Genomic DNA, 144,179 nt, shown 5'->3' with positions numbered 1-144,179 from the left:
ATGGGATTTTATGTGTAGGAGTGTTTTCAGCAAGAGGGTTGTTTCCATCAGAGTTTTATGCTTTAGCTCAAACCCCGAATTCCCCGTCCATTTTTGGGCATACATCTAGTCCAACGTCTATTTCCTGACGACAATCCCAGCTTCAGTGGTTTTGCTTGCATCGATCCAACAACCTTTGTGCAAGCTTGTATATATGTATATATGGCTTATGGTTGCAATCCATTTTGAGTATGTATGGCTTATGGTTGCAATCCATTTCGAGTTTCCTATAGTTGATCATGTAACACAAATGGCCCGCTCAATTTTTATGGTCATGCTTTTTGAGATGTTTATGGGCAAGGTTTGATTATTACTTTCTGTTGAGTTTATGGCGGTCTTGTGAAGTTATTTTTTGTGTTTATGGCAAGGTCCAGTTGTGTCTATGGCGACTCTTCGATTACTAGTGTTATGGCGAGGTCCGATTACTGCTTTTTGATGAATTTATGGCAGTCTTGTATAGTTTGGTTGTGTCTATAGCGACTCCAGGTTATTGGTGTTATGGGTAGGTCGGAATGAGATGATGATTGGTTTTATGTGTTGTACAGAATTGCTCAAAGCATATGTACATGGCTGATATGCACACATCCTAAACCTCGCAAAATTGCCATCAAGATCAGCCCATAAGTGGTGTATGTATATGTCTCAAGTTGGCCCATGAGCTTGCTCTCAACCAGTTGGCAAAAACCAGTTGGCTTCAAGCTCTTCAGGAGAGAGTTTGTTTTTACCTTTGTAAACTCCCTTCTCCTTGGACCGATTGTTGTTGTTGTTGGAATTGACTTGGGAAGTATTTTGAACATTCGTTTTCCCCTTTGCATCATTTTTGTCTTTGTTTTCCATGGGCTTGACATTACGTCTAGCCCCTTGATGGAAATTGATGCGTGAAGCAACCATGGTGTGATGGATTACTTCGCTAATAGTACCAGGCCGTTGAGAGTTGATGTATTCGGCCATCTCTTCAGGTAATCCCACACAAAATTGTTGCCTTTGCTCGGCAAAGTCTATCTTTTGAAAGACAGTAGCCTTGAGATGTAAATCCCAAAACTTGTCTACATATTTGTGGATAGACTCATGGGAGAGGAGCTTCAAGCTGCACCATTCGGTAAGCACTTTGTCCTTTGCATCGCTTGCAAGGAATTGCTTCATGATGGAAACTCGTAGAGTTTTCCATGTCTTTGGGGCTTCACCATTTCCACGAAGGCTAGCCCACCATTGACGAGCTGATTTTTGGAAGTGCATAGCTACATGGCGTAGCTTAGAGGACTATGTGAAGCCCTCATCTCCAAAGGCCGCATCAAATTGCTGGATGAAGGCCAACACTTTGTCGGTAGCACCGAAGGTGCCATCATAGGCGAGAAAAGAGATACTCTTTCCTCCCTGCTTGAACTTCTTTAGCTTTTGTGACCTTTGCCATGCAGGAAATGATTTGCGATGTCCTCCCCTCTTGTATTCTTTAGGAGAATAGCCATAACTTTCGTCGGAAGAGGAGGAAGGTGAAGAAGAAGGAGAAGAGGGTGACCTCTTCCTAGCCCTTTTCTTCCTTTGTTTCCTCTCTTGCCTTTCAGAGTGATGAGGAGAAGGACTATTTTTTGATCTTTTCCTCTTGGGAGGAGTGGGCGATCGTCTAGACCGCCGTCTTCGTGGAACCACATCTTCAGAGGAACTTAAACTTTCATTGCTTTCTTGCTCTTTGGATTCCTCCTCTCGAATGGGAGAGAGTCTTCTTTTGGGGGTCTCTTCAAGAGGCCTCCTAAGCTCTCTCTCCTCTTGGAGAGGAAGGGAAATTCCATAAGCACGAAGTTGTTGAGTAACTTCGGCTTGCAAAGCAGGGTTGCCCATAGCTTGCTGCAACCTAGTAACGAGATAATTCACAAACATGGGAGCATCATCATTAGCACCTTCATGTGCAAAATCAAAGCTATCAATGTTCATTCTACTCTCTTGATTATTGTCAGTCATGTTAACAAAATTTATGTATGTACTTAGTGTATGCTTTGGCAATTCAAAACCTTAGTTGCCACTCCTCTTAGCCTTTGAAAATCGTCTCTTAAGTATCTATACCCACGGCTCGAAGTGGTTAATTATAGAGAGTAGAGGAGTAGGTCTAACATAGCAGAGTTGCCAAGGGCTATCTCCTTTCGGACTTCTTATGGCTCAATAATGGTAAAGTCGTAGGCAAGTCTAAAAAGACTCCATTAATAAGTCCAAAGCTCCCGAGGTGTGCACCATCCCCCACATAGTGGGCTCAACAAAACCGATATTAGATCCCAGTTCCACTTACCTAATATAATTAACAACATCAACCATTTATAGGCTACCTCTCTTCTTAAGCAAGAAAAGAGAAACCAAATGCTCTGATACCAATGTAATGGAATTGGCCTATTTAATTTGAGAGTAGCGGAAATTAATGAGAGTACTTTTGAGAAATGACTTTGTGAGCATAGCGAGTGAACATAATTGAAGATAGCAACAAATAATTTTGTAAGAAAGAGAATTTAGAGAACATGACAACAGTTGGGGACCGGATTTATGTGAAGCCGGTCCCCCCTCCAATAGGCATTTGTATTATGATTTCTCCCATTAAGAGAGACTTGTTACAATACAATCTTTGTATTCCTTGTTACCTAGGTGATGCAATGAATATGGAAAGCTTCATGCATCACAAACATAAGATAAACTTGAAGAAATCTTTAACTATCCCAAGCCTCAGTCCCAAGACCTCAAACACCTTCGAAGGTGGAGAGAGCTAGCAGGGAATGAGGGTAGGGAAGAGGAAGAAGAAACATTTCGTAGGAGAAAGAATTAGTTCCTCACTTATCATAACTCTTGTTGCTAGCATACATAATAGCATAGTAATGAAGAAGAAGGAGATGGCAAGCTTAAGCATTGAAGCATGGCTCTTGGTTGGATTTGCACTCCATATCCAAGAGTGTTGGTGTAGGCTCTCAACCTCTACTTGCTTGGAGAAGGAGAGGGAGCTCTTGCACTTTGCATAGCACACAATGAGAGTGTTTGTGAGTGTGTGTGGGTGAGTATACCCCCTAAGCAACCCCCCTCCTTGCTAGGTCGACCCCCTCTTCTAGCTCATCATTGAAGCTCATTGGCTCATGCCAAGCCTAGCCAATCACAAGCTTGAGCCATTTCTAGCAATAGGTGTAGTCTTGGGACAAGTGCCCCCCTTTCCCCTTTGAGAGAGAGGACTTGATAAATGCAAAAACAATTAGATAATTGTTGTAAATTATCATTGGACCCCTTTTAATCCTAGCCAATAGAGTTCAAGCACCTCATGGAGGTAACATGGGTAGGGCTTGACATGTGTCCCTGTTGCCTCTTTAAGCTTGGGCTTTCCTTGAGAGTGTGTGTGTGTGTGTGTGTGTGTTCTCTCTCTAGCCCCTAAGAAAAGGGCTCGCCCCCCTCTTTGTAGGGATCTTTTTGACCTTTGGTGCTCAAGCACCTTAGTCATCAAGCATGACTAAGCACTTGGACTAGGGGTGTTCCCACAAGCATCTCAGGCAAGCATGTCAAAGCACCTCAAGCACCTTAATCATGCAGCATGTCAAGTACCTCAAGCACCTTAATCAAGCACCTCAAGCACGACAAGCACCTCGAACTTGGGCCGGGTTCCCACCTCAAGCTCAGACCTAGCTTACCTAAGGTCAAAGGACTTTTACGCACATTATTGGAGGTCTTCAATGAAGCTAACCCTAAGGTCTTATGCTCCATTGATTAGCCTTGCTCTTTGATAGACCATCTCTCATTTGGGCCCCTTTACTATTGGCCCCGTGTTGAGATAGATCTATAAGCACATATCTATATCTTAACACTTGTTCCCATTCATTCTCCCACATTAAGTGATCAATTTAATATGAGAAAATCATTTGGGTTGGATAGATATTAGATTTTATGACATTACCTCTCTCTTGAAATCATAGTCGCTCTCGACTATGAGATAGAAGAGATAAAGCTTTAGTCATTAGTCAATTTTACTTAGCGGGTAGAGGATCCCCTTTTTACCCTACGACATCTTTCCAAGATGGATGACTAATCCATTTGGTGCTTGGGAAACATAGCTCCCGCAAGCATGTCTACTCTTTAGTCCATTTCATTCTCCCAAAGTAGAGTGACAAATTCTACTTGGTGTTTGTGAGACGTCGTCATCACAAACCTATGTTTCTTGTTTTTTTTGTTGGTTGGAAACAGTCTTCAACCGCCTCACCTATGCCATCAATGATACCTGATAGCCTGCCATGCCCAACCCATGTTTGTGTGACATTTGCTTGGATTTGTTTGATGCTACTCTTTTTTGGCAAGCTGATCTCCCTCGGCTCATGGAGATTCTCCAAGTTCTTCATAGAGATCTTTAATTTCGTAAGAGCAACCTCCTTGTGCTGCAATGTCCACTGCGGTAATACATCAGCCAATTGTAGCAACAACTCTCTAGATTTGTCGGCACAATTGACTACCTCCATGTCAATCTGTTGCAAGTCTGTTCCAATGCCATTCATTTCAGTATCGAGTGCTTTGTCATCACATCCACTCACTATTTCCAAAACTTGGACACATTGTTGCATTCCATTGCTTGTTGCAAGGTCAGTCATTGCATGCACGCTATTCACAATAGGTAAAATTGCATGAAGCATTGAAAAATAGCTTTGAAGTATTAATCGAAGCCCATATAGATGCTTGCATTCGGAGGACCAGTCTGGGCAATCACATTACGAGGATTCATGCTCAAATGGTACCAAGAGTCCGATGTCATGCTTTGAATCTTGAAGAGTAATGTAGATTCGTTCACCAGCTGAAGAGTTTCAGGATTAGTCTTGTATCATTGACAATAGCTTCTTTCCAACATCTTTTTTTTTTTGCACTCTTGCTTGAACCATACACAACAAATCATCCAGAATCCGTCGTCAATGAACATGCCATGAACTTTACTCAGAGAAAGTCCAAGGAGTTGGACAATATCTCACCTAGATCTTGCTTTTGCTTGAAGAACTCCAAGAGAGTTCCTCCCATCCAGCTTCTACTCCTCGCATTGCCAACAAGTGCATGCAGTAGATCCAAGGCTCACCTATTTATCATCCCTTCCAAGAGAGTATACTTGACATACTGCCATAGTCTTTCCACCATATTTGTAGTGTCCACATTGCCATGGGAAAAAAGACATCCAAACTTCGGCCAACGTTCACGCCACACATGACTTTGAGCACCATCCATTGGAGACATAACACTGAATATTTGCATGATTAGAGTAGTCCAACAAGAGGCGATGAAAGCGAGCTTCAAAGTCATCCTCGGAGCTGGAGTGCATCAAGTTACACATTGAAGAATAAACATGGTCTCGCATGTGTCTTGGCACTTGCGAAAAAAAGTTCTCCACCCAAGCCTTTTTGACATGATACCAACATAACAAGACATGACATGCTACCTGGACTCATTTATCTTTCATTGTGTTCATCCGAACAAGCAGGATCATCTTTGATGGCTCTCAAGATGCCATTCAATTATTGGGGACATTTGTCTATCACAATTGCATTCGATCGAATGCTACCCATTGTCGAAAATATCATTCGGATGGTCAATTCAAGGGCAATGCTCTCCTGACATGTCCAAGAGTCACTTGTGCACATCAACCAGAGGGAAATCCCGATACCATTTTGATTTGGCAAAACAACTGCATATAATGGCAATCCATAAATGTTTGTCTTGAATGTGCTATCCACGGCCCACCTATTATGTTGTGAGAATCGAATACACATCTCAAGCATCCAATCATCTTGAATGATGACGACAAATGGCTTGTTGCAAAGCATTTGAATTGTATGGTTGCACATATACGACCTTTCAAAAGCAACAAGCAACTAAATAAAGACACAAGGAAAAGGAAAACAGTAACTTCAAAGCCTCCATGTACATCGCAGACCAATCATTCCCAGATGCACGTCCGAGAGAAAAACAAAATGGTAAAGTAATTAAAGGGGTAACAGGAAAAGAAAACTATCTCACTACCTTCATGTCGTAGACTATATATATGCCAACTATTGGACCCCCTTTGAGATCATGAAGAATCGAAAAGTTGTGCGATCTAACAAGGATACTTGTTGCATGTGCAAGTTTTCTTTTTAAACTGACATTTTGGCAAGATGGCGACATGTTCCAACATCAAAATAATCCGCCAAGCAACATTGAAGCACACTTGGATGAACAGGTATATGATATAAGTCAACCCGAGAGCCAGGAACAAGGCCCTCATGCATAGCACGAAGCAAAATAGTGACCTCATCAACTCCCTCACTAAATTGCACTTGTGCCTTGAAAGGACAACCGCACTTCTTCGTTTTCCTCTCTGTGCACTTGTTTTCTCCATGATGCCTTCTTGAACCACCACGATGGCAAGGCATAGTAGTCCTCTACCTTACCTTCACCTACCTTAGTTGATCTTATCTTAACAAGCCTAACTTTATGGTTTATCAAAATACTCTCCAACACATCACATGGAATCTATCACCTAATTAATAGTTTCCAACATGCTCAAGTGAACCCCTCGCTAGTCGACGTGACATTGTTTTGTAATGGTTGTCCACTCTTCCTTTGGGGCAATGGCTTTGGGAGAGACACCCTTCAAGATGATCCTAATTGATCCATGTCGTGGAGATCCTCGGATCACAAGATTGTATCTTGTTCCATCGTTTTACATCATGCATGCACACAATACCACTGTTCGCTTACAAATCCCTTGAAGATTTAATAGCATAAGGTCATAGCTCTCTCGAGAAAAGCTAAATAAATAGTGAGAAGCATGCAAGTCTGGGTCGAAAGATTGGGTCACAAATTTTCTCCCAATTCAATCTGCAAGGAAGTTTTAAGGGGATTTGGTAGACTCCTTTACTTGGTCACCACCACTAGTATGGAATCTTGATTTCATGGAAGCACTACTTGAGCCTATTGATGACAAGTTGCCTTCCTCCAACTCCTCGTTCAAATCAAGTATACGATATTTCTTTTGTTTCTCCTCCTACTCAAAAGCATCCAATAGAGCCTCCATCTTGCCCTACATCCCTCAGTCTCCCTCTACCTCCCAAGTTAAATTTAGGTCAATGGACTACATAACGTGTTTTGCCTACCAATGTACATTGAGATCCAACATGTCTACTCTCCATATTTGTTGTGGCTTCGTCCCTCTACCCTATTGCCTCTCAAAGATAATGTGTGGCCTCTTTGCTTGCCGATCGCCCTAAAAAGCCTCCCAACTTCAAAAACCTCCACTGTGTTATATATTCTTGAGGCTCTACATCCCCCACATGGGGGGGTGTAGGCACATAGTTCCCCAATAATCACACAATGCCCTATAGCATATTGATTTAACCACAGCAAGGTCTAGCATTTTCGGTCAAGCTGGACTGATTAACAAGTCAAGGCATGGTGGTGATAACCAAATAGAGGAAAATAATAGGCGAAGAGGAGCCTCTCTCAAGTAGTTCCATGGCACTAAGCACTACCTTGGATCAACAACTCTTGAACCCACTTCCCCCTTTACGAACTCAATAATGAGGATGGTTCATCCATCTAGCAATTTACACAAGATTTGCACCCAGAAATTACCACCCACAAAACAGTAATGTTTTCGGTTCATAATTCAAAAATATTCATGTAGAAAACATGGAAAAAAAAAAGGTTGGGGTAAGGATTGCAACTGCATTGTAAGGTCATAGGTACTGAAGGTAAACACTATAAACCTTTGTACAAGGAAAAAAAAACCTGCTAATTGCCTGCATTATAGTTTAAATGCCGTGTGTATTTACAAGGGATATAATTGGTTGCTCCAAAATATCAATACTGTAGCACCATGTGCTTGCTTGGCTAATAATGGCACTAGAATGATACAATAGCCTTCGTAGACTGCAATCCTGTAGTATCATTCCAATGCCTGTCAAGAGTGGAGAAGGATTTGTACAAGGAGTAAATGGCTGCTGTAGTGAGAATGTTAGTGATAAACCAGCAGATCCCCATTCAACTTAGGAATACTAAGACCAAGACCTCCCCATAAGAAACTAGTCAAATACAATGTAGTAACTCACTCAAGACACGCTTGAACACAACCTAGCTAAGACCATTAGCCACTCATATAATGCCACCCTCCTAGAGCATAGCTTGCACCACTGACAAAACGAACACCCCCGAGCTCTGAAGCCTAATCCGACAGCAAATATGTACATTTCCTGAATGTCACACAAACAATCAATCCCAAACCCACAGACCGGCGTCTAATAGCCCATACACAACCACTACACCTTGGCCTTTGTACTCTGCCATCCTTCATAACTGCCTGGCACTCCCTTCAAAGCATATGTCTCGACTATTCCATTTCTACGGTGAGGACCTGATCAAGCCTAGATTGAAAAGAACTTGAGAAGATAACAGGCTGCCAAACGAAAATCGAGATCTCGCTGAAGCTTCTCTAAGAGATTTCGAAACTGCAGGCATCTCTTTCACTTGCAAAACAGCTTGTCCTATTTCTTGTCTGACAGATTCGATGACTTTTAGGTCTACATGGTTCCCAGCAGCATCTCTTACATAGAAAACGTTGATTGCCTTGTCACCTCTGGTGTTCACATCGGCTCTGATAACAGACAGGCCATGCTCCCTAAAGATTCGAGTTACATCCGACAAGAGCCCAACCCTGTCCTTAGTGCACAACTCAAGTCTCAAGCCCTGCAAACACAACAATGATGTACTCAGAACTGGACAAAAACATCTAACAATAAATGAAAGATAAATAACCATAAGTCCACACAGGTCTGCTTTAGATTTGCAGAAACAATGTAGCCACAACAATGCCTTGGGAGTGCACAAATGAGACATTTACACTCAGCTGACACGCTATTTACATACAAGACCATGTGTGGTGCAAATGCCAAAACCCAAACATGCCATGAAGAATGCAACCCACATATGTAACCTGGAATTTGCAGAAACAATGAAGCCACAACAATGCCTTGGAGTGCACAAATGAGACATTTACACTCAGCTGACTCACTATTTACATGCAAGACCATGTGGTGCAAATGCCAAAACCCAAACATGACATGAAGAATGCAACCCACATCTGTAGCCCGGCGTTTGATGGCAGCTCTCAGGCATAAAATTACTCTCTGCCTCTCAGCCTCTGAATCAAGTGTGCGCCCATCACTGTGCCGTATGTAGTATTCCTGCTCATTACAACCATAATAGATTGTTAAACAGCATGCTTTTGTTATGAAATTTAGAGCACAATTCGAAGGACATATGCTTACTTGATAAGCTCGCTGGCCGTCAGTATCAATAGTAGCATGAAAAATAACATACTCCATGTCTGTCAGCGTGCAAAGTGTATCAAACAGAAGCTTGGGCCTATTACAACATTCAACATTGACAACAGAATAGCCCTTTTCATCACAATTTTCCACTGTTATTTTCCCATCCAAATCCCACATTTGTTCATCCTCCTCCCCTTCATAATCACGATCTGCGAACATCATCTGATGTAAGCGCCTCTCCGTGTGGGTAACACTCGTTGAAAAATCTGTCCGTGCACTCTTTGAGCCCTGATCTCCTTTCAACACGTTACAGAGGGAGTCCTTGATTCTGTTTAACCTTTCCGGAGATTCAATGGGGCCATTGGTCACTTCATCTGTGATGTAGAGAACACATGCAACCCTCATGTTGTGGGTCCACAGCTCAGCAGCAACCACATTACACCTCATTTCAGCCAGGAGGGCAGAAATCTCTGACATGAGACCTGGCCTGTCGGTCCCAGTGAGTTCTATTGCTGTGTGTTCCGCAACAGACTGAACCCCAACTTTCTTCGGATACTGATGATGTATGCCAATGCTCTGTTAGAAAACCACAGCTAAACCATAAATACAAAATCAGGTCATATCATACTGCAGGAAATGAAATGTCCCAAGAGATCCAACCTTCTCAATGTAGGTAATGGTCTCTTCATTTGTCACCTTATTTCCCATGGCATCAGTCACATGAAAAACTGTACAAGAAAATCCAGCCAATAACTTAGCTGCAAATATTCCTTAGATTAAGTTGTCAACACACATGCTGAGTAATGCTGGGTCCAAAAGCCAGACAAGAAGTAGCAGATCTGGCTACAGATGCCTCTTGTGGAGATGTAAACAAAAGCTTAAGATGCAGGGAAGATCTGATGAAACAAACAGCAAATCTATAGCATTACACACTGTCAGATATCAGGAGCCCCCTTGCAAACTTTGCATTTGACTTGACCATGATACAAAGCAGAAGAAACCATATCACAATGCTAAACGGCATTTAGTTCATACTCGTAAAACTGTGATTCACATTTGAATGAATCCCCGCATGCAAGAAGATGCAACTCAGAATACGTGGTGTTTCAACACCATCTAGCAATGGTCCCAAAAAGACTGTCTTTTTCTTTCAAACTGATGCCTCGAGATATGCAAGTATCAGCAGGAATCCAGCTAAACAATGCACGGACATGGGCTGCATTGTGTCCTATCCAAGGAGGAGTTCCAAAATTATTCTCAGCAGGCACTATCTAGAGACCCGTACAGGACTGCATCCTTTTTATGTGAGTGGAAAGACGCACATACCGTCCATAAACCAGCCCCCATCCGATGAAATGTACGCCTTGTGAATGTTGAGATCGAGGTCTGTAAGCAGTTGCACCACTTCAAGAAGAATGCCATGACGGTTTGAGCTATCGATCTGTTCAGAAGAAAGAACAGCAGGAATTCAGTAGAAGAAGTCTGGAGGAAAAGCAAGTGCCCAACATAGACCGAAAATGTTGAAACCATCAGAAAGCGCAAGATCTTACCTTGAAGAGAGTAGCTTTTTCGCATGAAGCATTGTCGACTACAACACTGCAAGAAGAAAGAAGAGATAAGAAAGGGCCAAGAGAAAGAAAGGCGACAGTGGAAGCAGGAAAGCGAACCTTGGTGGGTTCATGCGCCAGACGAGTTTCTGGTATTCATCGAGCTCAGAATGGGAGAGCTCCGTCATTGAAGCGAACGCACAGAGAGGACGAAGAGGAGAAGCCGCCGGGGGGGCGGGGGGGGCAGAAGAAGAACAAGAAGAGAGAGAGCACAAGCCCTGCGTAGGAGTGTGCGAGGCGCCGAATCGAGCGCAAACGAAGGGTCGGAAAAGAGAAAATAGCTGGGAGGGAGGAAGCTTTTAAGTGGATTTATTAAGCGGACTTGATAGCCTTTAAAATCCGTTAAAAGAGCAAATTCAATGGTCGTCCACATCGGCAATCGTGTCCAGGCTGGCGCCGCGCAAGCACCAAGGCCAGCCCACGTGGACCAATAAAGAGACCGCGTACGATCGTACTGGACCAGCCGGTCGGACTCAAGTGGGCCCACCAGCCGCGTCGTTTTCACTGCCAGCTGTCACTGAGCTAGCAATCGCCCACCCTTCGCCTTCCACTTAAATTGTCCTTTCCAGTAGCCAATGGCCACGTTCACTTCCTTCCACGTGGCCCCTGGATACTGTCCAGGCACGTGGCAATGAGCCATAGAGGCTAGCATGTAATCTAGCCCTTTTCCACGTGGCTCTCCTTTACTTCCCATCGTCGATTCGACTAGGGTTGTGAAGTTTCACTGGCATTCAGTGTTTTCTCTTAATTCTCAACTTTGGAAATTTGAACATGCACTCACCCTTAGAGCGCGGGGTGATTGAAGCACCGTAGACTAGAACGAAGATGCTAGTCAATGCGGCAGAAACAGTAGGAGTAGTGTCTGCCTCTTACATTTTTCCCGCAGGCCATAGAGGCTTTTTGCATGGGGCAAGGGTTATGGTTGCCCCTTCAAGTCAGCTTACCCCACCAAGGCCAGTAAACTCTGTCAATTTTGGCAAAGTTTCCTCTACTTCTACACCATATGGTAGTTTTCCTCCATAAGGCACGCAAAAGGTGGAGAAAATAGCACATTCCAGGCATCAGATTTGCAAACAAAACAATACTTAGTTTATCCCCAACCCCCTACCTCAACAGACCTTGCCTCCCTACCCTACAACTCTGCCAAAATTGACAAAGTTGGGTTTCCACATTTCTACCCCTGCCATTCTCCGTATACCTTCATTACTGATACCTCAACAGCCTTGGATTTGCTGTAGCATTTTAGGACCTAAAGAAAGGCAAAAGATCATTTTATGATCCTCTCTCTCCGCCTCTCTCTCTCACACACACAAATTTGTCATTCCCTTTCCCTCTTGAGTGATAGAACTTGAGTTCAAGACTCGTTGGATAGATCTTATCATCATTTTTCAGTTTTCACCCAAGCCTTGTAAAAAGATCCCAACTTGTAAATTTCCCTCTCTCTAGGTGATGGTCACAAAGGCCCACCTAGAGCTCTTAAGACTGTTTCTATGATGTTAAAATTTCTCTCTCTCTCTCTCTCTCTCTCTCTCTCTCTCTCTCTCTCTCTCTCTCTCACACACACACACACACATACACACACATATGAAGGAATTCCTCCATCTACACCACAAACCTTTCATTCAATGACACAAAAGGAGGTGTTTTTGGTTATAGACCAATCTTTCATGGCATGGGCATGGCACTTGACTAGCTTTAATCATAAGAATATATACTCAGCATGATTGAATGATGACCTTGCGTGGTGGGACCCACATAGAGGCATGTGACCACAAGAAAAAATAAAACTCCTCGATCCCTTGCAAGATTTGAACTCAGGATTTGTGCTAAAAAGAAAATAATCGAGACGAATGCAGAAAAGGAAAGTGGGAAATGGAAGCATTTAGTAATCCTCTAGCCAAAAAATCATTATCATTTTAGTTTGATCATTAATATTGAATATGTAACACATTGCTTGTCGAGTGGCAAAGTCAAAAGCAGCGAGCTCTTCGGGTTTTACTCAATAGATTTACACCATGATGCTTTAATCTTCTAGCTCTACCAGTGCTGTTTGCATGGAAACTCGGATGGCTTAACAATTTTAGTTGTTGATCATGATAAGTGGTTCTTGGCCTTGACTTCTCACCCTTGGTTCAATTCACTTTCATGGGTGTAGAGTTAAACACTCCAATAACCCCATCCCATGGCGTTCTCTCTTGGATCATACCTCACAAATGATATGTTTTGTACATTCACGAGAGTGTATAGGTGTCTCACCTAGCTATAGGAGCAATTTTGTAACTCTGGCACCTTTGTGCTCTAAACACTTACAGATGTCTTTTTCAACTCTCCAAGCACTCCATGATTGGAAGGCTTTGGAAGCAATGGTGGTAGACCACCTCTAGGTTGTTTGCAAAAGCACTCCATTACCTTAACCTCTGACTCGGGCCAATGTAATTTCTTACCCTTTTCTAATATAAGTCCGCGACTTTTCAAAAAGGAAGAAGTGGGCCTGTCATCTTCCCACTCCCAAATGTGCCATGTTTTGTGGAAAAGTAATGACATGGTCCAAGCTTCATCAAATCCAAAGCAAGATTGCATGTGGAGTAAGCACTTGATAGCCACATGATGAGCAATTTTATATGTGACCTTTGGAAGTTGGAACTTGGCCTTTCAATTTTAGTTTGATAGCTCAAGCTCTAAAAAGCTAAAAAATCTTTGACTATGATAGTCAAAGACAAGGTAGACTTGTGTGCATGACAAGGTTGAGTACCTTGCACCTTTGCCTACCTTTGATACAACCCACCCTTTGAAAATTGGTCTTAAACAAAACAAAAAGGAACTATGTACTGCAAAGTAAGTAGGCCAGCACCAAAGGCAAAGGCCCCATATCCAAAGTGGCAAGGCACCCATAGAAGCATTTACATTTCATTTGGGCTTTTCCAATTGCTAGAATGCTTGCCTCTTCACCACCTCTCTTCCTAGAGGGGGGAGCACACACTCCACAAAGCTAGAGTTTACAAAAGCTCTTCAAAAATATGGTGTTTAGATGACTAATTTATGGCCTTTTTTGTCAAAACTTACTCAAATAGTCACAAGTGTGCACTTTCTTCATGAGGGCCCAAGTGGTCCTGTAGAGTGGTTGCAATAGTCATTTTCTTTTCGAATGAGTCTATCTTCTTTCAGTTGCTTATCTTGAGGTAATACAATCGCAATAATGCACAATCACTTAAAGTTACTGTAGTAAATACTAGGCAATTTCTTGTTTTGGCCCTTATTTTTTAGGCAACTGGGATTTATACATTTTCAGATAACTGAGATTTTTACAAAAATTCAAGCTAATTGTCGAGGACTATAATTACGATGCTCCTATATTTACAGCAAATCAAATATAACCAAAAAAATTATAAATTATAACTATGATCTTTCATTTCCAATAAGGAATTTTACACTACAAATTGAGACATGTGAGCACTAACACTAGCTTCGTCGTTGAGCCATTGGTCCAGTGGATTATATGGCCTCAGCATTCCCCTTTAAAAGTTGTAGGGTCTCATACATAAAGTAAGCATAAAATAAGGTGTGGTTTAGCAGTTAGCTGCCCCTTAACTCATTCACAGAGCTATCAAACCACCAAACAAAGTTCTTAGGTGATAGAAGCACAAGCAAGAACTCAAAGGTGCCAGGACCAGTTATGGTGGTTGTGTTCCAGTTGTCGCATTTCACTCTTCTTTCCTAAAACCTAATGCAATTTAGTATTCTCTAGGGATATTTCCCATGTTTACAAAGCCAGAGATGAGCATGAAGACTTTTATTGCTTCACACATGATTATGTTATAGCAATGTTGGTGCATGCACTAACATTTGCGGATTTTATTCCAAGTTCAAACTGTAAATTTATCGCATGGAAATGAAAACGCCCTATTTATAATAGCAAGGTTAAAATTTTGTTCTCAATCACTACAAATAATTGAATTTTTTGTGTAATTCTTTGTCGTTGAGTTAGTTTGCCCTTTAAAAAATGGTAAATTTTATTTTTTACTTAACGAATGGTAGAATTTATTTAAAGATTAGCTCTATATATATTGGAGAGGTTTTTCTTTTAAGGAATAGAAATGTTTCAATTAAAGATAAAAGGGGAGCAATATTTGCAAAAAATCGAGGTTTGTTGTATTTTTAATCGGCTAAAATTGCAAAAGCTTGGCTAGATTTCAAGCTTGTCTTGAACAAAACCGGAGGTTCACAAATTCTAGTGTAAATTATGGCAAATGCTTCATATTTTGACCTAGAAACCGAAAGAGTTTTAGTGGTGCCCATATTTTCTTGGGTTGGGAAAAATGTATTTGGCGAAGGGTTTTGTAAGTACACAAGAAGTTTTGGATAAATTCTCACAATAATTCCCACATTGTGACTTACCTCACCGAGGCCGGTGGTCCCCTGCCCCCAATCGTACCTAGCTAGGTATGCAATGCCTCTCGAGCAGAAGCTCATGATGTTATGCATTGTATGAAAAACACTGAATAAGACTCGATTTTCCTACATGAGAAAAATTTTAGATCTTCTTGTGGTAAGTCATGAGTTATATTGTCTTGTCAAAAGAACACGAAGAAAAGAGCATGAAGAAGACAAGCTTGTGCCATTGTACAAGATACAACTTCCTCGACGACTAAAAAGCTTCCAAGTCCAAGCATGAGAGTCGAAAGGTTGGACCACAAGGAACCAAAAGGTTGGGAATTGATGTAGCCTACATGGACATGAAAAGTTATACTAAACTCTTTACTTTTTGAGCCTTGCCTCTTTCCCACATGATTTCTTCTCACCACATCTTGCGATGACTTCTCATACCTCACTTGTGACTATCTAGTTGGCCCTAACTAAAGAACGCACCTTCGTGGTTGGGCTCTCCTGAAGAAAGTTGTTTGGGGGAGGGGGTTCCAAACTTCAAGGCAAGAGTAAATAAGGCCCGTGTCACATTGGGGCAGGGAAAACTTGGCCATGTTGAGATGGTGGCGTCTCATTTGCTAAGGGAAAAGGAAACTTGGCCTGCAGCCTTTGTCAGAGGGACGGCCTTGCACCCTCGGCCAACTTCACAAGGCAACGGCCATTTGCAAAATTGGCCACGCGAAGAGACATGATGGGCGTTGGAATCTGATAGTCAGCGTGGGAGACGAAAATTGCACCACATGCTGCCTTGCGGTTTGCTGTAGAGTGTGGCCATCTGCCTTTTCATGTTTTGGTGTGACAACAATAGCTCCGGCCACCTTCGAAGAGAGAGAGGGGCGGGTGCCCCAGCCTGACAGGGGCCTAAGTCCAAGGGGGTGAGGTGCCCCGCCCCCCCTCCCGGGCCCGCACAAAAGAAAAAGAGAAAAACTCCAAGCCTTGAACCGACAACCTCCTTATTGGAACTCAAGAGTCTGCTGGCCAAACCAACCCTTAAACATGGTATGTGTCTTCATCACATTTTTGCAAGAGTAAGAAAGAACAGCCTCCATCTCGATTTACTTCTTGGTCAACTTTAGTCCCTTGAGACATTGGAATCCACGTGCCACTCGCGCTACATATGTATTTGCCCCCCCCCCCCCCCCCACCATTGGAGGGGGGAGTGGAGTCCAAGGCAAAGAAAAGGGAGGCATGGCGTGGAGAGTCCAGAGCAAGAAAAGGGACCCCCCGCGTCCATAGGATGGGCCACACACTTGTTAAATGTAATTGGACATGTCTTTCCATCTTGCTCTTGTATCAATAAGGCCACGATCTGCCAAAGTCCAGCTTCCTTTATCATGGCTTGCATAAAGTGGCAAGGGTAACTTGAAATTCACCATTGTACCCAATGTTGCTTTTTGTTGAGCAACTATTTGTTTTTGGATATTTTGTCCTTCTTTTAATGATGGAAATATGAGCTGCCCTTCAAAAATTACTGTAAACTACCAAAAGAAGAAAATATTCCTTAGTAAATCAACATTGATTGTATCTCACCAAAAACAAAGCTTTCAAAGTGAAAGATGACAATTTCTCTTTTCAAAATTTAAGTAACTACTGTTGAAAATAATTAAACTAACTCAAATAAAAGGGGTAGAGCTTGCATTAAAAAATTCAAAGATTCTTTTAAGCTCAATGGAGGATTTGTAGAATAATAGGCCTAGAAGAAAATACTAATTAGTTGTACTCTAGTTCTTTGAAGAACAATAGTCACTTCTTAAGTTGGAATTACAGAAATAAATATCAAAATATATATACAGATGTTAAGCTCTCAAAGGTCGTGCAATATATTTGCTTTCTACAAATAGCAACATGAGAAGATCGTTCTCTATTTAGATAAATGATGGTGGATGCAGTCTGCCACAATGGCAGACTGAATTTGGAGGTTTTTTAGTTCCATTGCTGAGAAGTTCAGAGTTTGGGGCTACTCATATTCAGGCGCCAAGCTAGGCCATAGAATCATGGTGAATGGAGGGACATTATTGGCCTCTCTCTCTCTCTCTCTCTCTCTCTCTCTCTCTCTCTCTCTCTCTGGTCCTCTTGTATGTCTTTAAAGATTTCTTCTTTATCTCTAACTAATGATCATTGGGACAATAGAGGCATCACAACATAGGATAATCACCAAGCTTTATTTTACCTTTATTTCTGTTCTTATTTTTATCAACTACTATTTTGATTGTATGCCAGAAAATATGATTATCACAAGAACATTCATGAATGTCTCCACATTGCTATGTATTATTCAGAGGGACGAGTACCAACGATTTATTATGAAATTCAATGATACTCTAAGTTATTTTTGGTACCGAGTGAATGCCTTCTCTAATAGAGAAAAGAAGCTCATAGGGCCAGACTTATTATAATGTAATTTGTCTAATCACCTGTGATAGTTAGAATTGCAAAATAAGTAAAACTAACACAATACATGCACAAAATGATACTTGACATAGCGTATGTGGCAGATTCTACTATAACTAGTTCTCTCAGAAGGAAGTCTTCTTCAAATTTTTCAACATGTCCATATGTAACTTAAAATTGACCGTAGAGCTCTTGGATAATCAATTGCTTGTTAAGAGAAAACTCTATGCCGCCTGGAAGTTCAAAATGACCATTTTTATCATGGGTAGAGGTTATATGGAGTACATTGACGGTGAGCCCAAAGATGTACTAGTGTTGCTACCTGCGAATCCTACTCCTTTTGATAGGTGGAAGCCTCTAAGGAATGGGACAAAGGAGAGATGAAATGTTATTTTGATTGTTTTCCAATGTGCAAGATACAAAGATTGGGCATGTAAAGGATGCTAATGCCCCAAAGGAGGCTAAGAACAAGTTTGGCTCACTACAAGTGACCAACAACAAGGTAAGAAAGGTACAAATGAATAGAGAGCTACATACTTGTGCAAAATAAGGGTATTAAGATGAATGACTAAAAATTTAAGATCAGGAATTTATTGAGTCTCATCTAATTGCCTTTGCAATTGATGATGACGACAAGGTGGAATCGTGCTTGCTTTTTCTTAAGCCAACCTACAAGCACTTTTAAGACCTCTATTCGTACTTGAGATTACATTTTGACTTTCATAGGTCTTGGATTTATGCTTATTGTCGAAGAGAAGGACATTGATAACAATAGGGGCAAAGGTAGAGGACGATGTGTACATCAAGGATGTGGCAATTGTCGGGGAAATCAAAATCAAGGCAATCACTATATGTATGAGATCAAAAGAAAAATACAAGGCTTCAAGGAAATTGCAAGATAGGGGTAGTCATGAAAATTGTTACATAAACAATCCAAACAATAATGGCAAGGGATGTTGGACAGACGCAAGATCCTTTTGATCTTGACTATCCACAAAGAAGATAGCAAAATAAGTACTAGCAAAATAATTATGCTACTACAAGTTGGCGTGCAAATGGTTGTTTGTTATGCAAAATATAAGGGATAACAAGAAGAACCTAGGGATGTATTGCATGCACCCAATATTACAAAGAACTTGGTTTTTGTTGACCAATTGTTCAAGCAGGGTACACGTCAAGTGTAATTTCAATAGCTAATTGAACAAGAAGAGACAACGAGTAGAATTTTCACTCTCAATGATGTACCCAAGATGAAAGTTGCCACATTTGCACAAATTTGTAAATATTGACATCTAACACAAGCATATGGGGCTTGCTACTATGCAAAGGCTGAAAATAATAACAGCTCTAGAGATTATTACAAGTTTGCCAATGTTTAAGGCGGCTGACATGCATAAAGTTAGTGAGTTTTTCCAATTTGGAAACATGTAAGCCTAAATGTATTGGAGCTAATACACTCTAATGTGTATAGTCTTCATAAGACTCCATACATTAAAGTTTAGCAACTTTTGTACATGCTTATGATGATGAAAGAATGTGGCATAAAATCTGCATCCACCAATAGAGGCATTCTTTGTAAGACCCTTGTAAGCCAAAATGACTTAGAGTTGGTCTACTCTGACTTATCACAAGAAGTTTTAGAAAAATTCTCACAATAATTCCACATTGTGACTTACCTCAACATCATGAGTTTCTGTGAGGGAGGCACCGCATACCTAGCTAGGTACAATTGGGGGCAGGGGACTGCCGCCCCCACCCCCGCCCCCGCCCCCAATCGTACCTAGCTAGGTATGTGGTGCCTCTCGAGCAGAAGCTCATGAGGTTATGCATGGTATGAAAAACACTAAAAAAGACTCCGTTTTCCTACATGAGAATATTTCTAAATCTTCTTGTGTATGGAATCTCACAATTTCCAAAGATTGCATATATGTGTGGATGTTGGTTTAATATCACATTCATTGGTGACTAGTGAAGGAAATTGTGGGCGTATTTCATTAAAGGAAAAAGCTAGGTGTTTTCCCTTTTTTTTTTAATAGACTTTCACGCTATCGTTGAGATATAGACCCAAAAGATGTACAATGTATGAGGTTAGCTAGAGGGAGGGAGTACTTCTCAAATGAGTTTAGCATTTATTTGTAAATCAGAGGTAGTTTTTATGAAGATAATACTCCACAATAACATAAATGTTGAGAAGAAGCATATGCATATTGAAAAATTTGCAAGAGCATTGATCAATAAGGAGATTGCATGTCATTGCTATTGTTTTAAGAATGTCTAAATTAGAAACAAGACTCCTAGTATTGTCGGGCTTGTTTTTTGATGAGATTTTTTTAGCGAGCACTTTTTCACTCCAAGCGAGTTTCAAAAATTTCAAATTTTAAATATGCAAAGCAACAATATACCTCTGTACTACTAGCAACAAGTTCATGAGCTAATGTGAAAGATGTATGTCTTCTTGGAAGCATGTCAACATAATGCACACCAGATTATCTTTATTGTGCTTGCCCACAAAAATGCTTTTGACATGGTTATGTCAACCAATTTCAAGAAAAGGTAGACCATCTTATACTCACTAGTCCTCTTAGATAACCAAACCATGTGTAGAAAATATGTATAGCTATCATAAATTTTGTATATGTAGCGAAGTTAGTAACCAATCACTACAAGATATTAACTCATTTATCGATGCCAAGTTACCGATGTCATTGGTAGACGTCAGTATATGCATTGCTAAAACTGGAGGGAGACTCTTTTTTAAAAAAAATCAAAATTTAAAAAATCGATGCATATTTTGACGCTTATAACAACGCATATTCTGATGTGTATATCAACGCCCACCTGTAAAACAAAACTCACGGGTTCATTTATGCATTTTTGCCTCTTTTTTTTCTTCTTCTCCTTGCTCCTCTCTCGCGTTTCTCCTACAAAGCTGCACATTTGCCATGTTGGGCCTCACCCGACTTTGGATTTCCACTCACACACCCTTCTACAACCAAAAGGTCTGCTTTTTTGGGGGGTTTGTGTTAGATTGATTGTGTATTTATGTGCATGTGTGTAACATTGTGTGTGTGTGTGTGTGTGTGTGTGTGTGTGTGTTTTCTTGCAAGTTTTGCTTCAATCGCCCAAGCTCTTTGTGCTCACATTGGCCAAATGTGAGTGCTCTTTCTGTTTTTTTTTTTTTCATGCACACATATACACCACACACATAATCACGCACACATGCACATGAACACAGAAATAAATACACACATGCACATGATTATACACATTACATGTGCACACACACACACACACACACATTTTTGAATAAAATATTAGAATCAATTTAAAAAATAATCAAATTTGATATTTTTCAATTCCAGCATAAATTCAATACTTACATAGTGCAAGGACATTCTAAAGAACTCTAAAGTGGAGAAAACCCTAAAGAGAAAATAAGCAAAGAAAAACTGAAATGTATCAAGATGCACTCAACTGTCTCTATTTATATGGGCACAAAAAGTCTTTTGACCTTCCACTTCCACGAGTCTTTTCATTTCCTAAATGACCCTTCACTTATGCACTTAAGATGTTTTGAAAGGTTTTTTAATTTTCTAAGATTGGGAGACCTAATCAAACTATTATATTGGAAGTTGTCCATAAAAGAAAATAATTAATTATTTTATATTTATGCAATTCTATTTCAAGTTTAAACAGTACTTTTAAGTTGTGATCTACCGTAGGTCAAATTGTTAATTATGTTAGAGACTTATGGTGGTTATTAAATGCAAAGCGGTTGCAAATGTTAGTATCCAGATGCTTTAGATTAGAGATCGATATAGTTAATTTGGTATACTGGGTCTGTGTTGATTTCATTAATTAATTACTCTAGCAAATTCCCCCAAACCTTAACTCTTAAATCTAATATCTCGGTTGGATCGGATGCACGTGGCAGGTTTGTGCGTTGTCTCCGCCTCCTGCACCCTCCAGCGCTCGCCTTGCAGCAACCTTCTCACGAGCTCCCGCAATGGTCCCCCTTCGCGCTCGAGTTCCCACCCCTTTGCATCTTGCTGCACTGCAGAAAACTTGCCATCCAGCACTATTCAAGAGACACAGCACTCGCCTGGAGGGGAAAACCGTCCGTTTCACCCTCCCCTGCAAGCGAAAGAATCAGAGAGAGAGAGAGAGAGAGAGAGAGAGAGAGAGAGAGAGAGAGAGAGAGAGAGAGAGAGAGAGAGAGAGACGCCCTCATTCCCAACCTGGCCCAAGTACCTACCTGCACGCACAGACACATACACACAGAGGGTCAGCATACTCCTGCCCTTCCAGACGGCGATCGTCATTCATCCTCCGCTGCAACCGAAAGAATGAGAGACAGAGAGAAACACGCCCTCATGCATGAGAGAGAGAGACGGAGAGACCCACACGCCGCTCCAGGCTTCGCGCACCTTGGCCGACACCTGCGCTCAACCGCCCCTGCAAATCCCCATTGCTGTTCAAAAAAAATCATGTTTTCCTCTTTCTATCTCACCATGTGTCACTCCCATCCTCCCTCCCCCTTTTCCACTTAGTTTACCCACAAGCATCTTTGGTGATTCCCATAAAAAGAAACGAGAAAAAGATTAGGGACAGATTCCCCCAGACCTTAACTCTTAAATCTAATATCTCGGTTGAATTGGATGCACGCGGCAGGTCTGCGCGTTGTCTCCGCCTCCTGCACCCTCCAACGCTCGCCCTGCAGCAACCTTCTCACGAGCTCCCGCAATGGTCCTCCTTCGCGCTCGAGTTCCCACCCCTTTGCATCTTGCTGCACTGCAGAAAACTTGCCATGCAGCACTATTCAAGAGACACAACACTCGCCTGGAGGGGAAAACCGTCCGTTTCACCCTCCCCTGCAAGCGAAAGAATCAGAGAGAGAGAGAGAGAGAGAGAGAGAGAGAGAGAGAGAGAGAGAGAGAGAGAGACACCCTCATCCCCAACCTGGCCCAAGTACCTACCTGCACACACAGACACGCACACACACAGGGGGTCCGCATACTCCTGCCCTTCCAGACGGCGATCGTCATTTATCCTCCGTTGCAACCGAAAGAATGAGAGACAGAGAGAAACACGCCCTCATGCATGAGAGAGAGAGACGGAGAGACCCAAGCGCCACTCCAGGCTTCGCGCACCTTGGCCGACACCTGCGCTCGACCGCCCCTGCAAATCCCCATTGCTGTTCAAAAAAAATCATGTTTTCCTCTTTCTATCTCACGACGTGTCACTCCCATCCTCCCTCCCCCTTTTCCACTTAGTTTACCCACAAGCATCTTTGGTGATTCCCATAAAAAGAAACGAGAAAAAGATTAGGGACACATACTAGTTCTAGGTTATGGATATGATTTAATTTGACCATCTTCATATGTTTAGAACTTGTTGTTTAAGTTAGATTATTAGGGTTTGGCCATCTTAATCTGTTCAAACTTGCTGTTAGGTTAGATTACTAGGATTTGGCAATCTTAATTCGCTTGGCCATCTTATAGTTTGGATGTTAGGAGTTGTCTGTGTAAAGCTGGTTAAAGTTGGTTGCTCTAAATTGACTTTTGGTCGTATTGGTTTGTCAGTCCACTTTAAGCCCTAGCAATTTAGGGTTAGCAGATTTTGGTTTGGCCGCTAATGGTTGGCGGTCCATGCATGTTTGATCGCTTAGGGTTTGTCGTGTAAAGCTGATTAAGTTTGGCCGCATTAAATCGGGTTAGGGTGGCATTTGGCCCTTTTAATCCGCTTAGGGTTAGTGGCTTTTGGTTTGGCCGCTAGGAGTTGGCCTTGTAAAGTCGCTTAGGGTTAGCTGTGTAAAGATGCTCGAAATTGACTTATTAATTTGGCTGTTTCAGCTCGCTTAGGTCTAACTACTTGGAGTTAGCAGCTTATGGTTTGGCCATTTCAATCCGCTTAGGTTTGGTCATGTAAAGGCGCTTATGGTTGGCCGATCTAAATAAAGTTAAAGTCATATAGATTTGTACATTTCAATCCGCTTGGAGCTAGCCGCTTAGGGTTAGCGGCTTTTAGTTTGTGCGCTAATAGTTGGCCGTGTTTGGCTACTTAGGACTGTCCACTTAAGGTTGGCCGTGTTTCAGTCCACTTAAGGCTAATCGCTCAAGGTTAGGGGCTTTTGGTTTGGTCGCTCTAAATTGGATTAGGATCACATTAGATCATCCATTTCAATCCGCTTAGGGTTAGCCACTTAGGGTTAGCGGCTTATGGTTTCAGTTCTTCTTGGTTGGGTTGTTTCAGTCCGTTTATATGGCTAGCTACTTAGGGTTAGCTGCTTTTTGTTTGGCCGCTAGGGGTTGGCCTTCTAGAGGCGCTTAGTGCTGGTCATATAAAAACGCTCTAAACCGACTTAGGATTGCTTTAGTTTGGCCATTTCAATCTGGGGCGATCTAAACCAACTAACGATCATGTAGATTTGTCCATTTCAGTCGGCTTAAGACTAGTCAACTTAGGGTTAGAAGCTTTTAGTTTGTGTGCTAATAGTTGGCTGTGTTTAGTCACTTAGGGTTGTCCATGTTGGGTCGCTTAGGATTATTCGCTTAGGGTTGGCCGTGTAAAGTTAGCGGCTCTTGGTTTGGCTGCTCTAAATTGGATTAGGGTTGCGATTAGCCATTTCAATCTTCTTAGGGTTAGTCGCTTATGGTTGGCCGCTTAAGATTGCTAGTGTTTGGCAAGCCGTTTAGGGCTAGCTTCTTAGGGTTAGCGGTTTTTGGTTTGGCCGCTGGGAGTTTTAGAGTTTTAGAGGCTTTTGGTTTGGCCGCTCTAAATTGGCTTATGGTTTGATCGCTCTAAACCAACTTAGTGTTAGAAACGGCTTTAAATCGATCTATCTTATCAATGAACCGACCTGTTTAGGTTTTGGTTTGGCCGCTTGGAGTTTTGGGTTACAATGTTAGAGTGTTAAGGTTTGTCTTCTACATGCATTGTTATGTAGATGTGGGTGTGTACTTATGTCGCACCCATGAGTATAGGTATTGACTAATAAAAACGATAGTATAACCTCGTGATCCTGATCTCTGCGCACCTCTAGACTGAGGTCTGTAGGGGTCGGGCATGGCTAGAGAATGTGAGGTAGTTTACATTGTGCCAATCTAGAAACTATAAAGGGCTAGCGGTTTTGGTTTGGCTGCTTATGGTTGGCAAATTTTGCTTGGCCACTCTGATGGCTTAGGTTTTGACCGCTCTAAACTTGACTTAGTGTTAGCAACATTAGATCGACTTAGCTAATCAACAAACAGACGCATTGTAGTGAGAAATTGATGTAAACATAGAAGAGAAGCATCCTCTGATCAACAAGACAACTTTTGGTTTGGCTTCTCTAAATCGTGATTGACTTAGAGGCTTGCCTCATGATCTCCTCTTGTTGAGCTTGGGAAACTCGATGAGGAGGCTTGTTAGGAAGTGAGCTTCCTGGTAGGCGCTCAATTCGATGGTCATCATCCCCTCGTTTTGGAGGTAAGTCCATAGGGATATCATCGATGAACACATCTTGGAATCCATTTAGAAAATTAGACAAGTCTAACTCTTCTTGATTCCTACCATTTACATTTGATGAAACATTAGGACCTTTTAGGGATTCTTTGACAAAAATCATCGCAAAAATTGAGCATTTCATTGATTTATCAAAAGCAAGAGGATTTACAAGTGGTATAGTATGACCAGACTCACTAGCATCTATATACATGCTCTTTTCCTTGTAGGTAAACTAGATTCTCCTTTTAGGGAACTTCATGTTGGCAGCCATGCGGTTGAACCATGGTGCCCCTAGGATAACATCCTCATGTTGGAGAGGAGAGATCAAAATTCTTCTTTGTCGATGTAGCTTTGGGCAAGAAGCCTCAACTTCCCAATCAAGGGAGTAACGGAGGCTTGTTGTCCCTTGAAAGCTCCATCGGTGATTACAATGTCTCCCATCTCAAAAGCTTGAATGCCCAACTTAGTGGCCAACTCCGTTGATATGAAATTGTGAGGAGAGCCAGGGTCAAACAAGATGAAGGCATCATGCCCCTTTGCCTTTGCCCAAGCATAGGAGAGAGGTGATCCTTTGCAATGAGCATCCTCTTTTGGAGCTTCGATCATGGAATCTCTAGGAGTCTCATTGCAGGCATTTCTCTTGGGGCAAGAATGATAGCCATGTCCTTGGTCCCCACACTTAAAACATTTGTGGTCCTTATGAAAAGCTTCTAGCTCTTCAGGAGAGAGTTTATTTTTACCTTTGTAAACTCCCTTCTCCTTGGACCGATTGTTGTTGTTGTTGTTGGAATTGCCTTGGGAAGGATTTTGGGAATTGGCTTTCCCCTTTGCATCACTTTTGTCTTTGCTTTCCATGGGCTTGGTATTCCTTCTAGCCCCTTGTTGGAAATTGATGCACAAGGCAACCATAGTATGGTGGATTACTTTGGTGATAGAACCAGGCCGTTGGGGGTTTGACATACTCGACCATCTCTTCAAGTAATCCCGCATAGAATTGCTGCTTTTGCTCGGTGAAGTCTATCTTTTGACAGACAGTAGCCTTGAGATGTAAATCCCAAAACTTGTCCACATATTTGTGGATAGACTCGTTGGAGAGCAGCTTCAAGCTCCGCCATTCGGTAAGCATTTTGTCCTTTGCATCGCCTGCAAGGAATTGCTTCATGATGGAAACTCATAGAGTTTTCCATGTCTTTGGGGCCTCGCCTTTGCCATGAAGGCTAGCCCACCATTAACGACAAGACTTCTGGAAATGCATAGCTACATGATGTAGCTTAGAGGACTCTGTGAAGCCCTTATCTCCAAAGGCCGCATCAAATTGCTAGATGAAGGCCAATACTTCATCGATAGCACCAAAGGTGCCATCATAGGTGAGAAAAGAGATACTCTTTCCTCCCTCTTTGAACTTCTCGAGCTTTTAGAACCTTCACATGCAGGGTAAGATTTAAGATGTCCTCTCCTCTTGTATTCTCTAGGAGAATAGCTATTGCTTTCGTTGGAAGAGGAGGAAGGTGAAGAAGAAGAAGAAGAAGAGGGTGACCTTTTTCTTGCCTTTTTCTTCCTTTGTTTCCTCTCTTCCCTTTTGGAGCGACAAGGAGAAGGACTATGGGTTGATCGTTTCCTCTTGGGAGGAGTTGGTGACCATCTAGACCGTCGTCTTCGTGGAGCCACATCTTCAGAGGAACTTAGGGATTTGCTTCTTTCTTGTTCTTTGGATTTGTCCTCTCTTATGGGAGAGAATCTTCTTTTGGGAGTCTCATCATCAAGAGGCCTCCTAAGCTCTCTCTCCTCTTGGAGAGGAATGGAAATCCCATAAGCACGAAGTTGTTAACTTCGGCTTGCAAAGGAGGGTTGCCCATAGCTTGATGCAACCTAATAACAAGATAATTAACAAACATGGGGGCATCATCATTAGCTACTTCATATGCAAATCAAAGTTATCAATGTCATTCTAATCTCTTGATTATTGTCAACCATGCTAATTAAAATTATGTGTAGATTACTGTGTGCTTTGGTGTTGGTGCTCGTGCGGAGTGTGCACGGGAGGGAAGGAGAAGAGGATTAGGGAAGGTGATGATACACGGAGATAGGGAGTTGGGTTAGTGGAGAGGAAAGTGAGGGAGTCAACTCTTTCACTTTCTCTCCCTATATTGATTAGACAAAGTAAGGGAAGGGTGGTTTCCCACGTCCACCTGGCCTACATCCCAACAACATCCCACTTGAAGGTCATGGTGGCCAATAGTGGCATTAGTACAGTTAGTCTATAGAAAGTTGATGAAGTATCCTAGGTTTCATCCTACACCCATAAGTTCTATGCAATGTGTAAATTGTTACGAAGCTAGGCTCTTTGTGACAGAATCTGCGGGGTTGTCGTCAGTGTGAACCTTGTCAAGCTCGATGCGCTTGCCAGCCAATGCATCTTGTATGACATGGTATCATAACTCTATGTGTTTTGACTTTGAGTGAAACACCAGATTCTTTGCCAAAGCAATGGCACTCTAGCTACACAATGCAGTATAGGAACCTCGTGAATGCCCAAGCTAACCATATGGCTTCCTTGCTGGCACCAGACGCAGCAACATATCCTGCTTTAGTGGTAGATGAAGACGTGCAGTCTTGGAGACACGATCTCCAAGAGATAGCTACTCTAGCAAACATGAACACATAGTTAGAGGTGGATATTCTACGATCCACACAACCCTCATAATCCGCATCCGTGTAACCTACAATATATGCATCACTATTTTCGAAGCGTAAAAACATGCTAGATGTACCCTTTAAGTATCGGAGTATTTTCTTCACCGCTTCCCAATGCTCCTTGCCAGGGTTTTCCATGTACCTATAACCACTCCCATTGCATGTGCAATGTACGGTCTTGTGGCTACCATAGCGTACATTAAACTACCAATTGCTAAAGAATATGGCACTTTCACCATTTCCTCTTTCTCAACAACTATCTTGGGAGAATCTTCCTTGCTAAGTTTGGAGTATGCTTGCATTGGGGTACTCAGTGACTTCCCCCTGTATACTTAAACGTTGCAAGACTTTGTGGATGTACTTTTCTTGAAATAATTCAAGAATTCCATGTTGCATGTCTCTCTTGATGCTCATACCAAGAAAGTGATTGGCATTTCCCAAATCTTTCATGGAAAATTGAGTGCTTAGCATTTTTTCAATTGATTGATCTCATCAATTGATTTGCTTACAATAAGCATATCATCTACATACAAGATCAAGATAATTAAAGAACCATCCTTCAACCTCTTTGTGTATAAGCAGTGATCCTCTTGACTTCTTATGTAACCCTGTGACTGCATGAATTTGTCAAATTTTTGGTACCACTACCTTGAACCTTGCTTGAGGCCATAGAGTGACTTTTTAAGTCTACAAACCAATTCTACCCTCATTGGCTTTTGGGTTTCACTACAAAATCCTTTGGTTGTTTCATGTAGAAATCTTCATCTAGATCCTCGTGAAGAAATGATGTGTTCACGTCCATTTGGACAAGTTCCATGTCTTGGATAGCAACCAATTAGCCAAGCACAGTGCAAAGTGTAGTCATCTTGACTATTGGAGAGAAAATCTCATCAAAATCCACACCTTTTTGCTGCTTGAAACCCTTGGCAAATGGACAAGCCTTGTACCTAGGCTCGAGATCTTCAGATGTACACTTCTTCTTCTATACCCACTTGCAAGGTAAAGCATTTTTTCCTTCTGGTAATTCAATCAAATCCCATGTCTCATTAGCCACAATCAAATTGTATTCTGATTGCATAGCCTACTCCCACTTAACGCTATTGTCCATTTGTATAGCTTCTTTGTAGCAGGTTGGCTCTCCACTATCATTGATGACAAAAATGTGGTGTATACCTGGCTCAAACCACTTGGGCGCATGTGATACTTTTACAGAGTGTCTCAGTGCTTGACTGCTGGACTCTGCTCTCTCTGGAGCAATAGTAGTATCTTGCACTTGAGGATTAGGTGCAACACTATTGAACCGAGTTGGTTCGGAGGCTACATCCTCAAAACGAACGCGTCTATACTCAACTTCTTTAATGGGCTTCTTGTGCATTTTTGATTCATTGAAAATCACATGTGAGCTACAAATGACTGTTGGATTTTGGGTGCCAGAGATGATAGCCCATCTCTCCATTTTCACCATAGCCACTGATAAAAATACATTTGAGTGACCTGGGATCTAACTTGTGACGAAGGTCTTTGGGAACCTGTGCATATGTCTCACATCCAAATACACGTAAATGCTCATAGCTTAGCATTCTCCCAATCCATAATTTTTTGGAATTTTGAAATTTCAAAGGAAAACTAGATGACCAATTAAATGATGAGCACTGCTGTTAGAACAGCTTCTCCCCAAAAATCTGGAGTAAGCTTCGCCATAGACATCATAGAGATAACTCGCTCTTGAATCGTGTGATTCATTCTTTAAGCTATCTCATTTTTTGCAGGTGTGTATGGAGCAATAAATTGCCGACGAATGCATCTTTGATTGCAAAAATCCTTGAACTCCGTGGAGACGTATTCTTCACCATTGTCCGTGCGAAAATCTTTGAGCTTTTTCCCTAATTGGTTCTCAACCATGGCGATGAATTTTTGGAATGTAGAAAAGACCTCTTCCTTATGCTTAAGGAGATACACCCACACCTTTTTGGTAGAATCATCTATGAACGTGAGAAAGTAGTTTGCCCCCCCTAAAGTTTTATGTGGCATTGGACCACATAAATCATTGTGCACTAAGTCTAGGGGTTCGCCTAGTTTCTTGTTCAATGGCGAAGATGTCAACCTAGTATGTTTGCCGTATAGACACTGCTCACACAATGGAAAGTCCATGTAATCTAACACATGTAAGTGCCAAAACGCTGAAGTGTTTTCATTCCCTTTTGGCTAATATGCCCTAGCCAGCTATGCCACAACTCGGTAGACGACAACTCGGCAACATAGATAGAGTGTTCGTCGACACTCAAAACAAACATAAAGTACAAGGATCCATTTTTATGACCTTTCATCATGACAAGGTTGTTCTTGTGGATCAGCCAAGAACGATTACCAAAAATTGTAGTGTAGCCAAGATCATTCAATTGCCCTATAGAAAGCAAGCTCTTTGTAAGCTTGGACACATGTCTGACATTCTGCAACACAAAAGTAGTGCCATTATGCATTTGAAGTTTCACATCCCCAATGCCAATAATGCCAAGCTCATAGGAATCACCAAGCTTGACTATGCCATGCATGGGTGCATAAGAGGAAAACCACTCTCTATGCGGTGTGACATGAAAACTTGCACCAGAATCAAGAATCCAATTCTGTGCATAACCCTCATCTTGTGCAACCAAAGTATCTTGAGTGAGATGGGAAGTGAAAATGAGAACATATGGGGGCATCTGATGTCACCTCTGCATGAATCTCTGTTGGCATAATGTTCATCACTGGAGGAGGAGCATCCTCTACTGCAGTGGTAGGTATGGGAGACTCAACCACATTGAGCTCCTCAATCTTTACCATACTTTTACCTTTGCCAGAATTATCTTTTTGCATGTTTTTTTGATCTCTTAGGAAACTACGATAATCCTTTTTGTAATGGCTCTTCTTATGGAAATAGTAACACTCGACATTTTTGTCACTGCGGTCTCTACTTGAGTTTCTGTGTCTGCTAGGACTACAAGGATTTTTTTCTCTACTTTTGCTTTTGTATTTGTTCCTATCATGGCCTCTTGCCTTCGTTGCAGTCATAGATGCCTTTCCATTACTAGCACCATCGAGAGATTTACGTAGAATTTCTTCAGTGAGCAACACATTTGTGACGTCATTGAACACTAACTTGCCATTGGGAGCCCAATTGCTAATGGCTATGCAAAATATGTCCCATGAACTGGGTAGAGAGCATAACAAGAATATAGACTTGAGTTTGTTGTCAAACTCCTTAAAGCCCTGAGATGTCAACTGACTGAACAAGGAGTTGAACTCATTTAAGTGACCAAAAACTGTGCTACCTTCTTTCATGTTGAGCTTCATAAGCTTCATGAGAAAACTTTGTTGGATGCACTTTTGCTCTCCCATGTTGAATATAAACTATCCCAAAGTTCCTTGGTTGTTGTCTTCCCTATGTTGATAGTGAAGAACACTGACTCGGCTAGATGTAGACGTATCATAGCCATGGTTCTCGCATCCAAAAGCTCCCATTGAGCTTGCGTATAGTCATCATCCTCTGCATGCTCTTTCAACGGTTTTGATAGGCCTTTGTTTGTCAAAACATCTTTCATGCGCTCTTTCCACATGGTGAAGTTGCTGTCATCGAACTTGCAAATGAAATACTCCTTTTCTGAAGAAGAAGCCATCGCTAACAAGAGGGCTTGAGAAGTGACAAACTATGGCAAGAAGCTGCAAAAATATGGGCAAAGTCACCTTTGTATCGGGAGTAAAATCTCAATCGAAATTGGCTCAAAGGTGCCAACAATGAAAGTTATGACTCGCGGAAAGGAAATCCGGCAAAGTCTCCTTTGTATGAGGAGTCAAAACTCAACTCAAAATATGCATAAATGTGCCAATTGCATTAATTGGGCATCTACTGGACAAAACCACTGTTGTGTGACTGTCAACTCGATGTCAAAAGCACAAAAAACCGTCCAGATATATATCCTACGGTGAGGGTACCAAAAGTGGGGAACTCCAGCTACGTGTATCACCTAAGGTGTCTCAACATTTGACCACACCCCACAGCTCAAAAAAAAACTCACACTATCGACCCTCCAAAGGCTAACACAGACACAAATGGACTAGCCACGGTTTGAGAAAGGGCTCTTTTGATCCAAGTCCAAAAAATGATAGGAAAAAACTGCCAAAATAGCCAAAAATGGCTCCACATGTAGTATAATGGATAGTGTCCGCAACTCAACGTACATGAGTGAACCACGCTCAAACAGGCGCCAAGAACTATTGCATATAGTAAAAGTGATCCCTGCGGAGATATCTGCTCTCAAAAGAGCTTAGTAGCACTAGGTATGCTGACAACAAAATGCATTTGTCAACGCGTCTATTCGCAAAGGAACTGCTGTCGAAATGACTGCCAATGTCGCCTGAAAGGCATTGCGTCCAGTAACCTGGAGGATCTATGTGTAAACACGCTCAAAAAGTTCCTTGTAACTTGTAACCTACATGTCGGTGTAAGTATGTGCTGATTTCTACCACCGGGCAAAAATATGCTAGTCGAATAGCCGCCAAAGGTGTCATAGTCAAAAACCCTGTCATAGAGCATGATTGGTGCGCTCGGTATCGATGCCGGGTGTCACTCCTCTATGGTAGAAGCATCTCACCCGTGCGTGTGGTGGCGAGCATAGCTGTCGATCATGGGAAAATGTCATCCGCATGAAACCAGTGTCGGGTCGGATGTCGAAAATATGCCTCAATGTGTAAGGATGTTGAGCTGATGCCGGAACGTGAGAGTCGATGTCAAAACGGCTCTAATCTCCAATGTTGATGTCGTCTCTTGCCGCCGGACGAGAGTGGCTAGCTGAATAGCCGTAGACACACCAAGGTCGAGGTCGTCGATGCTCAAAGCCACCGTTGGTGCTCTCTCTCTCTTTCTCAATGCCTGAGAATGGAGATGCCTATCCGCCAAATCACTCTCTCTCTCTCTCTCTCTCTCTCTCTCTCTCTCTCTCTCTCAAATTGTCTCTCACTCGCTCTCAAGCTCTCTTTCTAAGCTCGATTTGTTTCAAACTTTTAAGATGCTGCCGACACGCTGCTTGCCCATGAGAGTCTCGACCGCTGTTGCTGCTGCAGGGAGAAATTGTGTGAGTGGGGGTCAAAAGTCGAAGAAGGGGGGGGGGGCAGGGTGTGAGCCCACCCTTGCACACACAAAGAGTTTTAAGTTCAATTTTTAAAAAAATTGATTCCTGCAATTTTGGCGAGAATTGGCAGTCTGGATCCGACGTGCAGGGGTGTGTGTGCTTGTGTCTGCTTGACAAAAACACTGTCTGCTCACTGGGTGTGTATGTGTGTGTGTGTGTGTGTGTGTGTTTTTGTGTGTGCGTGTGAAACCACACACACAAGCAAAAATCTTGCTTTTGATTTTGCTCAAGCACTACTGCCTCGACTGCTCGACTTCACTATTGCAAGCCTTCCACTGGCTTTACGAGCTGCCCAAAGCTCGATTTGCTTCGCTTTGCTGCTTCGATCCAGTTCTGTAGCTCCCAAGCTTGCTTTGTGCAACCACCTCCCAAAACTCCAAGGCTCCAAAAAGCTTTGCTTGAATCACCTATCTACTACTCCTGCCACCTTCAATCCGATTTTAGCTTTTGCTATCGACCTGCTCAACTTCTTTGGTACTTCTTGCTTCAAGCCCTTCAAGGCCTCCTTTGATTTTCCCTTTTGCAAAACAACTCTTGCTACAGCTTGACCTACAAGCCCGAATTACTGGTTGCCCCGAGTCCCTGCAGATGCCCTCGATTCTCTACTTGGTCGATGTTCAAGCTTTTCCTCGCAAGCTGCCCGAGAGCTATTCTCTAAGCTTTCCTTAGACTCCCAAGTTTCCTTTGCTTCAAGATTTTGAATCTCCATTGATTGCAATGCTTGCTCCGTTCTACTGTGTGATGCTTGCCAAACTCCCTCGGTTGTCTATAGAGCTCTCAATCTCTCAAGGGTTCCATCCTCGATTGGGAGGGATGTATGCGCGATGTGTAGCCGGGTTCCGTCCGTGCTCTGATACCAATTGTTGGTGCTTGTGTGGAGTGTGCAAGAGAGGGAAGGAGAAGCGGATTGGGGAAGGGGATGATACACAGAGACAGAGAGTTGGGTTAGTGGAGAGGAAAGTGAGAGAGTCAACTCTCTTACTTTGTCTCTTTATATTGATCAGAGAAAGTAAGGGTAAGGATGGTTTCCCATAGCCACCTGGCCTACATCTCAACATTTGGTACCCTCAAAAACCTTAGTCGCTACTCTTCTTTACCTTTGAAAATAATTTCTCAAGCAGCCACACCCGTGGTTTAGACACTCTTGATTGCAAAGACTAGTGGAGAAGGTCTAACATTGCTCGATTGATTATGGTTCTTGTTGAGCTTGCTCGTAGCTCAATAATGGTTAAGCCACAGGCAAGCCCCGAGAGGCTCCATTATTAAGACTATAGTTCCCAACGGTGTACCTCGAACTAAGTCCTTCTCAACCAAGATAATATATCCTTGTCCCACTTACCCTATTGCAATAAACATGCCCAACCTTTCATGGACAACTTAAGGACCTCTCTTCTTAAGAAAAAAAAAAGAGAAACCAATAGCTTTGATACCAATGTAATGGAAATGGCCTATGAACTTTGAGAATAGAGGAATTAAGAGAATTAGAGTGAACATTTTAAGAACATAGAGGGTGAACTTAATTAGCGGTAGCAACATAACCATAATACTTAATTAACTTGGCATGAACAATACTTTTGCAAGAGAGAGAGTTAGAGAACTTGACAACAATTGAGGACCAGATTTATGTGGAGCCGGTCCCTCCTCCAATAGGCTTTTGTATTATAGATGCTCCCATCAAGAGAGACTTGGTACAATGCAATCTTTGTGTCCCTTGTGACCTAGGTGATGCAATGAAGATGGAAAGCTTCGTGCATCACGAGCATAACATAGACTTTGTAAAAAGACATTAACTATCCACGGCCTCAGTCCCAAGGCCTCAAACACCTTCAAAGGTGGAGAGGGCTAGCGGGGAATGAGGGTAAGTAAGAGGAGAAAGAAACATTTATAGAAGAAAGAAATAGCTCCTCACTTAACATCACTCTTCTTGATTAGCATATATAATAGCATAGTAATGAAGATGGAGAAGATGAAAAGCTTAAGCATTGGAGCATGGCTCTTGGTTGGATTTGCATTCCATAGCCAAGAGTGTTGGTGTAGGCTCTCAACTTCTCAACAAGCTTGGAGAAGGAGATGGAGCTCTTGCACTTTGCACTTCACACAATGAGTGTGTGTGTGTGTGTGTGTGGGGGGGGGGGGGGGGGGGGAAAGAGTATACCCTGCAAGCAAGCCCCTAGTTCCCTTGGTCGACCCCCTCTTTTAGCTCATGATGGAAGCTCATTGGACCCCTTCAAGCCTTGCCAATCACATGCAAAGTGCATATCAAGCAAGCATGCTAGCCTTGGGACAAGTGTCCCCCTTTCCCCTTTGATAGAGAGGACTTGATAAATGCATACACAATTAATTAAATTAGCTAATTTATCATTGGACCCCTTGAGAGGCCAATCAATAGGCTTTAGGAACCTTATGAAGGCAACATGGAGAGGAACTTGACATGTGTCCCTGTTGCTTCATTAGGCAAGGCTTGACTTGTGTGAGGGTGTGTGTGTTCTTTCTCTAGCTCCTACAATGAGGGCTCGCCCCCCTTGTCTAGGGATGTGCTTTGACATTGTGGAACAGCTCAAGCAGCTCAAGCACCTTCACCATCAAGCACCTCAAGCACCTTAGTCAACAAGCACGACACACACCTCAACCACTTTAGTCATCAAGCACGACAAGCACCTCACGCTTGGGCCAATTTCCCACCTCAAGCACAACCCTAGGTTGCCTAAGGTCAAAGGACTTTTTAACACTAACCTTTGGAGGTCTTTAATGAAGCTAACTCCAAGGTATTTAAGCTCCATTAGGTAGCATTTCTCCTGTGTTGAGATAGATCCATAGGCACATGTCTATATCCTAACCCTTGTTCTCATTTATTCTCCCACATTAAATGATCAGTTTAATATGAGAAAATCATTTGGTTGGTTAGATATTGGTATTTATGACTATAAGCATCAAATCTTTTGAAAACAAATGATCTGTGATCAACATATATGCAGCAATGGTCTTTCTCTTGTAAGCAACTACAAGATCTGTGTTATCAGATTACCCCCACTCTTAGATATTGCTCCAATTTCATCACAGACTCAGCAAAGGAGGCGAATATTAACATAGGAAGCGGGTGTGGACGGATGATCGAATACATTCGTACTTTCACAGCATCGTGAAAAGGTTGTGTTTATCATAGATCCACTATGGAAGAAAAAAGATGAAGAAGATTTGACTAAATCGCATTGTTGTTCAAGTTGCTCCACGGAGTAAACAAGTCTGTGAAGGATTGGAGATTTAGAAAGAAGAGACACATGAGTACCGTTCCCGAATTGCGGATGATTGAGATGAGGATATCGAGCTTGAAGTCTGTGCACTTAATGAGCAGATGCTTGAACTTGAAGATGAGCAATCAAATATTAAGATAAATGTAGAAATGGATGGAGCCATGGAGTTTGATGACAAAGATACAAAAGCTCACATAGAGATAGATGTCTTTGGTGCATCAGCTCTCATAGAAGATGAGAGATTGACTAGTGATTTTTGTTAGGAACTCTCTTGTAATGTCTACTTTTGATTAATGGAATTTTATTACTATTTAACAATTAATAGATAGTGATTTGTGTTGCTTAAGTTGGTTTTGTCATAAAATCTAATATCTAACTTTTTCAAATGATTTTCTCATATTGAATTGGCCATTTAAATTGAAAGATAAAGGGAGCAAGAGTTAGAATATTAATATGTGCTAGTGGACTTATCTCAACAGGGACCAAGAGGAGAGATAATTTTATCTCAATAGGGGACCAAGAGGAGAGATAGTCTACCAAAGAGCAATGTGAACCCAATGAAGCTTGAAATGACCTTAGGTTCGCTTCATTAAGCCTCCAAAGGATAAGTGTTAAAGTCCATTGAGCCTAGGATTAATGGAAAGACTAATGCCAACTTTAGCTATTTCATACCATTCAATGTTGTTTGTGAAAATTAACTCATCAAAAAATTAGGTTTTATGTGTGCTAATCATAGGTAATTGGCCTTGACCTTAGGTTAATGTAGGTTCATTTCTCATTAGTCCTAAACTCTTAGTGATAGTTTTAATACTCCATTCATTTTTAACATGACCTAAGGCTATGATTAGGCTTTAGTCCTTTAGTCCAATTGCCATAAGCATCTCATAATGGAAGCAATAAAAAAGTGTTAAAAAATGAATCAATGAAGCAAAAAAGTGTCAAGAAAAAGTAGCAAAAATGCTACTAGACACATGAAAATAAAATTTTTATGTTATGTTGTGTCCTTGTGAGGCCTAGCACCTTGTTGGCACTTGGAAGGGGTTAAGTATAAGAGCACAAAGAACATCTTTCAAAAAATAGCTAGTCAAAAGAACACATCAACTGTAGCCACTATATACACCTCAAAAGAAAACAGTTTGTTGAAAGACATTGAGCGATTGGCAGCCTGAGAAGATATTATGTAATATTTTCATCCTTTTTATAATTAAATGGTTGAATTGAGTCTAAGTGAGAAAAAAGAGTATGTCGTGTACTGTTAAGTAGCAAATAGAGTGATGTACTTCTTGGAGAGAGATGTAACATATGAGAGAGAGAGAGAGAGAGAGAGAGAGAGAGAGAGAGAGGTGAGAGCAGCATACACGAGATATAGGTGGTTCGCCCAAGTGTGGGATGCGTCCACGGAAAAGCAACCATTCACTGGGTTTACACTACAAACTTGAAGTAATTTACAAAGAGCTTGGAAACCCTCAACAGTCATCTCGCTTGATTCTGTCTCAACTTGCACTTCTTGTTTCTTCATCATGTGTAGAAGAGGCCTCCTTTTTTAGATGTCAAGGAGCCTCTACGGGCTGCCTTCTCTCATGAGCGGTAGCCACCCATGTGTAGACGCGTCCATCTACCACCGGCCACCAAGCATTGACTACCAGCCATCGACCATTAATCGTCGCCCACCATCCACACTGGCCATGTATCCATCGACCACTTTTCGGCCACCATGTGACCAAGATATTTTAGCGAAAAGGGGATTGATTTTTGGCTTTTTGGCTTTTGGCAAATGTATACAAGGTTAAATCAAGCTCCATACTCAGCATGAAGTAATTTCAAACCAATCCATATAAAAGTGAAAAAGTGGTTATATGAGGTGACATTATCATTGTGACTTCCTCTAAATCATCCCGCTTCTTCTACACAATGGATGTCAATCATAATCTGACCAAGGACCCATTACAACATAAATTTGTGAGCATAAATGCACTTACAGAGTAGGAACAAAAAAGTCTTTTGTTCAAAAGTATCTAGTAGGCATGTTACTGAACCAATAAGCCATGTGTTGTATAGTGTGTGTTTTTTGACATAATAAAAGTATAAATATGCATAGACAAATAAACAACTATTAGAAGATCCTATCTAGCTTCATTATCAAAACAATGATGTAACATGTAAAATTGTTGTGATACATGGAATATGTATAATATAAAATTGGATGAAAAGGTCCATCATTGAACTAACAAACTATAACTTGCGCTCTTGCTTGTAGCAAGTTGAGATGAAGGTCCCTTATATCAATGTTATGAGTGATGAAAAGGGCCACAAGAAAATAACAAAACTGACTAGAAAAATCATGACTCAAGGGAGATAAGCAAGAAATAAGTAGAAGGGATTCAATAGGATAGACCCCCAGCTCGGTATGAGCCCAATTACTCTCAAGGTATCGTCCAGAATGCCTCACAACACACACAACTCCATGTCAAGTTGTCACAAGATACAAGGGGAATGTTGAGGCTCAAATGCTGTAGGAAGAGTGTTGTGACAATGAATCTAGACCCACGGCTCTTTCCACTAGATTGCACATGATTGTCTATATATACAACATATACATCCCATCCATAATGTACTACTCTTGAAGGGACATCTACATATATTTAGATTGTGGTGGGAAGTGATAGGCTGGCCACAACTTCCACTCAACTATTGGATGTGCGGTGCTTGGGACCATCATATCTTAATGAGGGAAGATTATATTTTGGATCAGAAAGTAGAGGATGAAGACCATAGTGGACTTTGGAAAGAAGTCCAAATTGCATAACATATTAGGGAGACCATTTATGCAACGATAAGAAATGATTCAAGATTGAGGATATAATTGTATATTACAAGGAATAATTTTGAAGACCATTCTTTGAAGGATGAGTCAAAAACCCCAATAGAAGAATTCGGCTCAATGTGTAAATACAAAAGTACCATCGTGGTTAGATGCCAAAACACATATTTGGATGTGTAGAGTTTCAGATGATGATATTTCAAGGTTGAAGTTATCATATTAAATTTTACTATAAAAGAAACCAACTACTCCCTATTGTTCACCACAAATAGCTAGCCAATCAATCCAAGGAAAAACCAATTTATGAGGTAGCAAGGTTTAAGACAACCCCATATGCCCTTATGCAAATGATTTCATGTCTAGGCCAATAGCCCTTCAACATAGCAAAAGATCCTTTTACAAAAAAAACAAACAATTCATTAGTATGCCAGAGCAAGTGAAGGTATCAAGACAGCCCCAGTATAGCATATCAAAGCAAGGTGCATGCATAACTCATGCCAGAGCTATGAGCTAGGAGAAAAGTCCATCATCATTAGACCAAATTTTCCAAATATAATCCAAAGTGCAAGAAAAGGTAGTAGAATCTAAACCCCTCAAGCAGCAAGAACAACCAAGCTCAAATTTAATTAGCCTTCAGAGAAACCTAGAGTCATAAACAACATCAACCATTTATTTTAAACCTTGTTAGAAGGTCAAATCCAAGCTTGTCAAGGTCGAAGTCAAACCCAAATTAGTAGCACATCAAATTGATTGTATGATTTAAGTTAATGCCCATATTAGCCATGCATTCCATTATGTAATAGAGCCAAAGTAAATCATAGCTGACCAGTATTTCCAACCATTTTTTAATTTAAATAAATCTAGAGTTAAGTGACTCAAGAAAAAACTTGGAAGGAGGATGCTTCCACAATTTCCATAATCGTAAGATGAGTAAAGCCCATAGTTTTCACCGCACAACAAATCAACAAGCCAAAGCTCTTCAAAAACTCACCCTTTCACAATAACACTTACATACACCCTCTTTCATATGACAACCTAAAAACAAAAATCACAAGGCTAAGTGTAACCCTCACCCTTTATATAGTGGAATGACAAGGGACTCAATTGGCATCCATCTCCAAATTCATCAACTTTATATAGTGGAATGGCAAGGGACTCAGCTGGCATCCATCTCCAAATTTATCAAGATACTTTTAGGTCCAACTCCCATTCCCAGCAAGCATTAAACATGGCAACAAGACTATACAAGCTTAAGTAGGACATAACTGTAGTTAACCCCTCAATAAATCAATATATACATCATGGGATTTAGGCACAAAAAGTCTACTTGCAAGGTGGCAAGAGGGGAGATGAACCGCCTCCTCATGTAATGGGAGAAGAGCAGATGCAAGCAACAAAGATGCCTACCATATGCATCACAAAAACCAAGGATGCATATATAATACTCCTCAAAGGAAAGAACCAAATTCAATGAAGACATGGAGCTTTATAACTTACATGAAACATCACCCGTCAGCAACATCTCGGGCCAAAAGTAAAGACTTGCATTTGTAGAAGGCCAAGAGGGGGAGAAAAAGTAATCTCCAATGGTTGTCACATCGATCGATAGAGGCGAGGGTGGAGGGCAGCTAATCGACGAGCTGCAATGATGAGGAAACAACCCTCACTCCAAGGAGTAGCAAACGTGGGTAAAGTAAGGTGAGGTTTCCACTGGGCACAAAAATCATTAGGGAATATAGATTTTGAAAGGGTTAGGTATGATTCACACAAGATGGGAGTCATTTAATGGATAGGGGAGAAGAGTTCAATGGTACCCAAAGGGGAGGAGCCAATGATATTGTGTGCAAGTATGACAACTCCAAAAATATATGTATGTGTTCACTAGAGGGAGAACCTTATTGTACAAAAGGTGTTAGGTAGATTAAATTTTTTAAAAGTAGCAGAGCTTGAAGATGAGGGCACTTCAAGTAGCACTAGTATGTGTGTGTATGTGTGTGTTCGAACAACACTTAAATTCAAAGAAAAAAGAAGTCAGAATCCTTACATACAGCCATCATGCAATTAAAAAAATAATCAGTATTTTTGTTTAGTCATGGAATGCACGTATAGAGCGGATCCGATAGTTGTCATCCATGTCCCCTTTATCCATGCATTCAAAACTATGCATTGTTTGCTTATGACAGCAAGGATAATTTTCTCTAGATCGATTAAAACTTGATAGAGAGGATTCTTAGAGCACTGGAAAAAAGTATAATAAAGTAAATGTTTTTTCATAGTTTAGCAAAGTATAGGGTAAGATATGTTCTGATCCCTCTATCAATAGAAAAACCCAAGTGCATCATAGTGTCTAGCAAAGTTATAAAAATCTGGCTATAATCACACAAAATTTAGAATTTAACAACTACTCTTGAAGAGTTACATTAATGTAATTCTCAGGGGTTAATTCTATTTATGCAACATTATTTATGGAAGAAAGGATGCTTTTTTACTCTTTATGTAGAGTATTATTAACAAAAATATCATGTTAGCATAAAGTCTTTCCTTTGTCAAAGTAGCTGCTTGCTTACTTATGACCATAATTAAGCAAAAAAACCATTAAAAACTACTTTGTATTTTATGTCAAAAAACACTAAACACTTTTCAAATTAGTGTAATTAAAGTTGATTAACTTACTTTTTTAGTCTTGAGAAGAACAAAAATTAATGCAAAAAATATACATCTGTCCACCTGATTAGAGGAGGAAGAAATCACGGCCTGGGCATCCATCCTTTTTCCCGTCATGAGAGCCGACGTAAAATGTATTTTGCTTGCTCCAAAACTGTGTGTCCACCAACAATTTTGCTATGTATGAACAACACCATGTATATACTATTAGGTGAGCAAACTGTTTGATCAGTGAGTTGAGTAAGAAAAAGGCTAGCTTTAAAACAAAAAACAAGCACTGCTCTGAGTACCGAAAGTTATAAAGGCATATTGCTTGTGTGAATGGGTTTAAGACTGATGCTACTCGTGCGAGCAAGTATGCAAGTCGACCTCTGTGTAGTAAGGTTCAACTAGAAGCAAACATGAGCCATAGTGTGTATAGGGAATGCGCCATCGAAAGACCAACAAATAGCCGAAATGGGGCTTGTGTGTGTGTGTGTGTGTGTGTGTGTGTGAGAGAGAGAGAGAGAGAGAGAGAGAGAGAGAGAGAGAGCGAGTGTGAGAAGGAGAACAACAAAGTTCGTTTCCATTCGCAGTCAAGCTGTTTCTCTCTACTGGTTGCTTATGTACATAATTATACCAGCTTTTGCCAGGCTATATACACCGATGCATTTTAATATTTAGTTCTTTACTCGGACTTTAATAGCGCACGTTACAAGCGATAGCATGAAATTCCTTTTATAAAACAAGTATTGGTTCCCACTCTCCGCATGTGTCTCAGCTTAATATCATGCCGTTTTTTATCTCCATAAAGGGCCGGTGAAGGTTAGGGGAAAGGGAGAAATTCCGCCCCAAAAAATTCCTTTTGCTAAATTCAAGGAAAGGAACTTTGTATGTTTGTAAGAATGATTATAGGTTGCTAACCACAGAGACCTTGCTAATTTATCCAATGAGGGGAGTTGAACTCTAGACTTGTAGTTTATAGGGAGGCCTTATATCCTATGAGAAAACCTTTCCTTTTTAATAAAAGCAAGTGTGTCTTTTGTTTTTAAGGTCGGGTTTTTTATGTTACCTAGTGAAACATATGAGTCTTGATTTGAGTAAATCTCCCTAAGAGAGGTAGTATCATTCCTATTTCTTTATAAGTTCCATAATAAAGTTAGTTTGTTTGACTATAATGTGTGCGTGTATGTCCATGTTCAAAAAATATAGCAGTACTAGTTATTTGTCATTGACTAATGTGTGTGTGTGTGTGTGTGTGTGTGTGAGAGAGAGAGAGAGAGAGAGAGAGAGAGAGAGAGATGAAATGAGATGTTATATGAACGTCTTCAAGATGCCAAAGCAACCTTCTAGACCAAAAGGTTACAATTGGTAAATCTAATACAATGTCTAAGTACAGAAAGTACAAAGAACTGAAAAACCTGAAGCTGAAACGAAACAGATGAGATCCCTCATCTGTTACCATATGCATGTGGTAGTGATGTGTGTGAACACACTAGGACCGCCGGGGCATTTTTTCCCTCTTTAGGAGGTTTTTTCCCCTGTGCATTGTATGCCCATCACTCTAGGGCTATCTATCTTTCCATTGCACACTAAGTAACACACTCTCTATTGTGTGCCTTGAGCTTCCTTCGTCTTCTCCAAGCTGTGTGCGTTTCTCTGCAACCCTAATTCCAACAATTGGTATCAGAGCAGGTCACGTCCTCCCGGGCTTAGTCGCCAGCTGCTCCGCACATGCCTGCTCACTTTCTCCGATTTCAGTGAGCTTTGGCAAGCGTTTGCAGGTCGACAAATATTTTGGGATAGTCGTAGAGCTAGGTCTGATCAGAATTTTGATTTGGGCTCATTTCGGCCTCCGTTTCCACTACAGGCAGTACTGCACATGCTATTTCATCATTTTGTGCAGAATTCTTGTCAGTGCAGTTTTCTGCATAACAAGTGCCTTATAGTCTTCTACGGTTTGTGCTATATAGCACAGGTTATTCCCGCTCCGTTTCTCCTATTTTCGGGCAGTTTTCACATCAGGTGCAGCATTTACCATGGCTGACAACAACAACACAGATGTGTTTAAGATGTTTGCTGCTGAGGACAGGTTGGATGGGGACAACTACCCTATGTGGGCTTATATGATGCAACATGTTCTTGTGTCAAATGGTGTTTGGAACATTGTGCAGGGCATTGATGTACGTCCTGGTTCTGAGGATGTAGGCGATTTTGAGGATGTTGCAGGTCTTGCTGCAAGGATTGCAGCTGTTAGAGTTGTTTTGCCTACGGCGGAACAAGCTCGTTGGGATGTTAAGGATGCACAGGCTCATGCATTGATTGCGTTGTCTGTGAAGCGCACCATTGTTCCTCACATCCGTTCAACAAAATCTGCAAAACAGGCTTCGGATATTCTAGCAGGTCTTTATGCAAGCCACAATGAGGCTAAAATTGCTTTACTGCGTAAAGAGCTGGAGTCAAAGATTATGCATGAGGAAGATGATATGGACACTTTCCTTGCTAGTGTCAAGGATATCAATGAGCAACTTATTTTTGCAGGTGAAGTTATTTCAGACAATTCCCTTGTGCAGACTATTCTTGATGCCTTACCAGATTCTTACCAGACTTTTGCTAGTACTTGGAGACTTATGACCCAAGGAAATCCAGAAGTTGTCAAGTTTGATGCATTATGCACATTGCTGTTGCAAGAGTCACTTTCCAGAAAAAACAGGACTAGACAACGTGCAGTTGAACAGGCTTTTATTGCTTCTCAAAGAAAGGGTGGTAACAGTAATGCAGCCACTTCTTATGGTTCTGCTGCGAGTGGCAAAAATTCTGTTCCTAATGCTTCTGCTAGCAGTAATTCTTCTGGAAATTCTAGTGATAAGGGCAAAAAGAAGATGTGTTGCCATTATTGTAAAGCTAATGATCACTTGATCAAGTCGTGTCCTAAGTTGAAGGCCAAAGAGGCTAAGAAGAAAGAGGGTGGTTCCACTGCAAATGCTGGTTCCACTACAAATGCATCCATTGTTGAGTCTTTTGTGAAAGGAGACTGTGATGCTGATGTTGATGCAGAATGGGCTTTTAGCACAGAGTGCACTTACAATCCTGTTGTCCATGATGCATGCTTGTCAGTTGCTGCAGATTCACATGTGTGGTATTTCGACAGTGGTGCTACAAAGCACATTACCTCACATCGTGAATTGTTTACCTCTCTCGAGTCTGTCCCTCATGGGAATTCAGTCACTTGTGCCAACAACGCCTCTTATCCAATTCAGGGAGTTGGAAAGATTGTGCTCACTGCTGCTAATGGCAGTTCCTTCACACTTGTTGATGCACTTTATGTACCTGGGATCAAGAAGAATCTTTTGTCTGTATCTGCACTTGCTAGACTTGGACTTGTAGTCAAATTTATGGATGATAGGTGTACAGTTCATGATCTCAATTTTGGTGATGAAATTGTTGCATCTGGGCTTTTGTGCCGTGGACTGTATAAGCTCACTTTGTATGACAAGTGTGGACAAAATTTTACAAATGTTGTTGCAGATTCAAGGGCTATTTCAGATGCAAAACTTTGGCATGCACGTTTTGGTCATCTGAATTTTGCCAGTTTGCTGCGTTTGCAAAAATCTGATATGGTTGCTTCTTTGCTGCCTCTTGAAGCACCTGTCAAACATGTTTGTGAAGGCTGTATTTTGGGTAAGATGCAGCATTCTAAGTTTCCAAAGGATGGTTCAGTTCGGGCCACATGCAGGTTGCAGCTTGTGCATAGTGATGTTTGTGGGCCCATGCAAACTCCATCCTTGGGCAATTACCTGTACTTCGTGACTTTCATTGATGATTACTCTAGGTATGCATGGGTATTTCCGCTTAAAGCGAAGTCCGAAGTTTTTATGTGCTTCAAACAATTTCTGGCTATGGCTGAAAATGTCTCGAAATGTACTACGGGCACCCTCCGTTCCGATTGAGGGGGGGAGTATATGTCTCATGAATTTAATGCATTTCTGGCTAGTCGTGGGATAAAACACCAATGTACAGTGCCTTATACACCTCAGCAAAATGGTGTTGCTGAGAGAAAAAAAAGATCACTGACGGAAATGGCACGATGTATGGTCAAAAGTCAAGCTTTGCCACATTCTTTTTGGCTTGAGGCCATCATGTGTTCCATTTATGTACTTAACAGGTGTCCTACGAAAGCTTTGCAGTCTATTACTCCATATGAAGCATGGCATGATAGAAAGCCTTCTATTGAGCACATGCGTGTTTTTGGCTGTTTGGCATATGCTTTGGTGCCACAAGTGCAGCGCAGAAAATTGGATGATAAGACTGTCAAATGTATTTTTGTTGGTTATAGTGCTCAAAGCAAAGGTTACAGGTTGTATCATCCGCAAACAAAACGTATTCTGGTTTCTCGGGATGTAGTGTTTGTGGAAGATTCTGTTCAGCCCTTGCTGTCATGTACTAGAGATAGTAATGTAAGCTCACAGGACATTTATGACACTTTGTTGCCTCTTTTCAGTGGTGGAAATACGAATGTAAGTTCCAATGAGGCAAATGTACAGCCTATGGGGGTTTCTGAAAATGTTTTAGATCAGCCTATTACTGATGCAGATATACATGATGTACTTGATGAGCAAAGGGTTGAAAATGAGCAAGCTAGAGGTATGCCAAAATGGCTGGTGCACACTTTGCGTGACAGTAAATTGGATGCACCTTTGTCTAGTCATACTCGTTCAGGCTCTCGCCATGCATCTTATGCATCAGATTGTTATGCTTTGGCTGTGTCTAGTTTACATGATGTTGAGGAGCCTCTCTCTTTTGATGAAGCACAGAATTCAGAAAATTGGATGGCTGCCATGCAATCAGAATATGATGCACTTATAGAAAATGACACATGGACTTTATGTGATTTGCCTCCTGGCAAAAAGGCCATTGAGACGAAGTGGGTTTACAAGTTGAAACGCAAGCCGGATGGTGAGATCGATCGCCATAAGGCTCGACTTGTTGCAAAGGGTTATGCACAACAAAAAGGCATAGATTATGAAGAGACTTTTGCTCCCACTTGTCGTATGACTACTATGCGTTTTCTATGTGCATTGGCACCTCATTTTGGTTGGGATGTACATCAATCAGACATTGTTACTGCTTTCTTGAATGGTGACATATTTGAGGAAGTTTATGTAACGCAGCCTTGCGGTTTTGTCATAAAAGGACAAGAGGACAAAGTGTGCAGATGTAAGAAGGCTTTGTATGGGTTGAAGCAATCTCCTCATGCTTGGTATGAGAAATCTGACACTCATTTGGTTAAACGAGGCTTTCGTAACAGTCCAACAAAAAGCACATTGTATGTAAAGTGTGAGGGTGATGTACTTCTCATTGTGGTTCTTTATGTTGATGATTTGCTGATCACTGAACCAAATGAGAGACATATTGCTGAATTTAAGGCTGATTTGAATGCTACTTTCAAGATAAAAGATTTGGGGCTATTGCATCTTACTTGGGTATACAGTTTAAGCAGTGTGATGGTGGTATTGCCTTGTGTCAGAAAAGTTACATAGAGACATTGCTATGTAAGTTTGGACTTGAGGATTGCAAACCTATTGCCACTCCCATGGAAACAGGTTTGAAGTTGAGTCTACATGATGCTGGCAATCCTGCTGATGTCACTCTTTACCAAATTGTTGTTGGCTGCCTCATTTATGTATGTAACATGAGGCCAGATATTTAGTTTGCAATCTCACAGGTCAGCAGATTTATGCATAGCGCAAGGTCTAAGCATTGGCAGGCTGTCAAGAGGATTTTCCGCTACCTTAGTGGCACTTTACATCTCGTCTTGTTTTATCCCAAGGGGGGATCATTGCCGCTAGACTTACATGCTTTTTCGGACTCAAATTAGGCTGGTTGTTTTGACACGAGAGTGTCCACAAGTGGTTTTTGTTTCATGCTTGGCAATTCATGTATATCATGGTTGAGCAAGAAGCAACCTACTGTGGCCACTTCGAGTTGAGGCTGAGTACAGGACAGTCTTCACAGCTACGGTTAAGTGTGTATGGCTCAGACACCTTATGGCTGATTTGGGTGTTGGACAGGACACTGCCAACACTATCTACACTGACAGTCAGAGCGCATTGGCAGTTGCGAGGAACCCAGTTTTTCATGCTCGCACAAAGCACGTTGAGGTGCATTACCACTATGTCAGGGAGAGGCTCTCAGTAGGAGAGATCAGCTTGGCTTATGTGCCAACACAAGACAACCTTGCAGATCTTTTCACAAAGGCATTGTCTCGTGAGAAGCTTGAAGCTTTCCACAAAGCTTTGGGCTTACTCCCCTTTGTGGACTAATCCTGTCCTCAGGGCATGGCACTTCCCTTTACTCATGTGCCAGCTCTCGTTCACCACATCACTCCAGGGGGGATTTGTTACCATATACATGTGGTAGTGATGTGTGTGAACACACTAGGACCGCCGGGGCATTTTTTCCCTCTTTAGGAGGTTTTTTTTCCCCGGTGCATTGTATATACGCCCATCACTCTAGGGCTATCTATCTTTCCATTGCACACTAAGTAACACACTCTCTATTGTGTGCCTTGAGCTTCCTTCGTCTTCTCCAAGTTGTGTGCGTTTCTCTGCAACCCTAATACCAACATCATCGGTCGCTGCCGAATCATCAATATCCTCCATGGTCAATAATGTGACTTGCCGTCTCATATGTCGAGCTAGGATGATTTGAATCCTCTGTTGCCACCTCCGCCAATGATGTGAGGGCCTCCGTGGTCGTGGGCGCCTGGATCTAGCTAGCTCAATGGCTCGTCTACCTAGAGGTACAATGGCTCGTCTAATTAGCGTACCTCTAGTGTGGGTGGGATCTGAGATCTGCTGTGATGACTACTCCTCTGGCTGTGCCCTGGTTGGTGTAAAGAAGTATGTGATCTGTCTCTGAGACTGGCTCTCATGTCATGTCTTCAACAAGCTCTCTCTATGTCTCTGTAGCTCTAGTAGAAACAATCCAAGACATCTTTGATCCTCGTACCTCATGACTCTAGAAAATGGCCCAAAACCCTCTCTGAACAGAGAGTGGAAGCGGCCTCATATCTCATAGTACACCGGGTAGTGACATGTGAAGTGTAGCCTGTCTCTGGCTCTAGGCGACATAAATGACATATCCTAGCCTTTGTTGGTACCCCTCGAAATCGACCAGTTTCAATGTGAAGCTGATGTGAGGATGTGCGTATCTGCCCAATAGCACACTGTATCCCATGAGATAAGTGTGCATCCATGTATGTTGGCCTAGTCACAAAACCGTCCTCCATGAGTTGGTGAAGATGCTCTCTATAGAAAGCCATCTTCGTGCCCAACTCTTGTGTTGGTTGTATCCATGGTCTCCTGGTATCTAACTGAATCAAATCTTGATGTATGAGTGTTGATCTCTGTCCCTGTGAGAGATAGGGAGGGTTTTGTTGCTCTCCTCTATGAAAACACCGGTCCATTGAAGACTACCCCAAGATAGGTGTATGCATTTGTGTACTCCACTATCCCCTAGCCATAGGCAAATGTGGGTGTTGACATCCTGACCCACTGTGATGTGGTGTTGAACACCATAACCTTGGTTTCCCCAAGGATGACAATCAATCCACAATTCCACTATCATGAGCAAATGTGTGCAAAGCATCCAAATGACGCTGCATTCCCTCCGAAGAGTCAGAATCAACACAATATCATCAGCGTATACCAACATCGGAATCCATGTCCCTGCTAGCTGAGCACCTCTGTCTCCCTCTTGCTCTACATAGTCTAAAAACTCATCCACATACATCCCAAAAAGAGTCGAAGATAGGGGGCATCCCTGCTTCACCCCAATAGTGTACTGGACCATGTCAGATATACCCTCAGTAGTGCATGCTCCTCCTACCACTGTCCTGTATAAAGCCAAGATCCCCCAAATCATCTGTGTGGGCACATCAATGTCCTATAGTCCGCATATAAGTTTGGCTCTCGGCACTGTGTCAAAAGCTTTGCAGAAATTCACAAAGCTAGATTCGATCCTCTTGCCATGGTATCTATCCTCCTCAATCATAGCTCTGAGTGTCAGAATCTGGTCAAGAGTGGAGAAACCTCTCCTAAATCATGCCTGTCCTGATGCGCGTATGCCCTTTCTCTCTACCCATTTACTCAGCTCCTTCTCAAGAATAGATGCGTACAACCTAGCTAATGTGTGACCAACCATGATGGTGCAATAATTTTTGGGAATCATGGGATCTCCTGACTTGAAAATAGGCACAATCGTCGACATACTCCAAGTCTCAGGAAAATCCTCATACATGGCTCGATTAAACATCATAGCAAGAATCTATGCAAGCATATCTCTCGCATGGATGAAGTGCTTTGCTACCAGACCATCATGATCATGTGCTCTCCATGTCTTCATCCTGTCAATGGCCTTCCTAATCCTCTCAGTAGTAAAGAAAGTACATGTCTCATGGCATGTCTCCGGTGGATACCAAGTGTGTGGAGACCTCTCCACACACCTCTCCTAGTTGAGCGGTGCTCAATCGAAACATGAGAGTGAAAGACAAGATAGCATGATTAGTTGCAGTAGCAACTGGCTTAGTGCCCACCATGAAATCCTGAAATGATGGAATGAGACATGGCTGGCCATAACATAATCCACTATGCTAGCCCCATGTCGGTGTGGAAAACATGTGAAACCTCTCGATGTAGGAAATCTTTGTAGGCCATTCAAAATGACCAATCCATGTGCAGTCCCCATATCTATCAAGTATCTGTCATACTCAGTGTGCTCCCCATCCTGTGATAGTCTAGATAAGCCCATCTTTATAACATCAAGCTCCCTAAGCATCTCCTCTGAAGTATCATAGAATATTGTCTCATGATGGGCAGTCCTAGCATTGAAGTCCCCCAATATGATAAGGCCACCATCCTTAGAAAACTCCCATATGTCATCATCCAAGATAGAAAAGGGGGACTGTCCTCTAAGTGGTGCATATACTGAAGTACTAGGAGGGAAATAACAAATAGCAATGTAGAGATATCTGCCTGTCTTTGTCTTTAATCTCACCCACATGTACTTAGCCTGCTCATCCTTGCATGCTATATCAATGGCTGCAACTCCTCGAATAAAATTGCCACTCCCCCTGATCCCCGTCCTCGATGCTTTGATTGGGTCTCCTGTCTGCAACCCGTCTCCCATCTATATCCACTCACCTGTGGCATGGATTGTCCAAGAGCCCGATGAGTCTCAGAATAGAAAATGATCTCTCCCAGTGAAGCTATCCTCAAAGGCACCTACATTAAGGCGTAGAGATCCATTACACTTCCAGACGGCCACCTTTAATTTAGTCCCATAGGTCACGCACCATCATGTGAAGCGTGGCTCCATTATCACGACTCTCTTATCTCTATAAAAAGCAATCTTCCCTTTTTCCCTTGCCGCTCTAATCTCTAGCATTACCTCCTTCATATGAGCAATCTGTGAGATGAGGTCGTTCCCAAGAAAAATACCCTTCTTAAGAGTGGGTCTTTTCTTTAAAAAGTTCTTTGCTTCCAGAGAGAGAAGAAGAAGAAGAAAAAGAAGAGAATTTTAACACCGTAGGAAACTATTCCAAGTGAGAGAGCTGGCTTAGTAAGATGATTGTTCACTAACACAATAATTATCTTAAATGGTCTCTCTCTCTCTCTCTCTCTCTCACACACACACACACATTGGCCACCCACCTTATCATTTCACCCGCATTAATTACCCACCTAACCTCTTTTCCATCTAGAAAGTGCACTGCAAAGTTCAACCAACTCCACATGCTCTCATCTTCTGCATCTCTACTTTGACATGGTATCACATATGGAGTATTTGAATAGCTCCAATGTGTGTTAAGGCTTGTTGAGGGAAGTAAGAGAGAGGTAATTATGGCTGATTTTATTGATGTGTGGATTTGGGCCTAGAGCTCCCTATGTCATGGAAGTAAAGAACACAAAGGTATAGCCAGTGAAACTTACCAGACGATCTAAATGAAGACTGCCCAGAAGTAGTGATAGGAAAAAACATGCTAGAGCTCACCAAAACTAAGACCTCTTGTGTATGAAGTCTACAGCAAATTGATCGAACAATCGCAACAATGAACACTTGATTATATCCCTACTACTCGTGCAGGTGTTGTGGACATTTCAAAATACATAAAGAAGGTAGGGTAATTGTTTTACCAGAACAGCCTAACGTTTGTTTGAAATTGAAGGATTGAATCCAACATTTCGTGCTAATGCTCAGGAATTCTTTAGCTTATTAAATATAGGACCAGATAAATAGGAGTCACATTCTCAAAGATCAAGAAGGATTCAGAATAAAAAAAGGAAGCAAAGCATACTATTTCTAAACAGTCTTTAGTGGAATGCCAAAATGCAACAAAATTATTCTTGACAGACATCCGGGAAAACGCAAACCAAATACTAGGAGGCACTTGTCACTGCATGTCTTGAAAATCTCTGATACACAATGGTCAGTTAAGGGCCACAAATAAGGACTTTTTAAGTCCACTTAACACGAGCGGTACAAAAAGTCTAGAATACAAATGCTTGGACAATTAGAACCAAACAAGCACAAAAGACAAATCATCACAAAGATCTGACTGAAGACTCTCCACACAAACTCAAATAGTGTCTCTCTCTAACAGCCTCTACAAAGTTGGACCTAGTATGCATTCCCATACTGAGGACCAAGAAGGTCTTCCAGGGTCATACCCTTGAAAACAGGCGTCAATCTATGAACATCCCGCTTCTCCTCGTCCTCGGTCTGCCACTCACCGCCCTCTTCAGCAATTGAATCTCCTTCATGTCTATCAGCATCCCCTGCATCACTCCCACTTGCAGTCTCCCATTCAGAGCCCTCATCCTCCTCCCTCCCATGCTCATTCACACCCTCATCATATTGTATAGCCCCATGCTTTTGTGATGCCTCCTTGAAAAGCCAAGCAGCCTGCATCTGCTTCTTCACAAGACGCTCGGCATAGTCAGGTACACGATTCTGCTTTACACTCGCAGCATCATTTTCAGATGCCTGCGAGCATTCATTGATGAACATAATCGCATCCAGAAGACTTTCCTTTGCAAACCCCAAAATTTCATAGGCTTGGGCTCGTCTCCAGAGGCTTTTGCTGTGGCGATTTACAGGGTTGTGAAGGCACAAGGCACGGGTTGTATCACTAATAGCCTCCCAAGGATCTTGTAAAAGGAGATGGCATTGAGCCCGGTTACTATACAATACAACTCTTTCTTTTTTTGCACGAATGGGACACAAAGCTAGGGCTTCTGTGTACTTGGAAGCAGCTCCTACAATATCTCCAGCAGAGAACTTAGAGTTTCCTTCCAGCTTGACCACTAGTGCAGCTGCTTGCTTAATGTGAAGATCTTCCTTTAGTACATTTCTCTCCCATTTTATTTTCTGGCGCAATGATGCGATCTCTTGCAGGAGCTGCTTGGTCCTAGGGCTCATCAAAGAACGTACACTGACAGGAGATGCCTGCACATTTTCTTGCAAAATAACATTCATCACTAACTCACCCAGCTTCTTATGTTCTCCCAGCCTTGGAAGCTCTGCTAAATCTGCAAGAGCAGGTGCAGCCTTATCAATGACCTACAAATTAAGTAGCTGGCTGTTAGCCCCCATCTTCACAATCATTCATAAGTCTCAAATTTATAAACAGGAAAACATGGTGATTTACCTTATATCGAGTACTGGGATCTTGTAGTAACCACAAAAGGCAATGCACCGCCATATACTGCCAATCATCCGATGACCTTGCAATATTGCATAGAGCCTCGATGACACCGGGACATCCAGCTATTGCAATCCTTCCAAGCTTCTGATGACAAATAGTTCGTAGCAGTCCTACCCCTGCAGGAGAATTCTCGTTCACCAATCCACCCCACATTCCTGGAAGCTTGACAAGAAATTCAGCCTTGCAAATTGTCTGAAGGAACTCAGGTTTGAAAGCAAAGCAATTTATCAGCTGCAATGACCAACATTGCAACTGACTCGCCCACTCTTCTGCCTTCCTTGACTCCATCTCCACACCTCCCATTCCCCTTGTCAGCAAATCACAATGGTAGCTTAAACGCTTATCCACAAATTGGAAAAAATGTGTGTACACAATCTCGAGGGCATTGACAGCAAGTTGAATAGCTAGCTCCAGGATTTGAGGCTGTGATGCAACAAATGGAAAAGTGGAATCATAGGTTGCCAGGTGGCCTAGTGCTCGTACAGCCACCCTCTGCTCCACCCAGGTCAGCCTCCCTCGAAGTAGCTCTACCAATGGCTGAATAACACCTGCCCTGACTGCCCTTTCTGCGAACTCCTCAATATTCATAGTGTAAGAGCCAATAATATGGGCAGCATAATAAGGAATGTAGATGTTCTGATCCTTTGCTAGCCATTGCCTGTTCTTGATCCCTTTCCAAATAAGGGCTTCCATGCACTCAAATACTCCCAGCTCAATGAACTCAGGATCATTGGGGTGCGCCATTGCGGTATTCCAAAGCCCGCTGACAGCAAGGACCTGCCCTTCCTCATCTTGGCTGGGAAACTCCTTAAAAAATTTCGATACACTGGCACGGCGCTTCGTGGGGTTTGCCTCTTTCATGACACAAAAGAAGCATCCCGGGTAGGGACAGTCCAATGCACTCTTCTCCATCTCTTAATCATTCCAATGAACCTCATGCCCTATTTGGCACCAAAATAAGAAACAGTCTTTCTGCAAAATCATTACACAGACGGGTGAGTCCTGAGACTAAAACCAGAAAAGAGTGTGGAAAATTATGCTTGAAGCTAGAACCCGTTGGGGAGAAAATTAAACAAACCGTGCATTAAAAAAAATCGAGCTACAGAAAAAATGGAATAACCAACTTCTAACAAATTAAAGGCAGCGAAGACAATGAAAGACTAGCACAACAGGTGTAGCTGACCTTGTATAATTTAACAGCTGAGAGAAATGATATGAAATGAAATGTTATATTAAATGTCTTTAAAAGGCCAGAGTGACCTACGAGACCAAACTGGTACAGTTCTATCTGATAAAATGTAAGGGTACAAATTAAAATGAGATGAAATAAAATAAAGACTAAATGGCTATTGTCATGAATCCAAGAGCTCAGAGCTGTGTAGCACTATAAAGTGTGTGATGGTGAAACAGTGGGTAGTACAATCTCAGTGTATGAACATCGATGTCCAGCATCTGCCACTGCCGAGGATGTCCTACATCAATTGCTGTAGAATATCGTTGATGTCTGCCATGGTAAGTACTAGTAGTGGGCGTCTTGCATGTCGAGCTAAAGTGATCCGTATCCTCTATCGTAGTCTCCGTCAATGCTGTGAGGTACCCCTATGTCTCTCTACGGGTCTCCACAACAAGCTCTCTCTACGTCTGTGTGGCTCGAGTAAAAATAACCCAAGACATTGCCGAGGATGTCCTACATCAATTGCTGTAGAATATCGTTGATGTCCGCCATGGTAAGTACTAGTAGTGGGCGTCTTGCATGTCGAGCTAAAGTGATCCGTATCCTCTATCGTAGTCTCCGTCAATGCTGTGAGGTACCCCTATGTCTCTCTACGGGTCTCCACAACAAGCTCTCTCTACGTCTGTGTGGCTCGAGTAAAAATAACCCAAGACATCTCTGGTCCTGATATCTCATGACCCTGGATACTAGATAGTGGTCCAAAACCCTCTCTGAAGAGACAATGAAGTCGCCCCCGTATCTCGTAGTACACCAAACAGTGACATATGTAATGCAGCTCTGTCTCAGGCTCCAAATGGCATAGTGTTAGGTGCAGCGGAATGAATGTTTGCGCTTTGCTAAAGATGAGTGCTCCGAACTGTGCTCAAGGTTCCTTTTGTTCTTATGGAAGGTAGAGCCTTCCGTTCTTAATGAGAGAATGCTATGATCACAAACAAAGTGAGTGGACACTGTGCGTGCGAGTGTATGAGACTGAGAGATAGAGAGAAGAGAGATACGACACTAGAGACGTAAAAACGTCCTCCGAAGGCCCCACTCTCGTCGGCGAGAGTGGTCTACTTATGATTGCACAATCTGGTACAAACGGAATGCATGAGACTGATGCAAGTCTAGGCTATGTTGACGACGACGACGGGGATGACGAGGCCGACACTAGGGCTGAAATCTGCAATCTTTCTACTGCTGTCCAAAAAAACTATGGGCTAAAATCTGCAATTAGTCCAAAACGCTGATTTGGGGGGCTGTTTCTGTGAGTCTTTGTCGCTGAAAATCTGCAGGTTTAGGGCTGAAAACTGAGGTTCATCATGGCTGAAAACTGAGGTCTTTACCGGGGCTGAATCTGCTAATCTTCGGGCTTGAGTATGCAACTATTTCATGGCTGAAATCACTGCTTTGCTGTGGATCCAAAAACGCTAACTTGATGCTTGCCAAAAACGCTAAGTACTGGGTTCTGTTGGCGATGCAGATTAGATGCAAAAACGCCACGTTGAGGATGTGTTGCAAAAACGCTAGCTGATGGTTGGAATGCAGCGAGGACCTACTGATGTCAGAAACGCTAGGCCTTGCCAATGTCAGAAAACTCTACGGCTTGCTGATGTCAGAAAACGCTAGGGCTGGTGCTTGGAGAAAACGCCAAGGCTTGGGATCTTGCTTGGAGGGGGAAACCGCCTAGGTTCTGCTGAGAAGTTGCCTGCTGAGCTTGGCTCCTGTTGCCTCTTCTGCCATTGAGTGCTAACTTTGGTTTGCTTATATATTTTCTTACCCAAATTGCCCTACCTACTTTTGTTGGAAAGTCACTTAAATTAATAAGTGAAAAATGCCAAAAATAGGTAAAATAGGCTAAATGCACTCGAAAATTCCTCTGACTGATACCAATGCTTTTCCACTGGAAAATAGGTAAAATAGGCTAAATGCATTGGAAAATTCCCCTGACTGATTTTGATGGAATCTGATGGGAATGCTTATGATCATGCTGTGTTGTGCAACCAGAGGATATGCATCTACACTAAGTGATTGGGCATGCACGGTCTACGAATAGACACACAAAAAGTGCCAGATCACTTCTAAATCTAGACTGACTGGACTAACTAAAACCCTGTTATGGTGTAGCTTGTCCACGGACACATAGGGTTGGATGTGTCATGTGACACATAGCTGGCATATCCTAGGACCTAGCCCTTGTAGGTATCCTCCTAAATTTGTCACTCTCGATTTCAAGCTGACGTGAAGAGGTATGTAACTGACCAGTAGCACACCGTATCCCCTAACTTAAATGTGTATCCATGTAACTAGGTCTAGTCACAAACCCACCTCCATTAGAGAGAGACGAGATTGAAATAAAATGAATATTAACGTTTGCATAAGGCCTAAAAGACCTATAAGACCAAAAGAGGTTACATCATCATGATCATATGATCCATATCCTAGCATGAAAAGGCTAAACAAATTACCAAACAACCTACACAACAATGACATCACATGAAGTCTCTCATAGGCCTATGCCTCATGGTCTCAATCTCTTCCTTTGTGAAGAGCTTGGTAGGAGCCGCTCTATCCTCTCAATGATGGCCTAGATCCAACGATAAAAAGTATGACGTCAATGTTATCTACCACAGAGTTGTGGTCGTTTGACTCTGTTAATCAGTGTAGTTCTATCTGTGAGAGTCCTCTTGGTCTGCTGAGGATTGCCCCCCTCTAAAGAAATCAGGTACCTGCCTCTGCGTCGATACTCTGACTGGAGCTGAACTCCCAAGTAATGTCTCCTCTGTGTCTGCGTATCTCTTGTAGGAAAAGTCCAAGACACCTCTCATTGATGTAGTCCATCACTCTAGCAAGAGGAGCGAAACCCTCTCTGAATAAACAATGGAAGCAACGTCGTATCTCGTTGTACACTGAGCATCTACAAATGTAATGCTCCTCTGCCTCTGGCTCTAGGTGGCATAGCTAGCATATCCTCTGATCTGGGGGAACTAAAGTCTGTCTGCCTATATCTGTCTGGAGCTGGTGTGAGCATGTACGAAGCTGACCTAGAACCGCATGTGAAACATGCTCATCCATGTAGCTCGGCTGAAAATGGTCTCTGTAGAAAGCAATTTTCTTCCCTAGCTCCTCTCCAATTGACAATCATGTCCTCCTCCTATCTAGCTGTGTGAGATTAGTCCCGCTAATCTCTCGCCGTCTCAGTGCGAGTGACGATGCATCCAATGAGTATTGAAAAGGTGGTAATGTATCCATAGTGAAGCCATGCTTTTGAAACCAAGCAAACATCTGTGTATACCAACATGAGGAGTCTTCCCCCATAACAAGGTCTCGTGATGACTCTAGTGCTAATCTAGCATATTGATGATCCTGGACATAGGATACTGATCTAGTAAGTGCCTCGACCACATTCAGTGTGGCCCCCAACTCTGCTCTGGCAATCTCATGCGGGATTGTGGTCTTACATCTAATCAACTTGGATATCATAGTCACCAGAGGTCTCTTCGTCGCTCTCGATCCATCATAGGTCTGACCAATCCGAGTGCAATGGTTCAAGCTAGGACCCCAAATCTGCACCCCATACAATAATGTGGAGGTCACCAATGTGTCAAAAAGCCATAGCTTAGTGCGGTGCCCCCATAATTGCAACTGTGAGCCCATCCACTCTGAGCTTCCTAATGCTGCATGTCCTCGTGTCAGTCTCATTGTTGTTGCCTCTCTCATGGAGAAGGACAGCCCTTTGAACTGCACAAGTTTTACCGCCGTAGGTCAATATCATGTGCCAAGGTCCGTGATGCATCAAGCTGCTTCTACAATGTAATCCGTATAAAGCAATAGCGGTATCCAAGTACATAATAGCTATGCTCCTCTATCTCCCTCGCTCTCAATGTACTCTGACACCTCAGAGTAGGTGAAAGTGGGCATCCCTGTTTCACTCCAATGGTGGAGTGAAATCCCTCTGGTAAGCCCTCTTTTTGTGCATAGCTCTCCTTGTCACTATCTCATACATGCCATGATCCCCCCATGTAAGGTCAGTGGGGACTCCCAAGTCATACAGCCTACACATCAATCTTGCTCTAGGGATTGTGTCAAACGCCTTGCAAAAATCCACAAAGCAACAGTAGATCCGACTCCGACGCCCTCTACCCTCCTCAATAAAGGCTCTGAATGTGAGTACATGATCCAAAGTAGAGTACCCCCTCCCGAACCCCGCCTGTCCCTGAGCTCTAATACCCTCTCTCTCTTCCCATCAGCTAAGTTGACGCTCCAGTCACGATGCGTATAACTTGGCCAGCATATGGCCAACCATGATGGTGCAACAGTTGCTAGGTAGCATAGGATCTCCTACCTTTAGTATGGGCAGGATTGGTATTAGTCCTCCAGCTCTCAGGAAAGCCTTCACACATCGCTCTATTGAACATGTCTCTCAACAGAGGTGCCAACATATCTCAAGCATGAGAGAGGTGCTTTGCAACTAGCCCATCACGGTCCTATGCTCTCCGAGTGTGTGATCTATCTATGGCATCATGCACCATGCCAAGAGTGAAAAAAGTAGGTGAGGAGGCAAGATCCTGGTGGCGGCTATGTATGGGGCTAATCTAGTGCCGTACATAGACTCGTAGCATATTGGCCCTGCCACAGAAACGAAAGGAAGCACTTAAAACACTTTCGGATCTATACAATTACACTGTTTAAGAATTCACACAGTAAAACTTTAAGTAATTCAGATGGACACGACACTAAGGACCAGATGGGTTGTGGTGCCTCCCCCCAAGATTTTTCTATTGTTTTATCAATTGATTCTTACAAGCACATGAAATGGAACAGCTTGCACTGTTCTCTATCACGGAAGTTTCTGATGCAAAATAATGCACGCTATTCAAGGGCACAGTGGCTGAAATTTTATGTATTTGTAGCCTAAAACAACGAACTTTGTCTCGTTCTATACTCCTCTATGCAGAAGTGATCACTTTTGTTACCTGCCTGCTTACGGAGTGCCAAAGCAAGGTCACCTTTGCTGAAATTTGGCATTAGGAACTCGTTAGAGAGCTGAAAAACTGTCCGGACAGCCGACAGAGCACTTGTCTGAGTGCGGCTATCCCCAGAGGGACGCACACAAGCTTCTGTTGGCTGCCCTCCTTCTCTGAGTGCGCTCCCGCTACATGGCCTTCCGAGAGCAAGAGCATGAAATTGTGGGGGAGAAAGAAAGTGTAACAGACTTGGACACCTCAAGTCAAGATTCTACCGCGACACGGCAGAGAATCAATTAAAATACTTCACAACTTTAAAATCACAGTTCAATTTGGTCGACACGGCTCGGCGTAGTTCCATGCCAAGAGAGATTGGCCCCAAAGACTGGCGCCCCTTTCGATATTTCTTTTATATTAACCTTTGAGCAAAGTACAACTCCCGTAGGGTCCTCTGCTCTCAGACTCTGCGTCCAGATGCCTTGCAAAGTGAGCCCCTAGGGTCACTTATATAGATTACAAGGGATGCCAAAAGCAGAGCCCCAAAAGCTTTTAAAATCAAAAGCAACTTGATCTAAAAGCTGCCAACAAAAACAGCCAACACAATTTACGGATTTCCGTACAGTTTTGCCACGTCATCATGTCAGCACAAAAAACCGAATTCCGTATTGCTGCTATGTCAGCCTGTCGACGCGAATTGCAGAATCCGTACTGCTGTTGCATCAACTTGTCCGTACAGTCATCGCCACGTCATCAGACTGCCACGTCGCCACTTTGTGACATACCCCCCTCTTGAAAGAATTGTAATCGCCCTCGATTACGCCTGCAAAACAGATAGAGGCCATAAACCAGTTCAGTAGACACTAACTCTAAGTACCGACGCACAAGACACGACACATCGAGCACTTGTACAAAGACGACAGTCACATCAGTGCACATGACATCACATGACAATCAATCACAGAAATATTCATTCCAAATCTCCGACCATGACTATCAGCAATGTATTTAGTAACCACATCTAGATCCATTCTAGATCTCATTGCTGTCGGGTAAACTAATCCCATATTGCGATCATGTCTATAGAGATTTTTTGACTCGAGCACTATCGTGTGCAAGTAGCCATTCGCTTTTAAGCACTGTCGTTTGCGAGAATCGTTCGCCTCAAGCACTGTCATGTGCGAGTATCGCTTGCCTCAAGCATCGTCGTATGCGAGTATCTATCGCCTCAAGAATTGTCGTGTGCGAGAATATGTCGCCTCAAGCACTGTCGTGTGCGAGAAATCTTTTCCGAGGATCCCAATCCATCACCAAGTTCATATTGAACAGAGTGTTTTAATCATTCATTCCATTGAATCAGTCGTGACTCATGATTCGTTATCAGGTTCATTCAAGAGTTGTCACTGCTCCAAAAAAATCATCATCTCATTCTTAATCCTGTTATCTATTCACAAATAGCGACCTTCCATAAAACATTAGTTTCATTCAAAATTCATGATACTTATCGGGTTCATTTTCGAGCATTCATTGCTCCCAATTCGCCATCCATTATCATCAATTTCACTTCTTGTCTGCACATGTCTAGCAAGTTCTTCCAGACAACATTAATCTCATAAATCAAAAATCATCTTCGGAAATTCCTATTTCAAAGTTTTTCATTCACACACTTAGTTCATACTGAACACAGAGTTTCAATCATCTAGTTATCTCATCCGTTCAGAAGTCTTGATGCACCTAGATCCCTCTGTAGCCATCTCATCCCCGCAAGAACTCTTGATGCGCTCACCACAGCATCTAGTCATCTCATTCATATGGGAATCTTGACGCACTAGAATCATTCAACATACGTCATCATTCATTCATTCAAATTCATCATTCTTAAAAAAATAATCGAAAGGATATCCGATTCATTCCTGAGCTGTCATCGCTCTCGATCTCACCATCTCATCCTTGATTTCACCTACAAAACAGGTAAGGAGATTGCTCTCCTCGTTGCAAAAGAGTGGATGTCCAGCTCTATGCTTCCCAATCCACACAGAAGCGAGTTCCTCGCTCCTAATTTGTCACGTGACACATCCAACCCTATGTGTCCGTGGACAAGCTAGAGCATGACCAGGGTTCAATTCAGTCAAGTCAGTCCAGAATAGGAAGTGATCTGGCACTTTTGTGAGTCTGTTCGTAGACCGTGCATGTCCAGACGCTTAGTATAGATGCATATCCTCTGGTTGCACACAGCATGATCATAAACATTCCCATCAGAATCCTTCAGGGGAATTTTCCAGTGCATTTAGCCTATTTTCCCTATTTTTTGACATTTTTCACTTATTATTTTTAAGTGACTTTTGTTGGAAAGTAGGTAGGGCAAATTGAGCAAGTTTGTAACTAAGCAAACCTAAACAAGCACTAATTGGCAGAAGAGACAGCAGGAGCACCTTGCTCAACACGCAACTTCTCATCAAGACCAACCCCCGCGACAACTCTGGCGTTTTCTCTCAACAGAATGCCTAGCGTTTTTGCACCAGATCAGCCAGTGTTCTTGCACTTGCAGATTCCCGGCGACAGTAGACAGTAGATCAGCCCTAGCGTTAGCAGATTTCCCTGCACGGTCAATTTTCAGCCCTAGCCTTTTTGGTTTGCAGATCAACCTCAGCGTTTTTGCAGATCATAGCGACAGAATCAGCCATAGGACCAGCATTTTCAGTTTTAAGCCCTTAGACATCGCAGATCAAGTCCCGAACCTCACAAATCTCACCTTCTCGCAGCAGTTCCTCGCCGCACGGTCAGTTTCCGCAAGGTTTACAGTTTCAGCCCAGAAAACGCAGATTTCAGCATCTGCGTTTTGAGCGCGTCGTCGTTGCATCGTCGTCATCGCCGTCGTCACCGACATAGAGTCAGAATTCAGCAGATAAAGATTTGCAGATTTCAGTCATTAGCGTTTTCAGATTTCAGCCCGTCTCGTCGTCGTCGACATCGTCAGCGAGTCCAAGCATTGTAGAGATTTGTGCAATCATAAATAGACCGCTCTCCCCATAGAGAGTGGGGCCTTCGGAGGAGGGTTTTACGTCTCTGGTGTCGTATTCTCTTCTCTATCTCTCAGTCTCATACACTTGCACGCACAGTGTCCATTCACTTTGTTTGTGTCCATTGCACTCTCTCACTAAAGGGACGGAAGGCTCTCCCTTCCGTAAGTAAAAGGAACCCTTGAGCACAGTTCGGAGCACTCATCTTGAGCAAAGTTCAAACATTCATTCCGCAGCACCTAACATTGGTATCAGAGCTTTGGCAGTGTTCTATATCACTCAAGGAAAGAACCACAAGAACCAAATAATTTTTTTTTGCTTGTTGAGGAAAGAAGGGCTTGTCCAACCTCCCCTTGTGCCTCTTTTCCCTCATTGAGAGCGGACCGTGCACTTAGCGGCCGGCCAATCGACGTGAGGTGGGAAAAAGCAAACTTGGTGTGAGCGCAAGGCCGCCAATGGGTGCGCCCGCAGAAAAGAGCAGAACTCGGGTGAAGAGAAGATCCTTCTCTAACACAGATTGCAAGCGAAAGAAAACCCTCCAGAACTCAAGAACCCAAGACCCTCAAGAACCCGCAAGAACCCAAGTTCCTCGTGAACTTAAGAACCCAAGACCACAAGAACCCAAGACTTCAGTGGATGGTCATCACTCGAAGCGGAATGGATACTTCGCTTAGAGGTGATGAGCATGAGAGAGGCGAAGAAACAGGAGGTTTTTCCGACCCTCCCCCTTCCCCATCTACGTTAAGGATTGCCCTAACTCCTATGGAGGCTTTGGACCATATGTTTATGGAAAGGAAGTTAGAACGCGCAGCAAGACAAGCACAAAGAAAAGCAGAAATGGATAGCAGACACACAGAAAGAAAAGCAGAAATGGATCGCAGACACGCAGAAAGCAGAGCAGAAAGAGAGGTAGCCATAGAGCGTACGCAAGAGTTGTTGCGACTTTTTTCTCAAGTTCAGGCACAGATGCAAGAGATTCAAGAAAAGACGACTCTCTTAGTCTCTTCTTCTCCCAAGCATGATACACAAGATTTGCATGATGATGAGCATGATGATTTGGATGCCAATGACAAGCATGATGATTTGCATGATCAAGATGTGATTTCTCACAAGCATGATGGTTTGTATGATCAAGACGTGATTGTTCACAAGGATGATGGTTTAGTTGATGCTTTTTCTAGCGAAGCTAACCTCGTTGCAGATTCGATCAATCACGAAGAATCGATCTTGGCTCTCGAGTCGAGGTCTACAGAACCTCCACAGGAAGATTCAATCAAATACGGCGAACCGATCTTGGCTCTTGAGCCTAGGTCCAAAGAACCCTCACAGGAAGTATTATGTGTTCAAATAATTAGTCAGCACGCATTGTACGAGTGTTTCATTCATGATCGTTTCTTGTATTTTCGTCAGCGTCTTTATGTGATCCCTTTTCCTAGGCATGACATCTTGTACGTTCGGCACGTTTCACTCATGAATGAGCACAAATGTATGCGGATTTCTCATGAAAAGCTGAAAAGTATGCATTCAAGGAAGTCACATTCCACGTCTCTTCCTTGGCATGACACAGTTGTAGAACGAGCACATGAAAGTATGCGCATCAAGCATGGGCATTTCCGTGGTGAATTGCCCCAATTGATTGCTTTAGATCATAAGAGAGAGATTCGATCTCATTGTTTGCGTGGGTGTGGTGAACGGTTTGGCACTCCGTCTATTGGTTCATCTACATTGCATGCACAGTCTTTTAGGAAAACGAGATTTTTTCCAGTCACTTTACAGGGAATGGGTATGTTTATGTTTTTGTGTTGGAAGTGGTTTCAGGAATTTTCAGCCTCGGAGATTCTTGAAGAAGAAAGAAGCATGACCCTCGACAAAGTTGAAGCATTGAAGGAGCCACAGAAGCCTTTGTGTCGCTTTCGGCGCGGCCCCAAGAAGCAAGTGTTGCAGACCTTTATGAAGTTCAAGTACCGCACGACCCACACATCAGACTGGGCCAACGAAGAGTCCCTTCCAGGATTCTGGATGCTATTGGCGATCTCCCTCGACGCCATACAGTTCATGACCAGTACCTCACTTTAAAAAGGAGGGGATGTCACGTGACACATCCAACCCTATGTGTCTGTGGACAAGCTACAGCATGACCAGGGTTCAGTTCAGTCAAGTCAGTCTAGAATAGGAAGTGATCTAGCACTTTTGTGAGTCTGTTCGCAGACCCTGCATGTCCGACACTTAGTATATATGCATATCCTCTGGTTGCACACAGCATGATCATAAGCATTCCCATCAGAATCCTTCAGGGGAATTTTCTGTTGCATTTAGCCTATTTTCCCTATTTTTGACATTTTTCACTTATTATTTTTAAGTAACTTTTGTTGGAAAGTAGGTAGGGCAAATTGAGTAAGTTTGTATATAAGCAAACCTAGACTAGCACTAATTGGCAGAAGAGGCAGCAGGGGCACCTTGCTCAACAGGCAACTTCTCAGCAAGACCAACCCCCGCGACAACTCTGGCGTTTTCTCTTAACAGAAGGCCTAACGTTTTTGCACCAGATCAGCCAGCGTTTTTGCACTTGCAGATTCCCGACGACAGTAGACAACAGATCAGCCCTAGCGTTAGCAGATTTCCCCGCAAGGTCAGTTTTCAGCCCTAGCGTTTTTGGTTTGTAGATCAACCTCAGCGTTTTTGCATATCATAGCGACAGAATCAGCCATAGGACCAACGTTTTCAGTTTTCAGCCCTTCGACATCACAGATCAAGTCCCAAACCTCGCAGATCTCACCTTCCCGCAGCAATACCTCGCCGCACGGGCAGTTTCCGCAAGGTTTACAGTTTCAGCCCGGAAAACGCAGATTTCAGCATCTGCGTTTTCAGCGCATCGTCGTGCAACATGGAGTCAGAATTCAGCAGATAAAGGTTTGCAGATTTCAGCCATTAGCGTTTTCAGATTTCAGCCCCGTCTCGTCGTTGTCCTCATCGTCGGCGAGTCCAAGCATTGTAGAGATTTGTGCAATCATAAGTAGACCGCTCTCGCCATAGAGAGTGGGGCCTTCGGAGGAGGGTTTTACAACGTCTCTAGTGTCGTATTCTCTTCTCTATCTCTCAGTCTCATACACTTGCACGCACAGTGTCCATTCACTTTGTTTGTGTCCATTGCACTCTCTCACTAAAGGGACGGAAGGCTCTCCCTTCCTTAAGTAAAAGGAACCCTTGAGCACAGTTCGGAGCACTCATCTTGAGCAAAGTTCAAACATTCATTCCGTTGCACCTTACATATTTCCGGTTATTTGTTACAAACAACAAGATTGTCGGTTTATCAATATCCCTTTCAGTGTCCTTTCTAGTATCTGGTTCAGCTTCTAGTCAACATTTATGTTCCAACTCTTCCTGCGAGTAAAGCTTCCGCTTTTTTTTCCTCTCAGACTCTACGTCCAGATGCCCTGCAGAGTGAGTCCGAGCAGATCTTCTGTCACGGATCACCTCAGGGGAAGCACCAAAAGGGGTAGACGATGATTTACCAGATGCTTATCTGTTCTCTGTGGAAATGATTCGTCAAGTAGATTCTCACATACCACTTCCTATCACACCATGATTGATAGAGCAATCTGCCCTATATCAATTGTTTGCCGGAAGACTATATCGGAAAAACAAGGATAGAATTCTGCTTTTATGCATTACCCTAGAGAAACAAGAAACCTACTTGAGTCAAGCTCATAATACGATGGCTGGACTCCATTTTGCAGAAGACCAAACCATACGACGATTGACTTGGCTAGGGGTTTATTGGCCTACCATGAAGAAAGACGTTCATAATTACGTGAATAATTGCTGGAACAAGTGCATGCGGGTCTTGCAGGAGGCCATTTCTCTCATGAAACCACAGCCAAGGCTATATTGATGGCTGGCATCTGGTGGCTGAAACCGGCCCGTAGGGCGGTAGAGGTTAGCTTTCACCCGATTCTTTAACACTTGACTTTACGACACAAAGCAATGACTTAATATCTTCCTATCTTGGAACAAGCGCACGCGGGTCTTGCAAGAGGCCATTTCTCTCATGAAACCACAGCCAAGGCTATAGTGATGGCTGGCATCTGGTGGTTGAAACCGGCCCATAGGGTGGTAGAGGTTAGCTTTCACCCGATTTCTAACACGACTTTACGACACAAAGCAATGACTTAAAAGGAACCTGTAACTGAGACTGGGATTATACTTCAAAACAAAAGCACAACCAGGAAGCTAGAATGCTCCCAAGCAGACAATGACACCTGTAGGCCCCAAAGGTTGGCGCCCCTTTCGGTATTTCTTTATTACTCTTCAAGAATGAGGAATAAGCTACAAAACCCAAGTCCTCGAGACGTTCATGTGCATCCAGCTAGATGACACCTGTGCAGGCAAAATTTTGGCAACATAACAGCCCCAAAACTTGCCCTGGATAGTTTCCCAAGCTCCGACTCGTTTCCAATAGCAGACCCCCTGTTTCTTGCGCAAAAACAGTAATTACAGCACGCTGTAATCATTGGCGTGCTGTAATTACTGGTTTTTCCTCTGTTTTCAGCTCTAAACAGCCCCCGAACTGTCGTCTAATAGTGGGGCACTGTTCCCAATGCTCCCGGCATCATGACGGCTGCAAAACAGTCCAATTTCAGCGAATACGCAGTGCTGAAAATGCACCTGTGTGGTGAGGTTATCACCCTCACCGGTGCCTGCTTTGGTGTAGCAGTTAGCTACACCGTTCCTGTTTAGAGAGGCTCTTGCCTCGGCACAGAAGCATAAACCCCACAGCTATACATTGGTCAAATGAGAGGCCCACTCGAGGGGCATAACATAACTGCTCATATGGGGGAGAGAGAGCAGTGTGTAGCGTGCAGGGCATCACTCCTGGCACCGCACTGTACATAAGAGGGAAAGAAAGCACTCCATAGCTCTTAACCTGTGACAGAGAGCTCCAAAATGAGCCTCCCACCTATAAATTCAGCGCTACCTTCTCTTGCATGAGGAAAGTGTGCCACTTGGCACAATTACACGCATTTTCCTGTATCGGGATTGCCGCCTAAAAATCTCCCGACCGTTTGCCCAATTGACTTCGCGGCAGAGAAATAAAATGTTCCCCCTTGTCATTCCAGAGCTAATGACGCGAACACTTTTTTTGGTCCAAAATAGCAGTTCCCTAAATTTTAGGAGATGCTTCCATGGCACTCACACTGGTCGTCTGACCATCAATCACCACTGGAACCACATCGAAAAATGCAATGTCGGCCAGCTATCAAGTGATTTACATTCGTAGCCCCACCGTGGCTAATCTTAATCCATTTGTCCAACTTTAGTGCTCACTGGCCGTCCAGCCTAGACTCTCACTGTCCGCCTCACACCATGCAACTGGGGCATTGGCATTTCCAGAGGGGTGCCTTAAAACAAGTCAAATAAAATTTCCCCCAAAAAGAAATCCACAAGTAAAGTTAGTTGCCACAGACTCGTGACCGTGGCCAGCCTCGTTTGCTGATGCCAAAGAATTTGTTCGTCGATGTGATTCATGTCAGCGAGCAAAGATGCCCACGAGAATTGATAGTAAGCCATTATGATCGATGATGTGAGCTCGCCCATTTGTTGAGTGGGGTATAGACTTTGTGGATCCGATACAACCACTGGCATACAAAAGTCAGACTCAATATATTATTATGGCCACTATTTACTTGACCAAATGGGTTGAGGCAAGAGCCACTAGGAAGAAGGAAGCTAGAACCACTGCTGCGTTCCTGTACGAATGCATAATCACTAGATATGGACTTCTGATTGAGCTTGTAAGTGATCGCGGATCGCATTTCCTCAATGAGGTGATAGAACACTTGCTAAATGAGTTTATGGTAATCCATAACAAATCCGCACCCTATCATCCTCAAGCTAATGGTCAAGCTGAGCACACCAACAAGATCTTAACGTCTGTGCTGACTAAGATTGTTAGTTCGTGTAGAACTGGTTGGGAGATGCATCTTCATTCAGCCTTGTGGGCGGATCGAGTTTCATTCAAAACAGCCTTGAACACGGCTCCTTTTAACTTGGCCTATGGAGTAGACGCAATACTGCAAATAGAATTCTTATTATCCACTCTCAGAGTTGCACACGAGTTGGATTGGAAACGGCACAAGTTGTCAGAACAACTCAAGGACTTAAAACTACTAGACGAACAGATATTGGCAACCATTGCCCATATATATGCACAAAAACGAAAACAGAAGTTTTTTGACTCACATTTGCTGATAAAAGTTTTCAAACAAGGGGATTTGGTTCTAGTTTACTCCTTGAAACAACATATACCCAAATTCAAGAAAAAGGGACACGGGATGTTTCACCATCTCCAAGGGGTTCACAAACAACACCTTGGTAGCCTCGAAGCAAACTCTACTTAGGAGGAGACAATCTTCTTCACCGAGATCAGCACCAAGTGCAAGATACAGAACCAGGGCCACTACCCACCTTAACTAAGTTAGTAGAAGGTATATAGGGCAAGTTGAGGGCATAAATGGCAATAATATGCAAAATTTATCTTAGGCGCGCCAAAGATAAACTGTCATATTTGAAGGATTTTTTGCACATCTTTTCATACAAGTATGTTCCACTTAGCCTCTACATACCTTGCACATCCCCGGCATTCATGCACATCCCTATGTTGCACTTTACCGCCAAGAAAACGCTAAAGGGTGCACACAAAAGACTTCAGGCCTACCACTTGAGTTCAAACGTAACCAAGAACCTAGTTGGTACCCCATAGAAGTACCCAAGAGGAAAAAAGCCCAAAAATACCCAATTCTACACAAATGTATCTTTGGCGCCCCAAAGATAGATCTATGACCAGTGGACTATGTCTCATCAAATTCAGTCACAGATATGTTTATATGGCTCAAGTGAAGCATCCTGTCAAGTTTCATCAAGATTGACAAAGCCCAACCCCTTCAAGCACAACAAACTCTAGTAGCAAAAAAAAGCGGACACAGAATTGCCCATAACTCTCACCATAGAGCCATCATACTTTATGTACATCACCTACAGCACATGCATCCCCAGTACATCCACTCTTGTGCCAAGTTGCATTCACAGGCACACGGTTGCATCTTAGGCGCACCGAAGATAAATTTTACCAAAATTTGTGTTTTTTGTACCTTACTTGCTATATTAACCTTTTTACTTGTTAGTAAGTGGTGAAACAAGTATGACAAGCATATTCCGGTGAATTTTTGTCAGGATCTCTCTCATCTACCTCGGGAAGAAAACCGTGAAGGCTAAGCTGATAGAGCTTCCCCCGTACCAGTTAGAAGAAATTCCCTAAAGGAAGCAAATGTTACTTGGTTAACCAAAAAACAGCTAGAGAACCAGCATGTCACAGTCTATCATAGGATATTCAAAAGTGCACAAGGATCAAGAGTTGAAGTGCAGATGTTGCCAAAAGAAGCTCAAGACCTAGCAAGGGAAGATGTCGTTAGCCACTGTGGGAGAAGATAGGCCTTACAGAGTATATCCAGCTGGAACCATGTGGTGTCGACTACAAAAGGGCTTATGAGCTGATGTACAGCATTAATGAAGATGGTCGAGCCACCATTTCATTTTTGAACGACACTCCAATAGAGGTAAACATCACAGAAGAGCAGATAGTTGATGCTCTAAGATTGCCAAAGGGAAAAAACCAATGAGAGATCCCCAACTGCCTACTACGGGCATATTCACTAGCAGATCAACATCATTCGCACATCTCAGACAGAAAGGAATAGAGCAGGCACTCAGACTTTACCACCAGCATTTCCATGTCGATGCGAAGAGGCCGCCTCGGTACACATGCCATAATCACGTAGTGGTATCTACCTTCACACAAATATCAAAGAAAAGGGGGATACACACGTCACCCATGCCTAGTATATCCATACTCCCCTAACACATGTAAAGAAACCACAGCACATATCCTTCTTAGGGGCTCCAGAAGTGCTCACTAGGATAGCATATCATGCTATTGGCCAAGCAGAACACCTACCACCAACCCCAGAACAAAACTTATGGCTAGCAGACAAATTGGACGGAGAAGAAGAAGTACAAGCCAAGGCACCACCAGTTGCCACAAGATTCAGAAGAAGACTTGTCAGCGTCTTTGAAGCGGAGGCAAAAACAGAAACTGCTACCACATCAACGGCACTTGAAAGAGGCAAGCAACAAGATGAGGAGGAGGAGACACCTCTAGAGAGAAAATCAAGAAAGAAGGGAAAGGCTAAGATAGAAGAGGAATTGCCCAAGAAATGACCACGCTCCGCGATGCCAGTCGAAGAGCCAACCCAAAGAGCGGCAAGGATAGAAAGAGGAGCAACTGCATTCGAGCTCGAAGGAGGGCTAAAAGGGGATTTTGAAGAAAAATCGAAACCATCACCTAAACGAATCAAAATCCGCTCTAAAAAGCCCATCTGCTACCAACATGATGCCCCGTTGGCGGGATAGAAATACCTTTACAAAAAAGAAGAAAACCAAAAAGAGCAAGCCAAGACACAGAAAGCTGAACCAACACCACCAAGAGAAGACAAGCTCGAACAAGAGCCAAAAACAAAGGAGAAAATTCCACACACTACTCCAACTGAGCAACTGTCACAAACAGCTGACGTGTCAAAGCCTTGAAGAATGGAGCCAACTTACAGATGCCGGCCGAGGGGACTAAACCCTAAGAAGAACAAGTAACAGAAGAAGAAGTCCTACCAACTTATGGGGACCTCGTCCAATGGGGCCCCAAGTGACATAAAGGATTAAAATAAAGCAGGACCCGCGTAGCAACTGATGATGTGGCAGTTTTTGAAAATTACGCTGACAGTGCAGACGTGGCAAGCTGTACGGATTTCCGTAAATTACACTGGCAGCTTTTTGGCATTGCTTTTGGACCAGAAGCTTTTGAGTTTGAAGGCTTTTCATGTAAGACTGCTTTTGGGGCCTAGGGCCTTTAAATATGAGGCTAGGGCTAATTCTCCGGCATGCTTCGTGGAGAAGGTGCCGAGTCTAGAGTACCGGCTTGTACTATGTTGATGCAATATAAAGAAATACCAATAGGGGCGCCAAGGTTTGGGGCCAATACTCTCTGGGGTGGAATTCTGCCACTCCATGTCGCGTGTCGTCTCTCTCTTTCAGTTGAGTTGTTATTGAAGTGCTACAAGTCTGTTCAGTTTGTTCTTTTCTATGGGCACGTCATGCCCGTCTTGTGACAGTCGTATCAGAGCATCAAGCATGTGCTATTCTGAAAGCATATTGGTCCTACAAAAGAGCAGACAGAGCAAACCAAAGACTACTCGAATTTTACTTGAAGTATTTGTCGGTTCGGACCCCGGACTTAAGTATCTTCCGCTCCCGACCTCGGACTTATTAGCTACTCCCACCCTTACTTCATCGCGCATCGGGCGCGCTCCCATCTTCTCCGCTCATGTCTTACAGTGTTAGGTGCGGCGGAATGATTGTTTGCGCTTTGCTCAAGATGAGTGCTCCGAACTGTGCTCAAGGTTCCTTTTTGTTCTTATGGCACGTAGAGCCTTCCCTTCTTAATGAGAGAATGCTATGATCACAAACAAAGTGAATGGACATTGTGCGTGCAAGTGAATGAGACTGAGAGATAGAGAGAGAAGACAGATACGACAACAAAGACGTAAAACCCTCCTCCAAAGGCCCCACTCTCGTCGACGAGAGTGGTCTACTTATGATTGCACAATCTGGTACAAACGGTATGCATGAGACTAATGCAAGTCTAGGCTATGTCGACGATGACGACGGTGATGACGAAGTCGACCTAAGGGCTGAAATCTGCAATCTTTCTACCGCTGTCCAAAAACACTCTGGGCTGAAATCTGCAAATCTTCTATTTGCTGAATTCTGACTCTATGTCGATGACAATGTCGATGGCGACGATGCGACAACGACGCACTGAAAACGCAGATGCTGAAATCTGCGTTTCCCAGGCTGAAACTGTAAACCTTGAGGAAACTGACCGTGCGGCGAGGAACTGCTGCGGGAAGGTGAGATCTGCGAGGTTAGGGACTTGATCTGCGATCTCTAACTGCTGAAAACTGAAAACGCTGATGGTATGGCTGATCCTGTCGCAAAGATCTACAAAATGCTAATGTTGATCTGCAAACCAAAAACGCTAGCGCTAGTTCCCGTCTTCTGCTGCAAAAGGGTTGAAAACCAAAAACGCTGCTGCATCTGCTAACGCTAGGGAAAACGCTATGCAAATCTGGGTCTGTTGTGCTGGCGATCATGGCTGAAAACGTCAGGCTGTGGAGGTCTTGGCGATGTCAACTGAAACGCTAGGCTGAGTATCTGTGGCGATGCACTGCTGTGGAAACGCCAGGGATGGGGAAGTGCTGAGGGTCCAAAAACGCTAGGCTATGGAGAAGCTTTGGCGCTTGAGGGTTCTTGCTGAGAAGAATGCCTGTTGAGCGGGGAGCTCCTGCTGCCTCTTTTGCCATTGAGTGCTAACTTGGGTTTGCTTATATATTAACTTAGCAAAATTGCCCTACCTACTTTTGTTGGAAAGTCACTTAAAAATAATAAGTGAAAAATACCAAAAATAGGGAAAATAGGCTAGATGCACTGGAAATTCCCCTGACTGAATCTGATGGATTCTGAAGGGAATACTGATGATCATGCTGAGTGCAACCAGAGGATATGCATCTATGCTAAGTGACTGGGCATGCACGGTCTACGAATAGATTCACAAAAGTGCCAGATCACTTCTAATCTAGACTGACTGAACCTTGATCATGCTGTAGCTTGTCCATGGACACATAGGGTTAGATGTGTCACGTGACATCCCCTCCTTTTCAAAGTGAGGTACTGGTACCGAACTGTATGGCTTCGAGGGAGATTGCCAATAGCATCTGGAATCCTGGAAGGGACTCTTCGTCCGCCCACTCTGATGTGTGGGTCGTGCGGTACTTGAACTTCATAAAGGTCTGCAACGCTTGCTTCTCTGGGCCGCGCCGAAAGCAACACAAAGTCTTTTGTGGCTCCTTCGATGCGTCAACTTCGTCTGGAGTCATGCTTCTTCCTTCTTCAAGAATCTCCATGTCTGAAAATTCCTGAAACCACTTCCAACACAAAACCATGAACATACCTATTCCATGTAAAGTGAGTGGAAAAAATCTTGTCTTCCTCGAAGACTGTGCATGCAATGTAGATGAACAAAGAGATGGAGTGACAAACCGTTCACCACATACACGCAAACAATGAGATCGAATCTTTCTCTTTTGATCTAAAGCAATCAACTGTGGCAATTCACAACGGAAATGCCCATGCTTGGTGCTCATACTTTCATGTGCTCTTTCTACAAATGTGTCATGCCAAGGAAGAGACATGGAATGTGACTTCCTTGAATGCATACGTTTCAGCTTTTCATGAACAATCCGCATACATCCGTGCTCATTCATGAGTGAAACGTGTTCAACGTACAATATGTCATGCCTAGGAAAAGGGATCACATAAAGACGCTGACTAAAATACAGGAAACGATCACGAATGAAACACTCATACAATGCGTGCGTATCAATCATGCGAACACATAATACTTACTGTGAGGGTTCTGTGGACCTAGGCTCGAGAGCCAAGATCGATCCTTCGTGAATGATCGAATCGTCCTATGGGGGTTCTTTGGACCTCGACTCGAAAGCCAAGATCGGTTCTTCATGATTGATCGAATCTACAACGAGGATAACTTCGCTAGAAAAAGCATCCACTAACACATCATCCTTGTGAACAATCACATCTTCTTCATGCAACTCATCATGCTTGTGAGAAATCACCTCGTGATCATGCAAATCATCATGCTTGTGAGAAATCACATCTTGATCATGCAAATCATCATGCTTGTCATTGGTATCCAAATCATCATGCTTAGCAATATCATTAAAATCATCATGCTTATCTTTGTCATCCAAATCATCATGCAAGTCATTGTGAATCAAATCATCATCATGCTTCACACAATCATGCAAATCTTGTGTGTCATGCTTTGGAGAAGAAGAGACTGAGAGAGTCTTCTTTTCCCGAATCTCTTGCATCGGTGCCTGAACTTGAGAAAAGAGTCGCAACATCTCTTGCATTCGTGCTTTGTTCTCGCAATAAAATCTTGCTTCTCTTTCTTTGGTCTCGCGATCAAATTTTGCTTCTCTTGCTTTGTTCTCTCGATCAAATTCCGCTTCTCTTGCTTTGGCTTCCAAGCGTGCTTGCTCGCTCTCACGCGCTATGGCTGCCATTCTTTCTTGGTACTTACGCTCGATGGCTGCGATTCTTTCTTCGCTTTCTAACTTCTTGTCCATCATCCTCTTGTCGAAAGCCTCCATAGGAGTTAGTGCAATCCTAGTCGTAGATGGTGAAGGGAGAGGGTCGGAAAACCTCCTGATGGGGAAAATTCTTCTTCGCCTCTCATGCTCATGCTCTCATAGCTCTAACAGGTTCGTCAAACTTGACACCTTGAGCTGACAATTGATTGTAGATTGTGTTGAATTCATTCAGATGATTGGACATAGGTGTCCCTTCTTTCATCTTCAAATCAACAAGCTTCTTAAGCCAATATACCTATGAAGCTGCACTCTGCTTCTCATAAAGATCATTGAGCTTTAACCATGCTTGATAAGCCGACATCTCGTCTGCTACATTGAAGTAAACGCTTTCTGCCAAAGTCAGCATAATGGTAGAAAGTGCCAATTCATCCATTTCGCTCCATTCATCTTCGTCCATATCTTCTGGTTTTATCACCTTGAGCTTTATAGGTTTTATCTGCTTCTTTTGTACCAACACGTGCCAAATCTGCTTCTTCCACAATGGGAAATTGGTTCCATCTAGCTTCTTGATATTGTAAAGAGCAGTGTCCTGTGATCCAGCCATAGCTACGCTTCACAGTAGTTTCCTTTCTTGGAAAAAATTCGGCAGAGTTTCCCCTGTAAACTGACCTCTGAACCAATATCAATCTGTCAAATGAACCAAGAAAGCTTCAGATTCTGCATAAATTTCGGCAGAGTCTCCTTTGTAAAATGGCTCTGGTGTACTCAAAAAACAGACCAAAAAACAGCTCAAAAAACCACCGTCTCTCTAACACTGTAAGCTGTGGGTAAACCTGTCCTGCACCTGTACTGTCTGTCATTGTCCTGTAAGCATAGACTGCGACAATGCCTCAACGGCAGTAAAGCAAAGATGCAATCCCAACTGTCTAACTCACAGTCAATACATCCTAGCTGCCTATCTAAGGGTGCTCGAGGGATCGCTCCAACACCTGTATCACCGAAAGGATCTCAACATTCGAGAATCCCCCAGCTCAATAAAACCTCACTCGATCCTCAACAAAGGCTACAGTAAATCTGACAGTACATAGACTTCCCACAAAGTCATACATCCACAAATTTCCCACTATATGCTGTAACCGCTGCGGCGGTTGTTTGCTGCGTGACTCACAGCCAGCAAACCCTCAACAGACATACATCATCTCTGACAATACATCCCATGTGGAAGTACCTGCAATGTCAGGATGAAATCTGGAATATCAAGCAGCAAACACAAGCTACCTGATGAACTAGTGAATGTCGCATACAGTCTGTGTAGATGCGCCCGTGTCGTATGTGACACGCCTCCAAGAATTGTGAGCCGTCCTTCGATGTGTAGACAGCCACAAATCAACACTTTGGGAGTGCCGATATCCTCAACACCTGCAGTCGTAGGCCAAAAACCCAAATTTGCAGAGTCGGATCTGCATCCGCTGAGACCACGTAGTCGAAAATGGCCTGCGCAGAACTCTGTTGAAACCGAACGGTGGCCGAGATGACCTCAGAATGAAATTCTGAGAACACCCAGTCCTTCGGGCTTTCCCACAGGAATTGGGGCCGTGTCTTCGCTCCAATCTGAGCAGGTGACTCTGGCTACCTGCAAATGCTGCCCCGAGCCTCGATCTGAGCTCTGATACCAGTTCAAGGAGTACGAGCGGAAGTGTGACGCGAGAGAGAGTGCGAGAAGAAGAGCACGACGATATGGTAAACTCGCTCTACTGTAATGTGTAGAGCATAGTGAGTTCTTATTAGGTTTTTACAAAAGAATATGTGTACATACCTGGCGGCCCGCCCACTTACCTTGGCGACCACATTGGGCTTTATACCCCAACATTCGGGACTTGATCTGCGATGTCTAACTGCTGAAAACTGAAAACGCTAATGGTATGGCTGATTCTGTCGCGAAGATCTGCAAAAACGCTAATGTTGATCTGCAAACCAAAAACGCTAGGGCTGGTTCTTGTCTTCTGCTGCAAAAGGGTTGAAAACCAAAAACGTTGTTGCATCTACTAACGCTAGGGAAAACGCTATGCAAATCTGGGTCTGTTGCTGGCGATCATGGCTGAAAATGCCACGCTGTTGAGGTCTTGGCGATGTCAACTGAAAACGCTAGGCTGAGTATCTGTGGCGATGCACTGCTGTGGAAACGCCAGGGATGGGGAAGTGCTGAGGGTCCAAAAACGCTAGGCTATGGGGAAGCTTTGGTGGTTGAGGGTTCTTGCTGAGAAGAAGAGCGGGGAGCTCCTGCTGCCTCTTCTGCCATTGAGTGCTAACTTGGGTTTGCTTATATATTAACTTAGCAAAATTGCCCTACCTACTTTTGTTGGAAAGTCACTTAAAAATAATAAGTGAAAAATACCAAAAATAAGAAAAATAGGCTAAATGCACTGGAAAATTCCCCTGATTGAATCTGATGGATTCTAAAGGGAATACTGATGATCATGCTGTGTGCAACCAGAGGATATGCATCTATGCTAAGTGACTGGGCATGGACGGTCTACGAATAGACTCACAAAAGTGCCAAATCACTTCTAATCTAGACTGACTGGACTGACTGAACCCTGATCATGCTGTAGCTTGTCCACGGACACTTAGGGTTGGATGTGTCACGTGACATACAGGGCATAAGCCAAAAAGATCACTTGTAAGAGAAGGATCCAAGATTTGTTTCGAGTCACTATGTTTCTCCAAAGCAGTGCCATGCAGATATTGATGTCTATAGCTACCAAGCCGCACACTTCCAAGGACTTGGCAAGCTTTCAAGAAAATTTTTGCCCAGAGTTACATGGTTTTTGACATCTTCCTTCGGAGTGCAACTTCTTGCAGAGTGGGGTATCTTGAAATGCTTGCCATGGAAACCCTATTAGATTACAACTTGAAATTTCTCGACATCTCTCAGTAGATGTCTCTTCACGAGCAGATGACCTTGGAGATCCAGTGCGATTGCTATCTTGGGACTACCATCACCGCCAAAGAAAACATTGTTTGTCCAAGAGCTGATGGACCATGCTGTGCTCGGCTACGACCTTATGGAATGAACCTAACCCTAATTTTTGGTGCAAGTTTCAGAAAGGAAAGTCGGTCGACTTTTCGAGCTCGACTAATGTCAGGATTGCTTTTTAAGTTTGAGTCCTCTTTGAGAACTTGTTTGGTGATCTTGTTTGAAATTTGTTTGAAATTGATGGTATCTTTTTTTGAACCTGTCCTGGTGCCGAGTTGAATTGTTTGACTTTGGTTTTAATATTGGTTTCATTGATTGATGATTTGACTCCCGGGTGGAGAAGTGAGAAATATTGTTTTGGTCTTGTTTGAACCTCGGAACGATGCAGGCCGATGCCTGGGGAGCGTTTTGTTGTATGTTTGAAACCTCGGAACGACGCATATCAATGCCTGGGGAGCGTTTTGTTGTATGTTTAAAAACCTCGAAACGACGCAGAGCAATGCCTGCAAACCGATGCCTGGGGAGCGTTTGGTTGTACAGTCCTCTGAGCTCATGGCCCGGACCTTTTTAGGTTATTTGCGGGGGGAGTGACGAGGTAGTCATTGAGTAGCTTCATACCGCAGACCGTTTGTCTTGGGGGAGTGCTCAGCGGTGCTGTTTGTTGTGTCTTGTAACATGCATATGTAAGCATTTGTGTTGCATTGTGATGTGCCAACCACTGAATATTCCTAATTGGATGAGATTGCCTTGGTATGTAATTTTAGTACATCAAGACACTCATGGAAGATGAGTGTGGTCTGGATGTGATGGTTAATTTTACTACGCCAGAATATCAAGAGTCCCGATCTGGACAAAAGGAGAAGCCAACTCCTTGATCAAAAGAGCCGAAAGGAGAAGCTAACTCATTAACAAACAGAGCAAACTGATTGTCCCTCGGAATGTCCCTCGGAAATTTTTGAGCTAACTTGAGTTGTTTTGCAGATATGCTGTAATCGCGGACGATTACTCTCTTTCAAGAAGGGAGATGTCACAAACTGCTGACGTGTCAAAGCCATGAAGAATGAGCCAACTTACAGATGCCAGCCAAGGGGCCTAAACCCTAAGAAGAACAAGTAACAGAAGAAGAAGTCCTACCAACTTATGGGGACCCCGTCTGATGGGGCCCCAAGTGACATAAAGGATTAAAATAAAGCAGGAACGACATAGCAGTTGATGACGCGGCAGTTTCAGAAAATTACGCTGACAGTGCTGACGTGGCAGGTTGTATGGAATTCCGTAAATTACGCTGACAACTTTTTGGCATTGCTTTTCGACCAGAAAGCTTTTGAGTTTAAAGGCTTTTTATGTAAAACTGCTTTTGGGGCCTAGGGCCTTTAAATATGAGGCTAGGGCTCATTCTCTGGCATGCTTCGGGGAGAAGGTGCAGAGTCTGGAGTATCGGATTGTATTGTGTTGATGCAATATAAATAAATACCGAAAGGGGCGCCAAGGTTTGGGGCCAATACTCTCTGGGGTGGAATTCCGCCATTCCGTGTCGCGTGTCGTCTCTCTTTCAGTTCAGTTGTTATTGAAGTGCAACAAGTCTGTTCAATCTGTTCTTTTCTATTGGCACCTGGTGCCCGTCTTGTGACAGCAACCTCAACAAGATACCATTGCTCACAATGTGGAAAGTTTTGAAGAACAAATAGAGAATCCAGAGATGTCTGAACAAAAACCAGCTGAAAGGCCAAGTGGAGAGCTCCCGACAGAAATCAAACATGCACCATCACATCAACATGAAGCAAGAACTTCCAGACAATTGAAAAGTTTGGAAGATAAAGATGAGTTTGCCAAGTATACTCATGAAGCGGTGGACAGGATGAAGGACGAGATTTATCCTCGACATCAGTGGCTCCATCACCTTCAGCAATGTCTAAAGCTCACAACCACTAATCTAGAAGTGGCCAAATCTTTTAATGAGGCATTTCAAGAAGCCATGGATACAACAAACAAAAAACTAGAAGAGATCACACCAAAATCCGAAGCGGAATTGGGAACTTTAAGGGCAAGAAACCGGCAACAAGAGCAACGGCTGAAGGAGGCAACCATTGCTCTACAAAACTCCAGTTCGTGTGATTGTGTTGAGTGCAGGTTTTGAAAGACAAAATCACTCCAGCATTTCAGTCTTGAGATTCTATGGACATGATCGCAATAAGAATTAGTTAATCCGACATCAGTTGGTCCGGTGTGGATCTAGATGCGATTGCTAAACACGTTGACAGGAATCATGGTCCTAGATCTCGATGGATTCTATGTGATTTAATATCAATGTGATTTGATGTTCAGTGACTGTCGTCTTTGTGCAAGTGCTGGATTTGTGTCGTCTAGTGCGTTGGTACTTAGAGTCAGTGTCTACTTAACTAGTTTATGGCATATGTTTTTATAGGCATAATCGAGGGCGATTACAATTCTTTCAAGAGGAGGTATGTCACAAACTGATGACGTAGCAGTCCTAACTGATGACGTGGACAGCTGTATAGACCCGGAAAACGCGCTGACATGCTGGCGTGGCACGCGGTATGGATTTCCACGAAATGCACTGACAGGTGCTGATATGGCACAGTGTACGGATTTTTGCATTTTCGCTGGCAGCTTTTGGGCCAACACCTTTTGAGTTTGAAGCTTTTCATGTACTGCTTTTGTGAGAGGCCATAGGCCTTTAAATATGTATTGAGAGGGCCTCCTCGACTCAGTTTGGTTGATGAGCAGTTGAGCAGAGAGGACCCTTTGACTCTGCTCAAGCACTAATATAAAAATAAATACCGAAAGGGGCGCCAGACTTTGGGGCCAATACCTCTAGCCCGGAACTACGCCGGGCCGTGTCGACTCAAGTGAATTGTAATAAAAGTTTGTGAAGTATCTTTAAGTGATTCTCTCGTAGGTCGTGCCACATTCCCAACTTGGGGTGTCCAAGTCTGTTACAGAGAGAGATCACCGCCGGTTCTCTTCTTCACGGGACGCCTTGCTCGCCCAAGGTCACTGAGCCGGACGCTATGATACCATGTCAAAGTCGACAATCGGACGCGTAGAGACCCGAAAGCACGAGAGAGAGAGAGAGAGAGAGAGAGAGAGAGAGAGAGAGAGAGAGAGAGAGAGAGTCTCCTGAACCAACCAACCTTGGCAATGAATAACTCATGTGAATACAATGGGGATTGAGGGTTGCTTATATAACAACCTCAATAAATTGCCCTGCCCAAACTTTGACAAATAAGTAAAATAAATACCTAAAAGCCAAACTAAATAATGTGATTACATTGGGTAGTTCACTTGAGATGCCAAAACTCACACGGAGGCAAGAGGGGGGGGGGGGGGGGGGGGGGGGGGGGGGGGAGGGGCTCCCGGCTTACATATGTCACAAAATGGTGAGACCAGGAAGGGAAGAGATGATTGGAGCCAAAATCCCCATGCACAAATTTGAGTACTACCGCACATCCCCCCCGACATAAATTGCGGTGCATTTTACAGTGGGGAATATGAGCCAAAAGCCCCATGCACAAATTTGAGTACTGTCGCATGTCACTTCCGACAGAAATTGCGGTGCGTTTTGTAGTGGGGAATATCGGTCGTACGAATAGGCTAACGTGGCAGCATACAGACAACAGGTGATGTGGTGTGCATACAGATGACTGCTCGCATGGCAATTTTACACCAGGGGTGCTTTATTGGTGCCCGTTATTGTTATCAAATGATTTTAGTGCTTTTCAGCACTTTGTAAAAGTAACTTGTAAAAGCAGATGCTTTTGAGGCATATTGGAGGGACCAATGCTTCTGAGTGGGGAACTCCATCACCATTGAGTCTCGTGTCCAATGTTCTCTTTCCGTTAAAAGTACGTTGTCTTCAAACCGTTCATGGTGTAGTTGCATTGTTTCACCGCGTGTTAGGTGACTCGCCAATTTCAAGACCCTAAAAATTGCTTGCCTAGATGTTGTCTCTATCATAGGAGAGGGTACCTCGTCTAAGACACCGTCGAGATGGATGTCCAGTGTCCGAGCGGACATAGTGTGAACCCAGCCAGTGTGGCCGTTCACTTGTAAAAGGAGGCCAAGGCCTCATTTGTAAATGAGGACCTCGGGTAGGCGTGCAGGAGGTCACCTCGAGGAAGTGAGGCTGGGTGGTATGGGGCGCTCAGTCTTACAACTATGTGCCTACAAGTGTTGGATGGTGGCTACAGTCAGGACGTTCATCGGCAGCTGAGAGATCCCCTCCCTCTTGTTTGCTTCCCTAGATTTCTGTAGAACAGCCCACAATTTGTACCACACTGACACACCAAAATTGTACAAACACGATGTCGTGAACAATGCTAATGTATCTGAATTTACACTGAAAAGTATTTTTGGGTAACAATAAATAAAAGAAGCTGACTTTTAGATACTTTTAAGCAGCATTTAAAGATAGCAGATAGCTTTTGTGCTTTTAAGCACTTGTAAAAATAACCATAGACTTTTTTATTGTTTTTAGGGCCTTTAAAGAAAAGGCAAAGGGCCTCAGTTCTATCAGATTTGGTGAGTAATCCCACACTCAAGAGTTGTAATGTTTCCATTTATCAAAAAATTAAAGAGATACCGTTAGGGGTGCCTAATTGGGGGCCAACAATCTTTGAAGGGGAAATCCGCTTCTTCAGTATCGAATCTTAAAGTTCTCAAGTGTGAAGTTCACCAATTTTGAACAAGTTGCTAAAGTTTGTTCTCGTAATTTTCCGGTTGGCACGTGATGCATGATGCCTACTAATTACACCTCATAGAAGGTACTTGTCACAAGACGGGCACCACGTGCCAATAGAAAAGAACAGACTGAACAAATTTTTAGCACCTCAATAACAGTTGAACTGAGAGAGAGAGAGACGACACGCGACACGGAGTGGCAGAATTCCACCCCAAAGAGTATTGGCCCCAAACCTTGGCGCCCCTTTCGGCATTTCGTTATATTGCATCAACACGGTACAAGCCGGTACTCCAGACTCTACACCTTCTCCAAGAAGCATGCCAGAGAATGAGCCCATGGCCTCATATTTAAAGGCCCTAGGCCCCAAAAGCAGTTCACATGAAAAGCCTTCAAACTCAAAAGCTACCAGTGTAAATCAGGGAAATCCATACAATTGCCACGTCAGCAATCAACGCAAAACGCAGAAATCCGTACAGGCTACCACGTCAGCATGTCAGCACAATTTCCGAAAATCCGTATAGTTTGCCACGTCAGCAGTCAGCGTGAAATCCGGGATATCCGTACACATCTGCAAGATCATCAATTGCTTCTTGTCACAAAACGGGAGCGTACACGAGCACTTAGAAAATCTGAAAATTATAATACTTTGCAAACATGAGAGAAGGGAGAAGATCGACACAGTATTGGGGACCAGAAGATGGGCTGCTCCCCCCCCCCGTTAAGAGTATTCTTTTATTCAGGGAGAATTCTTATACAAGCACGAGAACCCGAGGAAACCCCTCCGTTCTGTAATCTTAGACCCGAAGGTCGTGCTTTCCCGTAAAGGGCTTGGGCACAAGGCCGTTCCTTCCCGTAAGGGACTTAGGCGCGAAGCCGTGCTTTCCTGTAAGGGACTTAGGCGTGAAGCCGTACTTTCCCGTAAGGGACTTAGGCGTGAAGCCGTACTTTCCCGTAAGTGACTTAGGCATGAAGCCGTACTTCCCGTGAAGGGCCTTCCCGTAAGACGGGAGATTCCTGCAAAACAAACCACACAAACACGCGACAACAATTCATATGGCGAATCCACAATAGATACCTGTCGCTCTTGCGCGGGAAAAAGCGACTTCCGTGCTTCGTAGTCTCGCGATCTCTTGCGGCGGCTGAGTCTTCTCTTGCTGATGTTGGTACCCCCTTTGCGTGAGGGCATGTGGTGCTTTTATAGCTCCCTGGCCACGGCACGAATAACTGCTCACGTAGAGATCGCGGACTTTTTTTTTTTTTCGCTATTCTACCCGAAATAGGGAGAGAGAATTCGCTGGCTGGTTTTGTTGCTTTATCTTCTAAGTGGCTGCCCACTTATTAAGTGGGCGGCCGCCATATTTTAAAATTGGTCTGAACCTGCCCAAAAACTCAATAAAACCTTATAAGTTAAAACCAATGCATTTCACAACACTTCCCAGGCGTCCTTGGATGCAACCACATGCACGAATGCAATGCAAACATAGATTCCTCGCGGGAAAGCATCTGCCTTCCCGCGATTGTTCCTGCTTTTCGTAAAAAGCTTCATTGAACCAATCTTTATTCTTGTGCTTGCGTTCTTACGCGTATTTTCTTACTCAGTTCGGATTTCCTCCTTAGCCTACGGGATGCCCCCTTACTGATGCACCCGTCACCCATCATGTGACGCATCAGAGACACTCGTAACCCGGCCCTTTCCACCGAACTTACGGAAACTCCTTCGTGATGTTTACCGTCACCCATCAAATGACACATCGGAGTTATCCGTTCCTAATGGCATTTCCTGTAGCTACAATCTTTTAACAGTTCTTAGTGTACACATTAAAATATCCTAATTTCATAAAAAGAAATTAATCATTAAAAATAAGAAAATAGTCCAATTAGCAACATCCCTCTAACTTCTAAACAGTTGACCTCAACTGTAGTGCTTGGACATATACCTCCAGTATCTCGGGATAAGCTGCTAATTCCTCCTGCGTCATCCACTCAACATCTAGATTCGAATAGTTCTTAAACTTAAACAAATACTTCCGTGTTATCTTTCCGGATTTGAGAGACCTCTCCTGATGACTTACTATCTGCTCCGGTTGGAGTATTTCTTTCGTTTCCTCAACCTCAGGAGGTTCCTCAGCACTTGGCTGACTCGGAGGCGGTCCCACATACGGCCAGAGTAAACTGACATGGAAAGCATTGTGGATCCTCCAATTAGGCGGTAGCTCTAATCGGAATGTAACATCATTCACTTGCTCAGTGATCTTAAACGGCCCATAATAACAAGTAGAAAGTTTTACCACCTTCCCCTTATGAGACGCTTGTTTCTTAAGTCTTGCCTTCTCAAACTTGAGTAAGACTAACTGTCCGACTGTTAAGTCTAGAGTCCTTCTGTGCTTGTCTGCAGCTTTCTTATGCTTTTCCTGAGAGCGTAGAATAGCTCTCCTAACTTGCCCGTAGGCGGTGTCCAAATCCCGGACAAACTCATCTGTTGCAAAGATCTTATCCTTAGTTAAAAGGATCGGTGGAAGCAAAGGCTTACCATAGAGAATCTCAAAAGGTGCTTTCCCCGTCGATGAGTGTATGGTATTGTTATACGCATACTCGACAAGAGGCAAATATTTCTCCCAGTCAGATTACCGGTCTGACACATAAGCTTTTAACATATCCAATACTGTGGAGTTGGCTATCTCACTTTGCCCGTCCGTTTGAGGATGGTAGGCAGATAAAAAATTCAGCTTTGTACCAAGATTATCCATCAAGGCACGCCAAAAATTTCCTGTCATGCGAGGATCTCGATCGCTCACAATAGACTTAGGCATTCCATGATGCTTAAAGATCTGTGCTAGAAAGACCCTAGCCATATGATCTGCTTTGATCGTTTTCTTGACTGGTATAAAGTGTGCTTGCTTGCTAAACCTGTCCACAATGGTCCAGATCGCGTCATTCCCAGTCTGAGTTCTAGGGAGGTCCATGATGAAGTCCATGGCAATACTTTCCCAAGGTTCATTAGGCACAGGCAAAGGTTGTAGCAACCCAGGCGTCTTATGCCAATCATACTTCACTTTTTGGCAAACCAAGCATTCCCTGACATACTTATCAATGTCTGCTATAAGGCTAGGCCAAAAGAAATATCTTTCCATTGCTAAGGTTGTAGGGAGAATACCCCGATGACCCGCATAATGCGAAGCGCTTCATTCATGATCTTCTTTCTTAATGGTTCCGCCACACATATGGCCTGATGGTGGTAGAGATAACCGTCCCGAATGGAATAGGGAAACTCATTCTCTCCACGATGTAGCTTTCCCCAAATGGTGGAGAAGTCTGGATCATTCGGATACAAATCCGGTAGTGCTTCTAATTCTTGGTGATACACCGAAGTGATAGCGTTCACCCTTGGCCGCCTAGACAATGCGTCTGCGACTACATTCTTACTCCCAGCCGTGTGAAGGATCTGGAAGTGAAACATAGACAAAAAGTTTGCCCATCTCATCTGCTTCTCAGATAGTTTCCTTTGCGTAAGAAAATACCGCAAACTCTGGTGATCAATCTTGATCACAAAATCCGCTCCTAGCAGATAGTGCTTCCAGTTGGATAAGGCATGAATCACAGCCGTGAGTTCCTTTTCGTGGATTGATGCATGCAACTCTGCATCCTTAAGCCGTCTGCTTTCGTAGGCCACTGCATGGCCTTCTTGGTTTAACACTGCTCCGATGCAATCGCCTGAAGCATCGCAGTGAACCTCAAATGGTTTTCTTAAGTCAGGCACTATCAAAATAGGCCCATGGCTTAGCAAGTACTTGAGCCGATCAAAAGCTCCTTGTTGTCTCGATCCCCATCTGAAAGGAATCTTCTTCTTTGTCAAGTCATGAAGTGGTCCTGCTACATGAGAAAATCCTCGGACAAACCTTCGATAATATGAACATAATCCCTGGAAACTACGTACATCATGTACCGTAGTGGGAATAGGCAAATCTTCTACCACTCCGATCTTGGCAGGATCCATACTCACTTGATTGTGAGAGACTATATGGCCGAGATAGTGTATCTCTGAGAGAAAGAACTCGCTCTTCTTTGCATTCACATGCAACTCATGCTTTCGCAATTCTTGAAACACTAAGTCTAAGTGCTTCCGATGTTCCTCTTCTGACTTAGAGAAGATGAGTATGTCGTCAAAGAATACTCCCGTAAAAGCTCGATACGGGCTGAAAATGCGGTCCATCATGCGATTGAATGTCCCAGGAGCATTGGTCAAGCCGAAAGGCATTACCAAAAATTCACATAGTCCAAAGGTTGTGCGGAAAGCAGTCTTATGGACATCCTCAGGGGCGATCCGTATCTGATGATACCCACTCTTTAAGTCTATGCGACTAAAGACACTTGCACCCTGCAACTTATCAAGTAAATCATCAATCCGAGGGATCGGAAAGCGATTCTTGATTGTGATCTTGTTTAAAGACCTATAGTCTATGCACATTCGAAACGTGCCATCTTTCTTCTGCACCAGTAGAACTGGAGAGCAGTAGGGTGAAGCACTTGGCCGTACTAACCCTTTCTCTAGAAGCTCGTTGACTTGCTTCAAAATTTCCTCTTGCTGAGCAAGACTTACCCGATAAGGGGGTTGATTGGGAGGCGAGCTACCCGGTATGAGATCTATGCGGTGATCTTCCGGGCGTACCGGAGGGAGTTCATCAGGAAGTGTTTCTGTGAAACAATCTTTGTACTTTTTAATAAATTGAAGACGCTTCCCTTTCTCTATTTCTGTGTTTCCTTGAACATCTGGAATTTAGTTCGAGCTTGGTAGTGCGGGTTCCTTCCTTGCTTTCTCTTGCCTTGTAGAGGCTTGCTCTTGCCGTTGCTACTTTAGCGGGCAATGAGGTTTCATATGTCCTTTCTCGCCACAGTAGAAGCATCTTCCTTCCTCTCTGAAAGTTTGAAGTTGAGTAGGAGAGAGATACTTAGTTCGCTTGCCAGTGCCCTCTAGCTTCATTCCCTCTAGCTTCTAAGAATGATCATCGTCTCTAGATGGAGGACGTTTTCTTCCTTGGCCCCCTTGGTCATCGTAGACCCCTCTTTGTCTTGCACGGTAAGTGCTATGCTCCATCTTTCTGGGCATCCCAGTTGAGTGCAAATCCTCAGCAATGATTGCTGACTCCATCATCCTTTGAAGAGTATCATGCGGATACACCTTCATACTCTTTCGAAGCTGCGGTTGGAGACCCGCTTCGAACTTTCTTTTCTTTTCCTCGTCGGCAATCTTCATGAAGGGAGTGACCTTCAGAAGAACCGACCCATACTTGTCCACATAGGTCGTTACTCTTTCATGTTCCTTTTGGGCAAGCCAGTCCCATTCCTTCTGTATGTCCTGCTCGAAGTCAGGTGGAAGAAATTGTTCATAAAATTCAGATTTGAAGCTCTCCCAAGTTCTGGCCTGAGAACCTTCCAGAATCTTGGCTAACCACCAATTACTTGCCCTTTCCTTGAGGTGCATCCCCACATGGCGTAATTTGGATCTTTCTGTGAAGTGCCCATTGGTAAAGGCGACTTCAAACTATCTGATGAAGGACAGTGCTTTGGAGATGTCTCTCCGTCCGTTGTAGGTTTCGAACTTGATGTCCTTGTCGCCTGATTTGAAGACTCTCATGCGATGTTGAGACTTGCGACCTTGCTTCTTGAATCGAGGCTTATCTTTAGGTTGATGTATGGTAGTGGCGGTTGAAACCGGCCTGTTCAATCCAAAAAGGGCGGTAGACTTTACTTCAAACCTTGATTTAGCTTTCACCCATTATTAGTCGTCTATTATATCTGCGCTATAGTGACACAAGAGAGGGGAATGGGATACAGATGCTAGAATGCACCTGTATGAGAAGACCGACACTAGATTGGCCCCTAACTTAGTCGCCCCTTTCGGTATTTCTTTATTCTTCCAAAGAGGGAATAAACGTTGTGGATCCCTACAAGCTGCCCCGCACAAACTTGGCTGAATTTCAATTGTTCCGGCCCGATTTCGGCAGCATAACTGTACTAGGACCCTTCACAGTCAATATTCCCACGCATTGAGTGACTTTCCCGACGCATAGGGGCACTTTGCAAGACCTGGCGAGAATCTGCAGCACGCTGAATTCTCTGTTTTCAGCCCCGAAAATGCGCTAGATCGCCTGTACAGCGGTCCCCTTGCGTCCCCGAACCTCCTGGGGGTATTAGGGTCCGTTTAGGGCCAGAACCCTAAACCTGCAAAAATACACAGCAGGCTGTAATTTACTGTTTCGGGCTCCGTTTCGCGTGCCGGTCGCATCCTTAGCAAGTCCTCGAGCTCCCGCACCTGTAGGGCTACTTGCCCTTTGAATCGAACGAGATTTCTAGCGTGAAACCTCTCCGAATTCACCTGTACCTGCGGGGGGATTAGCCGCTAGCTAATCCAGTACCTGTGCAAGACGCTCTTGCCTCGGCAATCGCGCATGAGCCCACACAACTTTACATTGGTCAAATGAAGAGCCCACTAGAGGGGCATAACATACTGCCAAAGGGGAGAGAGAGGGCAGTGCGTAGCGTGCAGGGCATCACTCCTGGCACCGCACTGTGCATAAGAGGGAAAGCAAGCACTCCATAGCTCTTAACCTGTGACAAATCTGAAAATGAGGCTCTCTCCCTCCTAAATTCAGCGCCACTTCTTGTTGCATGAGGCAAGTGCACCAGAAGGTGCCACTTGGCACATTTATAAGCATTTTCCCGTTTCGGGGTTGCCGTCTAAAAATATCCCAACCGGTTGCCCAGTTGACTTCACGGCAGAGTAAGGAAATGTTCCCCTTGTCATTCCGGAGGTAATGACGTCAACACATTTTCAGGTCCCAAAATAGCAGTTCCCTAAATTTTAGGAGATGCTGCCATTGTATCTTTCTAGGTCATCTGACCCTCTTTGTACACTGCGGCCACATCCAGAACTGAAATGTAGCCTCTGTAGCAAAGGATTCCACTTTGGCTAGTCAATGACCCCACTTGGCTAACCATAGTCCTTGTCCAACCTTAGTGCTCTCTTGCCCTCAGGCCTGGACTCCCTCTGGACAGTTCCACACTAGCTATGCAATGCAGGGCAGTTAGATTTCCCGAGGGGTGTTTCCAAAAAGTGAAAGTAAATAAATAATAAGAAAGAAATCAACAAAAAGGATAGATAGTAGTCACACGCTGGTGACAGCGGTAGTAGCTGCTTCCTTCTTCTGACGAGATGATCGAGAAGTAGAAGTATAATCAGGAGAGTAAGATGTAGATGAGATAGAGATGTCCTTGCTCTCGTCTAGCAGAGAGAGCGCTTTTTCCTGGCCTTTCCTTGAAGTAGGCCGTTCATTCCGATCCGAAGATCCTTTGTGCACCTCGGCACGTGCTTCTTCTCTTGCCTCCTATGGTCTCATGCCAACAGTGTTGTCTGGATGCTTGGCTGCATCAGTTCCATTCGTTTTCTTCATTCCGCCCAAAAGCTTTTGGACGTCTGGCAACAATAGAATTTGTTGCAACTCCGCAAGCTGAGCTTGCACTTGTTGAAGCTCCTCTTCAACACTTCTCCCTTGGCTCGACATGGTTCTTCCCGTTCTTCCCGAAATCGTCCTTCTTTGCAGAGAAAGAGAGGAGTCCGAGCTCTGATACCACTGTCACAAAACGGAAGCGTACACGAGCACTTAGAAAATCTGAAAATTATAATACTTTGCAAACATGAGAGAAGGGAGAAGATCGACACAGTATTGGGGACCAGAAGATGGGCTGGTCCCCCCCCCCCGTTAAGAGTATTCTTTTATTCAGGGAGAATTCTTATACAAGCACGAGAACCCGAGGAAACCCCTCCGTTCTGTAATCTTAGACTCGAAGGTCGTGCTTTCCCGTAAAGGGCTTGGGCACAAGGCCGTTCCTTCCCGTAAGGGACTTAGGCGCGAAGCCGTGCTTTCCCGTAAGGGACTTAGGCGTGAAGCCGTACTTTCCCGTAAGTGACTTAGGCGTGAAGCCGTACTTCCTGTGAAGGGCCTTCCCATAAGACGGGAGATTCCTGCAAAACAAACCACACAAACACGCGACAACAATTCGTATGGCGAATCCACAATAGATACCTGTCACTCTTGCGTGGGAAAAAGCGACTTCCGTGCTTCGTAGTCTCGCGATCTCTTGCGGCGGCAGAGTCTTCTCTTGTTGACGTTGGTACCCCCTTTGAGTGAGGGCATGTGGTGCTTTTATAGCTCCCTGGCCACGGCACGAATAACTGCTCGCGTAGAGATCGCGGCCGTTTTTTTGTGGGCGGCCGGCATATTTTAAAATTGGTCTGAACCTGCCCAAAAACTCAATAAAACCTTATAAGTTAAAACCAATGCATTTCACAACACTTCCCAGGCGTCCCTGGATGCAACCACATGCACGAATGCAATGAAAACATAGATTCCTCGCGGGAAAGCGTCTGCCTTCCCGCGATTGTTCCTGCTTTTCGTAAAAAGCTTCATTGAACCCAACTTTATTCTTGTGCTTGCGTTCTTACGCGTATTTTCTTACTCAGTTCGGATTTCCTCCTTAGCCTACAGGATGCCTCCTTACTGATGCACCTGTCACCCTTCATGTGACGCATCAGAGGCACTCGTAACCCGGCCCTTTCAACCGAACTTACGGAAACTCCTTCGCGATGTTTACCGTCACCCATCAAATGACACATCAGAGTTGTCCGTTCCTGATGGCATTTCTTGTAGCTACAATCTTTTAACAGTTCTTAGTGTACACATTAAAATATCCTAATTTCATAAAAAGAAATTAATCATTAAAAATAAGAAAATAGTCCAATTAGCAACACTTCTCCTCCTTCTGTTGCTTCTGCTTCTTATGCTGCTTCTTCTAGGGTTGAGACCCCTTGGCCGAGATCTACAAGTTGGCTCTATTCTTCAGGGCTTGACACGTCAACAGTTTGTGACATCCCCCCTTCTTGAAAGAAACATATCTACAAAACAACTCAAGTTAGCTCAAAAATTTCCGAGGGACAATCAGTTTGCTCTTTTTTTTGTGAAGGAGTTTGCCTCTTCTTTCGACTCTTTTGATCAAGGAGTTGGCTTCTCCTTTCGGCTCTTTGATCAAGGAGTTGGCTTCTCCTTTCGTCCAGATCGGAACTCTTGATATTCCGGCGTAGTAAAATTAGCCATCACACCCAGACCGCATTGATCTTCCACGGGTGTCTTTATGCACTAAAATTACATACCCAGGCAATACCATCCAATTAGGAATATTCAATGGTTGGCACATCACAATGCAACACAAATGCTCACATATGCATGTTACAAGACACAAGAAACATCGCCGCTGAGCACTCCCCCGAGACAAACGGTCTGCCGTATGAAGCTACTCAACGACTACCTCACCACTCCCCCCGCAAACAACCTAAAAAGGTCCGGGCCATGAGCTCAGAGGACTGTACAACCAAACGCTCCCCAGACCGCAGTCTGCGTCGCTTGGAGGTTCAAGCATACAACCAAACGCTCCCCAGGCATCAGCCTGCGTCGTTCGGAGGTTTTCTAGCATACAAAGGAACGCTCCCCAGGCATCGGCCTGCATCGTTCCGAGGTTTTCAAACATACAACAAAACGTTCCCCAGGCATCGGCCTGCGTCGTTCCGAGGTTCAAACAATACCAAAACAATATTTCTCACTTCTCCACCCGGGAGTAAAATGTAATAGACTTGGACACTCCAAGTCAAGAATCAATCACGACAGCACCAAATAACCACTTCAAAACAATTCACAGATCACAATAGATTTGCATTGGCCCGGTAGAGTTCAATGCCTAGAGATATTGGCCCCAAAGACTGGCGTCCCTTTTCGGTATTTCTTTATGTATTAATCAATGTTCAAAGTACAAGAGAGCGGTTAGGGTTCCACTCAGAATCTGCGTCCAGATGCTCTTCAGAGTGAGCCCAAACCGCTTATTTATTGTTTACAAGGGATGCCAGAAGCAGAGCCCCAAAAGCTTCAGATCAAAAGCATAAAAAAAGATAATAGCCAAAAGCTCCTCTCTCTCAAGCTCTCTTTTGGTTTTCAAATAAAGCAGTCTCTTTCTCTCTCTTGCGTAGAGCAAATTTGAAAAGCTGCCGCCAAAAGCTGGCCCTTATTTTCCATAATTTCCGCCGCAAAAAGCGGGCAGGGCCATACAGTGCCACATCATCATGCTCAGCGCTTTTTCCAGGATTTCAACATGCTCTCCTTTTAGGGTTGGGGTTAGGGTTAGGGTTTCTTCTGTTTTTAGGGGTTTTGGCAAATTTTAGGGTTTGCAAGTTTTAGGGTTAGGGTTTCCAGAATTAGGGTTTTCAGCAGCAGTCAGGGCTAGGGTTTCCCGCATACTCTCGGGCAGACACGTCATCACTTTGTGACATACCCCCCTCTTGAAAGCATTGTAATCGCCCTCGATTACGCCTGCAAAAGAGACAGAAGCCATAAACCGTCTTAGCAAACACTGACTGTTAGTACCTACGTAGTAGGAACACACATCTAGCACATGTACCAATCGACAGTCACATCACACGACATCACAGGACATTCAATCATTCATTCGGATCTTAGACCATGATTTATCGGCAATGTAGCTAGCAATCGCATCTAGATCCAATCGGGACCTCATCAATGTCCGATTGACTAACCCCTATTGCAACCATGTCTGACCAAACTGCTGCTGTCATTTCGTCTATCAGTTCTTGCACGTAAAAGAAGTCAAGAACAAATCAGTATCATAATCAAGAATTCCATTTCATAAAGTCATCTAGCAGAATACTGTCAGCTCTCAGTATCCCTGAAGCTCGAAGAGACATCAGTGACTTTAGTATCAAAATCAAGGCATCTGTTGGCAAAGGAGCGGAGTGACTCCCCTCTTGTGCATCCCACTGCACCAAATCTCCGGCCAAGCTGAATTTTGGGTTCCATTTGGAGTAGACTATGCTAAACCAAAAGCATCGAGGTAAAGTTTCACAATCTAAGGAGTATCTGCTAGGTCCTCCTCCTCCATCCACTTCGCATCCAATGCAAGATAGCTCTTGAACTTAACCAAGAACCGCCTTCGGACTTTACCCTTATTCTTCGAATCCTTATGTGCCTAAATCTGTTCAGGAACAAGGATCTCCTCGTTTTCTTCCACTTCGGGTTGCTCATCAGGCTCCCCATCATCAGGCACATCACCTATAAAAAGTTTCAAGAGATTCACATGAAATGCATTATGAATCCTCCAAGTATCAGGCAGTTTCAGTCGGAAGGAGACATCATTTATCTTTTCAGTGATCTGAAAAGGTCCGTAGTATCGCGTACTAAGCTTTGGAAAAACCCTCTCCTTTCCCTTTTTCTTTCTCAGGCAGGCCTCCTCAAAACATAAGAGCACCCAATCATCCTCCTCCAATTTCTAGTCACGACGATGGCGATCCGCTGCCTTTTTCTATCGTTCTTGAGATTTCTGCAAAGTCTTGCAAACCTTGGCAAAAGCCGTATCTAAGTCTCGCGTATATTCATCTCAAAAATCTTATCTTTCGTGCTTAGGAAGGGTGGAACCTTCGCAGCACTTTCAACAATCTCAAATGGCGCCTTCCCAGTCGAAGAGTGTATTGTGATATTGTAGGCAAATTCCACCAAAGCTAAGTACTTTTCCCAATGAGTCTTCTGATCCGAGATACAAGACTTCAATAAATCAAAACCACTGAATTGGCAATCTCAGATTGCTCGTCAGTCTGCGGGTGGAACAATGACGAGAACTTGAAACCGCGTGCCAATGTTCTCCCAAATTGCCTTCCAAAACAAACTCGTAAATATGGGGTCTCTGTCGGAGACAATCGTCTCAGGCATGCTATGTAATCTGAAAATCTGGGCCACGAACAGTCTCGCTAAGTGATCCGGCTTGACTGTTTTCTTCACCGGAATGAAATGAGCCTGTTTGCTAAATCTGTCAATAACAGTCCAAATACCATCGTGACCACTCAGTGTTCTCGGGAGATCAAAAATGAAATCCATTGCAATACTTTCCCGGGGGAGGGTGGGTATGGGTAAAAGGCTGTAACAATCTCTGTGCTTTATGCCTGTCAAACTTGACCTTTTGGCATACTAAGCAACTGCGCACAAACTCTTCCACATCCTTCTTGAGTCTCGGCCAAACGAAGTATCTCTCTACCCCTTTCATGGTGGTAGCAATGCAACGGTGACCCGTAAAAGGTGGACAGTGGCATTCAGACATAACCTTTTCCCTCAACGGCTGCGTAACGCACAACATGGTTTTTCTCATCAAGTAGCCATCCCGAATGGAACATCCCACTACTGTCTCCCCATCCCGTATCCGTGTGAAAACGTCTCCAAAACCTGTATCTGTGGCATACTGGTCGACCGTATCCTCGAAGCTCCTATGATGTATCGCGGAAATAGCCAAAACCAACGGCTTCCGAGACGAAGCATCTGCCACCACATTCTTCTGTCCCTGCACATGGACAATCTGGAAGTGAAACTATGACAATATGTTCGCCCACCGCATCTGCTTTTCCGAAAGCTGCTTCTGTGACAAGAAGTAGCGCAAACTCTGATGGTCTGTAAAGACACTAAAAGCCGGTCCTAGTAGGTAATGCCGCCACCGAGTACGAGCATCGATGACCGCCAAAAGCTCTTTTTCGTAAATCTGTGCTGTCAATTCCGGCCTTGAGAACAATCGGCTCTCGTAAGCAATGACATGGCCTTCTTGCATTAAGACCGCACCGAGACTACGACCACAAGCATCACAATATACTTCAAATGACTTCTGCAAGTCCGGCAAAGTCAAAACTGGTCGCGTAGTCAATTTCTCTTTCAATGTCTGAAAGGCAGTCACCTCTGTGGATCCCCACGAGAAAGGGACTCCTTTCTGTGTCAAGATATGCAAAGGGGAAGCAACCTCTGCAAACTTTCAAATGAACCGCCTGTAGTACGAACACAATCCCAAGAAGCTTCTAACTTCATGGACATTCTTCAAATCGGGCCAATCACGGATAGTGTCTATCTTGGCCGGATCCATTTGCACTCCTGCTGCTGAGACAATGTGTCCCAAAAAGTGTATCTCTGAAGCAGATGATCTCTGTGTTCTGCCTCATTCTTGGAGAAAACAATGATATCGTCAAAGAAAGTGCCAACAAATAGCCTGTACTCTCGAAAAATCATGTCCATCATCCGGTTAAATGTCGCAGGAGCATTGGTTAAGCCAAAAGGCATCACCAAAAACTCAAATAACCCAAAAGTCGTCCGAAAAGCTGTCTTGTAGACATCTCCCAGCGCAATTCTGATCTGATGATATCCACTCTTCAAATCAATCCTGCTAAAGCACGAGGATCCCTGTAGTCTGTCGAGTATATCATCGATCCTAGGAATCGAAAATCTGTTCTTGATGGTGATTTTGTTGAGAGCTCTATAATCGATGCACATTCTCCAAGATCCGTCTTTCTTCAAAACCAACAACACTGGAGAGCAATACGGTGAAGTACTAGGCTGGACAAGACCCTTTTCCAAGAGGTCTTTCATTTGGTTCATAATCTCTTCATTCTGTGCTTGGCTCATACGGTAAGGTGGCCGGTTCGGTGGTGTGCTTCCAGGTATCAGATCAATGGTATGATCTTCAGGCCTAAACATATTCGACCTTTATCCATCGTTCAGGTCAAAACATATTTGACCTTTATCCATCGTTCAGTTCTCTCCCAAAAGAATGAGTAAAGAAACTGAAGTTCATCAAGTACAATCTCTGAGCCCTTCATTTGTCAAAGTCGCTTTCTCGGCCCGGTAGTCAACCACGGCGTAGTTCTTGTGGTACCAAGGGATTCAGAGTAGAACGTCACTCGCGTGCCCTGAACACCCCTGTCATTGCAAACGACGTTTGCCAATGCTCGGCGTAATGGCAACATCCCGTCCGGGTGCCACTCGAACTACCTCCCCCTGTGGCCTCAACCTGTCGGGCGTACTTCCAAATCGAGCCGCCAATTCCAAGTGAAAAGAAATTGGCCTTGGCTCCTCCAAAAGAGCTTCCTAATCCTTCACTTTGCCCCAAAAACGGCAAAGTTTCTACTTTCATTCATTTAATTCGGTTCAGGTCCCACGCCATGTGGTACCTGAAACCGGCCCGTGGTGGGGCAATAGGCTTTGGCTTTCACCCGAAATTCTTTACTATAGACACACATACAGAGAGAACGTGCAAAGGAAACCTGCGACGGGAATTACCACTTGAATACACACACGGCTCGGAAGCTAGAATGCCCCGAGCAGACGCCGACAACCTGTAGGCCCCAAAATTGGCACCCCTTTCAGTATTTCTTTATTCTTTGAGAGGGAAAATTACAAAGTAAGGTCCTGGGAATCCTTTACCTGTATCACACTAGATACTACCTGATTTGGCCAAATATCGGCAGCATAACAGCACCAAAACTTGCGCAAAATCAACTCCCATGTTGGATCTCACTTGCATTGGCGTAAACCTTCTGATTCCTGCACAAAAACAGTCAATTCAGCTCGTTGTATTTACTGGTTTTTGCCCTGTTTCCAGCCCCTAAACAGTCCCCGAATTGTTCTCTGCCAGTGGGACACGATTCCCAAGGGTTCTAGCATCCGTATGGCTGAAAAACAGTCAATTTTCTGCGCATACACAGCGCTGAAAACGCACCTATACGGTGAGGTTATGACCCTCACCGATGCCTGCTTTGGAGTAGCAGTTAGCTACCCATGTTCCTGCTCAAGGAGGCTCTTGCCTCAGCACAAAAGCATGAACCCACACAGCTGTACATCAGTCAAATGAAGAGCCCTCTTGTGGGGGATCACATAACTACACGTAGGGGAGAGAGAGAGCAATGTGTAGTGTGCAGGGCATCACTCCGAGTACCACACTGTACATGAGAGGGAAAGAAAGCACTCCATAGCTCTTAACCTGTGTGGCAGGTTCTCAATGAAGTATCCTCCCAGCATAAATGGAGCGCCCCCTCTTCTTCCCTTGACCTGTAATGCATCTGTGAACAAATAGATGCAAAAAGGGGAAGATTTCCATGGCTACCAAAACCTGCGTATCGCTGAAAACGCAGCAAAACAGCCCTGCAAACACGCATCTGATGCCTTCCAATGCTGAAAATGAGCTCCTTGGGCCTAGGCAAAGTCATGGGAAGCTAAAAAATGGAGAGAAATGTCTGAAAATCAGAGTTAACAGCCTCCAAAACTGCTCCAAAAAGTCAGTTACGAGTTCTGTTCTCCCAAACTTGGTAAATTGACCAAAAAGTGCCACTTGGCACTCATACATGCAATTTCTCCGCATTGGGCTTCCTGCTTAAAAATCTCTCAACTGGTGCATCAGTTGACTTTGTAGCAGAGTAATAAAATGTTCCCCTTGTCATACCGGAGGTAATGACGCGAACACATTTCATAGCCCAAAATAGCAGTTCCCTAAATTTTAGGAGATGATTCCGTCCGGCTCCCAATGGTCTTTTGACCATCTATCCTCATTGGGACCGCATCCAAAAGTGCAATGTGGCCCAACGGTCGGATACTTTCTGTTGGTAATCCCACCTTGACTTTATGCCTTTATTGAGTTCACTTCCTAGTATTCACCAACTTGCTAAGTGCGACGGGGGAACCTATATGATCTTGCTCTAAGCCTAGACATCCTCTTACTATACGAATTCCAGTGCCGACCAGTTCTCGTCTGCAGATGAAACTACCGTTCACATTGGCCATACAATGTCCGACCGTTTTGCTACTTCAAAAAGAGGGTCTCAAAAATAAAACAAAACCCATGAAAGAAACCAACAACTAAAGTTAGAACTGGCGCGTCCTCGTGACATACCCCCCTCTTGAAATCGCAAACGTCCTCGATTGCATACCATACATACATGCCACTGATGATCTTGTGTTTTTATCATCGCATGTATCCGCAAGAAAGGTAGTAACACATAGATACAAATGACTTAATGAGACCTTCATACTTTTGTCATTTCCATCTATTACACTGAATTCATATGTACATTTGATGTGCTAGCTCTATCATTACCCTTCCTTTGCAGACATTGGGTTGGGGCATACGTAGGCTGTAACCCAAAGGCCTCAAGGTAAAGCTGCAATACATTTGGTGACTCTGACAGTTCATGCTCTTCCATCCACTTTGCATCCATAGGTGGATAGTTCTTGAACTTCACCACATAGCATCTTGCAACTTGTCCCTTAACTTTTACGTGTACAAAAGGCTCTTGCCTCTACAAACGAACATAATTCCACAACCTGATGTACCACCCATGACCAAGCAGCTCAAATTTCAAGATGATTTACCGATGCGTCAAAGAATCCAAGCAATCGCCTCAGAGAATCGGCAAGCAGCGTGTCACTTGGCAGACCCACATCACTCCCGCAGGAGATCAAGTGGCCAATCTACCACCGTGAGACCTCTCCCTATCTCATCTTGGTTCATACTTGCAAACCCTAAAAACGCAACAGAAAATCAGCCCTAATTTGACCACTTTTTGGCAGGGCGAACATGCGGAATTTCCTGTCTGTCCTGTGAAGAGGAACCCTCTAACATAATGCCCTTCCCTTTGTCGACCATAGTGTAATCCCGCGTTCCTGTACTCTGTGTCTTTACCCAAAACAACCGAGGCTCACTCTTTGAGGAAAAAGTGATTGATATCCCGGCAATGGAACATTAAAACCGGCCCGTGGTGGGGCAGTAGGCTTTGGCTTTCACCCGAAATTCTTTACTATAGACACACACAGACAGAACGTGCAAAGGAAACCTGCGACAGGAATTACCACTTGAATACACACACGGCTCGAAAGCTAGAATGCCCCGAGCAGACGCCGACAACCTGTAGGCCCCAAAATTGGCGCCCCTTTCAGTATTTCTTCATTCTCTGAGAGGGAAAATTACAAAGTAAGGTCCTGGGAATCCTTTACCTGTATCACACTAGATACCATCTGATTTGGCCAAATTTCGGCAGCATAACAGCACCAAAACTTGCGCGAAATCAACTCCCATGTTGGATCTCACTTGCACTGGCGTAAACCCTCTGATTCCTGCACAAAAACAGTCAATTCAGCTCGCTGTATTTACTGGTTTTTGCCCTGTTTCCAGCCCCTAAACAGTCCCCGAATTGTTCTCTGCCAGTGGGACACGATTTCCAAAGGTTCTGCCATCCGTATGGCTGAAAAACAGTCAATTTTCTGCGCATACACAGCGCTGAAAACGCACCTGTACGGTGAGGTTATGACCCTCACCGGTGCCTGCTTTGGAGTAGCAGTTAGCTTCCTGCTCAAGGAGGCTCTTGCCTCAGCACAAAAGCATGAACCCACACAGCTGTACATCAATCAAATGAAGAGCCCTCTTGCGGGGGATCACATAACTGCACGTAGGGGAGAGAGAGAGCAATGTGTAGTGTGCAGGGCATCACTCCGAGTACCACACTGTACATGAGAGGGAAAGAAAGCACTCCATAGCTCTTAACCTGTGTGACAGGTTCTCAATGAAGTATCCTCCCAGCATAAATCGAGTGCCCCCTCTTCTGCCCTTGACCTGTAATGCATCTGTGAACAAATAGATGCAAAAAGGGGAAGATTTCCATGGCTGCCAAAACCTGCGTATCGCTGAAAACGCAGCAAAACAGCCCTGCAAACACGCATCTGATGCCTTCCAATGCTGAAAATGAGCTCTCATGGGAAGCTCAAAAATGGAGAGAAATGGCTGAAAATCAGAGTTAACAACCTCCAAAACTGCTCCGAAAAGTCAGTTACGAGTTCTGTTCTCCCAAACTTAGTAAATTGACCAAAAAGTGCCACTTGGCACTCATACATGCAATTTCTCCGCATTGGGCTTCCTGCTTAAAAATCTCTCAACTGGTGCATCAGTTGACTTTGCAGCAGAGTAATAAAATGTTCCCCTTGTCATACCGGAGGTAATGACACGAACACATTTCATAGCCCAAAATAGCAGTTCCCTAAATTTTAGGAGATGATTCCGTCCGGCTCCCAATGGTCTTTTGACCATCTATCCTCATTGGGACCGCATCCAAAGTGCAATGTGGCCCAACTGTCGGATACTTTCTGTTGGTAATCCCACGTTGACTTTATGCCTTTATTGAGTTCACTTCCTAGTATCCACCAACTTGCTAAGTGCGACGGGGGGACCTATATGATCTTGCTCTGAGCCTAGACATCCTCTTACTATACGAATTCCAGTGCCGACCAGTTCTCGTCTGCGGGTGAAACTACCGTTCACATTGGCCATACAATGTCCGACCGTTTGCTACTTCAAAAAGAGGGTCTCAAAAATAAAACAAAACCCATGGGAAAGAAACCAACAACTAAAGTTAGCAGTTGCCACGTCCTCGTGACATACCAGTTCTGCTTTTTTTTTTTTATCTGCCTTTTCTGCCACGTCTCTTAGCTGCTTTAGAACTTTCTCGCCTTTCTTCGTCTTGTTCATTCGATGCCTTGTTAGGGCACTTCGCGGAGATATGTCCATGTTCCCTGCATCCAAAGCACTTCCCCTCTCTAATGAAGCGAGCTCTCTCCTCGGGAGTAAGCTTGGGTCGTGCATCCTTCTTTTCTGGGTTGCTCTTTCTCTTTCTACTTTCATTCGTTGAAGTCTGTTCGGCTCGTTGTGTCATGACCTCATCGGTGGGGTAGATCAGACTGCCAGAGTGAATGGCAAAGCCCCGTTTTGCATGACTCATCAACTCCTGAATAGAAGCTGTCTTCTGTTCCAAGCAGTGATCTCGGATCTCTGTAGGTAGACCCAACGTAAACCGCTCAATTTGTTCTCTGAACGAGATCTTCTTGAATGAAGAGGTGGGTAGAAAAGAGCTCCAGAATCTCTCGCAATAAGTATCCATTGTATCTCTCTTGGTCATCCGAAGATGGTTCCAAGCAGCTCGTATATTGCGTTCATACTCTTGAGTCAACCAAGAAGAAATAAAAAGCTTCTTAAATTTCAGCCATTTAATTGGCGTAGTCTTGTTTAAAAGAAGCGTGGACCACCAAGTTCGAGCATTCCCCTTAAAATAAGAGGCAGCTCTCCGAATCTTGGAGTGCTCTGAGTAGCATCCTCAGCCTTCGAAGCATCTTTATATCCTGAAAAAGTGTTAAATTTGATTGAATGTCCACCTTCCTTAAACTCTCAGACCTTCTTGCTTTTATCTTCCAGAAAGTCATATTGGTTGGCTCTATAAAAATTCTTCTTGTTCGAATAAAAGTTGTCGTCATCAGAGTCTGAACTGTCTGTAGACGAGTCCTCTATAGAACTGTCACTCACTGGACGAGATTTAGACTTCTTTGCCTTTTTCTTGCCCTTTCCGTAGCGTTGTTTCTTGCTTCGCTTTTTGCCTTTTGTCTTCTTCCCTCAAATCTGAAGAGCTAGAAGAACTGTCAGAAGAAGAAGAAGAAGAAGAACTGGGTACTCCTTCAAATCGAACACGCTTCTTCTGTTTCTTTTGCCTTATCATAGAAAAGAACAAATTGAACAGACTTTTAGCACTTCAATAACAACTGAACTAAGAGAGAGAGAGAGACGACACGCGACACGGAGTGGCTGAATTCCACCCTAGAGAGTATTGGCCCCAAACCTTGGCGTCCCTTTCGTTATTTCTTTATATTGCATCAACATGGTACAAGCCGGTACTCCAAACTCTACACCTTCTCCGGGAAGCATTCCAGAGAATGAGCCCATGGCCCCATATTTAAAGGCTCTAGGCCCCAGAAGCAGTTTACATGAAAAGCCTTCAAACTCAAAAGCTTCTGCTCCAAAAGCAATGCCCAAAAGCTGTCAGCGTAAATCAAGGAAATCCATACAACTGCCATGTCAGCAGTCAACACAAAACGCGGAAATCCGTACAGGCTGCCACGTCAGCATGTCAACGCAATTTCTAGAAATCCGTACAGTCTGCCACGTCAACAGTCAGCACGAAATCGGGATGTCCGTACAGATCTGCCACATCATCAATTGCTTATGCTTCTTCTGTTGCTTCTGTTTCTTCTTATGCTGTTGCTTCTAGGGTTGAGGCCCCTTGGCCAAGATCTGCAAGTTGGCTCCGTTCTTCAAGGCTTGACACGTCAACAGTTTGTGACAGTACTTGTGAAACTAAGTAGGTCGGTGTATGCATATGCTCGCACACCACATGCTCCGAAATTTCTGCAAGTATGAGACCATAACCACATGTGCTACTAGTCCCATGTTAGGATGTTGCAACACCGGCCTACACCTCGTGCAATCAATTATGCAAAGATGGTCCTCACTAGTCTAATAGATCTGTCCAAAAAGGCATGTCATCATCTGGTGATGTGGCACCATCATGAATGTAGCAAAGCAATGAGGCATGGCTAAACCATAGTCACAAGGGACGCATTCCACGACGGGGGACGGGGGACGGGGCTCAAATGGATTTTTAGTGTAAAAAAGAGGACGGGACGGAAAATTGGGGGCGGGAAGCCCGAAAAAGGGCGTCCCCTGTGACTATGGGCTAAACTGACAACGTCCGGAGTGCTGACATGGCATGTATAGAGAGACCACACAGAGAGTTGTACAAAAGCCTTGTTGACATGGCAGATTTCCTACATAAGTGCGTTTGCAGTCTCGACTCTCTACGTGGAGCTGCTTTGTGCCCAAGTTGCTTTTATGGAAGTTGCTCTTAGCCAATGCTCCTGAGAGATGCTCTTAGCAATCGGAGCTATAAAAGTGTACGCCGGCGGTTTCTCCAAGAAGTTTCACCATTGTACCATTCTCCAAACACTAGTATAGTAAAGAAATACGACTAGAGCCAGAGTAGCCCAAGATTGTTTTGAAACTTTTAAGTTTCCTACAGCCCGTCGCTGAAGTGCCAGCCGGTTTCATTGATATGAGGGCACCACACTTCTCTTATTGATCCAAAGTATCTAGCACGTAGCAACTGCAGACAAAGTGCCCAAAAGATACAATCAATCATTGTCAAGGTTACTCAAAAAAGTATACACTTGGTGTTTCAATCACGCAACCTCTAAAAAGGTTTTGGTGTTTCACCAGCGACAACACAACATTTTAATAAGATTCGACACACCTGAAAAGAATGGGGATATTCCGTAGCTGTGACAAATTGAATGTGCCAACTCTGCACACTCAAGCACGAGAACAAAGGCAAGCATACCTGATCAGAAACACACCACACAAACATGTTTGTCCTTTCACAAGGATAGGGTGGCCTGTTTCAAGAAACTTCGGAAACCCCAGACATGCTAGACAGATGGAGCTGCACAATTTTAGTAGACATGACTTCAAAACATTGAAGAACAACCAGCAAATCACTTTAATGGCATTCACAGTCTACCGAGTGTTGCAGCATCATGGAAAATAGGGCCCCAGTAGTACTTGTTGATTAACTTCGAACAAAATTGAAACTACCCATCATCTAAAATGATTTATCCAATCATCTGGCAATGTAGCTTGGCAGCCCCTAAACTGGCTCTCCAAGCTGAAATTGCCAATTAAAACAAGAACTTTCGAAGTAAAGACTGGAATTTGCGCATCTGTCAGAGTGATAATGACACAAACATATGTTTAATGCAGACAAAAACAGGGTAAATATCGCCGACGGTTTGTTTTTGAAGCTAAATAGAGTGGAGAGAGAGAGAGAGAGAGAGAGAGAGGCCCGGGGGGGGGGGCCGGGGGCGCACATACCTGTGAATTCTGTAAGCATGCGATGTTAGCTTTGATCAAAGACCATATATAGAAGACGAGAGCCAGAATGGCGCCACTGCTCTTGCGATGGCTACGTTCCCCGGAGCTGCGAGCATAACATTTTGAGCCTCGAAAGGGAGATGCACAAAAGCCTTGTTCATTTTCAACCTGCTTTGCTGAGTTGTCCAATACCTTTAACCTTTCCTCTCGCTTCCTTTCTCCTTTGGTTGTTAGTGCCATTGCCACCCATGCTCACCATTCTATAAACTTGCAAGTTTTTCAACCAGGTCAGGTCTGTCTCTCTCTTTGAGATTACAAGACATTGGAGTACGTGAGACTATCCATTGGGGCATCTTTATAGTGATAGGGCATCATCTATGTATGAGGCTTGTCACACAAGATTGTCTTACCGTAAGGGTGAAATGGGGTTGCCTGCTGAGCTAGCTTAGCAAGGGTGTTGTACTCATATTGTTGTATGTCAATGACATTGTGTTCCTCTCATATTCCTTGAGGGCTTGCAACGACATTAGGACACACAACAATCCGTTTGTGGTAATAGAAGCCTTGAAGTGCCTTGGGAAAACCAAGGTCATGGTATGAACACTTCGGTGGCATGAATTCATATTTGGAGGAGAGATATTGGAGTATGTACAAGACTAGTGTATCTTGGAGTGACACTTTTTGGTCCAAGAGTTCACTAAGAGGACCCGATTGGCGCAAGGCTAACTGGCCTTAGGAGCACTCAAGAGCCCAATGCACTTACAAACATTTTCGAGAACCTTGTGTCAAATTATGGTTATTCAATACAATAGTGACACCTACTTTATTGGATGGAGTAGATGCTACATATACCATAGATGATGGAGCCCACTTATGATCATATTAGCCCTAAGAGGGATTTTTACGACGGTTGGGATTATCTTTGTCTTGAGAAACCATTGATAATCTCACACATTAATAGGTTTAAGCCCTCTATCTCGCATTTTGTTATCAAAGCAGAGTTGGGGGTGCACCTATAGTGGTGGAGGCACTCTTCAAAGTTGTGGTTGTAAGACTCTAGATAACTCCACATGCCAATAACCTCCCAATTGTACTATATATAGGCCCTTGTCCCTCTAGCTCTTAGCTACACATAGACCCCCTTAATGCATGTGAGTTTCGTTCTGGCCCTTGGCCCTGGCCCATCCTACCTTAGGCCTGACATTACTCCCCCCTCGGAGAAGTGTTTTCATCCTCGAAAATAAAAGTGGTTGTATCTTCATAAGAACATTAATGTTTTTCGTAGTGGCATCCTACATGGATCCGGTTGTTTGTTTAGCCAGAACTCGGTTCAGTAGGAGGTTCAATGAAATCAAGAATAACATCTTGATTTTCCATATTGTTGTCCCTTTGCAACCGTCTGTGTAACCAACCCATATCCAACGTGGCATGTAGACTCCATTTAGAACTCACTTGAGTATTCTAAACGAGTTATCACAACTAAGATGTACCCAAAAGAGTACCTATTTTCACTTTCCATGAAAGTAACTAGTTGACGTAACTCATCAGCAAAGTATAAGTCCTTGACTTGTTATCAATTTTCATCAGTAAACAACCCCACTATAACCAGTGTTCAAGGTTGAAAACCTGACTTACACATGAAGAGACTAAATCTAGTCACAAACATGCTTTACCTTATGGTAAGCAAACTCCAACTAGAGCAATACATGCTTTTTAATTGGATTGCTTGGTGCCAATGTACGCACTTTACATATCCTTTAGCACAAGATTACACTTGTAATTTGTCTATCCCTTTTGGATAAATGACAGTACTCAGGTGTGTTTTCCCACCGTTAACAGATAGACGTCCAAAATGATTGGTAAACAAGGATCACAACTACCGTACAACATTGCTGAGGAATCAGTGATGTTACAAATAACCATCTTGGTTAACTTGAGAGATCCACAAGCACCCAAATCGAGCCATGACCTCTATTGGTGATTGGTAGATTCAAAAGTAATAGAGATATTGCACATAGAATGCAAAATGATTCATAAGCAACTAATGTGATAAATATGCATGCCGCTCCAAATCAGTCTTTGTTAAACATTAGGGCCATAACACCTAGTGTGCATGCATTTAGCAAAAACAGACCCGAACCTGCATATCCATGTCTGTCCTGGGCCCTTTGCCTGACATTGAACCATAATGAAACGTGAAATGCGATCACACCTAGGTACCAGTGAAACATGTTCATTAATAGAGCATAGCCTTGCTACATGTACAAACAACCATACGGTAAATTTGTTTAGCGACACTTGTACCTTAACAAGTCTGACAAGGTATCCGAAAAATTTTGGCCACCGAAATTGTTCCTGATATGGCATGCTCAAAATGGTCTTATGAACGGATTTGACCAGCACATAGGGAATTTGTCACGACACATAATTGAAATAGTAGGTGCCAGTGTCAGTCCCAGAGAGTCATATTCTCCACATGTGGAATATTTTTCAGATAAGGATGTCCGTAGGAAGAACGTCCTTCAAGTACAAGATATACTTGTGTGTGGAGATAACTAAAAACACTCGGTGATATGAGTGAGAGGGACCCTCATTAACCTTGCTCCACTTGTACAACACTCTCATAGAGAGACATAACATAAGTCACATCTTGACCACCTACCTTGTATGTGGTCGTAAGTGTACCGAGGTGACTTAAATATGGCACTTTGCCTGTGAATAAACATAACTATAAAATGTTTTAAGACATCAATAACCTAGCTAGTCCTTGATAGAGTAGCTAATATTATAGCGGAAGTGTAAACAATAATGAGATGGAATTATGTTGACGTCACTAGCATGTCGTGCACACAGAGGTGTAAACCCTTGGCGACAATGATGGCCCCTACAGATTGCCGATACTAGAAATGCCTTGCACAAGCGGACATGGATATATCACAATTTGCCCTTGTCATACGTAAATTGTGAGCATATCCTCACTTTGCCAAATCCCACAACTGTGTGCCAATGCCGTTGATTCAAAGTCAACAGCAAGAACTTGGAACGGGTTAGAAGCCTTGCTTCTCATGAATGTTCTCAAAGCACTTTGCTTGTACAATAGGCAATCCTTGGCAACTTAAATGTTAAAATGTAGAAAAACAAGAAAACTTGAAATTGTCTAGCCGGTTGCTCTACTCTGACCAATTGTCTTGAGTTTTTGACATAAAAACTCGCTTGAATCTGGCTCATAACCATATTTGATGTGTGTGTGTGTGTGTGTGTGTGTGTGTGTGTGTGTGTGTGTGTGTGAGAGAGAGAGAGAGAGAGAGAGAGAGAGAGAGAGAGAGAGAGTTGTCGTATGCACCATATATGCCGTCTTAGCACATAATGAAATAACCTATATAGACACTTGCCAAGTCCCCCCCCCCCCCAAGTTTGTATGCTTATAGCATATTCCAAACATGGGAAGCCTTGTCTTTGCATGATACTTCTTAGTAGCCCTACTTTGGATGCTACCATTGCTCATAGCTACAGATACTCTTGTTCATAGCAAAAGAAAGTCGACATAAGTGATCATTCACAAAAAAATGACCTTGTCTAATTGTAGATCTTATGGAGAAGTAGAACAATACTTGCAAGCTATGCATCTCGTACCTGCTTGGCTTGATGACTGTTATCCTTGATCATCCATAGACATCACATGCTCAATAAAAAAAATCAACTGCGTACCTCATTAAGTATGCAAGCCGATGGGGTCTTGCCATCATAACAATCAAATGAGTTGCAATCAAGAGAAAACCAAGAAATTAGTTTCCAGATACCGTTGCTTGGTTCAATAGATGTTCTACTTCCCGTTGCCGAGGGCCTTGCCCAATTTGCAATTGAACTGTAAGCTTGTGAAAACTTTGATGCCCTAGTTGGGTTAACCAAACCATGCCCATGAGCGTCTTCGGACGGAGCCTTGCTCCTTTGACCCAATTATAAACATTATTTAGAGACATGGGAAAGATAGTCATACTATCTTCCTCAAATTTGTAGAACGTTTTCGCAAAAAAAAACTCAAAATCAAGTTAGCTTTAAATAAATCTACATACCCGCGACCTTGTTGACCAACTGAGGTTTTTAACAGCTTGCATGAATATGTTCTGCTTGCTCGTGAATTGTCTATGGTTGCTCATAGCTACATCAAACCTCAGAAAACATGGTCACTTGCTTAACTGGATCACTATGATTGGAAAAGTTGTAAATGCTTGGCACTATTCATGTGCCAATCATCCATCGTATAGCAGGTACGTATTTAAAGTTGACTTGATTTTGAATTTATTTTGTGGAAACATTCTATGAATTTGAGGAAGATAGTACGACTATCTTTCCCACGTCTCTAAAGAATGTTCATAATTGGTACGAAGGAGCAAGGCTCCGTCCAATGATGCTCATGGGCATAGTTTGTGTAACCCAACTAGAGCATTGAAGTTTTCACAAGCTTCCAATTCGGTTGTGAATCGGGCAAGGCCCTCGACAGAGGGAAGTAGAACATCTATTGAATCAAGCAACAGTATTTGGCAGCCAATTTCTTGAATATTTTTTTTTAATTTGTTGTTGGTTTTTTGAAATTTCAAAAAATTGGGCTAAGTTCTTTGCCCTAGATGCCTCGAACTCCAAGAAGAGGGAAAGGGGGGGGGGGGGCGGGGGGGGGGGACCGTGGGCACCCTCCCTAGCTTTTCTCTTCTTCTTTTTTGTGTTGGCCTAGAAATATTACCCAAGGGCCACCATGGGCGGCTAAGTAGGAAATGGGAAAAAAAACTTTAGCTGCAGCAATGGCAACAGCAAATGCAGGGAAAGTCTTCTCCTAGCTCTCAATACAGGCCACGAGGGCACAGGCAGTTGTCTCAAAAATTGCACCCCTCTACATCGCAAACTTAGAAAGCCGAAGATGGCTCGATTTGGTGATGGTCTTCGCTTGCCAAGCCCCTCTCCACACGGTTGTTATCGACCTCTCCCTCCATGGCTTTGCATGAGCATGCAAGAACTAGAGGGACCATGCCATGTTCCCAAAAACTTGAGGCTTTGAAACCAGTGTAAGACTCTAGGTAACTCCACATGCCAATAACCTCCCAATCGTACTATATATAGGCCCATGGCCCTCTTGCTCTTAGCTACACATAGACCCCCGTACTGCAGGTGAGTTCCATCCTTACCCTTGGCCTTGGCCTATCCTACTTAGGCCTGACAGTGGCCTTCTATCATAAAATATAATATCTAGTTAACCAAAATGATTTTCTCATATTAAATTGATCATTTAATGTGGGAGAATAAACAGGAACAAGGGTTAGAATAGAGACATGTGCTTAGGTTTAAAATACCTTAGGGTTATCTTCATCAAAGACCTCCAAAGGTTAGTGTTGAAAGTCCTTAGACCTTAGGCAAGCTAGGTGTTGTGTATGGAGCCTGATTTACCCTTGTAATTTTCTGTGGTAAAAGCGCACATTTGTAAGGCCCCCATTATGAGGAGAAGCCATCGTGCGTGAAGGAAAATCACTCATCGGAAACCCAAATTTTCACGGACAAGAATCAGGGGCAACTTTAAAGGCCTCGGGGGCGGAGGCCCCCGAAACTTTTTTTCACCGGAATATTCTTTTTCGTCGAAATATTATGGCCGGATGGCGGCCGAAGGGTGGTCGAAAAACAACCAGTCGGTTGGCCGGTGGCCGGTGGCCGAATTCAAAAGCGGACTTGTCTTCTCAAGGGCGGCCACACATGGGTGGATTGGAGGGTCCGATTTGGACTTATTCGCACAAGGGCGGCTACACATGGCTGTCTCTCATAAGAGAGGGCAGCCCTTTTGGCCTATAAAGGAAGGCCATTTCTACACACATTTCATAGTGTGAAGTTGATGCAACAAGGTGAGTGTGAGGTGGTGAGAGTGAAGCAAGGCGGGAGCTCCATTAAGGGTATAATCCCTTTGTAAACTACTTCTTGTTTTGAAGTACTAAATCCATTGAGTGGCTGCTTTCCCGTGGACGTAGCCCACATTGGGTGAACCACGTATATCGTGTGTACTCTCTCTCTCTCTCTCTCTCTCTCTCTACTCTATAATCTCGTGTATATAAATCTGTCTCTCTCCATTAAGTAATCTACTCAATTATCTATTTAGCTACGTCTTATTTCCTAACAACTGATATCAGAGCAAGGTTTGCTCGTAGCTAAATTATCTCAAGGAAAGGATTCCTTGAATTGAGTGGGAGTTATGGCGGAGGAAGGGAAGCTCAAGATTGAGAAGTTCAACGGCAAAAACTACCAACATTGGAAGATGCAGATTGAAGACTATCTCTACCAGAAGGATCTCTATTTGCCACTAGGCGGTCTTGCGAAGAAGCCCGCAACAATGGCAGATGAAGCATGGATTGTCCTTGATCGAAAGGCACTAGGAACAATCCGGTTAAGCTTGGCATCAACGGTGGCCTTCAATGTTTTGGAGATGAAGACCACGGAGGACTTGATGAAGTCACTTGACGACTTCTACGAGAAACCATCGGCATCCAATAAGGTATTTCTTATGAAGCGCTTGTTCAATCTAAAGATGGCAGAGAATGGTTCAGTTGCAGAACACCTAAATGACTTTAACACAAACATAAGTCAACTTCGATCAGTGAAAATCAATTTCGATGACGAAGTGCGAGCTCTCCTTATACTATCATCTCTACCGGATAGTTGGGACAGCCTTGTGATGGCTGTAAGTAATTCTATCTCTGGCACAAATACTCTTAAGTTTGATGATGTTGTGGGTGTTCTCCTAAGCGAGGAAATGCGAAGGAGAAGCACAGGAGAATCATCAAGTGCTGCACTATCAGTGGAAACAAGAGGAAGGCTTAAGGAGAGGTTCAAAAACCAAAAGGGTCGTGATCGCTCAAGGCGGAGCAAGTCACGCACAAAGTCAGTTCTTGAATGTTGGAACTGCGGCAAGAAGGGCCACGTCAAGAAGGATTGCTGGTCCAAGAAGAAGAAGGAGACACAGTCTCAAGACAACAAGCCAACATCGGAGGCCAATGTGGCAGGTAAAGTAGAGCAAGATGCTCTAATTCTCTCATTAGACAATGTGTCTAATTCCTGGATAGTAGATTCCGGGGCTTCATTCCATGCGACACCACACAAGCAACATTTCCAAGACTACACCAAAGGTAATTTTGGGTATGTATACTTGGGAGATGATGAAGCTTGTGAGATTGTCGGCAAAGGTACAGTTTCTGTCAAAACTGCCAACGGAAATGAATGGAAGCTTAAAGATGTTAGGCATATTCCTTCTCTTCGCAAAAATTTGATCTCTACAGGACAATTGGACGATGAAGGTCACAACATTGCATTCGGAAACAAACGGTGGAAGATCTCAAAGGGATCTTTGGTGGTTGCCAAGGGTGAAAAAGTCGGTACACTTGTGTACTATTAGCACGCAACCTTCAGCTTGTGCAGCAACTACAGAAGTTGACAGTGCGGTGTGGCACTACCGACTTGGGCATATGAGTGCCAAAGGAATGCAAATCCTTCAAACAAAGAAGCTTCTACCAGGTTTGAAAGAAGTGGACTTAGAGTTCTGTGAAGATTGTGTTTATGGTAAACAAAAGAGGGTAAAATTTCAAAAATCAAGAAATGAAAGAAAAAATAAAAAACTTGAGTTGGTTCATTCTGATGTTTGGGGTCCTGCAAGTACACCATCACTTGGTGGCTCATTGTACTATGTAACATTCATAGACGATGCGACTAGAAAAACATGGGTTTATGTCATGAAGAATAAATCCGATGTATTTTCCATATTTCAAAGGTGGAAAGCCTTTGTGGAGAATGAAACAGGTACCAAGGTTAAATGCCTCAGATCCGACAATGGAGGCGAATATTGCAGCTAAGCTTTTGAAAGCTTTTGTGCTAGCAATGGTATTCGGAGGCAAAGGACAACCCCAAGGACACCTCAACAAAATGGGATTTCGGAAAGGATGAACAGGACAATCATGGAACGAGCACGAAGCATGCGGCTACATGCAGGCCTACCGCTTGAGCTTTGGGCGGAAGTTGTAAGTACGTCTGTGTACTTAATCAATCGGTCACCCTCAACGGCATTGGATGGGGGAGTTCCAGAAGAGGCATGGGCAGGTAAACCGGTGAATTATGCATTTCTCAAAGTGTTTGGGTGTGAGGCTTTCATGCACATAGATAGAAGCCTAAGATCAAAGTTAGATGCAAAGTCCAAAAAGTGTTTCTTCATTGGCTATGGAGAAGGAGACTTTGGGTATCGCCTATGGAATCCTGAAGATGGTAAAATCTTAAGGAGTAGGGATGTAATTTTTAACGAACAAAATATGTACAAAGATTACTTGGAAAGAAAACAAACAAAAGAAACAGGTGATGAGTACATGGAGCTTGAGGACTGTAAAGACTCAAGGACTGCAAACGGGGACAATGTGCAACAACGTCAACCAAATGAGGAGCCTCAACCTATTCCCCGAAGATCTACAAGAGCAAGTAGACCTCCAGAAAGGTTTGTTCCTTCCTTCAACCATCTCTTGATCTCAAATTCTGGAGAGCCGAAATCATATGAAGAAGCTATGCAACATGAATCCAAAGAAGAATGGACGAAGAGCATGCAAGTGGAGATGGACTCACTACATCGCAACCAAACATGGGAGTTGGTTGAGTTGCCTAAAGGTAAGCGGGCACTTCAAAACAAATGGGTGTACAAGCTAAAGGAAGAAGAAGGTGGAAAGAAAAGGTACAAGTCTAGGCTTGTGGTAAAAGGTTTTTCTCAAAAGAAAGGTATTGACTTCAATGAAATATTTTCTCCTGTTGTAAAAATGAACTCAATTAAGCTTGTCTTAAGCCTTGTGGCTGCTCATGATCTAAATCTCGAGCAAATGGATGTAAATACGGCATTCCCTCACGGTGACTTAGAGGAGGAAATCTACATGCTTCAACCAAAGGGGTATGAAGTAAAAGGTAAGGAGAATGGTTTAAAGCAAGCATCAAGACAATGGTACTTGAAGTTTGATCGATGGATGTTGGATCATGGATTCACAAGATGTAACTCGGATCACTGCGTCTACACGGAGAATTTGGGAGATGGGAAATTCATCATCCTAATGTTGTATGTTGATGACATGTTGATTGCAAGTGCTAACATACAGGACATCAAAGACCTAAAAGAGAAGCTATCCAAATCTTTTTCAATGAAAGATTTAGGTGCTGCAAAGAGGATACTTGGTATGAAAATATCAAGGGACAGGACGAAGAAGACAATAAAGCTATCTCAAGAAGATTACATCAAGAAGGTACTAGAAAGGTTTGTAATGCAAAATGCAAAACCAGTTTCTACACCTTTGGCTGGTCATTTTAAACTAACAAAGGATATGTGTCCAAAGACACAAGAGGAGATAGCCTATATGTCTAAAGTTCCATATGCTGCAGCGGTAGGTTCTCTAATGTATGCTATGGTCTGGACAAGGCCAGACATTGCACATGCAGTGGGAGTTGTGAGTAGGTTCATGGACAACCCAGGTAAAGAGCATTGGCAAGCTGTGAAGTGGATACTTAGGTATCTAAAAGGGACAACAACAAATGCTTTGTATTTTGGAGGAACTGATATTTTTCTAGAAGGGTATGCTGATGCAGATATGGCAGGTGACAAAGATACTCGAAGGAGCACTACTGGCTATGTGTTCACGGTTGGAGGCACAGCAGTAAGCTGGGCTTCAAAGCTGCAGAAAGTGGTTTCACTTTCTACCACGGAAGCAGAGTATGTAGCAATGACGGAGGCAAGCAAAGAAATTGTGTGGCTTCACAGATTCTTAGAAGAGCTTGGATTCAAACAAGACGATTGTGTCTTGTACAGTGATAGCCAAAGCGCTATCCATCTTGCGAAGAACTCGGCCTTTCATTCAAGGACAAAGCACATTGAGGTGAGATATCACTTCATACGCACTCTTTTGGAAGAGGGACAACTAAAGCTAGGAAAGGTGCATACAAGTGAAAATCCTGCAGACATGTTTACAAAGGTGGTCAACAAGGAGAAGTTGAGCTTTTGCTCATCTTCAATCGGCATTCAAGGATAAGAAGCCAGAATGGAAAGCAGTCACAGGTTTGGTTTGGAGATCAGTCTCCAAGTGGGAGATTGTTAAGTATGGAGCCTGATTTACCCTTGTAAATTTCTGTGGTAAAAGCGCACATTTGTAAGGCCCCCATTATGAGGAGAAGCCATCGTGCGTGAAGGAAAATCACTCATCGGAAACCCAAATTTTCACGGACAAGAATCAGGGGCAACTTTAAAGGCCTCGGGCGGAGGCCCCCGAAACTTTTTTTTCGCCGGAATATTCTTTTTCGCCGGAATATTATGGCCGGACGGCGGCCGGAAAGTGGTCGGAAAACAACCGGTCGGTTGGCCGGTGGCCGGTAGTCAATGGCTGATGGCCGGTGGTCGGAAGTCAATTCAATGGCCGGTGGCCGGTGGCCGAATTCAAAAGCAAACTTGTCTTCTCAAGGGCGGCCACACATGGGCGGATTGGAGGGTCCGATTTGGACTTATTCGCACAAGGGCGGCTACACATGGCTGTCTCTCATAAGAGATGGCAACCCTTTTGGCCTATAAAAGGAGGCCATTTCTACACACATTTCGTAGTGTGAAGTTGATGCAACAAGGTGAGTGTGAGGTGGTGAGAGTGAAGCAAGGTGGGAGCTCCATTAAGGGTATAATCCCTTTGTAAACTACTTCTTGTTTTGAAGTACTAAAGCCATTGAGTGGCTGCTTTCCCGTGGACGTAGCCCACATTGGGTGAACCACGTATATCGTGTGTACTCTCTCTCTCTCTCTCTCTCTCTCTACTCTATAATCTCGTGTATATAAATCTGTCTCTCTCCATTAAGTAATCTACTCAATTATCTATTTAGCTACGTCTTATTTCCTAACACTAGGTTTGTGCTTGAGGTGGGAACCCGGCCCAAGCTTGAGGTGCTTGTCATGCTTGATGACTAAGGTGCTTGAGGTGCTTGTCATGCTTGGTGACTAAGGTGCTTGTCATGCTTGATGAGTAAGGTGCTTGTCGTGCTTGTCATGCTTGCTGACTAAGGTGCTTGTCGTACTTGCTGACTAAGGTGCTTGTCATGCTTGATAAGGAAGGTGCTTGAGAAGCTTCCCATGCATGGGGGTAAGGTGCTTGAGGTGATTGAGTAAAAAAGAGACCCTACAAAGGAGGAGGAAAGCCCCAACGTTAGGGGAATCTTTGACTTAACCTCCCACTCACCCAAAGGGCACCCCCTTCTCAAGGGGCACATGGACACATGTTAGGCTCTCCCTATGCTTAGCCACATGGTGTGCTTGAATCCTATTGGCTTGGCTAAAGAGGGGTCCAATGAGCTTCTAGTTCGATCCAACAAATATCTAGATATTTTCAAGCTCTCCTCTCAAAGGGGTAAGAAGGACACTTATCCAAAGACTACCCATGTCCTTGAAATGCATTGTGCATGTAATTGGCTAGGGGGAAAGGGGTCCAGTGAGCTTCATGCTTGAGCAAAGAGGAGGGCTTCCCCAAAGCAAGAAGGGGTATGCTTGGGGGGTATACACCTCTCACACAATCATTTTTTTTATACATTCTCACTGGGTGAAAGTAGAGGAACTCCATCTCCTTCTCCAAGCTTGTTGAGAAGTTGAGTGCCTACACCAACACTCTTGGCTATGGAATGCAAATCCAACCAAGAGCCATGCTTCAATGCTTAAGCTTTCGATCTTCTCCATCTTCATTACTATGCTATTATGTATGCTAGCAAGAAGAGATCTGATGATAAGTGAGGAACCATTTCTTTCTCCTACGAATGTTTCTTCTCCTCTTGCCTACCCTCATTCCCCACTAGCTGTCTCCACCTTTGAAGGTGTTTGAGGCCTTGGGACTAAGGACGGGGATGGTTAATGCTTTTACAAAGTTTATGTTATGCTGGTGATGCATGAAGCCTTCCATCTTCATAGCATCACCAAGGTCACAAGGAACACAAAGATTATATTATACCAAGTCTCTCTTTATGGGAGAATCTATAATACAAAATCCTATTGGAGGGGGGACCGGCTCCACATAAATATGGTCCTCAACTGTTGTCAATTTCTCTAATTCTCTCTCTCTCTCTTGCAAAAGTATTGTTCATGCCAAGTTAATTAAGTATAATGGTTATATTGCTGCCGTCAATTAAGCTCACCCTCTATGTTCTCAAAGTAGTCTCATAAAACGCTCACTCTAATTCTCTTAATTCCGCTATTCTCAAAGTTCATGGGCCATTTTCATTACATTGGCATCAGAGCTATTGGTTTCTCTTTTCTTGCTTAAGAAGAGAGTTCCTTAAGTTGTCCATGAAGGGGTTGGTCATGTTTATTACAATAGGGTAAGTGGGACAGGGATCTATTATCTTGGATGAGAAGGACTTAGTTTGAGGTACACCGTTGGGAACTATAGTCTTAATAATGGAGTCTCTCGGGGCTTGCCTTTGGCTTAACCATTATTAAGCTACTAGCAAGCTCAACAGGAACTATAATCAACCGAGCAATGTTAGACCCTCTCCACTAGTCTTTGCAATCAACAGTGTCTAAACCACGGGTGTGGCTGCTTGAGAACTAATTTTCAAAGGTAAAGAAGAGTAGTGACTAAGGTTTTTGAGGGTACCAAAGCACAAAGTAATTTATAATTAAGTTTAATTAGCATGGCTGAGAATAATCAAGACAGTAGAATGAATATTGACAACTTTGATTTTGCACATGAAGGTGTTAATGATGATGCCCCCATGTTTGTCAAATATCTTGTTACTAGGTTGCAACAAGCTATGGGCAACCCTTCTTTGCAAGCCAAAGTTACTCAACAACTTCGTGCTTATGGGATTTGCCTTCCTCTCCAAGAGGAGAGAGAGCTTAGGAGGTCTCTTGATGAGATCCCCAAAAGAAGACTCTCTACCATACGAGAGGAGGAATCCAAAGAACGAGACAGTAATGAATCCCTAAGTTCCTCTGAAGATGTGGCTTCATGAAGACGGAACCCTCCTCTCCTTCTTCTTCACCTTCCTCCTCTTCCAACAAAAGCTATGGCTATTCTCTTAGAGAATACAAGAGGGGAGGACATCGCAAATCTTACCCTGCATGACGAAGGTCGCAAAAGCTCAAGAAGTTCAAAGAGGGAGGAAAGAGTATTTCTTTTCTCACCTACTTTGGTGCTACCGACAAAGTATTGGCCTTCATCCAATAATTTGATGCGGCCTTTGGAGATGAAGACTTCATGGAATCCTCCAAGATACGTCATGTAGCTATGCACTTCCAAAAATCTACTCATCAATGGTGGGCTAGCCTTTGTGGCAACGATGAAGTCAAAGACATGGAAAACTCTATGATTTCCATCGTGAAGCAATTCCTTGCAAGTGATGCAAAGGACAAAGTGCTTATCAAATGGTAAAGTTTAAAGCTGCTCTCCAATGAGTCTATGCACAAATATGTGGACAAGTTTTGGGATTTACATCTCAAGGCTACTGTCTTTCAAAAGATAGACTTCGCTGAGCAAAAGAAATAATTTTGTTTGAAAATACCTAAAGATATGGCCGAGTATGTCAACTCTCAAGGCCTAGGACTATCATTGAAGTGATTCACCATATTATGTCCATTTCACAAATCAATTTCCAACAAGGGGCTAAAAGGAATTTTATGCCCACAAAAACTAGGGACCGAAATGAAGCAAAGGGGAAGAACAATGCCCAAAAATCTTCCCAAGGAAATTCCAACAACAATCAGTCCAAGGAGAAGGGAGTTTACAAAGGTAAATATAAACTCTCTCCTAATAAAGAGCTAGAAGCTTTCCATAAGGAACACAAATGCTTTAAGTGTGGGGAGCAAGGACATGACTATTGTTCTTGCCCCAAAAGAAATACCCGCAATGAAACTCCTAAAGCTTCTATGATTGAAGCTCCAAAAGAGGATGCTCATTGCAAAGGATCACCTCTCTCCTATGCTTGGGGAAAGGTAAGGGAGCATGCTGTTTTTATTTTGTTTGACCCTGGTTCAACTCACAACTTCATATCCACGGAGTTGACCACCAAGCTAAGCATACAAGCCCACGAGATGGGAGACACATTGAAAGTGATGGAGCTATAAAGGGACAAGATATCTCAATTACTCCCTTGCTTGGAAAATTGAGGCTTCATGTCCAAAGCTATGTGGACAAAGAGGATTTCTTCATCTCCCCTCTCAAACATGAGGATGTTATTGTTGGGGCACCATGGTTTAACGGCATGGCTTCCAACATGAAGTTCCCTAAAAGGAGAATCTACTTTACCTATAGGTAAAAGAGCATGTACATAGATGCTAATGAGTCAAGGAACACTATATCCCTAGTAAATATGATTGCTTTTGATAAGTCCATGAAAAGCTCTACTTCAAAGTACATGATTTTTGTTGGAGAATCTGTAAATGATTCCAATGTTTTCACAAGTAGTAATAAAGGGAATCAAGAGGAAATAGAGTTGTCTAATTTCCTAAATGGATTCCAAGAGGTTTTCATTAATGACATCCCTAGGGAGCTACCTCCAAAATGAGGGGATGATGACCATGCAATAGAGCATCTACTAGGAAGCTCACCGCCTAATAAATCTCCTTAGTGAGTTTCACAAGCTCAACAAGAGGAGATCATGAGGCAAGTGCATGAATTGGTGGAAAAGGGGATGGTGAGGCCTAGCTCCTCTCCATTCTGTTCACCATTACTTTTAGTGCAAAAGAAAGATGGCACATATCACATGTGTGTCGACTATAGAGCACTAAATAGGATCATTATAAACAAAAATATGCCGTGGGTAGAAGATCTATTTGATAAGTTACAAGTTTTGGCCTGACATATGCTCCAGATGCATTCAAACTCATGATAGACAAAAATCTTGAGGCCATTCAAATTCTCTCGAGGAGTACAAGCGACACCTCCAGGTAATCTTTCAAGTTGTGTGAGAGAATAAGCTTTTCATTAATCAAAAGAAAAGTGAAATTTTTCTACAAGAGATTCAATATTTAGGTCACATTATCTGTAAGGATGGCACCTGTATGGATCCAACAAAGTTAGAGGTAATAAAAGGATTGCCTAATCCAAGGAATATACAGGAGGTACAAAGCTTCATAGGTATGTGTGCATATTATAAATGCTTCATAGAAAAAATTCTCGCTAATAGCAGGCCCATTACATGACTTAAACAAAAAATAACGTTAAGTATTCATGGACTGCAAAAGTGCAAGAAGCTTTCGATAAGCTTAAGAAGAAGCTTATCTCTCAACTTGTGCTCACACTACTAGATCTCTCAAAGCCATTTGAGGGCCAATGTGATGCTTGTGGTGATTGCCTTGGAGCTATTTTGCTTCACGAAGGGCATGCCATAACATATGAGCGTAAAAGACTCAACTCCAATAAGCGAGTATTGGACAAATACAAAAGGAGCTACTAGTTGTTCTATATGTCCTAGACACGTGGAAACACTATCTCTTGGGGACTCCATTCATTCTACGAATCGATCACAAAGCCTCAAGAACTTCATGACGCAAACCAAGCTCTCCGACAAACAAATGAGGTTAGCAAATTTTCTTTTGAAATTCAAATTTCATATTGCTCACTTTACTGGCAATCACAATCAAGTGGTCGATGCACTTTCACAACGGCCAAGGGTAAATGTGGTGTCTTTTGCAACTCACAATGATCTATCTTTTATGATAGATGAGTATACTACTGACCGAGAATTTAAGTATGTAATTACAACATTTGCAATAGGAAGAAAAAAGAACCATTCACCTTGAAGGATGATTATCTTCCAAACGACAATAGGCTATGTGTTACTCACCCATGCAATAAGAAAGTCATGTATGAATCACATGATTCTCCTTATGCGGGGCAAAGAGGGATTCCATAATCTACTCTTCGAGGAGTAGAAATGTATTTTTGTTGGTCTACCATGAAAAGTGAACATGCAAAAGTATGTTTCAAAATAAGTGGTATACCAAAAATTGAAATTTGATAGAGGGAAGCAACTTGGATTGCTTCAGTCGACATGGTTAGCAAAAAAACACACTCTATGCCTATCAAAATGACTGTTAAGGCATATCAAATGGCAACCCTCTTTAGATCTCAAAATTTCAAGTATCATGGCTTGCGAGCATCCATTGTGTCGGACAAAGATCCTAGAATGACCAGTAGTTTCTAGAAGGGTCTCGTTGAGAATTTAGTAAGTAGCCTATCATCCACAAATGGATGACCAATGTGAAATAACTAATCTAACGATTTTTGAATCTACTTAAAGCCTATGTCATGGAAGTAGATCAATGGTCTCAATGATAGAAGTACCTACCTCTTATAGAGTATGTGTACAATGACATTGTACATACTCCTATGGGAAAAGCACCTTTCGAGGTTAAAGAGCGAAGATCCAAAAGTCCCTTGCTACTTCAAGTACATGGGAAGATCTTCGCTACTGATGAATATAGCCGAGACTTACAAGAATCTTTTCCAAAGAATAAATTGGTTATATCCATCTCACAGCAAAGGTAAAAAGGGTTGCTGCTAATAAGCATAGAAGAGCCTTAGCCTTTAAGGAAAATGACTGCGTCTTGCTAAAGTTTCTCAAGGCTCCTCTAAGATATACTACAGGCAAGAATTCTACGGGCCACCAAGAGTATTATGCTAAACTAGCAAAAAATACTATGGTCTTTTTAAATTCTTAAGCCAATCAATGAGATACCTTATTAATTAAAGTTGCCCAACCATTGGCTCATGGATAATGTTTTCAATGGGAGCCTACTTAAGTCTTACAAAGGAGCACCACCAAAAGAAGCAATAGTTGTAGGCCCTCCAAAAATCGATGATCAAGAAGAAGTACTTCAATCTGAGTCCATCCCATGACATGAAGACAAGGTATTAAGAAACGGTAAGATTATTCGACAATATCTTATTAAGTTTAAGGATTATCCTTTTAAAGATACTAGATGAATTCAAGTAACCTAGCTTAAGGATAATATGAACCTTGTCAATGCTTACAACGCTACACTAGAGTAAGCAAATGAAAATACATTTTAAATGAACAATGTTTTTGTCTTATAAGACTCATTCTCTTTCTTTTATTGTGCACAAAATTTAAGAAGTATGCATGCTTAGGATCATGTTTGTGGTGACGACATCTCCCAAACACCAAGTAGAACTTGTCACCCTACTTTGGAAGTATGATATGGACTAAAGAGCAGACATGCTTGCGGCAGCTAAGTCTCCCAAGCACCAAATGGATTAGTCATCCATCTTGGAATGATGTCATAGGGTAAATAGGGATCCTCAACCCGCTAAGAAACATGGACTAATGACTAGGCTTTATCTTCTCTACCTCATAGTCGAAAATGACTATGATTTCAAGGGAGAGGTAATGTCACAAAATCTAATGTCTAGATAACTCAAATAATTTTCTTATATTAAACTTATCATTTAATGTAAGAGAATAAATGGGAACAAGAGTTAGAATAGAGACATGTGCTTCTAGACCTATCTCAACAGGGGACCAAAAGGAGAGATGGTTGCATCTCAACAGGGGTCCAAAAAGAGATTGTCTACCAAAGAGCAATGTGTAATAAGTGCTTCTAGACTTATCTCAACCAAGAGGAGAGATGGTTACATCTCAATAGGGGTCCAAAAGGAGATTGTCTACCAAAGAGCAATGTGTAATAAGTGTTTCTAAACTTATCTCAGCAGGGGACCAAGAGGAGAGATGGTTACATCTCAATAGGGATCCAAAAGGAGATAGTCTATCAAAAAGCAACGTGCATCTAATGGAGCTTAAAAGACCTTAGGGTTAGCTTCATTAAAGACCTCCAAAGGTTAGTGTTAAAAGTCCTTAGACCTTAGGCAAGCTAGGGTTGTGCTTGAGGTGGGAACCTGGCCCAAGCTTGAGGTTCTTGTCATGCTTGGTGACTAAGGTGTTTGAGGCGCTTGTCATGCTTGCTGACTAAGGTGCTTGAGGTGCTTGTCGTGCTTGTTGACTAAGGTGCTTGAGGTGCTTGTCATGCTTGATAAGGAAGGTGCTTGAGAAGATTCCCATGCATGGGGGTAAGGTGCTTGATGTGATTGTGTCAAAAAGAGACCCTAGAAAGGAGGAGGAAAGCCCCAAAGTTAGGGAAATCTTTGACTTAACCTCCCACTCACCCAAAGGGCACCCCCTTTCTCAAGGGGCACATGGACACATGTCAGGTTCTCCCTATGCTTAGCCACATGGTGTGCTTGAATCCTACTGGCTTGGCTAAAGAGGGGTCCAATGAGCTTCTAGTTCAATTCAACAAATATTTAGATATTTTTGCAAGCTCTCTCTCAAAGGGGTAAGGAGGACACTTGTCCGAAGACTACCCATGTGCTTGAAATGCATTGTGCATGTGATTGGATAGGGGAAAAGGGGCCCAATGAGCTTCAGGCTTGAAAAAAAAAGAGGACTCGCCCAAAGGAAGCAAGGGGTATGCTTGGGGGGTATACACCTCTCACACACTCATTTTTCGGATACATTCTCACTGGGTGAAATAGAGGTTCTCCAAGCTTGTTGAGAAGTTGAGTGCCTACACCAATACTCTTGGCTATGGAATGCAAATCCAACCAAGAGCCATGCTTCAATGCTTAAGCTTGCCATCTTCTCCATCTTCATTACTATGCTATTATGTATGCTAGCAAGAAGAGTGATGATAAGTGAGGAACTATTTCTTTCTCCTACGAATGTTTCCTCTTCCCTACCCTCATTTCCCGCTAGCTCTCTCCACCTTTGAAGGTGTTTGAGGCCTTGGGACTGAGGACGGGGATGGCTAATGCTTTTACAAGGTTTATGTTATGCAGTGATGCATGAAGATTTCCATCTTCATAGCATCACCAAGGTCATAAGGAACACAGAGATTATATTATACCAAGTCTCTCTTTATGGGAGAATCTATAATACAAAATCCTATTGGGACCACCGGCTCCACATAAATCGGGTCCTCAACTGTTGTCAAGTTCTCTCTCTCTCTCTCTCTCTCTCTCTCTCTCTCTCTCTCTCTCTCTCTCTCTCTCTTGCAAAAGTATTGTTCATGCCAAGTTAATTAAGTATAATGATTATGTTGCTACCGTTAATTAAGTTCACCTTGTATGTTATCAAAGTAGTCTCATAAAAATGCTCACTCTAATTCTCTTAATTCTGCTATTCTCAAAGTTCATGGGCCATTTCCATTACACCTTCTTACACAAATTATGGGACCTCTTTCAACAAAGATAATCTAGGCTCACAATGATCTATTGTTAATATTCCTAGATGAATAGTTGGACGAGTTTCCATCCCATGGATTGGGCATTGATCAGCTTCACCCTTTTCACCCTGTGTTCTAAAGGGCTAATATCTTGAGGATTGAAACAAAAAGGACATGGATTTGACCGTCACTCCCTTTAGCATCAAAGATGCATTTTACCACAATCATTTTTAGACATTCTTGAGTAAGGGTATAGTGCTCAAGCACAACACTCTTAAAGTTTATAGCATCTCAAGTGCATAGCCTAATGTGATCCCAATATTTATTTTGGCTTTAGGTATTTATTATACTTATTCTTCAAAAATTGGGGGGGGAAATTTGCTAAGGTGACTATATAAGCACAACCCCCATTGTATAGATCTTCAATTCGTTGCTAAGGTTGTTTGGTTTTGCAATCTCTCTCTCTCTCTCTCTCTCTCTCTCTCTCTCTCTCTCTCTCTCTCTCTCTCTCTCTCTCTCTCTCCTTGTTTCTCTATGCTTTCGCGTCGTCAACTTTGACATGGTATTGGAGCTTCAAGCTGTCTACCGGCACAAGGAGGACCAAAAAGGTAGTGTCAAGTGCCTCCTCCTATCAAAGTTTTGAAACGCTACAAAGAGAGAGACCTTCCACTAGAATTTTTGGTGGAGCCAATGTTTTGAAACACAATGCTTTACAATAGTGTAATTCTCCTTGTTCGACTACTTTTTGAAACTTGTTGCCCTTGGAAATGCTTAGGGATCTTTTGGAGATTTTGGGTGTATTGAGGAGGAAGTTCAAGATTTCTAGGCCTTTGACCCGCGAGATGCCCCCCCCCTCGACTCAAGCGGCAGCTAAAACCATGACCAACGCCAACTAATGGCTATGGAAAGTGGACTGATCAATACCCAATTAGCGACCTATGCATAGACAAAGTTCTCAAGGAAGCCGTCCAATTGTTTGGCTTGGGATTGTGAAGCCAAAAGAAAATGTAGAAGCTTGCTAGAGGACAAAGCAAAGGCATGCTTGAGAAGGAAGGTAGTATTAGTACTCAGTTAGTTGCCTCGATACTACCCACGAGGTCCAATAGCCGTTGTCATAAATGCAAGAAGACACTTTGTTTGGCTCAAGAATGCAAAGCCAAAGGCAAAAGCAGGAACTCACAAGAGGAAAAAGGCAAAGGCAAGCTTGACAGAGATACAATGATAAAAATTTGCCAGAGGAGATTCGTGTGGCGCACGTGGTGGCAACCACAGTGGCCATGATGCTAGATTTCTACTAGCTTCAGCCAGGGTGAGGTTTGTGAGTGGCAGAGAGGGGCAAAATGAAGCTCCCTAAAGATGATTTGGACCATTGTGTTGGAGTTCAAGTTATTGATGTTTGAGCTAGTGGGTTGGAGTTCAATGCACATGCATCTAGCAACAAGGAACCAATCAAACATATCTAAAACACTATGGATGAGTGCTCCAATCCATTGTTGTTGGCTGAATTATGGACAGGATGTGTTTCAAAGTTCCTTGTCTAGGAATGTTTGGACGTGATGTGTTCACAATTCATGAATGGGGACTCTTGGACGTAGTGTGGTCTACAAATCAATTTTCTATGAGGCAAACGGTGCTCAATATGGCATTCTTCTAAGGTAAAAGAAAGTTGGAGGTAGCATAATCAAGGTGTACCTGGTTGGAGGCCTCTTCCGGGACTGTAGCTTCTTCATCGACTTGGGCTTCCTACATACGTCCACTATGAGCTGTAGATAGGATGTTAAAGTTAATAACATATCAAGTGAGATCCCAGTATTTATTTGGACTTTAGGTATTTAAGTTCACTTATTTGTCAAATCTTGGGTAGGGCAATTTGCTAAGGTGACTATATAAGCACACGTAGCCCCCATTGTATAGATCATCAATTCATTGCCAAGGTTGGCTGCTTCTGCTCTCTCTCTCTCTCTCTCTCTCTCTCTCTCTCTCTCTCTCTCTCTCTCTCTCTCTCTCTCTCTCTCTCTCTCTTGTATTCTCCTGGTTGCTCTACGCTTTTGCATTGTTGACTTTGACAAACACATGGATGCACATCTCTCTCATCACATAGAGTTTCCATCGGGCACATTCGCACTTCTTCTCATAGGTTAGAAAAGAGATAGGTAGATGGGCAAGTATTCCATGACAAGACAAGATATGTGAACTTTGTGGCTAGGAGTATAATATCAAGGAGCATTACATTTGTAGATGCACAATATACTTTGATATGTAGGGGAGGTATCATTGTCTCTGCATGGAGGGCTTTGGACATTGTGCAACAATTTTGCAACCCACAAGGCACATTACAACTAATCTGCCCAACAAGAAATAGGGCCCCTATACTTGAATCGCATTCAAGCTTGGAGGGTGAAGGCGGCGATCAACATTGTAACCAAGAGATGCTTGAGCCAAAGAGTCTTGCCAATGATACCAGGAAACATGGAATTGACACTTCGTGAGCGAGCTATGTCATGTAATGCAGTATGCAGATTACACATAGCTTGGACTCTTCCTTCTGGAGATCCAAAGAGGTCCCATAGCATTCTTTCAAGTGTGTGTGTGTGTGTGTGTGTGTCTCCTAGTGGCTTCAAATAAAACAAATTCACTTCCTAAATAGTGCAAGGAAGCTCTAAAGAGAACAGGATGCTAAAAGAAATGTATCAATGCACACAATGCAAACTAGCCCAGCTCCTTGTATGGGCATGGAAAGTATTTTGACTTTCCACTTTTTGGAGGCTTTTCATTTCCTAAACTCACCCTTCACTTGTAATGGAAATGGCCTATGAACTTTGAGAGTAGCGGGATTAGGAAATTAGGCGAAGCACTTTTGAGAGATTACTTTGTGAGCATAGCGGGTGAACTTAATTGATGGTAGCAACATAAACATGGTACTTAGTTAACTTGGCATGAACAATACTTTTGCAAGAGAGAGAGAGTTTAGAGAACATGACAACAATTGAGAATCGGATTCATATGGAGCCGGTCCCCCCTCCAATAGGCATTTGTATTATAGTTTCTCCCATCCAGAGAGACTTGGTACAATACAATCTTTGTGTTTCTTGTGACCTACGTGATGGAATGAAGATGGAAAGCTTCATGCATCACAAGCATAACATAAACTTGTAGAAAGCATTAACTATCCCAAGCCTCAGTCCCAAGGCCTCAAACACCTTCAAAGGTGGAGAGAGCTAGCGGGGGATGAGGGTAGGGAAGAGGAAGAAGAAACATTCCATAGGAGAAAGAAATAGTTTCTCACTTATCATTACTCTTCTTGCTATCATACATAATAGCATAGTAATGGAGATGGAGAAGATGGCAAGCTTAAGCATTGAAGCATGGCTCTTGGTTGGATTTTCATTCCATAGCCAAGAGTGTTGATGTAGGCTCTCACTTCTCACAAGCTTGGAGAAGGAGGTGGTGTTCCTCAACTTTCACCAAGTGAGAATGCCTTTTCAAAATGAGTGTGTGTGTGGAGTATATCCCCCTATCACCCCCCCCTCCTTGCTTTGGGTGAGTGGTGATGTTACAAGCTCATTGGACCCCTCTCCCCCTAGCCAATCACATGCAGCATGCAGTCAAGTACATGGGTAGTCTTTTGACAAGTGTCTTGCTTACCCCTTAGAGAGAGAGAGAGAGCTTGAAAATATCTAGATATTTGTTAGATGGAAGTAGAAGCTCATTGGACCCCTCTTTAGCCCAACCAATAGCATTCAAGCACACCATGTGGTTAAGCTTAGTGAGAGTCTGACATGTGTCCCATGTGTCTTTCAGAATTCCCCTAACTTTGAGATTTTTACGCATAGGAAGTTTCTCAAGCAACTTCCTCATTAAGTGTGTAGGTTCTCTTTTTGACTCAAGCATCTTATCCCCCGTGCATAGGAAGCTTCTCAAGCAACTTCCTCATTAAATGTGACAAGTACCTCAAGTACCTTAGTCATCAAGCATGACAAGCACCTTAGGTGGAGTTCCCACCTCAAGCACAACCCTAGCTTGCTTAAGGTTCCCACCTCAAGCTCAGCCCTAGCTTGCTTAAGTTTTGGTCGGGTTCCCACCTCAAGCTCAGCCCCAGCTTGCTTAAGTTTAGGTTGGGTTCCCACCTCAAGCTCAGCCCTAGTTTGCTTAAGGTCAAAGAACTTTTAACACTAACCATTGGAGGTATTTAATGAAGCTAACCCTAAGGTTTTTAAGCTTCATTAGTTAACCTTTCTCTTTGACAGACCATCTCTCATTTGGGCCCCTTTACCATTGGCCCTGTGTTGAGATAGATCCGTAAGCACATGTCTATATTCTAACCCTTGTTCCCGTTTATTATCCCATATTAAATGATCAGTTTAATATTACAAAATCATTTGGGTTGGTTAGATATTAGATATTTAATGACATCACTTATGCACTTGATATGTTTTGAAATAATTTTTATTTTTCCAAAAATGGGGAGACCTAATCAAATTGTTTTAAAAAAACATAGCATGCACTCATGGATCATTTGCCTCAACCACCCACCATTGCTAAGCAACTTGTGAATATGCAATAATCACGTGTTCATGAATGCACAAGACATCAAGAATTAGAGGAAAGATTGTTGCATACTGCACGTATTGAGTCTACACTCACTCCAAAGAAGAATAAAATTACAGAAAAGCTTCATGTTTAAATATTTTAATGGAACCAAGGATGACAACACACTTTCAGCATGGGTCAATCTTATCATTTTCATGATGAAGACTTCCCTTGAGCATGATATGTTAATTGAGCATCCAATCATCTTACCAGTATTGTTGCATTTGTTTAATGGAACGCCACCAACGAGCATGGTAGACATCCATGCACATGGCACGCATTCAAAAAAATGTTTCTATCAGAGTTTCTATCTGCATGTTACAAAGCTAAAGCATGACGTTACTGGGATCTAATACGACAAGGTAGAAACGAAACTATACAAGTGTATACTGACCGTTCTTAAAATTGTCTTATTTAGTTATAGCCATTGAGCATGTTAGAAATGTAAATACTTATCAAGTTTTGCACTTTAAATGGAGATGAAGTAGACATGTTTGAATCCGATGCTCTATCTAAAGCTATCTGCTTGGATCTCAATACTGAAAAAGGAAAAATGGATAGCATCACATACTCAAGAGGCTACTGACATTAACCGTAATTAGATACTTTCTTTCTCTACTAACTTTGACATGAATAGGAACCAAAGATGATAATGGTTGTAACGGAAATGGCCATCCTAATGACCAATCCAATGGAGCAAATTGCAACCACAACTTGAAAACCTTCAACAAAAAATGTACAAATGGTTGAATAGGTAACCTTATGAAAGATGTTTCTCCCAATGAAAATGAAGTTAAATAAAACTATGGTGAGGGCTTTTGCTAATGACAACCATTGAAAAGGTATCTCTACCTCTCCTCATGTTTTACTTAAAGTGAAGCACATAGTTAAGGATAAGGATGTTTTAAAAAAATGGATGATGGAAGTAGTCATTATTATTTTTAGAACAATTAACACAACAAATCTCTGTTCTTGAATTGTCTTCACAACATAAAGTCAAAATTGGCTTCAATAATCTACGCTATAATTATAGAAGTCAAGTAGTAGTCCAAGTTTGCATTGGTGAATTCTCACACGCACGTACGTTTTTGGTAGCATCACTACATGGTATTGACATAATTTTGGGTATTTTAATTCACCAATTCATTACAAAACACACACATTAACTTTCACACATAACAAGAACTTTCTTCATTCAAGCAACCCTTCAATAGGCCAAAAAATTTGACTTCTCTCTCACACGCAAGTAAAACGAGTGATAAGAAAACATCACAAAACCTATCTAGTGCTTGCAAATGAAGTGTCTTTTGAGTCTAAAAGTCCATATAAACTCTTCACACAATGCATCTCTCTTTCAATTTAAGGAATAATTTATGCATGAATTGCCTCCTAGAATTCCATCTTCACGCCATGAAGACCTTAGAATAGGCATTATTCCGAGTAGTGAACCACCTTGTAGAGCACTTTATTGAGTAGACTCTATTGTACACAAGGAAATACAAAACCAAATCAAAAACTTACTCGAATGGGGATTCGTAAGACCTAATATTTTATCATATAGGGCTCCATTACTTCTTGTCAAGACGAAAAATAAAACCTTTTATATGTGTATAGACTATAAGGCTTTAAACAAGATAACTATTAAGAATATGTAGTCCTATTCCTAGTGTAGATATTCGCTAGACAAATTATCAAAGGCACATTTTTAGTAAAATTGACCTTAAGTCGGGGTGCCATCAAGTCAAAATGTTTGAAGAGATTGTCTAGAAAACCGCATTTAGGATACAAGCTAAGCACTATGAGTTTCCTTATATACCGTTTGGTCTCACAAATGCACCAATCACTTTTTCATGCATGATAAACACAATTTGTATCAATCATTAAGATTTTGTCATTGTCTTTTTTGACAATATTTTGAGTTTTTAGTAACTCTAAAACAGAGTGTAAAGAATACTTAACACGTGTATTTGACTTGCATAAACAAAATGGCTTGTACTTGAATCCCAAAGAAAGCTTATTCTTTCAAATTGAAACTAAATATTTAGGACATATTGTTTCGGAGAAGGGAATTTACGTGATCCAAGAAAAACGAGGGGAGTCAATCATGGCCTAGACCTAAAAATTTGCATGGGTTACGTTGAATTATTGGTTTTTATAGTTATTATAAGAAGTTTGTTCATGATTTTGCTTACAAATCTCCTTATTTGACTCTTCTGTTGGAGATTAACACTCTTTATGAATAGATTAATTCGTACGAAAGTTTGTTTAATACGCTAAAGAATGCTTTAGCTAATGCACCTATCTTAAAATTACCTCTAATTTTGCTAGACTATTCTTTATTATGGGTATTGACACTAGTGGAAACGGTATTGGTGTAGTTCTTATACAACATAACCATCTACTAACATTTGAAAGCCGTAAATTTAAGCCTTTTGAATCAAAATATAGTACACATAACAGATAATAATCTATAAATCATTACAGGTGCTTAAATGAAGTCTATGCATAGTGCTTGTGCACATGTCGATGATTTTAAGACCACATGGTTGCATATGCTTGAAAATTTTTCTCACACATTTTTGGAGTTCATAGTGCAAAAGAAATTTCCTTACTTGAATCTTAAATTGTGTGTCTAACAATCTTTTCATCGTTTAATCATTGAAGAGTTACACAAACCACCTAATGCTTGACATAGAGTTTTTGCAGGTACATTTCAAAATTTATGTCGTGATTTTTATGGGGTCAACTAAGAAAAATGATTTTAAGGGATATGTTTTAACTTATTTGATATAGCAAAATATTAAAGTAGCCACAAATAAGAAACTAGGTCTCTTGCATGCTTTCCCCTCCTGAAAAACCTTTGGGAGCACATTTTAATGGATTTTGTGACTGGTTTTCGACTCACCATTCACAAGCATAATATTTTCATTAATTGTTTTTGTAAACAATCATATTTCATACCTTGCAAGAAAAATCTCACATCACATCAATGTGCACTTCTATTTCTCAAACCTGTCTTTCCACATCATGGTTTACTAAAGACGATAATATCTAATGGAGATTCCAAACTTTGTAGTGTTTTTTGTACTATAGCTTTTGAGAACCTCTGTACTACACTTGTTTTTACTTTTGCATTTCATCTTGAGTCCAATGGCCAAACAAAAGTAATTACTTAAAGCCTATGTTCATTCTCAATCAAAAAAATAGGATGATTACCTGCATATATTACAATTTTCATATAACCAATAGCACTCACTTTGCTACAGATAAATCTCCATTTGAAATTGTGTATGGTCATTCTCTTTCTACTCTTGCTTTACATCTTTCTAATGTTGTGCCTACTACTAATAATATAATTTTTTGACAATTTTCATGAAATTTATGTAAGTGTTTATTTTTCCATCAAAGCATCTCGAAGGCATTCACGTGAACTTTATACTAAGCATGCCAATCAGCATCACAAGGCACATGTGTTTAAGGAAATTAATTATGTTATGTATCAAACTCAAAAGGAAGAATCAAAAGTGTCGACACGAATGTTTTTATAAAGCTTGCTCCATGTTTTTATGGTCCTTTCAAAAAATCTTATGTCATTAATGATGTTTCATTTCATTTAAATTTACCATCACGCTAGCACATTCACAATGCATTCCACCTAAGTCTCTTAAGACTTTTCAAGAACCCCTACCTCCACACCCTATTTATGAGGATCCCCCTTTACTTGTAGATGAAGAAGAGCAACTTATTCTTGCACATATAGTTGATCATGAGACCACCACTACGTGCATTGGCAAGAATTATAAAAGATATCTTTTGACCTTTAAGGGCCACCATGGAGAAGATCCCAAATAGATGCTTCAAAATTGTTTTTGCAATTTTTTAGATTTTCTCCTTGCTTACCATCACTCTCGGCCCAATTGATAACAACTTAGGACAGTTGGTATCCCTAGTGGGCGTGATGTTATGATATTGATCACCATTCTATTGCTTGTGGTTAGCATTACAATTGGGATACTTGGGCTTGTAATGGTTGTTTAATGCTGCATTTCTATTTTTGATATAATGGTGAGTTGATGCTATGTAGATTTGGATACAAAAAATTGAAGAGAAGTCGAGCAATAAATTCAATAAAGCCTCTCGGTCTTCACGATTCACTTTGTAAATAAGTGGTGAGAACTAACCCTTAATGGTTTAAGAATGGTTCATGCAATAAGTGGTGAGAAGCACAAGCAAATTGTAGGTGACACTACTCTAGTTTTATAAAATATCAAATATCCAACTCAATGAGTGTCCCATGGAGTTTGGGAGCTAAGATTTGAAACCATTCTTGTGCAATACTCTCTCTCTCTCTCTCTCTCTCTCTCTCTCTCTCTCTCTCTCTCTCTCTCTCTCTCTCGTGCTATGATGTGTGTGTAGAATTAGTCATTCATTGTCTATTTGTGTGTATACTTGAGAAAGGGAGATATGGTGAGAGATGTGATAGGTGTATATGTTGGGAGATTGAGATTTTGGCTATCGTGCTCTTCTTTTCCCAATAGTTGAGGAGGGGGCCCACGGGGCACCCTAGTAACCTTATATGCAATGCCAAAAGGATTGTGTAAAGGGTATTTATTCAAAAAATGAAGCTCAAAATAGGAATCATGAAGGAGGAGCCATCCTTTGGGGAGATCCATGGCATGTAGCTATGTTGGCATTGTTGTCTATTCCACGGGGTGTTGCACGTTGTTGATCTATGTTGTCCTTGGTGGCATTTTCCATTGTTCGAAATGCTGCTATTGTGGCGATCATTGGGGGTGTTTCACTTGGAGGTGGTTTACACCTTGGGGGAGCCTTGGGCCATCCCTTATGCTAAATGGGATTCACGCATTGGGCTGAAGCAAAGTGGATGTCACGATGACTTCATTGAATTTATTGTCACAATGCCGTGACAATAAATTCAAAGGGGGGTGCATGTGATGAAGAGAAACTATCCAAACAATGACAATAGCACAACTTTTTTGTTATTTTTGACAAACGGACAAAAGTGAAAGGGGGATGATTATTACGGGGTTAGTGTGTGTTTATTGGGACATTTTTTGGGAGGAGAAGAAGAGGAAAAAGAGGAAGATCTTGGGAGGAAGGGGAAACTCGATTTTTTCTCTCTTGCTCACTTTCTTGTATTCTCAAGGAGTGGGAAAAAGAGGAAGATCTTGGGAGGAAGGGGAAACTAGATTTTTCCCCTCTCACTCACTTTCTTGTATTCTCAAGGAGTAGAAATACTTTTGCTAATGCTGGAATAGAAATTTTCCTTATATCTTATTGTGCGAGCAAACAAGTGTTGGTTGGAGTTTTTTGGGTTGTATTTAGAGATAATCAATTGATTTGGGTTTGGATTGTGAAACCCTAGAGAAAGTGAAAATAGGGTGCTAATCGCAAAAAATTTGGGAAAATTGAAACACGGAATGGATAACAAAGAGATTCGATACGTTCCAATGAACACAGTCGGAGAATACTATGAAGGGGAATAAGGAAACACAACCCTTTTAGTGAAATATAATGACATAGAGACCATGGCAATACTGGATAGTGGGGCAGGCATAGCCATAGCCACAAAAGCAGTATGGGAATCTTGGGGACAACCAACCATTAGACAAACTCGAATGAAATTACAATTGGCTAATGGACACATTGAAAGACCATTATGACTACTTGAAAAAGTGATAGTTAATTCCTGTGGGATTGAATATCCAACAGGCTTTTGCCAGAGTAAACTTTGGAAAGAAACTCAATTACAAAATCATACTAGGAAGACCTTTCATGCGACAAGTACAACTCATTCAAGATTGGGGAAACAATTATATGTACTTGAAGCAAGTGGGATCAATAACAAGGGTTAATCTAAAAGATCACACTTATAGAGATGTCATGAAAACGCCCATACAAGAATTTGATTCAGTCTCTTCAGCTGAAACTAAGCTTCCATCTTGGTTGAAAAAAAACACTCCTATTTGGATGTCTGGAGCTTCAGAAAACGGGACCTTAAAAAGAGAAGAATGTATCTTAGAAAGGGATTGCACAGACGAAGCCTATGTACCTGAACCCTTTCTCGAGCATTTGTTTGATCCATTTGAGTGGACTCAAATTTTAACAACAATGGATGTATGTGTAAATACATCTATGCCTACTCAATTTTGCAATGAGGACGGCTACGACATAATTCCTATCCAAATGATCTCAACCCACCACATTGAAGACGAAATTCACAAACCCAAGGACTTGATGTAAGCTCAATAAGTCTTTTCAGACCTCTACTATGATGCAACAGATGAGTTAGAGGAACACTCAGCTACCTCAGATGATTTGAGGTCCGAAAAAGAACGTGTGAGAGCTAAGCTACTCATGAAAGGAGGGGAGGAAAAGTTTTTTGACTTTCCTAACCAGAAACCGAGAAGACAAAAATGGTATAGACGAAAAAGGAACACTAGAAATTTGAAAGCTAGACCTATGCCATTAGTCTCCAGTAGAACACAGTTCATGATGCAGATAGATGCACATGATTGTACCAATGACAAAATCACTGGTAGATATCCTTCAAACGAAAATCCAGAAATGTCAAAAACATCGAGAAAAACGAGAAAGGAAACTCAAGCAAAACCTAAAAACTAGGAAAAAGATTCAACCATGACAAGAGTCGAACGGAAAAAGAAATATCAAGAGTTGAAAAAGGCTCTAAAGGAGATATATACAACTGAAATGGAAACCACTGAAGAAGATGGTAAAGATGTAATAAGTGTTCCATCCCATTACAAGAAATATACTCTCCAAGATCGAAAAATCATAGTCAAACAACCTGTTAGAGAACTACGAAAACACGATGAGTCCTACAAAGGGCCTGAAAACGCAAAAAAAAGATAGATCTCCGAACCAGGAGAAGAGCCTAGACCAGTCTACATTGCAAATGACCTTACAGAAGAAGAAGAAGAGATTTTGTTAAGCTTACTAAGAGAATACCAAGACATTTTTGCTTGGTCTTACAAGGATCTCAAGAGTTTTGATCCAAAAATCTGTCAACAAACCATACCCATGAGAGATGATGCGAAACTAAGTAGACAAAGGCCATACACATACAATGAAACATTTTCCAGGAAGATCAAAGAAGAGATTGAAAAGCTAAAGGAGGCCAAATTCATTTATGAAATTGAACACATGATTGGGTATCTCCAATTGTGGTAGTGCCCAAGAAAAATGGAAAATTACCATGTGTGTCAACCTCAAGAAAGTGAATGCAGCTACCATTAGAGACAACTTTCCTCTTCCAATCATTGAGCATGTTTTAGAACGAGTAGCAAGAAAAGAAGCTTACATCTTTTTAGATGGCTTTTCGGGATACAATCAACTTTTGGTTGACCCAAAAGATCAGCATAAAACTGCATTTGCAACGGAATGGGGTATTTTTACCTATCGGGTTATGCCTTTTGGGTTAACTAATACCCCTGCCACTTTTCAAAGATTGATGAGCCATGCTTTTAAAGAATACCTTAGGAATTTCTTGGAAGTATATATGGATGATCTATGCGTACATTCATCAATCCGAGGTGATCATTTTGAACACCTCAAAATGGTATTCGCAAAATGTAGACTTTATAGGATTTGCTTAAATCCTGAGAAGTGTACATTCATGGGTAGACAAGGAAAAATTCTTGGACATATAGTGTCTAAAAACGGCATAGCTACTGATATGGACAAAATTCATGTTATTGTTGATTTGCCTAGACCGACAATAGTCAAGGGGGTTCAAGTCTTCATGGGGCATTGTGGATATTACAGACGGTTCATTTATATGTACGCTATAATTGCAAAACCCATGTATATCTTGATTATACACTTTGAATGGGCTGAAGCGTGTGAAGAATCCTTCATGAAGCTTAAGCAAGCTCTCACTTCAGCTCCAATATTGAAAGCACCAGATTGGAATAAGATATTCCATATACATGTAGATGCTTCCAATTTTGCCATCAATTGTATACTACTCAACCAGCAGACGGGAAAATTGATTTTCCTATTTCTTATACTTGTCGACAGTTGAATATGGCAAAAAAGGATTAGTGGATGTCGATTAAAGAAGTACAATTTGCCACTAACCCATGAATTGTTGGAAAGGATGCATGCAGCTAAGCAAAGAAAGATAAAATGACAACACGTTATTGATGAAGCCCAAGAAGAAGCTCGGCTTTGAGTAGTCAAAAGGAAAGCTGCTCTCAAGAATCAACAAATACCTATTCCCATCAACACTCAAGAAATAGATGACCGACAATGGGAATTGCACAAAGATGCAATGTCAACAGATGATGAATGGTTAGATGGAATGGACCTTCGCATCAAAGTACAGCTCAACAATCATAGCACGAATGCATTGGCTAACACAGGAGCTCGAGTAAATGTAGTCAGTTATTCCATGTAAAAGAAAGCAACAAGTCAGTCTTTGACAGCGGGAATAGCAACTATCAAAGGATGCAACAAGAACCCAACACCAACATTGGGAGTAGTAAACTTAAATGTGATAGTACACGGATGTTCATGTTCTCATCAGTTTGTATGCTTACCAGATGAACACATGAATGAGACAATGATTTTTGGAATCTCATGGATGCGGACATACAAGGCAGTACCAGATTGGCATACCAATCAGCTCAAGCTATCACCTAAAGGCGAACAACTCATTGTTCCAATTGCACCAAGCAAGGAGGAGTGGAAAGGGAATTCCCAGCAGAGCAAACAACAAAGCAATCATTCTTCTCCATCCTATCGACAAGAAAATGCTACAAGTAGCATGCAAGGAGTCAGGCAAATTCGGGTACCAACAGCATAGCTTAAGGACAAGCCAATTCAAATCTAGGTGTCCAAAACATCATCTATAGTACCAAAGATGGTTCCAAGGTTCAAAACACAAAGAGCAGCATCTCCGAGCAAGGACCTAACACGAAATGGATTTGGAAGAAAAAGGAGCACTTATCTTCTTCGCAAACTGGAAAAACGATCAAGCAATGGAGAGTTAAGTCTCAGAAGACTCAACCACACCATTCTGCACAAAATAAACCAAGATATCAATGGCGGGAAAAAGCTAGACAACAACCATTATTGATACCAACAGCTCAAGCAATTAGCATGCTAAAGCATCCTGATGGTACAATCAAGCAAAGAGCACATAAGCTACAAGATTTTCTCTTTGGAAGACAGCATCAAAAGCCTCGACGTCAGAAACCCTTGAGTTAAATTACTCAAGACCCAACTCATGCACAACATAATCATTTGAATTGCATTGATCTTCAAAGCACGGTAGAGCCAACCAAAGCTATGCATAGATATGATTGTTCAACCCATGCACACAGTCGTTTCGGAGTACGCCATCTAGGAGGGGTGGAAGGGCACTAAGTAATTAAGGGCAATGTTTGAAGAGAGAGAAAAAAGTTTGATGTTAACGTGTGATTTTTTATAAAAATACCTAATAATGCCCTTATAAATCATCAACAAGGGAATTTAACTGATAATATCTCCCCGATAAGTGTAAATAATGTATATACTATCAGAAAATCATCAAAAAAATACTATTTTTTGGTTAATTTTTGTCATTTTTCTTGATATTGAGACTTTTAAAATAGAGAAATCCAACAAAAAACAATAAAGCTATTTTTTTCAATGGATTCTTAATTATTAAATTTTTACTTTGCTTTTTTAGCGCAATTTGTTATTTTCTTTGATTTTTTTAATAAACAGGTCAAAAATTAATAATAAATAGCAAAGAAGCTCATATGAAAAAATTGAAGATACGCTAATGATCACAAAGATAAGGTGGACAAGCACAAAAAAATTCAATCAAATCAACAGATAAAAGCGGGAAGCCTAAATTAGGCGGCCATACCTACTTTTGCAGAATTCTTGCAGAATGAGCTACAGGAATCCGATTGGCAAATTTTTTGAGTTTAACATAGATTTCATGGCCTAGTAGAACTAACCAGGAGTTTGGGGAAAAATGGTTTGGGAAGTGCGAGTATAGATACCCAAGGTAGGCTAAAATCACCTCATTTCCACTTGTTGCCTTTGGAGAGAGAGCTTTTCGACCTACTTCGCACGCATTTTTTTGAGTCCGCAGTTGCTTGTTTTCAACGCCGTCTCACACGAGACATGAGAGGTAAGTTCTATACTTATCAATGATCCATTCTATACGGCCGGTAGCTTGTCTAAACCCCTGAAAAAAACCCTGGAATATGAGCAGTGCATGAAGTCTTACGACCAAAAATTGACCATAGCGACGTGTCAGCTCAACCAAATCAGATGAAAACTTGAACTGTAGCATACCCCAACATAATAGAACACTTCTATATCAAACAATTGACCATTCGACAAGGATTGAGGGGGTCCCAAGTAGAAAAGCTAGGTTTTTGGCAAATGCCAGAATTGGATTCTGATGCCACAGACAACTTATATACAAGGTCTATACACAATGTATATGATTGGTTTCATAAAATCAATCAAGCCAAGCCCTCGAAAAGAAGAAAATTGCTTGAAGGCTACAAAGCGTCGAATTTGATATACGAGGCCAAACTGAGTCCAAATGGGCCAAAATTGGATGAGTTGCTTCAGGACTATGTAGCGGACAAGTCCATAGCCTCAAAAGTAACTAACCAACTCTACAGGCCATGTAGTCACAAAAATTGGTGATTTCAGAGTCGACAAAGCACGAAGTGATGTCGGCAACACAAAACTTTACCAAATTTAATTTAGGACTTGTTTTAGGTGTATAAATATGTTTATGTCAAAATTTTCAAGTTTTGCAAGAAAAAGTTGACTTCTATAAATAATCACGATTATTTACTTTTGTAATATTTTGGCTTGAAAATTGTATCATCACCTCACCTATCACTTGTACACCTATTACATGCCACATTTCACGTATGAGCCAAAATGATCAATTATAACTTGAAAATTTGCCAAAAACCGCAAAGAAGTCCTGTCAAACCAACTTTTGAGTTATCTGTCACATTTATTGATCCAAATCACCTCAAATCTCATACATACAGTCTACATCATGCCTAGAACCAAGTTGCTTCAAAAGATGTCCATTTTGGTGAAAAAGTTAATAATTGTGATTATTTACTTTTTTGCCAAGATAGGGGGAAATTGCAACTTTGCCATCATGGGATCAAAACACATAATGTCCTAAGCCCAGTAACCAAGTTGGAGTTCAAAACCTCAAAATTCCTTTATATCTACTGTTTCAGAGACGGAAAGCCTAATCTGGCACCATTTTCACCCTAAGCACTCAAATGAGCCCACACTTCACTCAGAGTATCTATTTGATATATACTTCAAGGCTATAATGCCAAAATTGCAAGAAGTTGAAAAAATTTCTGAGTTATAAATAATCACGATTATTTACTTTTGTTGCAAATTTTTGCCTAGACTTCATGATTTTGATCTTTACATGTTTTTATGCATCTATACATATTCAAAAATTGATTTGAAGCGAATTGGAGTCTATTTGTCAGCAATTCAGACTGAAGGACAATTTAGGGTGGAATCTGCCAAATTTTCTAACTTTGACACTCTATTCACTTAGCAGGAGCCATGCAAGCTGCAGAGAAGGCCAAGAAGAGAGTCTCTCAAAAGGAGAAGTTGCAAGAGCTACCACCATACCAATTGGACCCCATTTCAGTAAAGCAAGCCAAAGCAACCTATCTGTTGAAAGAACAGCTTGAGGAGAATAACACAACGGTTTTCACAAGTAGATTCAAAAGTGAACAAGGACATCAGAAAGAACTACAACTTCTGCCAAAAGAGGTCTATGATGTCGCAGCAAAGCCAGAGACAAAAGAAGCTAACAGAAGGCTTGGGCTCAAAGAGTTCTACAACCAAGAGCCGCTAAGCTGTAGGAGAGGACCCTATAAAGGTGGTACCTAAAGAAGTAAAAGGACCAAGAACAAAGCACCCTACTAGGAAAGAGGCTAAAGACCCCACAATTTTTTTGGAACGTATGTACGTTGAAGCAGAGGCATCAAAGCTGAAAGAAGCTCAAGAGGCAGAAAGAAAAGCTAGAGAAGAGGTGTCCGAGCAAGAAAAACAAGCAGAAGAAGCAACAACACAAGGAGAGACCCAACATGAACAAAGTGATATGTCTCCCCGACCATCGTCACCTGCTACGGAACAGCACGACCACCCCATGCCAAGCCCTCCACCATCACCAACAGATAGAACCACAAAGGGTGAGGCCACTAAAGAAAAAGAGCCTGAACTGCAAGAAGCAGCAGGATCTGAACAACAAGCAACTACCAAACCAACCAAAGCAAGAGAGCCAGAACCAAAAACGGCAGCAAGTCTTGAACCAGAGGAGGGAACAAGATTTGAGCGAGCAAAGGTACAAGAATCTAAAACCACATCGTCTACCACCATCTAGTAGGAAACGGCATAAGCGTCAAGAAGACAGAGCAGTAGAGACAAAAGCATAGCCTCAAGGGGAAGAACAAACCTGGCTGCTACCACAAACAGCCGCCACGCCCCACCATAGGAATCACAAGAAACTGCTAAAACGTCTAGGCAGCTCACAAGAAATGAAGACTGGCAAACCAATGATGAGGTAATTCTGCAAGTTAATGAATATGCAAAGCAGATGCAGGATATGACAAAAAAATTGCGATCAGTAGTACTTACCCACCCCACTAAGGTTAGAGAATTAGAAATGGTGATCGACGCTCTCCAAGGAGAGTAATAGGACAGATTAAATGTCATCACTGATTTGCAAAAACAAGTCCAAGAGTTGAAAGCTGAAGCTGAACAACACCTGTAATCAAGAGACAAGCAGCATAAGGAAATGGAGGAGCTAGTGAACTTTTCACGAAGCTATTAGACGCCTGCAAAACCAAAGACGAACAGCTGACAGAGGTTACCAACAAACTCTTAACTATAACTCTCTCAGTTTAGAAGATCCAAGTGTAGCCAGACATAGCAAACACCTCATTGCAATATTCAAAGTAGAGGATCAACGATCAGGCAACCTTTTTGTGACAAATAAGAGAAAATCCCGTAGTTGCCTCGATCAAAGGTACAGAAGAAGTGTACAAAGCACTGGAGAAAAAGAATAAAGATCTCGAGCTGAAGCAGTCACAATGCAGAGACCTTGCATTAATGCGGGTGCAAAGAGAAGAAGAGTTGCTCAAGGAAATAGCCGAGTTGAAAAGAGTTAATGAGCTACTGCGAGATGGACATCAAGACAGGCAGGAATAAGCAGGTACATCAGAGCAGCCACATATTGATATTCCCTCAGTCTCTTTCGTTGAGATAGAAACACAGCCAGTGGAAGGGCTAGGTGGCGAAGATGAATTTCAAGTACCATTAACAGAAGTTGATGAAGTGCCAATGGTCGTTGTCAAAAGCTGAGGAAGATGCACTTAAGGAAAAGGTTACCCAAGAGACGCATGGGCAGTGGAAAGCATCGATGGATTGGGAGTTAAGAGTTATTCACTCTGTCAATGTTACTCAACTCACTGCCAATCAAATAAATGCACAATGGCATCAGCAATCATTGCCATATCCCTAGATCAAGGTAGAGCTGCTACTACAGGTCAAGGAAAGACTTTATAAAGACATGCAAGTAGAAGGCGCAGATGAAGTCCACCCCAAGTGGAGAAAGAGCTGGCTGAACAAGAATCCAAGATACTTGATTCTGTTCACAAGAGCACCTGCGGCACTTCAAAAGGATCCAACTTTTTGTCCTGTACCAAGAGTAAGGACGTGGCAAGCACGTGAGGCAATGACAAAGAAGCGGCCTACATGGCTGAATTATCCGAGATTGCCAGCTCCAGAAAAGGGAACACTGACAGAAGTATTCATGGTGAAAACCCTAACGTGTGCCATGGCATTCTTCAAAAGTCTCCCTGACCTCTCATGTGCTATGCTTTACAAAATTTGCCGAATGCTGCTCACCTGCATTGAAGTCTTTCATGAGCCAGAGCAAGAAGGAGCCCCGTGGATGTCCTTCCACGAGGGCAATAAGGGTTTATGCTATGATCTCAGTGGCCAAGCTTCCGAAGAAGTCCTCTATGGCTTCTACGCCCGCTGCATGTTCTTGCCATCTCATAATATGTTGGCGTTTGAGAAAGCATTCTACACAGGGTTTTTCAATTGGCAAATGAAGATAATTGGGCCAATGATCAGCAACCTGACCTCCAGATTGGTAGGCTATTCCATAGTCGAGCTAAAAAACAAAGTGACTATGTAATATATGCGGGTGCCAGACAAAGAGAGAAAGATCAGATACAAAAAGGCTCTACATGCACTTAAAGATGGCCTCGCCAGCCATCAACCCGAAGATTATTTCAGCCCATAAAGCTATGTCAAGGGACGACACAGGCAAGGAGGGGGGGAATGTTAGCAACAAGCTAACTTAGATATCATTTTTTGGAGCTCTCATTGTAAAAACACTTATTATTTTGATAAATTGGAAATATTGTAACTCCTATTTTCCAAATAAAACTTTGTAATTGATGAGACGGGGCTACAAGCTTCCAGATTGTATCAACCTGTCTTTACCCATCTTTACCCATCTTTAGTTAGAGCTCCCAGATTATTAGTTTTAACCACCAAAAACCTTGGCTAAGATATAAAAGCCAATTTTTGTAAGTTATCTAATAAGTTTTGGATAATAAAATACACAGTGTAAGCTAACGACACTCACTTCTCTCCTTCTCGCGCTTCCTACTCCCTCCCCGGTTGTCACATTGTAGTTGCGTCCGTTGCGTTGCAACCGGAGGTAAGAGCTCTATGCATTGACGTAAGCATTTCACGATATTTCATAGCTTTTGGCATCGCCGACCCGCGGCCTAATTTTACCATAAGTAGAAATTTACACTTCAAAATAAAAAACTAAGTATAGGCAGGGTATTGGGGCATCATTGTAAGCATTTAGATGCATTTTGGGTCAAAAACGACTAGGTCAAAAATCCACTGCTGTTAATAATCGTGATTTTTGCACTTGACCTAAAGTGGGATTTGAGACCATAAGCATGTGTGCTCAGGTCTTATAAACTTGTCCTAGAAGTTTCGTTACGTTTGGATGTCATTTGATGCTGTAACGGATGTGATTTGTTTGCCGATGAGCGATTGGCTTTTGGTGATTTCAATCACTTGAGTGTAGCTTGAGTTAGATGCGAGTTGTTTGTTGTTTTCCACGAAATTGACAACCTCTTGTAGCCTCTATGCACTAGTTGAGTGAGTTTCATCCCATGGGTTGACAATTTAATCGTGGTTCTCGCTAAATCTGCAATAAGATAGGAGTGAGGTTAGACACCCATCCCACACCATCCAATTTTTTTAGTTTTGTGTTTCACCAAAATAAAGAGGTTCCTCCGCCATCACATAAATTAGAAATAGCCAAAGCATAACAATCTGATGCATAAGAGACATGGTGAGAACCTAAACCAGTACGACTAGACATAGGTGCATCCAATATACTATCTTGCAAAGTATGCACCAGCCATATTGGCCTACCTCTACCCTCATCATTCTCAATCCTTTCCATATCATGTACATTTTCCATTAGGAAGAGAACGGATTCTAGGAGGGTCTCTTTATTTGGCAATTTAAGGGAGTCAAACATTTAGTATTAACAAAGCAATCAAAGGATAGCTTTTAAATTCAAATAGGCACAATGACTAGTTTATTTGAGCTCAAATTTTCCCCCAGAATGAAATTTAAAATCTAGCAGGTAAAATCATATAATGTGACATATCTATGGAAAGAGCTTGGCATGTACATCATGGATCTTTAATCTTCGCTCAAATTGCACATCATATGCATGAGTTATGGAAGGCCAAAAATCATAAAATTATCCACCTCCTTTTTTGCGGGGGAAAGTGCATCCTTTGACCACTTTTACATCTCTCTTACACACCCACCGTTCTTGCACACATGGCATGC

General features: G+C 42.6%; 2 protein-coding genes and 1 long non-coding RNA gene across 4 annotated transcripts; all 3 read right to left on the bottom strand.

Moving 5' to 3' along the window:
• Positions 1-7,773: 7,773 nt before the first annotated feature.
• LOC147424715 (ACT domain-containing protein ACR4-like) lies at positions 7,774-11,180 on the bottom strand. Its single transcript, XM_086499473.1, has 7 exons — positions 11,000-11,180; positions 10,883-10,928; positions 10,659-10,773; positions 9,993-10,060; positions 9,330-9,908; positions 9,141-9,245; positions 7,774-8,748 (listed from the first exon to the last, which is right to left on the bottom strand). Exons 1-7 carry the CDS (start codon positions 11,065-11,067, stop codon positions 8,404-8,406), a joined length of 1,326 nt encoding a protein of 441 aa, XP_086355599.1. The 5' UTR covers positions 11,068-11,180; the 3' UTR covers positions 7,774-8,403.
• Positions 11,181-37,717: 26,537 nt separating this feature from the next.
• On the bottom strand, positions 37,718-42,396 carry LOC147424714 (uncharacterized). 2 transcript variants are annotated; one of them, XR_015186488.1, is made up of 2 exons: positions 40,245-42,396; positions 37,718-38,279 (listed from the first exon to the last, which is right to left on the bottom strand). It is a non-coding gene; the product is annotated as an uncharacterized LOC147424714 (long non-coding RNA). The 2 variants fall into 2 exon arrangements; XR_015186489.1 differs by having other exon boundaries at positions 40,669-42,396.
• Positions 42,397-52,251: 9,855 nt separating this feature from the next.
• Positions 52,252-104,631, bottom strand: LOC147424713 (ARM-repeat/Tetratricopeptide repeat (TPR)-like protein). Its single transcript, XM_086500200.1, has 3 exons — positions 104,393-104,631; positions 53,525-54,553; positions 52,252-53,436 (listed from the first exon to the last, which is right to left on the bottom strand). The coding sequence occupies exons 2-3, from the start codon at positions 54,491-54,493 to the stop codon at positions 52,495-52,497; spliced, it is 1,911 nt and encodes a 636-aa protein (XP_086356326.1). The 5' UTR covers positions 54,494-54,553; positions 104,393-104,631; the 3' UTR covers positions 52,252-52,494.
• Positions 104,632-144,179: the final 39,548 nt, after the last annotated feature.

The sequence above is a fragment of the Adiantum capillus-veneris genome, chromosome 25, assembly GCF_014529385.1.
Source record: "Adiantum capillus-veneris isolate H3 chromosome 25, ASM1452938v2, whole genome shotgun sequence".
NCBI classification, from domain to species: domain Eukaryota; kingdom Viridiplantae; phylum Streptophyta; class Polypodiopsida; order Polypodiales; family Pteridaceae; genus Adiantum; species Adiantum capillus-veneris.
This window is presented reverse-complemented; position numbering and strand designations above follow the sequence as displayed.

What these genes read in the sequence shown, in the direction of transcription:
- LOC147424715 (XM_086499473.1), bottom strand. Translation starts at nt 11,067, where the DNA reads ATGACGGAGCTCTCCCATTCTGAGCTCGATGAATACCAGAAACTCGTC. An exon ending in ACGGCCAGCGAGCTTATCAA is followed by an intron (nt 9,246 to 9,329) that starts GTAAGCATATGT and finishes TGTAATGAGCAG; the next exon opens with GAATACTACATACGGCACAG. An exon ending in TCAAACGCCGGGCTACAGAT is followed by an intron (nt 8,749 to 9,140) that starts GTGGGTTGCATT and finishes TTGTGTTTGCAG; the next exon opens with GGCTTGAGACTTGAGTTGTG.
- LOC147424713 (XM_086500200.1), bottom strand. Translation starts at nt 54,493, where the DNA reads ATGGAGAAGAGTGCATTGGACTGTCCCTACCCGGGATGCTTCTTTTGT. An exon ending in ATCCCAGTACTCGATATAAG is followed by an intron (nt 53,437 to 53,524) that starts GTAAATCACCAT and finishes CTTAATTTGTAG; the next exon opens with GTCATTGATAAGGCTGCACC.